Consider the following 144179-nt stretch of genomic DNA (forward strand, 5'->3'; position numbering starts at 1 on the left):
TATTTTGTTTCCATAAAGTGTTGGATGGTGTGTAACTGTGAATTATGGGATGTAATTATCTTCTTTCATAAAGGATGGCCCAGTGTATCCTGGTCTAAAGGAGGTAGTAAAGGAAGCACTGCAGCAATTTTCTTTAGTATTTAGCAAATTCAAAAAGCCTATTATGGCTGCCATGATCATTCTGGGTCTCATCACTCAGGAAATTTCATAAACAAAATGAACTCTTCACCCACTGTCTTGCTTTTCCCTTTGTCAGATTGTGTCTTCACCCTCCTGTGCCTTTTGCTTTGTTTCATGCTCAGGTCTTCTGTGCCATTCACTGCCTGTGCTAGTCTTATGGAGATTTGTTGTTCCCTGGTAGCATCTAGTTGTTGTATCCTACACCTTACCTGCAGCACCTTTTTCCTCTTTTATTTATGCTCTGCCAGTCTGCCTCCAGGGTCTACATGAGCTTTTGCTAAATCCATCCATTTTCTTCCACTTACCATTTCAGGGTTAAATCATTCATTCTTTATTTTGTTTTTTCAGACTAATAGCTCCCCCTTTATGAGATTCTCATATTAACAGTATAGAAAGTTTGTATCTTTACATCCCCCCCAAATGTGGCATTTATTTTGTTGGGGTTCTTTCTTTCTCTTCTTTTATTTTCTTTTAGCTGAGAACTGGCCTCAGCTGCAGAGTCCTGCAGACCTGCTGCAGACTGATCAGTTTTTTTCCGTGCTGTTTAATAACCAATACATCTTCATGAGTCCGAGCACTTCCTGCAGCTACTGGCCCATCATAAAAAGTTTTCCTGTGGTAGGGTTTGACCTGCGGCAATTTTAAACAGGAGATCGAGACTGAACCCTCATTACTGCGATTTTGGAGAGGCTCAACACAGAAGTCAGAGCTTTGATGTACTTTGAACATCATGGGTGTTCAGAAATGTTAAAAAAAAACAACACTGCTTTAGCTCCTAATGGCAAATATCAACCAAGAAAAACAGATTTAAAGGTCATTAGACATGGATTTACAGCTGTTTTATTTACTCGAGGCTCTAGGGCTTTAATATCCATGTTTAAATTGTAAACACTTTTTAATGACTCAGCCTTAAAGGGAATCTCCCGACTGCACACTGTAAATGATGTTATACTGCAGAATGCTATTTACTAATTGCAAAACTTAGTAAGTCAAGGAAACAGAAAAAAAAACAGCAGCTACAATGAGTCACAGAATATTCGCTGTGCATCTTTAAACTGATTTACCTGTGAGTCATCCCCTCTTACTCAAACAGGCCTTCATTTAGAGGAGATCCTCTTTGAAATGTGTCCTCTGTGATGTGCAAAGACACTCCGATAATCTCAGAGCCCTCAGCGGAAAGTCAAGTAGGAGAAACAATGGTTGCAGGCAGCTCACCAGGTAACCATGTTTGACTCCATCTGAGCAGGAAGAAGTGCTATGACCTTCTACAAAAGTTGGCAGACCTCATCTTGACTTTGCCAAGCATTTCCCTCCTGGTTTGTGACCTCATGAAATCTTTTAGATGAGCGAGCACTGCATTGCAACTAAACAATCAATGTCATTCACTGCATCTTTGGGGAGTTTTAATGTTGTGGCTGAGTATGTGCACTGGCTAGGTAAGAAATCAGTTGAAAAGCCAAGACATTATCTCAAGGATGCAGTGGCAATTCTGTCAGGGCAAACAAGGCAAGGAGTGCTTGTCTAGTGAAATCTAAAATTAGACAATTAAAACATAGCAAAGTGAAAGCAATCTCTCTCCTTTCATCCAAGACAGTGTTCTGGCTCAAATGCATTCCATTTACCTCTGAAGTCGGATGTTGGAGCTGGGAGTGACGGCACTCCTGAGTTGATTGCATTCCCATAATAAAGTTGGAAAAGCAAGGAAAAACAGGATTTGTTTTGCTCCATGGCAAGGTAGAGCCATTCATGCATCACTAGCAGTATAGCACAATGCTTGTTTTTGTTGCACTTCAAAAAGTATCACTGGAGCTGCTCTGTGTGTAGTTTATTTAGCCAGCCATTGAAAATTCCAACTGGGAACTCAAAAAATTCCAACTTTTGACTTAAAATGGTATCTATTCTTTAAATTACTGCCATCTTGTGGCTGCAGTTGGCTACTGTCTCTGGAAACAGGATTAACTCTGCTTCTCTACAATTGGAATCCATATTCATCCTCCTGTAGATATTGACATTTAACCATATCACATAGTGCTCAGATCCTTTTAAGTCATTGTGATTTATTTTATAATAGTTTAGACACTGCTTCTGTATATTTACTTTTTCTTTTTTTAAATCAAGGTAGGCTATTTTTTTTCTGAGGTCCTTAACATCTGTTCATTTAGAAATACAAGATATGATTTTATAGAACATGATGCTGTAAATTTAAAAGAATATAAAGTATTTAAAATGAGCACAACCATCTGAAGCGATAATATTGATCTATAAAACACTGATAGGGAACATTTTTCTGCAGAATAATTACTTTTATTTTGATGTATGTAAAATTTCCCAGTAATACAGTTTTACATATAGTGAAGTGTTTTCATAGTGTTCTGTTGATACTTTTACTAAAGCGAATACCTGAAGTAAAGAGTAATGAAACTAATAGAAAAGCTTTGCTATTTTTATTCAGTTAAACAAAGAAGTGGGTATGTGCACTTTGCTTTACTTTGGATTCTAGTACATTTGATATTCTATGATTATTTCACCCATTAACTGTCAGGTTGTATTTGTTATCTGTGCTTCCAGTGGCCTGAGTTAATTGATGTCATATTTTGATGAACAGTTAACTCCAGTTGTGTTGTCAAGTGTATATCTACACACAGAAATATGCACAAGTCCTACACACACACGCACACAACTCGTGGCAGGCCTAGGGGTGTGTAAGACTGACTAAACTTTACTGGAGAATCCATTACATAATGCCATGATATGAGGACATCATTAGGGCAATGCGAGGGAAACAGCAGCCATCTCACCCCTAGTGTTCACCCCCCCACCTTCTTCCCACCCTTAAAGCAACTTGGGAGGGGTGCCCTTCAGCTGCCTCCATCTCATTACGTGAGGTTTAATATGGCCTTCAGCTTCCCAATGACGTTCAATTAGTGTCTTTCACTCGCCCATCATTGGCTCTGCCTCTGTGACTCTTTCACTGTCCCTGCTGTTATTTGCTAATTATTCCAAATATCCCTCCAATGTGATTGTTTTTTAACTGGGATTTCTGAACTGCCATGGGAACTCTTACTTTAACATCATGATTTCTGATATTTCAATCAAATTCACACTCAAAAAATGTATTCAAGTTTGCAAATTTGACCTTTTCCAGTTATTTCTGATTGATTCTGAAAATGTACTTCATACTAAAATTTTGAACTCAAAATGTTTATATATAGTTTTATTATAACAAAATGATCCTTTACTCTGCATTTTACCTTGTCTCTCCACCTACATTACTGAGGCAAATAGTCTCCCAGACTCAGTTAGCTATTCCAGATACAGTACTACAAAAATGAATGAAACAATCCAACGAGAGGTTACCAAATGACAGAAGAAAATAGAAAAACAGGATATGTAATGTTAATAAAAGTTAATAAAAACCAATTCAGGATGAAAACATTGTAGTCAATTTTAAAGTTGTTGAGACAAGATTCAGCAAGTTGACATGCAAGCTAATCTGCTGCTAATTTGTAGCAGCAGCTCACAATCGCAGTATATCTATGACCTGAAACTTTGGTTGGATCTAAATAAAGAAGCTAGGCTACCATCAGTAGCAAAAGGCCTACTGCACATCACAAACGAGGAAGCAAACATCCAGGAAATATTTTCTCCCCGCTTTATTTATTTTTTGACAAGGAAAAAAATGTGTTTACTCTTTGGACACTTCGCCAAAAGTGTGCTTTTTACTTTAAAAATCATCCAGGAGTTGGGGTGTGAACAACTGCAACAGATATAAGTGGTATTGGCAAGTGGTGCCGAAAGGAGAAAAAGGAGATAGTCAAGGAGACAGACAGACAGGAAGAAAACTACTGTAGCAGAGTCCAAAATTGTGAATATGAAGTTGGAAATGAGCATAACAGGTTTCCTTTTGTGTGTGTGTGTGTGTGTGTGTGTGTGTGTGTGTGTGTGTGTGTGTGTGTGTGTGTGTGTGTGTGTGTGTGTGTGTATATTATCCTCATAAAAAAAAATGGAAAAACTCCAACTGCTTCATTTTCCTTTTAATAAAAGGCGCTTTAAAGGTTTTACTGAAACTGCCTCTTGCAGTTGTGTCTATTTAGAACTATTCTGTGTATATTTATGTACACATTCCTATATGATATGTATAATTACTGCAGAAACAGAAAGAGCCTGACCATGAAAACAAGTTGGCTAGAGCCCAACAAACATTTGTGCACAAGGGTCTGTAACTTGATGAACTGGGCTGTGTCTTACACTAAAATGTAAACAATTTTTATGTTTTGTTTTTTTTTTTTTTATCAACACATATTGTGAACTCTGCCAAAATAAAGATTGTAATTGATTGCCAATCAGTTCTTATTAATGTAGTATATCATTAATTAACCCTTTGTTCATAAATTAAATCCCCCTATTTTTAAAAATGTATTAAAACGACACAGGAAGTAAAACTGTAAAAGGACACAACAGGAAACCGATCTACAAAGTAAAACGGGAAGTAACAAATAAACAATAAGCAATCAATACACACTTGTGTTTCACTTCACCCCATGAGTGAAGCTTGCAGAGGGGGTCAGCCAGGCTGCATGCAAATAGCTGACAGGAGGCAGGGACGGATCAGCATATTTATAGATCTGTGTATACTAGAACATTCGAAGTGGTTAATTTACATCTGAGCCTTTTTAAGATGAACTCAGATGAGTTTTAAGGGTTTAATCAATAAGAGGAGAAGGATTGGGTTTGATTGCTTGGGAGGGATTTGGTTATAAATGTCAGTAAAAAAAAAAAAACAACCTATAAAATACCTAACGTACCTCACAACCTCCCAGAGGTTGTGAGGTACGTTAATACCTCACAACCTCTGAGATGGTGTTTGTTTGTTTGTTTGTTTGTTTAAAAAAGGCAAAGACAAGCAGAAAACTGGCAGAGCTGAGATACGTTACATGCATCTCATAACATTTAATAACAGAAATCTGATTATGAAAATAGCCAGTGATTAATTTTTTTTTATCAGCATTCTTTCTCCTCTCCTGCTGCAAGAAAACACTTGTGTTAAACACAGTTACAACTGCGCTTACATCACCAGTGACCCGTCATGCTCCTGTCTGCCTCAGCCTTTGTCCTTCATCACAAGTCATCCCTGCTGCCTGCATCATCACCATCCACTCTAATCAACCCTGTCACATGTCTGTTATGTTATTATATAACACTTGTCACTCTACACTGTATGAATATTCCAGCCCTGATTACTCACCCTGACACCACCTTTCCTTCTCACGGATCCCCAGTAAACTTTGAAGGGCTGACCCTCATTACATCAGCCCCAAATGAGAAAAGTCACATATTGACTCTGAGAGATTGATTCAGCTCAAATTGATTGAAGTAATTAAAGACATCCTCCTTGATCAATGACTGTACTTAAAAAGATGAACAGTCTCCAATTTAAATGATTTTTTTTTTACAAACTCACGTTCCATTCTCAATTGATCTGTTTAGTCCAGTGCAGAATTACTTTTTTAGCAGGTGGTGTTAACCCTGCTGCCTCAAATCCTGTCCACAAGAAAACTACATAAATTCAATACTGTAGGATAGATATTTTTTCAGTGCACATGTCACATGATATAATCATTTCATGTAAAACATATGAATAAAATGAATTGATGTTTTAAAATGTAATTTGTCAGACAAATATGTAGGTATATTTAGTTTCTTCAAACTTGCATTACAAGGTGTCACATAATGACCTTCCCAATAGAAGGTCAGCAACTTGAGACCCCAGAAGATTGACCTTTTAACGAGCTGAGGAAGCATATTTGGTCATTTCAGTGGATCTCCCGCCCCTTTATTTATGATGGTAGAACCACATGGATTTCTCCTTGTCGATCAGTGGAGGTCAGGCTACATCATAGACAGTCAAATCATGGCATCTAACCCCCTAACCCTCAAAACCCCAACCCTAACCCTCACCCACCCAGAGAACACACTTCCAACATGTCTTGATGCATCCTCAATAATCCAGGTAAGGCAATCCCAGAATGTTGATTTCCCATGGGAGAAATGTTTCATCACTCACCCAAGTGACTTCTTCAGGTTCATGATCGTTAATTAATAGCATCCATCAGTGTTTGGAAGTTGCATTAAAGAAAGATTGAGTTGATTCTGTTAGGCAATAGAATCCCATAGGAAAAAGACAACGAGCCTGTTGTTAATGCCCCTTCAAGCCAACTTGTCTTGTCTTTGGCTGCCACAGGAGTCATGTGCCTGAGATGACCATATTGGGATATTTTTCTCTTATGTCACACTAATCCAATAGCAGAAAAAAATGACTTAAACAGGGTGTTTAGAGCAGTCTGAAACCTGAATTTTTGGCTCACAGGGATTACTTGCATATACCTAATTGACTCAGTTTAATATGAGCATTCACCATCGTAATCATATTTATGACAAAAACAATAATAAGGAAAATCTGAATAGGGCGTCTTTTATCACAGTTCACTTTCCAGCTGAATGTGATAAAACTGTTTTGCTTGCATTCATTAAAATAAAGCAGTCCTTTCAATTAAGGCCACTGCAAAGCAGATTTTACACCAAGCTACACCAGGTTACATGTTACCTTTGAGTAGAGTTGGCAGGCTGCATGATAGAATTTCATCCTGGGCTAAAAAGGTTTGCAGCTACAAACCCTGAACCATAATGCCTCCACAGATACATTTATATTTGGAGAGACATATGCACACCACTGTCTGCTAATAAATGTCCCAAACTGTCACTTTGTACAGAGTACATTTCTTTTCCTGCTGTTCTCTCTGTGCAGGGGTTCATTTCCCAAAATATATTCAGCCTGTGACAGAAAGCTCATCTGACATTAACCTCATGAGATTTTTCCGCACTGGAAGATGTCTTTTTCTGGTTTTATTCTGTCACAAAGAATCAGTAACATACCTGCAAAAATACACAAATACTGAAACACAAAACTGCATAAAACTAACCCAGGACATCTTGTACCAGTACTGGTCTTCCATAGAGAAAGTATGCTTGCTTAACCTGAGGAAATGTGCAAATTATGTGCGTTGCTGTATTTATGCTTAAGTAAGTAAACTTTAATTAAAGTGAAACATTATTAATGCACAGCAAGAAGTTTGAATCCTGTGGCCTGCTAGGAGTATTTTTTTGTGTGGCCTGCAAGGGTTCTCTCCAGGTACTGGATGGATGGATGGATGGATGGATGGATGGATGGATGGAATATTAATGCATAAAACTGAAGTATGAAAGAATAACTAGATCAAGACCCATGTTATCAGCTCTGCATCACTGTGTTAACTCATTCCTAACAGTAAAATGCACACAGTGGCAACTCTGACATGCTCATAATTTACCATTTTAATTTAGTATGTCAGGCTAAAATTTAAAATGGCCAGTTAACTCAAAATACAGCTCTAGCTGAGTGGACGGCCATTATTTATGCACATGGACAAGCTAAACTTGGTTGTTCGGTAAACATTAACTTAGTAGGAAGCTGTGGTTGGATGATAGGCTTTCTTTATCTGACTGCATACTGGTTTGCTGCTGTTAGTACATAAAAATATATAAATGAACATATGAAAAATTAATGAATCACCAAAGAGAATTTTTTCCTGCCACATTACTAATTTGTAGCATTAAAATGTTCTCAGCTGATTCTCCCAACATTGTCCATAATTTATGCTTTAAAATGGTTCTAGTCGATCACAGCAGCTCTAATCTTTGTATTTTCTCTGTACAGGGGTAAAGAATCAGGAAAAAAAAAAATCCAGTGATGAAATAGAAATTTGGTGTAGAAAACAGTAGGCACAATTATTAGATTCATGTGCAGCCCCAAGACAAACACTTTAATGTTGTAGCTGGAACTAATACAGCTGTGAAGCCTTATGTACAATAGCACAAGGCCATTTGAGACTTTCCTCTCCCTGAAAACGGTCATTTGTTCAAACATGTATTAGAAACAAACAAGAAAAAAAAGTAACAAACCTGCATGATTTTTTTTTTTTTCAAATAATGTTTTAGCTTTAATCTTGAAAAATTTGACTTTTCTGAATCTGATCAAACAACGACTATACAGTTAAAACCAAATCAGACACAAGGAAACCTCATGATGGTCAAATGTCTTTTTGCCTTTCTTGCCCCTAACACTGGGACTACGTCCTAATATGGGCTTTTTAAACTGGTAGCACTCTGATATGTCATTTCAATAAGCTCTACAATGGTCATTTCAGAGGGGAAGAACAAATGGCCAACCTACCATCAGTGCTAAATTAACTAAAAATATCTGCCTTTTTTTTTTTTTAAGCAACATAGAAAAAACTTAGGGAAAACTTTTCATCACAAGAGCAGAGGTGACAAAAACTCCACTGTTTTTTTTTAAATGTCACATGCAAGCTCAGCATATTTGCAGCATCGTTCGCAAAAGTGAAACACTGAGAAGTTTCACTATGCAAATGAAAACTGTGTGCACTAGCTTTCACACCTCCATAATGTTCATAATGCAGGCTGATGTGCTGGAGGTGTGAATAACCTTGTTCTGGACCTTTTTTTTTTTTATCCCAGTAACTCTATAAAGCATACTTATATAACTCAGATTTGTTCTTCTCTCAAAACAGGGTAAAGCTAAAGCAAACCATCATGAACCTCACGTCTTTTGTTTTACTGTCACATGCTGTCAGTCCTCAAATCAAAACTCAGTTAAAATTAAATATATCAACGTGTTCCAGGTGGGCAGCATGCTCAAAATCTTTGAAAGGTGCTCATTATTTCAGGGCAACAACAAAAGCAAACAGCAGCCTGAAAGCATCGGATCTCTGCTGTAAATGCTGACGGGTACTTAGTGACACGTGTATAAAGACAGAAGACTTCAACATCAAACTCTGGCAGGTGGGGAGCAAATGTGAGCGTGTGGGGAGGGGGGGGGGTGCACTTCTAACTGTCAGCTGATGAATTCTTTAACCTACTGCACCAACTGCTGCCTCTGCAGTGTATTATTTATAAATCAAGACTTTATCTGGGTTCAAGCATCTCCACTCTCAGTGCTGCCGATGGCTTTAAATCATCTCAACAGTCTCAGAGGTAATTGTAAAATTTGTTGGTGCTGCAATCTGGTGCACATGAATGAAAGGTTTAGTTTTTCGAGGGTTTTTAACTGTTTTATTCTTTTGTTGATATTATTTATGAATTGACTTTTTCTTCATTTTTGTTGTTTTAACTTCACCGTGACTTCACCTTTACTTAATCGTATCTCATTTTGTTTGGCTTTAGAATTTCATGTTCTATAGTAATTTAACTTCTGAGTATCTGCCTTGTGCACAATATAATTTAAGTTATTGTTTTAAAAAATGAGGAACACAGTATCGGATTGTAAGTGTGTGTTTAGATCATTATTAACCCTCTTTCCAAAGTTTTTCCAGCCGTTTAAGCATCTAGACTCATCATTTTGTCTCTGGTTTCAACCAACTGCTTTCACAATGTTCTTAATTCTTCATGGCATAGATTCAACAAAGCTCTGGAAACATTCCATATTGATATGATAACATCACACAGTTGTTGCAGATTTGTCAGCTATACATCCATGATGAGTGTCCTGTTCCACTGCATCCCAAAGGTGCTGCATTGGATTGAGATCTGGTGAGTGGAGGCCATTTGAGTGCAGTGAACTCTCTGTCGTGTTCTAGAAACCAATCTGAGATTATTTGAATGTTCGGACATGACTCATTTTCTTGCTGGAAGCAGCCATCAGAAGATGATACTCTGTGGTCAGAAAGGGAAGGGCATGGTCAGCAGCAATACTCAGGTAGGCTGTGGCAGTTAAATGATGCTCAGTTGGTACTGTACTAAGGGGCCCAAAGCGTGCCAAGAAAATATCCCCCACACCATAACACCAACACCAGCAGCCTGAACTGTTGATACAAGGCAGAGTGGATCCATGCTTTCATGTTGGTTACACCAAATTCTGACCCTACCATCTGAAAAGCAACATTTTTCCAGTCTTCTATTGTCCAATGTTGGTGAGACGGTGTGAATTATAGCTTCACTTTCCTGTTCTTAGCTGACAGGAGTAGCACCCAGTTTGTTTGTTTTTTTCTATTGCTGTAGCCCATCTGCTTCAAAGTTTGATGTGAGATGGTCTTCTCCATACCTTGGTTGTAATGAGTGCTTATTTGAGTCCCTGTTGCCTTCCTAGCAGCTCAAATCAGTATGGCCATTCTCCTCTGACCTCTGGCATCAACAAGGCATTTTGGCCCAGTGAACCGTCACTCACTGGATATTTTCTCTTTTTTGGACCATTCTCTGTAAACCCTAGAGATGGTAGTGTGGGAAAATCCCAGCAGATCAGCAGCTTCTGAAATACTCAGACCAGCCCATCTGGCACCAACAACCGCACCACATACAAAGTCAAAGAAATTTGACAAAGTCACCTTTCTTCCCTATTTTGATGCTCAGTTTGGACTTCAGCAGATCATCTTAATAATGTCTACGTGTCTAAATGCATTGAGTTGCTATCATGTGACTGGCTGGTTTAATGCATGCATTAACGAGCATGAGTGAGTGTAGACTATTAATTATTTTTCCGTTTATTCCATAGCTTCTTTGAAGCAATACAATCTTCAAACTGATTTGACCTGAACATTTTTTAATAAAAAAAAAGAAGCTTGAAACCATTTGACTTGCATGAACAGTTCTCTGCAGCTCAAAGTGCCAAAAAAAAAGGTTTATTTGGATTATTTTGTCAGGTTACATTCATGTGGACATTAAGTGCCAAATGTGTAGGTCAGTATTAAAGGTCATGTTGTAACATCCAGCTGAGTCAGGGACAGCTGTAGGGAGACACAGCTGAGAGATACACAGTTCACCGAGCAGAACACACACACACACGCACGCGCGCGCACACACACATACACACACACAGTCACTGTAACAACAACATGAAACACATACTCATGCATGCATAGCCCTATATAGCTTACAACAAAAACACAAAATCAGGCTTATGCAGTACACACACACACACACACACACACACACACACACTGTGAGACAAAACTAAACAGACAGTGAGAACATTTAACCCTGGGCTGTTTATGAGTATGAGACAACACAAAGGTCAGAGGTCAGGGGTACCAACCACATGTGAAAAAAATGGTCATACCACTGGACACAGCTGGATGTGAAAAAAAAAAAAAAAAAAGCTGGACCTCACAGAACTGTTAAAGCTGTCAGTGATCACGAGCAGTTTCATATTATAACACCGCTTATAGTGACATGAAAACAGCTCAACTGCAGGAAGGAAACTGTAATAGAACTGTGAAAGTACTGCGACAGCGCCATCTTGTGGATGCTTTCATGCAAAAGTGCAGTACGTTTAGAGACACTAAAAAATATTCAGTCATCACATCCAGATCATTGGATTCAGGTGTTCCAATCACTTCCATGGTCACAGGTGTATAAAATCAAACACCTAGACATGCAGACTGCTTCTACAAACATTTGTGAAAGAATGGGTCGCTCTCAGGAGCTCAGTGAATTCCAGCGTGATACCATGAGAAGATGCCACCTGTGCAACAAGTCCAGATGTGAAATTTCCACACTGCTAAATACGCCACAGTCAACTGTTAGCGGTATTATAACAATGTGGATTGTAAAATGGCAGGCAGATGCACAGACGTTGCCAATTTTCTGCAGAGTCAATCACTACAGACCTCCAGACTTCATGTGGCCTTCAGATTAGCTCAGGAACAGTGCATAGAGAGCTTCATGGAATGGGTTTCCATGGCCGAGCAGCTGCATCCAAGCCTTACATCACCAAGCATAATGCAAAGCATTGGGTGCGGAGGTGTAAAGCATGCCACCACTGGACTCTAGAGCAGTGGAGACATGTTCTCTGGAGTGACACTTCTCCATCTGGCAATCCAATGGATAAGTCTGGGTTTGGTAGTTGGCAGGAGAACAGTACATGAGTCTGTACTGTGCCAAGTTAAGGTTTGGTGGTGGGGGCATGGTGTGGGTTGTTTTTCAGGAGTTAGGTTTGGCTCTTTAGTTCTAGTTAAAGGAACTCTTAATGTTTCAGCATACCAATACATTTTGGACAATTTCATGCTCCAAGCTTTGTGGGAACAGTTTGGGGATGGCCCCTTCCTGTTCCAGTATGACTTCACACCAGTGCACAAAGCAAGGTCCATAAAGACATTGAGCAAGTTTGGTGTGGAAGAACTTGACTGGCCTACAAGGAGTTGTGACCTCAACCCGACAGAACACCTTTGGGATGAATTAGAGCAGAGACTGAGAGCCAGGACTTCTTGTCCAACATCAGTGACTGACCTCACAAATGCACTTCTAGAAGAATGGTCAAAAACTCCCATAAACACTCCAAAACCTTGTGGAAAGTCACAATTCAAGCGCTTCTGCAAACAGAAGATACCTGCGTGAACCTTTTTTTTCCCCTGTGTGTGTGTGTGTGTGTGTGTGTGTGTGTGTGTGTGTGTGTGTGTGTGTGTGTGTGTGTGTGTGTGTGTGTGTGTGTGTGTGTGTGTTACTGTTAAATCATTTAAAATGGGTTTAGTTACAGTAGAAGTAAGGCTGCAGTGAAACTTTTACAAAATATAATGGTGTATGCTTTATTCTCAACACCTACTGCTAACTGCTGGGATGAAATGCCTTGATGATTTTCAGGGTTTACAAACCCAGAGGATGTGTAAAACCTCTAGCAGAATTACCTTATTTAATAAACACTGTTAAGCACCATCAGAAGTTGGCCCATAAGTCCAAGCTACAAAACAACTCTGACTAAAAAATATGACCTTTAATGCACCCATACTGTAAGAGGGTGTGCATTATAATGACTCGCTTTAATGATTACTGATAAGATAGGAAGTAAACGGCTGAACTATTTATGAATGTTAAGTGTCATTCAGTGTGTAATATCAATATCTGCTCTAGATAACATGACAACTCTTCTTTAAAAAGGTTATTGTAGAAATAGGATACGAAGACAAGATCACACAGGGGTCATGCATGAATGGTTCAACAGAAAAGTTTGGAAAAACTGGAGTGGTCACTGTTTTTAACCTTTGAGCGTGTATGTGTCACTTTGAAATTTTTAATTATTTTTAATCATCCTCTGTCGATCCTTGCAGATCTGCAGAAGAGTCTGAACATGGCTTGGAGTGAAAGTTTGCCTTGCATCTTTCTGATTTGTTTTCAATAAACTCAATAAACTCTGAGTCTTTTGGTAAGCTCATAAGTGTGGAAACACTCTTTTTTTTAACATTATATGCTTTAATCTTATTTTAATGTTTTCCAGTAAACCACAGCTAATAGACATAGAATAAGATTCAAAAATGTACTTAAGTACATGCTGCTTGACAATTGAACAGCCAGAGCAGAGAGGCAGCTAGGCTCAGGACAAACCTGCTGCTTTCAGAGATCTTTGGGCAATATTACTAGCCCAGTTATCCAAATGCAGTATACTCCCTGGCACTGTTCTGTGTGGATGAACACTTTGTAGTTTGCAGAGGCAGGTGCAGTTTTGGACAATACATCCCTTCTAAACCAGCCAAGCACAGCTTACAGGACCTATGAAGCTAAAACTCGTTCTTGCAAAAAAAAAAATGCTTTATAACATTTTACATCACCATTATAAATTTTCATGACCCTGCTCTGTCAAAGTAGCTTGGTTGCTTGAGGGATAAATAACCTGCCATTACTCTAAAAGGGTATTAAAAGTTGAAAACTTTCTAAAACTGAGTCATCTTCTTTTAGCTGCCTCCACTCACTCTATACCAAGCATCCTCCTCTGTCACACTAACCCTCTGCACGTCCTCTTTCAATACATCCATAAATCTTCTCTGTGAGCTTCCTCTTTTCCTCCTGCCTCGCAAATCCAGTCAGTCAGTCAGCCTGAGCTGTCCTTCTCATTTCTAATCCTGTCCCTCCTGATCAGTTCCAATGAAAATCTTACATCTTCATCTCTGTCACCTCCAGTTCTAGCTCCCGTCTTTATTCAAAATAAATAAATAACTTCAAAAGCATACACAAATTAGAAATAATGAAAAATTCCAGTAGCCCGTTGTTATGATATGTAGTAATTATTTTTTCTAGAAAAACTCCAGCTCGTTAAAATCCAAACTTTAACACTTTCTTATGAGACCGAGTATTTTTTTGTGCAGGAATAAAATCAATTTGAGTAGAAGAAATTATGAAGAGTTGGCGCAGCACCCCCTAGTGGTCACATCCTTAGCAGCCTTAATGGAAAGGCCTAATGAAGATACCCGCGCACCTGTTTGGGTCACATTTGGCTCACGTGGAATGTGTAAAAAGAGATTAAAACGTAAAAATAATGGGACAGAGTAAGATTATGGATTATCGATATTAAAGATTATTTACTTTTTTTATAGACCTGTGATTATAGTTCAACTAACTGTCCCTCCTCGTGACCGACTTAGCAATTCACTCATCAAGAAACCCAAGATCAAATTTGTCAACGGTAAGTAAACTTTAATAATACTATAGCCAAGCGAAACGCCATAGATTCCTATTTCAGGCAATGAAATTATGTTATATTTCTATTTTTCTTTTTTCTTTCTTTTTAATGGGACTCTACTCGAAATGCGATCCAATGCACCACTTAAGTTTGGCCAGAAGATGGCGCCAGCACCACCCACCTTAAAGTAGATTTTCATAGAAAGTCTTCAACAACTGTCCCTCCATTAGTTTTTTATTGTCCTAAATCTGAGAGATTAGAAATGATGAAAACGTTTGAGGCGTGAATAAACCTACATATTCTGAATGTGCCTGTCTGTTTTAAAAAATGTGCCTCTGACTCGTTTTAAAGTGGGTGAAGTATCATTTCCGCTCCACGTTGATACGATTTAAATGGAGGAAAAAATGAGCCAATATAACAGAGAGTTGTGCTCTGTTCTGCTTTTATGAGCCTCCTAGTCTCTCAGATCTAACACATGTAGCCACCAAAAAAACTTGAAGACGTCAGAAAGGCGGGCATATCCTCTCTATATATTCCTCAGCGCAGCCCATTACTCAGATCCTCCTGGAAAGCACTGGCAGGAGCTCTCCTTTTTTTTTTTCCTTCCCTCTTTTTTTGCGCTCAGCAGCATGGAAGCAGCCAAAGGAGAGGACGGGTCGGCTGAACAGGCGGCGTCTTTATTTGGGACACGAGAGGTGGAGAGTCAGAGGAGCAAGAATGACAGTAAAAGGAGTAAACACCGTAAAATCCTTATTGGGGTACGTTCAGTAGCACCTTCGCAGTATGGAGGGCACCTCTTTAATCTTCAAACTCGCACAACTTTGAAGGCAACAAAGTTGCCTTCTACACTTTGAAACATTACAGTTAATGCATGTGTCAGACCTCCTGCCACTAATATTACTGCATGACTTTAAACGTGTCTCTGAACTTGGTGAGCCCTTAAACTGTCAGGGATACTAAGATACTGTTATTGATTAATAAGTAGCCACTCTCTTGATAATGAATAGTGCCCCCCCCCCCCCCCCCCCCCCCTCCCAAAAAAAAGCATCTTTCCCTGGAATTTCTTGAGAGTGTCGTGTTGATCAGAAAAGTTATTAGCAGATTAAATTATGTAATGGAAAGCAACCCAAGTGAGAGCACGTGATGTTTTACTAAGGAAAAACTCATCATCAGGAGTCATAAACCACAGCCTCGGGTCAGCATTTCTGCACGGTTTACTCTCACTGTCATTAATCTGCCAGTGCTGCCGGTGTGAACGTGGAAACTAAATGTTTTCACTCCAGTGCAAACAGACACGGGCCAGCAGGCTCTCTGCTGGTGGACATGACCTGCAGTTGTTAGTGTGAAGCAGGACCGGGTGGAGTTTTGAACCCACAATGTTGACTGGGATCTGTATTCAGACAGAATTTCTGCTGCCAGTGCTTCATCTTAGTTGTTCTAGGTGTTTGAGAGCTTAGAGCTTAGTAGATAAAGTTGTTTCACTGGTTGTTAATGTTTACTTATTAATAACTATATTTATATCATTGATTAATTGGGCAATTCATTTTTCATTTAATTAATAATTTGGGTAAAAATATAAAAACCAACCTACAATCAAATTAGGGGTGTCGTCATGTACTGATGATATTAATCATGATGATAACTGATATTTAATGATTAAATATCAATATTGTTGTAATACACATGTGGCCATAACTATGTACAGTAATTGTTTTTGTATGCATTTGTGAGTGCACACTCTCCACAAAAGACAGCACACAATGTACAAAGATGTTCATGAATTTGACTGATATTATTATGATATCCGCATGTCGAATTTTTATTGCCACAGTAATCAATGAGTGAAATGAAAATCTGAAAATACTCCTCTAATACAAGAATATCGAACAAGTCACCAGACCGTTTTGATTAAAAAGTTTGTCTGTGGTGGTCTGTGGTCCTGGTTTGAATCCACTGGCCAGTTGGAGTCTTTCTGTTTGGGGGTTTCGTGTCCTCCCCATGGGTTCTCTCCAGGTGTGCTGGCTTCTACATCCCAAAGATGTGTGTTGGGTTAACTAGCAGTTCCTGATGATAGACTGATGACCTGACCAGGGTGTACCCAGTTTCTCACCTTGTGAACTTGACCTGGATAAGCAGAAGAGGATGGTTGGATGGATGGAAGTTTGTCGTGGCAGGGCCCTTCTGTGAGAAGTTTTCATGTTCTCCCAGTGCTCCAAAATTTGGTGGTGCTTTGAGGTCCATCCATCCTCTTCCGCTTATCCTGTTCAGGGTATATTCAGGGTAAATTATAAATAGAAATGTATTTTATATTATTAGTATTAATAATAATGCAAAATAATAACTTACTTTAAAATAAAAATACACCCATTAAGACACACCCTCTGGATGTGTGTCTGCAGGTAGCGCATTGACAGGAAAAGGTGTTGGCCTCTGTCTGCCTGCCAAAAACACCCTGACAGATTTAAAGACCATGGGAAATTAAGATAGCTGTTTGTCTACATACAGAGATGCAGTTTTTACTGAGCTTGTTCTCTGTGTTATAGCGTTTTCAGTGTGTAAAACAAGCTGCAGTGGATTTCTTCATGTTTGAGCTTGTTAAACAGATGATTTTTTTAAAGGAGTCATATTGACTTTTTTGCTGCTGAGTACAGTATGTGTGTGTCAGAGAGGAGAGGCTCCAGCTCCATCATGACCCATGGCAGCATTATCTTCACAGTAATCAACCTTCCTGATGAGAAAACCAGAGGCCGCTCGGCCTGAATACAGTAATACTTCTTAAGTATATTCACCTTAAGACATGTTACAGTCCAGATGCATCTATTTTTGGCTGGAAATGGTGCTCCGCCTTTTCTTAGTAGTGTGGAGATCACTACTAAGAAAAGTCTTTTTACATCTGTAATCTGAAATGCTTCCTTTATGTGAAAATAGGCTACTGACAGCAAGAAAAAACTATTTACTATTGAGGGTTACTTCAGCCAGTTTTCATAATTGTAGGAGTGGTTGACCTACAAACTTGCCCAACAGATAAGCGTGCCCACGTTACTGTATGTGTTCTGAAAAAAAGGCAAATGCTGCTTGCAGACCAAAAGACAGGCCAAGCTGACTTTGACGCAATACTTGGAGATCTCCATCCCTAGCAGGAATGGACATTTGAATCCGTTGAATCTGTTCTTTGTATTCCCCAGAACAGTATTTTTATCACAGAAGGAAAGTCTCAGAAAACAACAGCAGCTTTTATTGTTCACAGCTCCTCGGGGCATTGAGACTAACCACACATAGTCTTTGTGGAGGCTAAATCTGGAGTGTGTTTCAGGCTATGCATAAAAAACATAATTGCAAGAATTGTAAAGAAAAGTGCCATTGTGTTTCATGGACTGGTTTTATGTTGCTATGGTTAGAATCATTTCAGAAAAATGTGTTTCTTTCAGTAAAATAGTGAAACAAATGAATGCTTTCTAAACACGTGGAAAGTTAGGAATTAAAAATGTATGGAATGTGCGTGATTTCCTTCTATAAACTGCATGCCAAAGAGGCTATCTAAGTGTGTGCACATCCTTCCAACCATTCACTTGAGAGACATGTAGACACCACAATAACCAGCTGCTGTCCACTCGACACGGATTAGACACACATGAAGTCTAGACAATGCTACACCCTTTCCTGTCACATATCTGTCATTTGTCAGGTCCATTGGTATTTGGACAGTGACACAATTTCTGTGGTTTTGCCTCTGTACACCACCACAGTGGGTTTTTAAATCAAAATAATCCAGATGTGTGTGTGAAGTACAAACTTTTAGCTTTAATTCAAGGGGTTTGACGTCTCAGCAGTGATACGCTCCGTGTTGACCAGCTGTTCACGGCAAGTAAGGGCAGGTAACGGGTGCTTCCGCGGCGATCGCCTGGTGTTAGAGGGTTAAGAAAAACTCTTCACAACATGTGAACACTCTCAAGGAAGTAGGCGTATCATTGTGAGGGTCTACAATCAAGAGATGTCTTAATGAATGGAAATGCAGAGGTGCTTACAAGAGGCTGCAAAGCATTGGTTATGCTCAAGAACAGGAAGATCAGATTAGACTGCCAGATGACATCTAAAGAGCCTGCACAGTTCTGGTTAAAGAAATCTTTGTACAGATGGAATTAAGATGAACTTGTACCCAAATGACGGGAAGAGAAGAGTATGCAGAAGGAGAGAAATGGCTTGTTGGATGTTTTCATCATCCATTTGCACTGCAGTGCAAATGGATGATGACCCAAAGCATACTGCAAAAGAAACGCAAGAGTTTCTCAAGGCAAAGAAATGAGATATTCTTCAATGGCCAGGTCAGCCAGCTGATCTCAGCCCAACAGAGCATGTTTTTTAGTTATTAAATATAAAACTGAAAGCAGAAAGACAAACGAGCAACAACTGAAGGTTTCTGCAGTAAAAGCCTGGCAGAGCATCTCAAAGGAGGAAACCGTATTTGGTGATGTTCATGGGTTCGAGACTTCAGGCAGTCAATGGATTTTCTTACTTTTGTGCTTATGAAAATGGGGGGGCTGTGTATAAAAAAATCTGTAATTCTTTAACAGTTAACATACTGCTTTTGTTAAAAGTTTGCACCTCACTTCTTGATTGATTTAAAATCCACTGTGGTAGTGCACAGAGGCAAAGTTACATAGAAAAAAAAAGTAATTGTCCAAATATTTATGGGCCTGACTGCATTTATAATGGCACTATTACTTACTATTGAAATTGCATTGGTATTTCGGATCTTGTACAGTTAATTATCCCAACACTCAGAGACTAAAGACAAAGTGTATGACAAGCTTTGGTTCTCAGGCTGAGTTATTTAATGTTTGCAGAGGAATTATTAGCCATTCCAGTCCCTGCTGTCCTAATAATAAAACCAGAAAATAAGTAAAAGCTATAGTTTGAGCAGGAGTACCCACTTACACTTTGTGGCAATGAATAATGCAAATATCTGCAAATATCTCTTCATCCCAGAGATCAGTTCAAACTCCACCCACTTGGACTGTTTTTGGCAGTGGTAGTTCTTGCTTTGACCTGCAGCCTGATGAGCTAAATTGCAAAATGTACCTGGGTGGACACCAGATTGGCCCAAAAAAGGAAACATTTCTTGATTTTTGGATCAAGGAGACAGACACAACAGCCTGTCATGTCTGTCAAATGTCTTTGATTTTAACATATTCCAGCTCTGTGTGTGTCATAGGGCCACCCATCATGGCTGTTTGATATGTGGCCCTTTTGCTTCTCGCATCTAAGTCAGTCTTTTGTCCACCCCTGCCCTAGAGTGACTTTTCCCTACAAAGAGTTTTTGTGTCTTAATGTAGCCTTTTTTTCTCATGTCCACATCAAAGGTGGCTTTCAACTGTAGGTTAATCAGATAATTTTTATATAGACAATAGAGACTGGGTGGGGGTAGGGGTGGGGGGATCTGAAGTAAGTAGTAAAGTGTATTTCAGTCAGCCCAGTAGGTTTCCACCAGACAGTCTGTATACTTTCACAACCCACAAAGACCACATCTTTAAGCTTTCCTGTGAAGCCCATCGTGGTTTTCTGTCTCTTCACCTATAGCTGGGGAAAACAAGGGCAAGTCCCAGACACCATGCACACACAGCAACATGTTTTCATACCTGTCTGGGAATTTCAGCTCTTGTGAATCACAGTAAGCAGGTTACTCCTGGTTGATAATTCCAACACTCCAGCGCCTGAGACCTAAATGCACACTGCTATAGCTTTCTAGCTTGAAAGTATCAGAACTCTAGTTTTGAATCAAGGATCATATCAGTTTGTTTAAACTGTAAATCTGCTGAAAAATCCTCCCACTAGGGGGTTAAAAACAGTAGGCTAAAGAAACAACAAAAAAGTGAAACTCATTAAGATACCGTGTGCTAAGAGTTACAATTTATCACTAAATAAGGTTCCTTGTGGCAGGAAAAACTATACCAGAGAACCAGAGCCTTGCTTTAAACTATAATTTGGGATGTGAAGATGAAACATTTGCAGCAGCATGGCCAGCAGACAGTCAAAGGAATAAAAAGAAATATGCAAGTCATGGATAATATTGTACTCTTTAAAAATTGTGATTATAAGTCACAATTTTACCAGAAAATCAAATATTGATTTGATGAAGATTTGTCACTCTCAGGCGCTTTTTCCACCGACGGGGTGCTGGTGCCAGAATTTGAACCGTTCAGCTGTTTTTCCACCGCGAACGCATTCGGTGCTCGGCCGAAAAAGCGGTCAAACTGGGACCCCGCAAGCTAGCTGGTCTAGAACCAAGAATGCGTGACGTAAGCGGCAGAAGGGCGTGACTCTGCCATCCCAACATAGTTTTCTATCGCTATTTCACTGCATGGTGTGTATTACATGAGAAAAGCGATGCGATTTTCACGGCTGTGAAGTTGGGCCCTAAGGCTGAACTTGCTGCTTTGTATCAGTTCATATCATAGATAAAAGGACGCAAAGTGCGTACTTGTCGTCTTGCTTGTAATCGCTGTCTGTGTTTACCTCTGTGCTGCACATAGGTACTGCAGTAGTTTTGTTTGGACTGTAAAATGTGTTTGCAGCACAAGAAAGGGGAGCGCGTTCTCCCACGTTTGTGCCCTTCGGCTTCCATGTACAGACGAGGACCCGCCCACACTCATACATAAAGGATCAGTTCACAAACGCAGGCCTGTTCTTAAGCGTTTCGCCGGTTCACTGAAACCGATATCGGCACTGGCACGAGCACCGGCACCTCGGCAGTGGAAACGACACCAAGTAAATCTCTGTGATAAGCAATGGAGGCCTGATTTGAGGCATTGCAGATGCTTCAAAATCAGCAACAGTGATAATACAGCTGGACGCTGTCATCTTTGATCTGTCAGTAAACTGATCCAGATTTTTCTTTGAAACACCCATCTAATTACTAACCACTCACCCCCAGTGGGCTGCTGACCCCGGGCAGAAAGGTGGTGTGGTAAAGTGAAAAAAATGAAGATGAGTCTAGACCACTTTATTTCAGAGGCTTTTTAACTGCAGAGAACTGAGACTAACATCTGAACAGTTGGAGGTAGTGTGGAAAATGTTAAAATCACTGGACAAGCCTATGAGAATAGAGATGGAAGTCTCTCAATGGACAATAGGCCGAATAAAGACTTGTATAGTTAAACCTCTGCAGCTGCAGTAGAGGCTGTACTTGGATGGAGTTGGGCTTTGAACCAAATGCTAAGTTCTGCATATTTAGAAGTATAAAGGGTAATACTAACATGCTGATGGAGTAGTGTTTGTAGCCCTTCTAGTTTAATTCAGCACCTTTCAAATATTTTCTGGTATGCCCCAGAAGCGTGGAAAAAGTTCACCCCATGGTGTCTGGGACTTGCCCTTGCACCTTTTTCTAAAATGAATTCTTAACAATAAAAAAGGAACCAAGTTGAATAAGTCATTAAAATGTTTACTTTTAATTTAGAGATGTTTGTTTGTTTTTGTTTGTTTTACATTATTGTGGTTTAGTAACAATGCACACATGTCTTGGGTGTGACCTTAGCAGGAGTTTTCCTCTCGTAGCCGAGTGGTTTGCTGGACGAGGATTTGGGGCCAAATAGTGCACTGTTTATTTGCAGTTTATTCATCAGAAACTGTTCAATAAAATACTTTTTTTTTTTTCTTCAAATATAGTTCTGAGAGATATTTGCACACTGAAGACAACAAACACCAAAAATATTAGAAAGTTGTCGTTCTTGACTGCGTCATTGTTTGGCTGTTTTTGTGATTCTCAGTTTGTATCTTTGGCCGGCTTTTCTCACGCTGCATCACGTTTTTTTTTTTTTTAAATGAAAACTTCTCAAGGATCTTCTTTTGGTGCTTGAGAAAACATAAGAAGATCGTGAAAGTCAGCTGAATTCCTCTTCTGTGTACCGCAGATATGCATCAATCTTCATGATGATCAGTCCATTAATTATTTCTTTAAAAACCTGTAATATCAATCTCAGGTGGTGGTGCCAAGTGCTCTAATGCTTCAGTGTTCCTGCCATTTTATCTTCTGGATTATAGGTGCTGCTGTTGTGCTTACTGGTGGTTATCCTGGCTGTGGTGCTGTCTCTGAGAAAGAAAGGAACAGGTAAGATTGACTTCTTTAACAGGAGCAGGACTTGTTCTCACTAGAGTTTGGCTGGCATTTAAATTTTAAAGAAATTAGATACCTTTTTTGCATTGGGTATTATGATGGTCTGGCCACCTGGGACTGTGTCCAATTAGCCTGAACTGGCTATAGGCCATAGTACTAATATAAGAAGTTTTATAAAAAAAAAAAAGTAAAACATACATTCATTCTCTGCCACGTTTGATTCCTTAGAAGGCCTTCCTGCTTTGGTTGGTGCATATCCACACATATTGTTGCTGCAGCTGTCAGTAAGTGGAACAAGATGAAACTATCAGCAGGACCTCGTGTTGCTACGCCACACATGTGCATCCTTCTGCACAGGAAACAAAACAACCCAGGCTTTAAAAATAACATTAAGCACTCCATATGTGTCAATCGAGGCATAAAAATATACATGAGTCTGTTACTGCAGACATTTCTTTGAATGTCAATTTAGTAGACATATAATCTGTGAAGTGCTCGTATTGGAAATGTGAAAAATATCCAAACAGACCCCAGCGCTCTATAGTCACACAGATTTCAATGCCTTTTCTTAAGTAATTCTCACAGTTAACCTTCAATATGCAGCTGTCAAAGTATTAACCTGCTTTTTCTTTGACTTGCATGTAAATCTAAGTAGTACCACATTAATGCATTTTTTTGTCTGAGCTTTGTTTAAGTCATGTTTTTTTTTCACTCATCATGAGCACTGAGTAGAGCATTTTGGCTACAAGAGTGGGACAGATTATCTCAGGTTACATTTTGGGCATTTATTCAGTGAGAGCTCATTTAGTGGGGATTTCAGTGGGGAAAATAACAATCAAGGCTTCATCCACCCATGTATACATGGCATCCTACTGCAGATCCTCCAGAAACTTGACACTTGGAGTATTTAGAGGAGCAGTAAAGGAGGATAAAGTTACCAACCAGGCAGTGAAAGAGATACAGAGAGGTGAAAGTTAACCCCCGAGACTCCACATGGGTTGAGTGGATGTTTTTGTCAGGGTGGTGTAGGCTAGCTTTTTTCTGCCCATGGCTGCAAAACAAGTTGTAAATACACTCTTGAGTGACACAGGAATTTTTGCTGCAGCTACAGCTTCCCCCTGGTTAGTCATGGGCAGCAGTGTCAGTATGCTCTTTGTTGAAAACCACCATGCCAAAACACTCTTCCAATTTAGGGGGCAGCGGCAGTGACTGTGGGCAGCACTCCCCAGCCTGGGTGGGGTCCTCTCTCTGCTGTGGCATTTCCCTTGAACTTACAGTATATTTTCTCCTCAGTTAACATAAAACCTTCCCATATGGGAAGAATACATTCTGACATTTCACTCAGCAGTCCTTCAATCTGTGCAGCTTTGTTGGGACTTCTTCTTTCATACCGCTGGTTTCTTGGTGAGACCTTTGGCAACAGAGTAAAAGAAGTAAAAATAACCCAGAACTCTACTTTTTGCTATAGTCTGACACTGTGTAGTACAAAATGCCGAGAGGGGGTTTTCCTCTCCATTACAGGCCACAGAAGCTTGTCTCCAGAGACAGAGCATCTCAATGTTTGGCCCAAACCGCACTGCTGGCCTTGAAGCAGTGAGGAGGGGATTTCTCACCAGCGTGCTAAGGCTCCCCCTGTCGTACGTCCAGTCAGCACGTCAGCAAACTTGACAGATTCCTTGGGAAGCCAGTTGTTTGAAAGGTTAAAGAGGTGACCCAAAATTTCCTGGTTGGTGTCACCTTGTCTGTGGGAAAGTTGTTGAGCAAGTCCATTTGTATATCTAAGATTTCATATCAACCTGTGTACATTGTTACAGCGTTTGAGGGAGTATTCTCAACTCACACTTGATTGCAACAGCAAGATTAGGCCTTCTGGTTATTTTGTGACACTTCTGTCCCACAGTAAGTGCTTCCTTTGTTTTCTAAAAGCTGCATTAAGCAACTTTTCACTGTGCTACATCTCTATATAATGTGGAAGTAGCACTTAGTGACTAACCCACTGAATTATCATGAGTTTGCAGTTACTCATGCAGGTTTCAAAACTGTCAATTTCAGCTTCACCCAGTGAATGGGGAAAATGCCCAGATAATCAACTAGACATATACCAGTTAAGCATAACATAACCACCTGCCTAATATTGTGTTGGTCTCTCTTTTGCTGCCAAAATAGCCCTGGAGGCATGGACTCCACTAGATCCCTGAAGGTGTGCTGTGGTATCTGGCACTAAGATGTTAGCAACCGTTCCTTTAAGTCCTATAAGTTGTGAGGTGGGGCCTCCATGGATTTGACTTGTTTTTCCCGCATATCCTACATGATACTTGATTGAATTGAGATCTGAGGAATTTGAAGACCAGGGTCAACATCTCAAACTCGTTGTTTTCCTCAAACCTTTCCTGAACCATTTTTGCTTCATGGTAGGGTGCATTATCCTGCTGGAAGAGGCCACAGGCATCATGGAATACTGTTTCCATTAAAGGGTGTATATAGTCTGCAGCAATGCTTAGGTAGGTGTAGGGTTGCAGCGGTAACCGGTTTCACGGTATACCACGGTATTAAAATGCACGGTTATCATACCGTGGGTGTTTGCTTATTACCGGTAATAAGGGAAAAAGGCAAGCTAGCTGAGAATCTCGCACACGCAGCTCCCCCCCGTCGCGGCTGCCCCTTGGTCAGTGGCGCCGCTCTCAGGCACACAGTGGTAAAAATGGCGACAGATTTAACCAGTTTCCATCCTCCTAAAAAAAAAAAAAAAAAAGATAAACTAAAATCAGCAGTGTGGGACCCACCAAACGTATGTGAGGATGGGTATCCTGTTTGCAAACAGTGTGGAAGTAAAGTGGCCGCTAAAGGAGGGAACACTTCAAACTTGTTCTCACATCTACTACAACACCATCCCTCCGTGCAGATTAAAGTAGCCATCTCGTTAATACCTGTCTCTCTAACAAAAATGTGTGAAATGTTGACCACAAACCCTGTCTTATGTTTCCTCGTGCTTGTTCCACACGCTAACCACCAGCAAAAGTGCTGAGTCACACGGCGGTCCCCCTGGCCGTCAATCGCGTGCTGTGCTGGATGCGCATGTCTGTGTTAAGGGCCTTTTGAAAGACGGCATATTTATGTGTGTTTATTTTTAAACTTTGGCGTGTCTATTTTTCATCCCCTAAAATCAGGCTCGGCATGAAAGCCTTAAGAGTGAAATCTGTGTTATGAGGATCATGTCAGAAATAATCCCCTCTGTCTGCAGTATCTGGTTATTTTCCACTAACTTAGCAGTACGCGTGTTATAAAGCAGTCAACAGTAGTTGATCAGACACTGACCCAGGCTCAGTTTCTCAGGTATTAAATATGTTTTTAAGGTGATACATAATTTTACTGAACATTTTAAATGCAAGATGTTTAATTCTAAGAGTACATATAAAGTGTGTGTGTGTGTGTGTGTGTGTGTGTGTATATATTAAAAAAATATATATAAAAATTAGTATAAAAATCTGATCTCAGTAAAACTCCTGCACTTTTTCTCACATTTGTTTACAAAGACAGAATTTTTTCTTTCTAAAGAGACAGATTCATTTTTATTTAAGGATTTGGCTTTTTCCTCATTCTAATACTGCAATTTTTGCAAATAAAACAGGAGGTGTATAGCTTTTTTTTTTTTTTTTTTAAATGGAGACATTTTAAACAAAACTGTCATGAACAATTGTTCCAAGTACAAAACTTTTGTAGTCATTTCTTTAAGGGTCAGTGTAACTTATAATAATATATGTGAAATACAGTGATACCACAATAACCGTGATACCGCGATATTTTCTGAGACGATTATCATACCGTGAAAATCTCATACCGTTGCAACCCTAGGCAGTTGGTACGTGTCAAAGTAACATCCACATGGATGGCAGGACTCAGTTTCCTAGCGGAACATTGTCCAAAGCATTACGCTGCCCGCATCGCATTTTTTCTTCCCATAGTGCATTTTGGTGCCAGGTATTCCCCAGGTTAGTACACACGAGCACCCAGCCATCCACATGATGTAGAAGAAAACATGATTCATCAGACCAGGCCATCTTCTTCCATTGCTCCATGGTCCACTTCTAATGCTTACTAATTGCGTCCCCATTTTTAGCGCGTGACAGGGATCAGCATGGGCACCCTGACAGGTCTGCAGCTATGTAGCCCCATACACAACAAACTGTGATGCACTGTGTATTCTGGCATCGTTCTATCAGAACCAGTATGAACTGAGCTACAGTAGTTCCATCTGTTGGATCGGACTACAGGGGCCAGCTTTCACTACACACTTGCATCAATGAGCCGTGGCCACTTTTCACTTGTTCACCACTGTTCCTTCCTTGGACCATTTTTGATAGATACTGACCACTGCAGACCAGGAGCACCCCACAAGAGCTGCAGTTTTGAAGATGTTCTGACCCAGTTGTCCAGCCATCACAATTTGGCCCTTGTTAAACTCGCTCATTTCCTTATTTTGCCCATTTTTCAACTCAACTTTGAGGACAAAATATGCTCTTGCTCCCTAATATATCCCACCCACCAACAGGTGCCATGATGAAGAGATAATCAATGTTATTCACTTCACCTGTCAGTGAACATAGGATGGTGGCTAAAAAGACAATGGCTGGGATGTGATGTCAGCTTATTTGAAATGTAAAATGTATCAAGTAGGCAGAAAAACAGCTCTAATGAAAATGATTCAAACCAGGAACCCTCTTGCTGAGTGGCATCATTGCCCACTACAACAATAATGAAATGAAACTTTGATATCATGACAGCTGTAGTATATAAGCAAACAGCTGATGGCTCAAATTTTTGTGCTCATAAACAGTGTCTGAGTATTGTGTTCACAGATTGTTGCACTTCCCTGATGTGACAAAACAATCACTTGATGCATGCTTAAAACATCACCACAAGTTGGGACGTCACAGTTATTTCACTTCTTTGTTTCCCAGATGGTTTCTATGGTGAGCACATCATGTCCAGCACAAATCTGGAAAAAATTACAAATGAAAGCACAGGAAATATTCTGCCTTACTGTGCCTCCAGCCTTCTTGTAAATGTGGATGACGAAGAAGCTTCACTGTGCACTTACACATCCTGTTGTCTGGTAGTCATATTAATAAACAGTCACATTTAAAGGGACAAACTGATGGAATGATTTGGTTGCTGTTCACCAAATGTGATCAGATTACATCCTCAAAGGCTTGTAAGGTGATTCTTTTTTTGAGGGTTAACGCTTTAACATAGATCTCATTATCTATATGAAAGGTTATAAAGTGTAAGAGTTTAAACTGAGGATTTAAGCAGTTGTCAAAGCAGTTCTTACCTTGCAAGATCATATGTGTCATGTTTTTATGTATCATTTGTTATAGTTTGCATTGCTTCAAAAGTATGCTGAATGCAAATAGAAATCCTGTGTTTTCAATAACAACTCTCTTTTCTCACAGAAGGCGGGGTGTGGCTGGAAGAGGCCTTGCAGGAAGTTCAACAGCCACAGTGTCCTCCTGGGTAAGGAGATACTTTGGTTTTGCAGCACCAATGTGAAAACACATTTGTTTTTAATAGAATTTAATACAATTCAAATGACATCTGGACTAATTTGGATTGCATCAGCTCTGGTCCTCCGCACGCTGAATAAGTTGTGTAGGGTCTGAAAATTAAATTATTTTGCCGTATCGCCCACAGTTTCCCTGAGGAGAAACCACTGTTCACTATAGCCAGCTGTTAGCAGACCCTAACCACCTCTATATCACTCTGTTTGCTCACCCAGTTCATGTTCATATTTTTATTGTGTAAATAACTCAGACACATGACTTGTTTTCTGCTGATTGTGTTGTTTCATTGCTAAAATAAAAAAGTGTGCTGTGGAACTGAGCGGCTGAGTAGTCAGGCATGTGTTGATGAGTTGCGTCTGTGTGTTTGCACGACAGAGTGGTCACATGTTTGTGTTTCTGCCTTGGTGAGGGAGTGACCCCAGACAGACTCATCAGACAGACTATGGAAAAATACTCCTGTGGCTCCAGATGAAGCTATTTTAGTTTTTAAAATATCATAAAATGCACGACTAATGCCTGTATTATTTATAACAATGTTGTGCATTCTGTTGGGTTTGTTTTTATTGGATCTGTGGGTGCACTACACTTTCATTTTTTAAGTGTGTTTTATTCTTTACACTTTTTTACAAAAATGCTGATTGCAAACTGTGTAATTTCTTTAAATCACCCTTTATTTAAAGTAAAATATGTGCCGTCTGAAACATGATCACTGCAGTGCTGACGCACAGCTTTAACTCTGAAGGCGAACCTTCTTCATTTCCAGATTGCATCACACTTTTTTCAAGTTTTACTACCACTCGGCTAGCAGTCAGGTAGTATTTGCAGACAAACATGGAAAAACTACAGGTAACCGTGGCAGTTTGCTAGCAACCAATGCGGTCACTAGGAGGTTTTTGGTACAGTGTCGTTTTTTGCAACCGATTTCACCCAGCAACATCCAGGAACTGCCAACCAGTCGGGAAATACACATTTTTCCCTAGCAACTGTATCACATCCAGTATGGCAGACAATGCTTGAGCAATGTGTGCATGATGCCACATGAGAAAGAACCTCAATAAACCCCTTTAGTTCCATATGATTGGTCATTCTATTGATAATTGTATTCCACGTTCGCCGTCACAAAAATGAAAGAGAAACTGATAACCATCTCTTCCTCCTACAGCTTTGTTTCAGCTCTATCAGCTCGTTTTGGTTTTAGCCACAGACATTTCGGTTTTGGTTGAATTGCAGCACCGTTACATGTGCTGATATGCTGGCATAGTATAGAGCATTCAGTCACAAAGTGCTAACTATTGTTCTCAGCATTTTGAGACCAAAGCAGAGTGAAAATGGGGACATTCTAAGAAAGGGACACATTCGTAGGAGCAAAGAAGATGGTTGACGTGTCAAATGGTGCAGTTTTTAATGTTGTAGTGAGCACTGATATGAAAGTTAATTTAGATAATACTTCATAATGACTCTAGAAGGACTTGCATTAAAATGAGTGGAAACATGACTCCACGTTATTGATGATGTTCATTTGCGCCTGTGTGTAAATGGGGTGTTGTTGCTGCAATCTCATTGTACATCCTGTATAATGACAATAAAGGCATTCTATTCTATTCAGTGCCACTTTCCAGTGTTACATTAGATTTAGTCAAAGGGTTGCTTTGTGTTTTCTCTAAATGAACCTAGTATATTTCCTGCTGTAAAAAGTTTTTGACAAACACAGGTCATTGTCCCCTTAAAGAACTGACATTTATAAGGTATTTCTGTTTTTATTTTACCCCCTGACCAGTTTTTCAAGGCCTCCTCTCATCCTGGTATCTTTGGACGGCTTCCGGGCAGAGTATCTGAAAGCTCATGGGCGTCACATCCCTGTTATCAACAAGTTACGTAAGTCAAAAAACAATGCCTATCTCACAGCTCTTTAAGATTTATAGCTCAAGGCAGTTATGTGACTGAATTTCATTATGTTGCAGGAAATAATGGGACAACAACACCATATATGAGGCCTGTTTACCCCACAAAGACCTTCCCCAACCACTACACCATTGTGACCGTGAGTCTCTTCAGTTCAGTGAGAAGTTGATTTATTGGCTACAGACAGATGGTTTGTCTGACCTGTTTATTCAGTGATGAATGAACAATTCATGTTGTGTAAGGATGTAATTGCAACTGTGCCAGTGAAATTTGGAGCAATTTGGTGTGCAGTTTGAATGTGATCTGACCGACCCAGCTACCTTTACTACAAAGCAAGTTCAACATACCCTTTACCCTTTTCTTTGTTTTATCTGGCTTTACTATAGCTCACTTAGGCAAAGGCATCCCATGAAGCTGGGTATTAATTTGACAGGATTCCCCAAGGTTTCTTAATCTAGCTATGATTAGGAAACCATGGGAATGTGTATACGTAAGATACGGTGTTTGCAGCTTATTACAAGTCTACTGGGAGCAGAAAGCATGTTTTACAAAGCAAAAACTACACATACTGTACAAATATGCGCACTAAGCAGCAGCACAGTTGCTGCATCCAAAATAGCAAAATGTCAGTGTGTGTGAGATTAGACAAATACTTAGTAGTTACAGTTTGTATAAATGCGTGGATGTGGCTTGTAGTATGAAGTTTTTTAAGCGGTCAGTAAACTGAAAGACATTATGTTGTACAAATGCCGTCGTTTTAGAGTTAGAGTAGGAAGGGAGGGTGTCAAAAAAGGCAACTGGTTATTTTAATAGACTTATTCCAGGATTACACTTGTTTGTGAATGTGGATGCTAAACAGTCTCTGCCCTTATACTTGTCCGTAAACACTTGTAAACTATTCACCAAGTTGCACCTTTTTAAATGTGTTGGTTGCCCCGGTAAGGCACAACTTTTACTTTTTGTTTGCAGTTTGCGTCACATATTTTGAATTTCACCTCTGCTCAAGAAGTGTTTACATGCTACATTTACTTAGACTCTGCTGGTCTCTAGGTCTGCATGACCGAGACCTAAAGTAGCGTAACATGTAAACTTCTTGATTTCTCTTCTGAAATTTCACTTTAGGTTCATGTAATGGCAGAGTGCTGTTGAGGCCTACATGTGCGTAGAGATCAACTCCAGCAGAGCTAAGAGCCTTATAACATTGATTCCTCCTCTGTTGGTCGAAATCAGATCAGGCAATTAAGATAAAACACTGTGGTTACTGGTAATATTTGGGTTAGAAAGCTGGTGAGAGAGGAGATAATCACCTTTAAATCCCTGCAGACACAGAATGAAAGCAGCTCATTGTGACTGTGTTGACTTTATCTTTGATCCCTGCAGGGTCTTTATCCCGAATCTCACGGGATTGTGGACAACAAGATGTATGATGTGACCCGAAATGCTTTCTTCAGCTTGAAAACAGACGAGAAATATAATCCACAATGGTACCAAGGAGAACCAGTAAGTGAATCTGAGCAAACCACAGTATTTTTTACGAAGGTGCAAATTTGGTTTAGCAAAGATCAGGCTTATGGAGGCCAAAAGTAAGACCTGCTAATTAAAACAAAACCTTTTCAGGAAAATTTAGCCGAACACGACCACAAAAATGTAGCTCTGCTGTCAGAACGTTTACTGCACACATCTGAGAATCAGAGTCAGACAGTATTGTTCATTGTCTTGATAAAACGAACACACTTGTTCTGTGGAAGAAATGGAAACAACATGCTCATCACACTGTAATTTGCTTTCTATGAACGACACAAGTCAGTGAGTAAGTTTGATTGCTGAGAATTGGCTCTCCCTGTAATAAACTTCTTGATATAATTACGGATTCAGCTCGTGCTAAATGACAACTTGTGAGGGTTGCGTGTTGTGCTTGTTTAGATGCTTTGTGGTTTTCATTTAAATGGGAGGCCTCTTAAATCTCAATTCTCAACTGTGTGACAAGCTGCTCCTCTTGAAAATACACAATGCAGCACCCATATGGCTTTTCAAGAGGGAAGGAGAGATGGATGACCCCTGTCAAGTGATTTATTCTGCAGGAATGAATTCTTTCATAATAGCTTTTGAGCCAATACAGCAAAGTGCATCTGCCAAAATATTTAGAAGACAGCTGCATAACTAAGACATCTACCAGGACATCAGTCTAATAAGTATTGAATTAGAATATAAACATACTGTTAGATTTCCCTCAGACTTGACTGTGAGGGGATTATACTTCACCCCAATGTACTAAACACTGCTGTTGCTCTTCTCTTTCTTTCCTTTCTTTTTAATTTCTTTATTTCTTTTTTGTTGCCTCATCTCATCTAACTTCTCTCTTTAGGTCTGGCTCACTGCTGTGCGTCAGGAACTGAAGGCAGGAACTTTCTTCTGGCCAGGCTCTGATGTAGCCATTGATGGTACCTACCCAAGTTTCTACAAGAGATTTGATCAGTAAGAGCGATGCCATACATACTTCTGAGTTAATGCCTATGAAGTGTAGAATGTATCATAATCCACTGATGTGTTGATGCCTTCATAAATTAAATTGAGCCTTTTTTTTTCCACAGGTCTATTAAATTTGAGAGCAGAGTATCAACACTGCTTCAGTGGCTCAGTTTACCTCAAGGAGAAAGGTTCATATTCTTCTTTATCATTGCAAAGATGATGTTGTAAGTTCCTATTAGGAAACTCTCTGCATGACTCATAACTGTTGTCTTTCTAACTTTAGACCTGACTTTTACACTTTATACCTGGATGAACCTGATTCAGCAGGACATCAGTATGGGCCAGAAAGTGAGGAGGTGAGTTATTCACCTGAATAAATTAGCTGGTTATTGATTAGCTAAAAGAATTACTGACTAAAAGCAGGCAACATCTTTAGAGGAAAGCTTTGTGTGTGACGTTTGTGTGCTGACAGTATTCACAGGCTGTTGCAGCATGCTTTGTTATCATGGCCACAGCTCAGCTGTATATTTGCCTGGGTCTTCAGATAATCTGCTGCTGGTAGTGCATATTGTTCCTGGGTGAGGGACAAACTAAGCACAACTTGCATGACACCCACAGTATGTTAAAGAAGAAAAAGGTCATTTAGTTACTTTAGCTGAGATGAACACATTGAGGCCTCATCGTGGGCAAGCTCTAACCCACAGAACCCAGCAGGCTCAGCCAAGATGAGCCACATGTTCACGAGATAGAGATAGAAGTGCTGGTTGATGAAAACGTGTTCTGGGTGCCTCTGCTTACTACACCACAACCTGGGACAAGCAGTACAACAAGCAGTATAAAGCAGTTTTTTTGATTTTCAGTTTTTCTTGTAGTAACTTTCCCCTGTTGAAAGTATTAAGCCAAACCCCCTCAAATAGTCAGGATTATGGTTCATGCTGACAGATCTATTTATAGTTAATTGTTTGGCAAATATTTATCTAAAGCAAGTTGTTGATGAGGCGTTTGCATGGCAGAAGCACAGTGTTCCTCAATATTGTTTTCCAGTTATAGTAACATTTTAACTCTGTTAGAGCTTGAACTTCTGTTATTCATTTAGGTCATTCAGGCCTTGGAAAAAGTGGACAGGATTCTGGGCGTGCTGATGGATGGCCTAAAAGAAAAAAACCTGGACAAATGTGCCAACATAATAATCGTATCTGACCACGGTGAGATAAATACACACTCTTCACAGCGGGGATACAGTTTACATGGGATGGCAGGGACAGAACATGAATTTACTGATTTACTGAAATTAGGATGCACTTTAAAAGAAAAGAAACATAATCTTATCAAAGGTAGCAGATAGTTTAGTTTTTGATGGATGGAAAATTAAAACACCTGATTCATTAGTTAAGTGAAAAAAAGCCCAGAGGGGTAAACTACAAAAGAAGTTCAGCATAGCCAGATTTTCTTTGCATTAGCTCAGATAAAAAGGGACATTTCACTTGTCGTTTAATTCCTATGAGTGCCTACTACTCCAATCAGAGACATTATCAGATCGTGATGATAAAATGGTGACAAAAATCTATAGAGAACATAAAAAAATTTAACTGTAAAATGCAGCACAGCTGCAAATAAGACAAGAGATCAATGCTGCAGAAAATCATTGATTTTGGGTTTTGGCACACAGAGCGGTAAAATCAACATTTAAATTCCAGTCAGTTTTATTGCTGAATGCACTCTGAGCGCTGCTGTTTATTTCTGAGGTGAAAGCTGAGCATCAGAGCTCTGAAACATTTAAACATTAAAGTTTACAGTTCCATATCTAATAAAGGAGACATGGAAATTGCATTACTGTAGTTTGCTGGCAGTTCAAAGTGAAATTTATTTTATTGATTGAATAGGTATTCTTGGTGTGTGTTCTGTGTTCTAGTAGCTGCAATTAGAGTAAGAGAGATGTGGCAGCAGATTAGAATCGAGTATAAAAAACTTGTACATTTTCTGCATCACCAAATTAATGCATGCACATTCTAGTGACAATGCGATACATGGTTTGCACTGCTGTAACTTTAGAGCTGGGCTTCATCTTAGTGAGGTACAGCTTAACATGCTATGCATATTTTTATTGCACTTAAAACATGCTTTAAATAAAGGAATCAGTGGAAATGTGGCACTTTCAACCAATTATAAACTAAGACTCTGAACATAGCCTGCTTCTGACCAGGTTATGTATTAAGCATACCACAGTTACCACAAGTAAAAAGAGGGCCACTGTCATGACACAGAAAACTCTGACTTTAAGCTTGAAATAACTCGCTAACCCATTAATCCTACTTCGTAGTACACCCCTCTGGTGTCTATGGATGGCAGTGGCTGTTTTTATGTTGTCATATCAGTACTACCTTGGCTTTACATACTTTATCAAAAAATAAAAATATCATCTCAAAATGTCACAGCAAAGTTGGTAGAACCTACTTAAATCTCTGTGGTTTCACAGAAACAAATCAGAGCTTTGTTTTAGAGCCTGTGTCCCAGTTGGGGGGGGGGGGGGGGGGGGGGGGGGGGCTTTGAGTCTTGGTGTCAGTTTCAGATGTTTGACTTGGTTGAGTCAGTTCACCTGCTGCAGGTAAGACTGGAGAACACTCCCACAGAGGAAGTGAATAAAAGTTATGTGCATTTTAACTGAGGAAAATGTTCTCAGTAGTAGGCGAGGTTTCTTTGCATGTCTGGAGACCAGATGTTTAGCCCTCTAATTACACATATCGAGACCAGTGTGTTAGAGTCGATGTGGCGCAGGGCAATGCCCAGCTTTACCCATCTAAGACATTACTTCCAAGAGAGGAACTATGCTTCTTAAAATTCATAAACAGATTTTGTTCTTCATGGAAGCTTTAGGTTTTTATTACTTATAAGAGATGATGTTAGTTTTAACATACTCTAGTAGTTAGTAGTGTAGCTTGTGATAGAGGCAAGAAACAAGAAAGACTAACTGGAGCTCTCATGTCACACCCAAAAACATTGCCAACACATGTCACTGTAAATTTAAATGAACAAATCCCATCCTGTATGTGATTTGTACATTTAAACAGACAACTTTAAGTCTTGAATCCATTGAAAATGAAAATGTGACTGCTCATATCTTTACAAACTACACAAACCTTCACCATTTATAAAACATCTGAGAACAAATGTAGTTATTCAGGAAAGCTTAAAATTTTGTATTGCAGAAACTCATTATACAATACTGTGCAAAAATCTTGAGTTATGACTAATTTCTTATCTTTTACAGGAAATATTTGCAGCCATTTTTTTTTTTTTTTTTTTGAAACGTGCAAACATACATGGAAATGCAGTTTATAAGGTTAAAACAGAGCTTGAATGTCAATATTTGGTATGACCACCTTTATTCGTCAACAGACCCTAAATTCTCTTAGGCAAGCTGTCTTATATCTTTAAGTAGATTTCAGGAATAGTTAGACATTTAAAGTGCTGCAGTGCAAAATAAATGCTCAAGCTGACTGTAAAGTTTCACCCATGTATTTTACATTTTTAAAACTCATTTCATCAGGTGAAAATATTTAAGTATGAAAGCTATCAAAACAATTTCAAACTATACAAGTCAAAGTTTTTGTGAATAAAGCGCCATCTCTTGGTGACACTCTGCAATTGAATCAAAGGGGCGTGTTTACAGTGGGAAAAAGAGGGGGAAATCCCAGCGGCTGTGAACTGGCTGACAGCCGGCTGTCAGCTGGCTGGGAGCAGGAATTTTAAGTCGCTATATCTGTAGTAAACAACTTGTACAAATATGCCCTCTCTAATCTGTTTACCATGACAATTTCTGTGTCTGTTCTAGGATGTGGTTACCAGAAAGTATCTGTAGAAATTATAAAGATAACTACAGAATATCAATCTCTTACAGCATGCTTAAAATTATATATTTATTTTATATTTTTATTAATCATGGGGGCTATCACCATCAGCGATGGGTCTTGTTCTTAAACTTTATAGGTTTCTGTTTAAGAACTTCTTCAAGTGTCTTCCTCTGTGCCCTTTGCTGCCCCGCTGAAGACAGCCTAATAAAATTATTTCTTTTCAACAGGTATGGAGACGGCTTCATGTGAAAGGGCATCATTTGTGTCACAATACCAGAAGGACGTGTCTGATTTTACTGTAATCCAAGGCCCAGCTGCTCGCATCAGACCACATCGTCTCCCAGAGAATTACTTTTCCTGTGAGTTCCCGTTCAAAACATCTGACTTCCCTTGCTCCGAGATTTATATCATCAATCTGTACCACTTTGTGTGTGATCAGTGTGGCTGACTTGGTACTGTTTTTCTTTTTTCAGTTGACTATGAGGGCCTGGTGCAGAACCTTTCGGTATGTGAAAAATTCCAGATCTGAGTCTTGTATTCATAAGAAGAATGAAAGATTATCTGCTTGCTTGGCAAGTAAAACAGTCCCATTCGCTCTCTCTGCTGTGTGTTGATTCTCCTTGTCTGTGTCAATTTTGAAGTGCAGGACCATTGACCAACCAATGAGGCCATACCTCAAAGAAAACCTTCCCAAAAGGATGCACTTTGCTAACAACAAATGCATAGAGAGGGGTCATCTGTATATGAAGTCAGGCTGGCAAGCAGCACTGTAAGTAAACAATCAGTTGCACACTAAATTGTATTATTTTAGTTCATTAGGTTGTGCAGGATAAGCAGAAGAGGATGGATGGATGGATGGATGGATGGATGGAGGTTGTGCAGACAAGAATGAGCAAAATGTGCATTAAAAGTTTTGTGCTGTTAAAGGGAGCTCAGTGCTAAATTCCAACTTGATTAAATCACATTTTTATTTACAACCTCAACCTTATTATTCAAACTCATTTGCACATATGGTGGTTTAAGCAACTACAGTTTCAAACTTAAGGAACTGCATGTATAATAAAATAACTTAACATAAATCTCATGACCGTGTAACACCTACTTGAAGCGAAGTAACACATCATGCAGACCTGTAGCTAGATACTTCTGCTGTGAAAGAGTCTTAAACACAGAGAGAAAAGCATATATTTTAAGTGGTAAGTACAACTTTCAGCTATCAACCAAACATCTCTGAACCACCTTTGTGCATATTTCCCTACTTGGAGACTCAATATGCAAGTATTTTTTTTTAAAACATACAATTTGCCTCTTGTACTTTATAATTTCAGTCATAAAAATTACTTATGAAAATGAGCAAATACACTGAAACCTTAGGTCACTAAGCTTTCTTTCATTGTAAATGATTTGATAAACATTTTTGATAGTTACTCCACTACTAAAACTGAATTTTTTATTTATTGTTTAACTTGTTAGCCAGTAGAGCTGTTCTGATAGCATGCAAGCACAAGATTTTTGTCTAAATAAGCTGACATATTTTATACATGATGTATTTGTTGCTGACACTATTATAATGTTCAAAAAGAAAAACATCTGAGCCTGCTCATCGGGCACTTAAGTAAAACACTTGCGTTATGCTACACTAGCCTGTTGAGCAGAAGTTGGAAACTTAGTTGCAGACTCCGATAACAGCCTACAAGAGTAGCATTTTTAGTGACGTTCAGTGTTTAATTCGTTCTGTATTTTCCCTCTGATTGTTTTGTTGTTTGTTGTTTTTCCTACTCAGCACCCGCAGTGACATTAAGTATTGCAGCGGTGGATTCCATGGCTCTGATAATCTCTTTACCAACATGCAGGTCAGAGGAAGGAAGGGGAAGGGTGTGTGTGTGTGTGTGTGTGTGTGTGTGTGTGTGTGTGTGTGTGTGTGTGTGTGTGTGCGTGTGTGCGTGTGTGTGTGTGTGTGTGTACACACTTCTCTAGGTTTATTTGTACAAGAGGGAGGGAGAGAGTGAGTACTCTTCGTTTCATTTCCCCTCACTGGTTCAGGCTTTTAAACTAGAAACCAGTCATGCTGGTCTGGAATCGTACTTTAGAGCCAATTCTCAGGTTTATCAGTGTTCTCAGATTTTGAAGCAGCATCAGCTAAACTGTCTGCATGTTGTCACATTGAACAGTACACCCTGACTGATGAATTTTGAGGCACCAAAAACCTCAGAACTTGTCCTTTTGGTGCAATTTAGTGTTCCACTTGATTTATATAGTGTTATCAACACAGTATACTGCTAATTGCTAGTTATCAGAGGTAGCAAAAGTACACACATTTTCACTCACGTAGACTTGTGTTTAAAAATAAAGGGAATTCCGATAGAAGTTGAAATACTGATTCAGCGTCTTTACTCAAGTAAAAGTGGAAAAGTACAGGCTCTGAAATGTACTCAAAGCATAAAAGTAAAAAGTAGCTCTTTCTACCAGCTGTCTTGATTTTCTTTCATAATATCCCGAACTGCCACTGTCTTTAGTTTGCACTCATGTTCCCTTCATGTTTTTTGCATCATTCATCTCTATGTCTTTCATGCCAGTCCTGCACGAGAAGCACAAAATGATGCGTATACCAACAGGATTGTTTTATGTGTTATTGTTCCCTCTATTTTGGTTCTAAGTAGTTTAATGTCGGGAAGGTGTGCAATGATGTGAAATAATGAACATTATATTAAAAATATAAAACTATATTGGGCACCCGGGTGGCTTGGTGATGAAGCCGGTGACCACATACATAAAGTGACCATGTGACTTGTCATCAGTGCTCAATTTGAAATCCTGCATCTCTGATGGTATGGGGGTGTATAAGCGTCTGTAGAATTGACAGCTTGCACATCTGGAAAGGCACCATCAGTGCTGAAAGGTATATACAGCATTAAAGCTAAATTAATAAGGCAGTTTTTTACGGAGTAGAAAGTAGAGATATTTGTGTTAAACTGTAGGAAGTAAAAGTAAAAAAGTAAAAAGTCAGAACAACAGATACCTGAAAACTCCTCTTATGTACAGTAATGAAGAATTTGTACTTCCTTACTTTCCATTTCTGCTCGTTATTCAATGAGACAGAAAAAAAGAAAAGCATGAAAAGAAAGTGACATACAGTGGGTACAGAAAGTATTCAGACCCCTTTAAATTTTTCACTCTTTGTTTCATTGCAGCCATTTGCTAAAATCAAAAAGTTTATTTTATTTCTCAGTAATGTACACTCAGCACCCCATCTTGACAGAAAAAACAGAAATGTGGAAATTTTTGCAAATTTATTAAAGAAAAACTGAAATATCCCATGGTCATAAGTATTCAGACCCTTTGCTGTGACACTCATATTTAACTCACATGCTGTCCATTTTTTTCTGATCCTCCTTGAGATGGTTCTACTCCTTCATTGGAGTCTAGCTGTGTTTAATTAAACTGACTGGACTTGATTAGGAAAGGCACACACCTGTCTATATGAGACCTCACAGCTCACAGTGCATGTCAGAGCAAATGAGAATCATGAGGTCGAAGGAACTGCCCGAGGAGCTCAGAGACAGAATTGTGGCAAGGCACAGATCTGGCCAAGGTTACAAAAGAATTTCTGCAGCACTCAAGGTTCCTAAGAGCACAGTGGCCTCCATAATCCTTAAATGGAAGAAGTTTGGATGACCAGAACTCTTTAGACCTGGCCGTCCAGCCAAACCGAGCAATCGTGGGAGAAGAGCCTTAGTGAGAGAGGTAAAGAAGTACCCAAAGATCACTGTGGCTGAGTTGCAAAGATGCAGTAGGGAGATGGGAGAAAGTTCCACAAAGTCAACTATCACTGCAGCCCTCCACCAGTCGGGGCTTTATGGCAGAGTGGCCCGACGGAAGCCTCTCCTCGGTACAAGATATATGAAAGCCCGCATAGAGTTTGCCCAAAAACACATGAAGGACTCCCAGACTATGAGAAATAAGATTGTCTGGTCTGATGAGATGAAGATCGAACTTTTTGGCGTTAATTCTAAGCAGTATGTGTGAAGAAAACCAGGCACTGGTCATCACCTGCCCAATACAATCCCAACAGTGAAACATGGTGGTGGCAGCATCATGCTATTGGGGGGGGGGGTTCAGCTGCAGGGACAGAACGACTGGTTGCAATTGAAGGAAAGATGAATGCGGCCAAGTACAGAGATATCCTGGAAGAAACGTCTTCCAGAGTGCTCAGGACCTCAGACTGGGACGAAGGTTCACCTTCCAACAAGACAATGACCCTAAGCACACAGCTAAAGTAACAAAGGAGTGGCTTTGGAACAACTCTGTGACCATTCTTGACTGGCCCAGCCAGAGCCCTGACCTAAACCCAATTGAGCATCTCTGGAGAGACCTGATCCATGTCCCCAGATCCAGGTGTGAAAAATTTGTTGCATCAGTCCCAAGAAGACTCATGGCTGTACTAGCTCAAAAGAGTGCTTCTGGGCGCCCGGGTGGCTTAGTAGTGAAGCCGGCGACCACATGCATATGCCGCATTGCAGTACGGGCGGCGCAGGTTCGAGTCCCGGCCTGTCGCCAATTTGCCCATGTGTCTTCCCCTGTATCCTTCCCCCATTTCCTGTTTCCCTCCATTGACGATAAAAGCCACTTTGGCCAAAAATGCAAAAAAAAAAAAAAAAAAAAAAAAAGGGGTGCTTCTACTCACTACTGAGCTAAGGGTCTGAATACTTATGACCATGTGATATTTCAGTATTTCTTTTTTAATAAATTTGCAAAAATTTCTACATTTCTGTTTTTTTCTGTCAAGATGGGGTGCTGAGTGAACATTAATGAGAAATAAAATGAACTTTTTTGATTTTAGCAAATGGTTGCAATGAAACAAAGAGTGAAAATTTTTAAGGGGTCTGAATACTTTCCATACCCACTGTATATAACGAACAGTCATCCTCCTTCATGCACAACAGTAAATGATTTACCAACCTTAGTGAGTGGACCTAAGTGGACTGATATCAGCTAAGCTAATAAAACAGTACTAAGTGACATATACTTAGTCTGGTCCTTTCTTCCCTTTTTAAACTCATTCATGGTTTGTTGCCTGAGGCCAAACGTACATCAGCTATAATACACTGATGCAAATCCTGGCTTGTTGTGTTTTACAAATATGAGGTATGTTGGGGGTATACTGGAAAATGGAAAATGTTAGTCATTGTTTATTTGTCAACTTTTATCAATATGTGTAATCTATTTTACCCAGTAGCATAGCTGCTGAGTTGTGAGACTCATTCAGATTTTATATTGGACAACATATATACTGATAATGATTTATCTGCGATAGGCCGGTATTAATAGCATCAGTCGGGTCACTTTGGAGGACCACTTGGCCACAGTTCACAGAAAGATGAAGAGTCTTTTATCTTTCTAACAGCATATTCATCTGATGCTGACTGTGCAACTTTCAAACAACTTTCATGCAGTGCTGGGATTTTTTTTGCCATTGATCATCTTAGAACCTCTCAGATATATCTGAGATGTTTTGACACCCATGTTTGGATCGAGTTTTCTGATGTTTCACACAAAAAGTAATTGTAGGAAAAACAACAGGTCTTGTTAGCCCTGGAAGGTTGCCAGGTGAGCTGAGGAGACTACAAGTACTGATCACAGCTGAGAACTAGTCAACTGTACAAACCCTCTAATTTGGTACAGTGATTGTATATTGTAGTTTGTTTCTGGAATGAAGAAAAAAAAAAAAAACAGGATATAATGTTTTAATCAGTGAGCTTTAGAGGTGCTTGTAGGCTGATTTTAAACAGAGCCAGTCCAGCCATTTCTCATCTCAGTCTTTATGCTAAGCTAAGATGGCTACAGCCACATATTTTGCAGATGGCTGTGAAAGTGGTAGCAATGGCTTCATCTCAGGGCATTTGCCAAATGTGTAACTATTCCTGTAGTGAGGTTATTGGATTGGTTTCCATTGCGCCATCTTATGAATCCTGTTCACAAGACACTGTTAAGTCAGCAAGTCTACAAGAAGTTATACAATTGTTATTGTCATGGCATTTATGAATTAATATTTGGGTCTACAAACCCAGTTTCAAAAAAGTTGGGACATTGTGTAAAATGTAAATAAAAACAGAATGCAATGATTTGCAAATCTTATAAACCCAGAAAAACAGCAAATGCTTAAACTGAGACATTTTATTATTTCATGAAAAATATTAGCTCATTTTGAATTTCACGGCAGCAACACATATTAAAAAAAAAATGGAAAAGTAAGTAGTACTATAAAGAAACAGCTGGAGAAACATTTTGCAACTAATTTGGTTAATTGGCAACAGGCCAGCAACGTGACTGGATATAAAAAGGGCATCTTAGAGAGGCAGAGTTTCTCAGAAATAAAGCTGGGCAGAGGTTCAGGTTAGAGTATCTCATTAACTGCAGTACATAATATCTTCAAGAGATTCACGGAATCTGGAGAAATTTCTGTGTGCAAGGGACAAGGCTGAAACTTGGAATATTGGAATATTGCATGTTTGTGATCTTCAGGCCCTCAGGCGGCACTGCATTAAAACAGGATCATGAGCATGATCCAGAAATGCTGCTGTCTTCTCTGAGCTTATTTAAAATGGACTAAGACAAAGTGGAAAACTGTTCTGTGGTCAGATGAATTGAAATTTGAAAATCTTTTTGGGAAACATGGCTGCTTTGTCCTTCAGACTAAAGAAGAGAGAGAGACCATCTGGCTTGTTGTCAGCCCTGAAAAGGCACCATCAATGCTGAAAGTTATGTACAGATTTTAGAGCAACATCAACCTCCCATCCAGATGATGTCTTTTCCAAGGAAGGCCTTGCATATTTCAGAAGGACAATGCTAAACCACATACTGCATCTATTAAAACAACATAGCTTTGGGTGCCGGGGTGGCTCAGTGGGTGAGCAGGCGACCATGTACACCACATGGCTCTGGTGCAGGTGGCCCAGGTTCCCATCTGACCCGTGGCCCTTTGTTGCGTGTCTTCCCCCATCTATCCCCACTTTCCTGTCAATCATCACTGTTCACTATCCAAAAAAGGCCAAAAAAACCTATCTTAAAAAAAAAACAAAAAAAACATAGCTTCATAATAACAGAGACCGGGTGCTGAACTGGCGGGCCTCCAGTCCAATCCTTTAACCAGTTGAAAACATTTGGCTCATCATGAAACAAAAACTACGACAAAGAACACCCAGGACTGTTGAGCATCTAGAATCTATCTATATCGGACAAGAATGGGACAACATTCTTCTCCCAAAAGTCCAGGAACTGCTCTCCTTCTTAGGCACAGACTGTTGTTAAAAGAGGAGGGGATGCTACACAGTGGTAAACATGGCCCTGTCCCAGCTTTGAGACATGTTGCTACCATCAAATTCAAAATGACCTTTTTGTTTGACCTGTGAGTCTAGTGACCCCTTGTGCTCTGACAGCCTGCAGTGCAATTGTGGATCCCAAACCACAGACATGGTATGTGGTAGCCAGATTTATTTTTGGGCTTTTGATGCAAATGTCAGTCCTATTAGTCAGTCCAGAATGAAATATCTTTACAATTATAGAGTGGAATGGTCTGAATTTTTGTAAAGCCATTTATGAGACACAGAGAATGTTTTCTAATAGATTTAAAGACCGTAAGATTTTTTTTTACTTATCAACCTACTAGAGTGATAAACAGAAAATCTTGTTTCTTAGACTTGTCAACAGGGTGATTTACTGTATCTAGGACCACTGCCCGGTCAAAAATTACATTTGTCTAAAATTTTATTAGTAATTGTTCTAAAACAGATGGCCACTTAAACCTTTTTGTTTAAGTGGTAAATTTTCTCAGTTTAAACATATATTTTCTGTGCAAATCATTGTATCCTGTTTTTATTTACATTTTTCACAGCGTCCCAACTTTTTTGGATTTGGGGTTGTACTTGCAGTGCTTGATTTGCAGAAATGAAACAAATTTGGAAATATAGGCATCAGTACTAAAGTGCATGGAAAAACAAAGAATACTTCTCTCCACCTACACACTCAGCTTTTCACTGAGTTTGTTTCATTTGAAGAAGGTGTTTCTGTCTGCCACGTTAATGTCAGTCTTCACAGTATTTCTGTGTACAGTACAGTTTCCGGACATGGTTTACACTGGAATTTGATGCAGTATAATTAGCTTGCAAGGCTGCTGACTGGTCTAAAAAAAAAAGGTCTGTGAGTCAAGAAAAGTCAACTTTTCTGTAAATGGCTGCCAGCCTCCCTCCACACAGTTGAGGAAAGTTGTAAACTGTGCTTGAAATAGATCACAAGCAAATATTTCTGAATCCACCCATGGCTTTCCTAGAACCAAAACCTTCACCTTCTGATGTTATATATATATATATATATATATATATATATATATATATATATATATATATATATACTGTATATATGATCATTTTACTGTTTTAGCTTCTTTCAAATATTTATGCATCACCTAATTATGGCATTCAGTGCTTGATTTCAAAACCAGTTTAAATGTAAGTTTCCGGTTCACAAACAGTCAAAGTGTAGTTCAATGAACACACTTGTTTGTATTTTAAAACTTGCAGAGAAATGAATGAAAGTCAGTGTCTTATCTGTTTTGTTTTGTCTTTGTTTCCTTCAGGCAATCTTCATTGGCTACGGTCCAGCATTTAAACATAGCACAGTTGTGCCAACTTTTGAAAACATTGAGCTATATAATCTCATGTGTGGTAAGTCGTTTTGTTAACGCACGCTGCTCACTGTTCGTCATTCTGAAGCTTAATATGTTTTCTTTATTCGGTTAGACGTTTTGTGATATTCGCTTATTGAATTTCATGCTGAGAGCAAGATGAGAGCATCCATTTTTGCTCTCATGCCCTGAAGCCTTGTTAGGCCTGTGAGGTTGCCAGGCAAGATGAGGAGACTAAAAGAAGTACTGATCACAGCTGAGAACTAGTCCACCACCAGTTACAGTATAACTCTGAATCTGTTATACTGTGTTTTTTTTTTTTTTTATGGAATTTAAAAAAAATGGAACATCATTTTTAAGTAATGAGCTTGTAGATATTCTTTTAGGCTGATTTTAAATAGAGCCTGTCCAGCTATTTCCCATCTAAACTAAGCTGGCTGCAGCTTCATATTTAGCAGATAACAGTGAAAGTAGAGTATGAATTGCTTCATCTCGGGGCATTTGCTGAATGTGTGACTATTTCTGCAACTGTCCAATTGGATCGGTTTCCGTTACTTCATCATATGAATCATGTCTACAAGATTTAGTTAAGGCAGCAAGTCTACAAGAAGTCATAAGATTAGATTTTTATTGCCTGTGCCTAAAATAGTTTACTCTCCCATAATTCATCAGAGTTATGAAAACAGCTTCTTGATTTTTCAAAGATACGTTAACATACCTAAGAAGAGGGAACAGGTGTGCGCCGCCTGCACTGAATTTCAGTTCCGTGTTTTGCCTCCAAAATAAAGAAGTGCTGGCAAAAAAGGAAACCACATCAACCAGACTGAAGGAAGGAAAGTGTAACCCAGTTATTTCAGTGCACTAAGTGAAAGTCAGAATCAAAAAGAACACACAACCATATGGTGTATCACAGCTACAATACTGGTGCTGTAGGTCCAAGTAGAATAAAGCACAGTGATGCTGTTCATTCATCTTCCATTAATTCAGGTAGTATCACTCCATCTTTTGTTTAGGGGAAAATCAGTTTAGTGGAGTTTTACTTTTTGCTGGTAACATCCTATAGGTTTTTAAGATACATAATAAACTAACAAACTTGGTGTTATTGAAACCTTGACTTTTCTTTTAATTTCTGCTATACTGACAGTGTTCTGTTATGTACTGTATCCTGTTTATTTAATGTCATCTTCCATAATTTTTCCAACAGATCTTCTTGGCATTCGTCCTGCTCCAAACAACGGGACCCACGGTAGTCTGAACCACCTCCTGAAGCATCCCATCCATCAGCCAGTTCTCCCAGCACAGCTCTCCCATGACATCCCCTGTGAGTCTAGTGACCCCTTGCGCTCTGACAGCCTGCAGTGCAATTGTGGATCCCAAACCACAGACATGGTATGTGGTAGCCAGATTTATTTTTGGGCTTTGGATGCAAATGTCAGTCCTATTATTCAGTCCAGAATGAAATATCTTTACAATTATAGAGTGGAATGGTGTGAATTTTTGTAAAGCCATTTATGAGACACAGAGGATGTTTTCTAATAGATTTAAAGACCCTAAGATTTATTTTATTTTATTTTTTTTTTAATTATCAACCTACTAGAGTGATAAACAGAAAATCTTGTTTCTTAGACTTGTCAACAGGGTGATTTACTGTATCTAGGACCACTGCCCGGTCAAAAATCACATTTGTCTAAAATTTTATTAGTAATTCTTCTAAAACAGATGGCAGTCCTGTCAGGCTTAGCAAAGTGGCACTAAACTATATGAAGATATTTCTGCTAACATTCATATTTGTAAGTTTTTATTGGGAGCATGCTTGGATGCTAACATTAGCATTTAGCTCAAAGCAACAGATTTACCCATAGATTTGCACATTTTGAGACTCTTCTAGTTTTTCAGCTCCTCGCAGGATGCATGAATGCGTGCTTTGTGGTGGCGGATAACTGGGACATGTGGGCCTTTTTATAGAGTCATAATTTTAAGATTTTCTGTAAATAAACAGAACAGCTCAACACTCCTACCACACAAGCTCATGTAACACACCTTCATGTTTATTTTTGGACTAATTGCTCTCCTGTAGACTTTCAGGTCATTATATCTGGTGCTTTGCTTAATGTTTCCTTAATGTGCATGAGAAAGTTCATATTAAGTGCATGAAGAAAAATGAAAATGCCTCAGGAGAGAACACAACAGAGCAAATGGATCTGACTATAATTACAGTTGCATATTCCATGAAATTAACATGTGATGTTCTTTTAGCCTTATTCTTTTATCTACAGCCCCTACGGTGCGAAACAAAGCCCTGTGTTAGGATCGTATCACAGCATTACAGCTTGTAGAACAGGGATCCTCACGTCCAGGCCTCAAGAGCCGGTGTCCTCCAGGTTTTAGATGTGTCCCTGCGCCAACACACCTGAATCAAATGGCTGAATTACCTCCTCAGTATGCAGTCAAGTTTTCCAGAGTCCTGCTAATGACTTCTATATTTGACTCAGGTATGTTGAAGCAGAGACATATCTAAAACCTGCAGGACACCGACTCTCAAGGCCTGGATGTGAGGATCCCTGTTGTAGAACAACAGAATTGTTCTAAACCTGCTTGCAGCAAGCTGGAAAAGGTCAGGTTAAAGCTGCATCTAAAAATCTGTTTCAGAGAAATACAAAACCTATCCAGAACTTCCTAATGCTAAGCTTTTCCAGCAATGGACACTATTTTCCAGAGAACTGATTGGTCTGTAGATGGTGGTTCTGTGCGTATTGTTCACTTACCTCAAACATAATCTGCTGCTAGGCAGGTTAGGTGTGCCATGGTGATGTACCCCAGTAAGGAGTGAACCACCTTTTGTAAGAGATAGCCCTGAATTTGTCTCGCTAAGACCTAAATCCTCCTTCATAACACAGGTCTCTGCTGTGCATCAGATTCTGACTTTTTGTTTTTAGTCGTAGTTAGTGACAGTGGTCGGCACTTGGTCGCGTTCTGATGGAGGTGATTAAAATGTAGTGAAGTACTACTACCCTACTCTCAAACTAGAAAAGTGGGAATATGTAAAGTTCAAAAGTAAACTTCAAACAGGGACCTCAAAGCTGCATGCATCGTTAAATTGTGTTAGCATAATCATGTTAACAAGATGTGTGAATTTCTCCTCAGGTGAAACAAATGAACCAAAAACTCTTGGCATCCCATTCAGGTAAGAATCATTTCACTTGTTTGCACATATGGTGGTTTTAGAGATATTACTGTCTAATATACTTTATACATTTGCCATTCAGGTGTTAAAGCCAACTTGCGTCGCCTCCACGAACCTTTTGGCACCCCTCGAGTCATCCAACCAGACGCCACCTTTTGTCTGCTGTACCACTCTGACTACCTCAGCGGATACAGCAAAGACCGGCTCATGCCCCTCTGGGTGTCCTATACCATTCAGCCTCTGGTGAGTCCGCTGGCTGGAGCTTTTATCTCTAAACATAGCCTGTAGAGTTGAGTCGTCCTGGCTATATTTCTTCTGTGGTTAAGGTTTGGCAGCAGATTGCGTGGGGTTGTTTAGTACCCTTTTCTGAGCAGCTGTTACTCATCTTCTCTGCTCATGTTGGCTCAAGCTTTTCTTGTCTTTCTCACTATGCGGTTGAGCTGTAGTGTAAATTATGACCTCAGGGAGTGTGGTGCATTCCCGGGAGACTTTACACTGTTACTGTACTGTCTGAGTGATGGTGCAAGCAAGGACGAATCCATTGAAGCTCTAACTAAACACCAAGAGCAAAAGCAGAAAATCTTCCTGTATAATCTGTATTTTTTTCCCCTTGTGACTGAGCAGCATTATCTTCATCCCACTTGTAAACCTACACAAAATTTCAGTTTGCAGCCTGTCAAAGCCAAACATTTTGATGAAAAGCTAGCTTCAAGCAAGCTGCCTACTAGAAAATCAATGAACCAATGAAAAGCATGCTGCTAAAGATCAGCATTACAGGCTTTTCTTGTGCATTCACAATGTCTGATTGATATTGAGAATTAGTTTTTCTCACATATGTAGTTTTTAAATATTTCTGAGATATTGTCCAAGATGTTTACAGGAAAGAGCTTTATTATTTAGTAATTTTATGAAGGGAAAAAAGCAGTTTTACATGCAATTAAATATTAATTTGCTGTTCCTTTGTTACAGATAGACACATTCATGATTTCACATCTGTGGCCCTAGCCTCTGTAACAATATCTCATTTAAAATTCCTTTCATCTGCCTTTGTAACACACATAAGCTGATACTACAGGCACTGACACCATATGTCCCTTTAATCTCCTTAAAGACTAAAACTACAGCTCTACTTGAATATTTACCAGTGAAGAATTGCAGACTTGCGTTGCTTTTTTTCCTAAATGATTTACTGACACCATCTTCAGAGTTTAGTCTTCTGTCTCTTTAATTTGATTGACTTTCAGTCTAAACGCTGGCGTTTAACCAAAGAATTTTTAGAGCCTATCTGAAAACACTTCTAAAAAGCAGATTAAACAAATAGAAAATATTTTCACTGCAATCCTGCTGATTTGTCTTTGGGGGTGGGCCAAAACCCACTTTAGGGGCTGTCAAAATTTTTTTTGTTTTTTTGTGCGCTGTTTAAAAAAAAAAGTCCATCCTTATGTAGACGTATGTCATAAACTGTATAACATATTATTTAGGAAGAATATGTTTCAAAGCTGCTGTTTTTCTGGAAAATGTCTGGGGTTTTTGTTTTTGTTTTGTTTTTTTAGAAACATAAACACCCATGACTTTTTTTTTCTTTCATTGTTTCTATTTGACACTCTTTTCTCTGAAATTATATAAATGTTCTGCATAATTGGTTCCAAAATGATATAGCCCATGGTGCTACCACGAATTCAAGAGGTTAAAAACTTGATTTTTTTTTTCTTTTTTCTGGGATGTGAAGTGATTATTGTTTTTCGGAAGCTCTCCACACAGAATAAATGCAATGCCCTTGTTGACCCATATACACACGGGGAACAAAAACCAAGCCAAGTTATCTTACACAACACTCAGAGTTTGGGCCTGGCCTCCCACTGATACTGTCAACACTGACTGATCCTCTCTTTCTCTCCCTCTCAGACCAAAGTGCAACCCCTGAACCCAGAGCTGGAGGCGTGTGTTCGTGCTGACATGCGCATCCCAGCGGCCGCCAGCCAGCTGTGTTCGCGCTACACAGAAAACTCTGATCTGTCCTATGGCCTGCTGCATCCACCCAGTGAGTGTTTGTGACCCTGTACTGTATGTGTGTGGTATATAGAGGGTGACAGTTCGTCTTCCCCAGCCTGGTGTTGACTTCAAGTTGACGTGTTTCAGAACACATTGTCACATACAGAGTAAACCCACACTTCACAGCTGCGTGAGAGAAAAGCATCCAGCCCCCCTCGATTGATGCACTGTGGATTGAGTGTATTTATTTATGTATATCTGTCTTTTCGATGTCCAGAAATGAGAATACAGAAAGCCTGCGGTAAATGTTTTACAGCAGCTGTAAGAGGGGGAACAGAAAGTCTGTTGTTCCAAAATGAAACCTTTGATCTTTCTCTGGCTTCAGTAGAAATCAAACACAGGTGGTGATTTGTGGAGTTGAAATTGACTTTAGAGCTGCAGTGAATAGCAGATTAAATAATTAGTTGGTCATGAGTAAATGAATGTATCAACTTTTTGACTTCAGATTAGTTATTGTGAGACATAAGTGATTCTTTTGGTTTTATATCTTTTTAATAAAATGAACGTCTTTGGGTTTCTCTGGAGGTCTGGTGCAGTCGCCTCACAGCAAGAAAGTTCCTTGTTCAAACCACCTGATCACTGTTGTCCATGTGTCTCCTGGTGCTCCAGTTTTCCACCAGTCTCAAGACATGCTCGTTAGGCTAATTGGTGATTCTAAATTGACTGTAGGTGCGGTTGTCTGTCTCTCTGTGTTAGCGCCGTGATGGACTGTTGACCTGTACAGGGTGCACACGCTTCTCCAGTCCCCACATGACCTTTCCCAAGATATTCCTCATAATTTGTTGTATTAAAGTGATTTTCAGTTGGAATGTGGAAACAGCATGGATATTAGAGGATATGTTATATTTTATTGCTCAGTATTTAAACAGCACAAGCTGTTTAATGTGGGTGGCAGCTAACTTGCAAACTAATATGTAACAAGTTAAATATATGCAAAAATTTGATTTTAAATACATTTACTCCAAATTTTAACCAAAAAAAAATACTGCAATTAACCAAATACTGATTTTCATTTCTATGTTTCTGAGTCAACACTCTCAGAAACTTGCACCAATTTTTTTTTTTTAGCTTTCCAATTATCAGAAATTGTTTTTTAGCTTAAAAATGAACCCAGGAGATTAATGTTAGTCGTAGCCATAAACCACTTCTTCTCTGCCTACATTTAGCGCCACCAATCTGTAAATGTTACTCTCAGCCAGTAAATCTGTATGCTTTAGTTTCACAGCAGACACATCAGTCTTCCATAGCATGTAATCTAAGTTTTAATCCATAGCTAAATCCCATACCCAGCATATTCAGTTTGTCCTAACCTCTTATTTTCTCTATAGATCTGAGCGCCAATGGTTCAGAGCCAGACTCTCTAATCACGAGCAACATGGCACCGATGTTCCCTGCATTTAAAGGTGAGTCAGTTTTGCAAATGTTTGTTTCTGGCTTTCCAGCTGCACCCAAAACTTTAAGAAGAAACTGCAGTGATTCACAAGTTAAACACGTCTCTAAAGATCTGTCACAGCTCTAAATCTGTGAGACATGATGGGAGGCTCAGTTTTGTCAAATAGGTAAACACTCAGATTTTAAGACGGCAGGTATTGTGGTTTGCCCATTTTCATTGCTCAGAATTATCTTTTGAAAGTTGAATTGCTTGAAAGCCTAAAACAAGCTACTTTATCCCATCCCAAGTCCAAAGATCTAACTGCTGTGATTATATGGGACTTCTCTGCTCTTTAGTTAAGCACCACACTGTGCTCCACAAAGCAGTTGATTGATCATATATGGCCTAATTCCACTGAATGTCTTGATTAAGTCTGAACTTGCTTTCATTGTGCTTCACAGCATTACAATATCATGTGTGAAAGGAAGAAGTACAGCTGTGTTTGGTCTGGTGATTTTACTTTGTGGGTAGGTGGCCAACACAGAGCTGTTGAAACTTGTAGATTGTGATGGGTGATTAAAATATTGCTAAAAGGAGTTTTATCCTGACAACAGACTGCAGCAAGGTTTCCATTGTGGTGACTTAATGTACTGTAACTGGAAACTCTTGTTAGTTTGAAATCCTGTTGGACGACAGTATGTGTGCTGGAAGTGTAAATGTTTATTAGCTGGGAGATGCAGCCCCCTGGTGGCTAAGCACTTTTTGTGCATGAGTAAGTAAAGGGGGGGGGCATGAAGGAAGAGCACTAAAACCTTTTTGTGTGTTTTCTCAGCTGTGTGGACCCATTTCCATGATGTCCTCCTTCCAAAATATTCACAACAGCTGAACGGAGTTAACATCATGAGTGGGCCAATATTCGATGAAGACTATGATGGACATGTTGATCAATTCAAAAAAATTTCAGGGTAAGGCAGAAGTAGCATAACAATTACTTTTAGCTGTTGAGAACTGTGATCAGCCACACAACAAATTGTTTTGTTGAATAATGTTCCAAAAGTGCTCCACTGTGCAGTAAAGTTGCTTGGTTGCTTTATTTTCTGTCTGCCAGTCACACAGACAGTTGAAGAACAAGCAAGCAAATAAAGCAGAGAAATGTAATTTGATTACAGTAATGCTTCACTTTGGAATGAGTTACACCCAGCACCACTAATTAGACATTAAACCATCCTCCAGCCTCCTACTAACAGATGGTCATCCTGAGTCCTTCCTGGCCTACTGAGGCAGCTCCCTCGCCTAAACCAAGCTGAGTTTCTCTGTGTGCTAAATGTGAGAATATGTATCAACACAGCAAAAGTACCAACAAAGCCATCATAAGACAAACCGATACTCTGATAAAATCTAAGACAGAAATGTTGCACAGAGTTCATGTGTAAAAATGGTTAATGTGGGAGGTGCCCAGGCAGCTAAGCTCATTCACTCAGATGGGGATTTCTAATGTGATGCAATGACTGCTGCTTTACACATTAATTTCCAGGGTTTGCAAACTGCGTTCAAGTTCCTTTCAGACTAAAGTTTTCATGCTAAAATGCAATGGATTACATAAACCATATCCTCTAGCTCTGGTACAGTGTGTGCACATGTATTAAAGCCGAATCCATGTCTTAACTCATCTCTTTTTGCCTTTCCTGCCTCTCTCAAATCTTCTGTTTCAAAAGAAGGCTAAAAAAATATATCCTGGCATCTTTTTTTTTTTTTTTTTATAATTCAAGATGGCGGCGCGCACAGACGCAGCGGCTCACGGCTCTTCCTTTCGGTCTCCAATCTCATTGTACATCCTATATAATGACAATAAAGGCATTCTATTCTATTCTATTCTATTCTATTCTCTCCAGACAGGCACTTGTCCCAAAATAATATCATTCCATATAGGAACACATCTGAATATGTAGATGGCATGACTGTTTGTGTACTCTGGGCATTCTTCCTGCAAGTGTAACTGCATATTAGCTGCTAGCATGGAACACAAGGTCAGTAAGACCTCCGAGCTGTTGCTTGATGTTGAATTAACCAGATTTCGCTTTTCTTCCGGAAAAAGGTTTGTGATAAGAGCGTGATGATTTGGGGGAGAACGTGTAGTGACTGATAAGAAAATGTGGGTTTCAAATGTCTCTAATTCTAATTGCACATTAGCTTTGTGCATTGGTTCAGTACACCCCAACTCCACATACCCCCCACAGGTGTCAGTTTAAATGAATTAACTGCAGTATTTTTGCTTGAATTAAAGTATTTATGGAGCCTTCATTTACCTTCATTACCTTCAGGGCCTATTTTACAATTCTGTAAAAACTCAAAGGCCCTAAAAGTGTTTTCTCACTCAGTTTCTTAATCTGAGGCATGAGTTCCCGCAGGAACAAAGAAATCTGGTTTCCCTTCAGAGCTCTCTGTATTTTTTTATTTTTTTTTAATTTGCGTAAGTGCTTCATTCTGGTTGGAAAATGTGACGTCATGTACTCCTAAGCTCAGATCAAGATATGGAAACAGTGAGAATTGAACAACATTTGGTGATTTGCTTTCAGTGTTTGTCAAACAACATCCAGACAGCCCTTAAGAAGTCCCGAGCTGAAGCAGTTCAACTTCTTTTTAGGTTCTGGAAGACATTTAGACACTCACAGGCCTCTTCATTAGGTACACATCGCAGGTACCATTTTTAGAACAACCTCAGTTCTCAATGCTTGAAACTTTCCTCAGAGATTTCAGGTCACGATGGCATCATGGGATGTAAATTATACCTGATGGCGATATTTAAAGTCCTATCAGCTTAGGCTTTATAATTGAGGTCTTCCATTTCAAATGTAGCAGTTTGCTTACATGTCAACACTCATCTCTCCAGGAACAAGGCTCCCATCCCGACACATTTCTTTGTGATCCTGACCAGCTGCAGGAACCTGACCTTCAGCCCTCTGAACTGTGAAGGTCCACTACAGGCCAAGTCCTTCATCATGCCCCACAGGCCTGACCACACAGAGAGCTGCGCTGTGAGTAATACCCCAGGCTACTCCTACACATCTCAACATGTCGGTCTAGCTCTGTGGAAATCTGCTGTCAGACCCTTTATGAAACCTGAGAATTTTAATATAAGCCTCCCCCCTTTTTCTGTTTCTTCAGAACGGGACAGATATGACATGGGTGGAGGACTGGCTGAAGTTCCATACCGCTCGGGTTCGAGACATCGAGCTCCTGGGTGGCCTCAGCTTCTACCATGACAGGTTATTGGTGGAAGAGACGCTACAGCTCAAGACATTTTTGCAGACCTATTAAAATCACAGACCTTATCCAGTGAAGCTTTAACTCCCGGAGGAAGCCATATTGGTGTGCAGGTGTCTGCCCACATGGACAAACAGTTGGCCTAAAAATTGTGGGTGCTTCACTTATAGATGCTTCACTTATAGACTTCTCTGATTTCAGACAGAATCAATCCTTAAGCGCCATCCATTATTTGAAGTGTGTCTGATTCCAGTGCAGATTTTTAAAAGAAAGTTTGATTGATCTCATTTGTGCACGGAAAAACCTTTTTTTTTTTTTTTTTTTTTTTTTTTTTTAATGAATGGGGCTTAAAGACGCCCATCACATCTGCTAAAATGACTCCAAAGTATTTCCAGGTTCCCATTTTCAGATTGGAAAATGGGAATAAAACTAAAGGGAAGAGAGAATTTTTATTGATGGAAGAACTCTTCATGTTGAGTGAATCTTGCCACACATCAGGGGAGCTGTCTGCAGCAGCTGGAAAAACATCTGATGTGAATATGTGTTATCCTTTTTTGTGTGTGTGTGTGTGACGGTGTTTTGGGGGTTTTTTTTGTATTTTCGTTTTACACCTATTGGTAATTTTTTCCTTTTGTAAAATGTGTTAATTATTCAGCTTTTAAATCTGTGCTGTGTGTATGCATTTGTGCTGTATGCTTGGAAGGATTACTGTATGAGATACATTAGAGCCAAGACTCAAACACACAGAGGCCTTTTTTTTTCCTCCAACATAGGAGCAAGACAAAGAGACATAAAACAACTGCAAGCAATACTGAAAGCAAAGTCTAGATTTAGCAAGTGTCCTTCATCTTGTGTACTAAAATAGCTGTTAATATCACATAGGTCATGTGAACTGTGTAGTGTGTGGTATAGTGGTTAGCACATTCACCTTGCATGCAAAGAACCCCAGACTGAAAAGAGATGTTAAACCGGGGGGGGGGGGGGGTTATATTGCACGTTTCTACCCTACATGAGTACTCATTCAGCCATTCACACACGGATGTAGAAAGTGCTTTCTATCTAACATTCACACACACACACAAAAATACTTTGGCATGTAGACTGGAGCACCCGGGGATCAAACCACCAACCATCCGATTAATAGATGACCTGCTCTACCTCTTGAGCCATAGCCACACCTAAATAAATGGGAGGAAAGGCCATCTGGCATAAAGTCTTTGCCACATCAAAACATGGGGCTCCAGCCGCTGTGGCGATGCCTTTGGAAGAGAGTACCCAAAAGTACCTTCTGTGTGCGCTATGTAGTTAAATGTTAAGTAACCCTGCGCTCAGGCTGCTTATACCAGCTAGAAATGTGAAGCTGTAATAACCATGTGAGGCAGCTGTAAGCCTGTGCAATCAGACATCAGAAAATTGTTTAAAATGGTTATGATGACTTTGACTTCACTGGGTTAAAGCAAGTCTGATGAAAGCTGTAATCTTTTAAGATTGTTCAGGTAAAGAGTGCCCGTAAGATGTCGGCTTTCTTTTCCTTTTTTTTCCCAGATCTTTTGTGGTTGTTTTGTGTCTCTCGTGCCATTTTGTAACCTTATTGAAGTAGTTTTGCACCTCTTTAAGGTTGTTCTACGTCCCTGCAGTCATTTTGTTCCTTCAGTCATGTCGTGTCTCTTGCAGTGGTTTGTCTGCTGGGAAGCTGAAAATTCAGGTATGGCTGTTGGTTGAAAAGCAGCAGCTAAACTTCAGTATTTAGTTGTAAATGAAGTGAAGCTGTGTGAGCTCAGGAGGCCCGTTCATTAATCCGTCCATGACTGTGTTTCAATGTGCGGATCGGCAAAAACATTGATCAATCTTTGATTTTTTTTTTTTTTTCTTCATGTACTGCATATGTGCCTTATCTTCTTTTTTTTTTTTTTCTGTTGCAGCAGCTTTTCATTGTCAGGTATAAACAAATTCACAATTTCATATAAAAAAACCTTCTACACTGAGCTTGTGTTTTGTTTTCTTTCCTTTTAACTTTCTATCAGCCCAGATTCGGGGTGAAAAAATTGCTTTCGATTCACACAATTGCACATAAAGCAACAGGAATCCGCCACGTAGAGCGAGCAAAGCAGCAGCCGCTCTCTAAGACTCGTTCAGACTGAAGCAGTACATGTAAATGTGAAAAGGAAGGAAGCTGCGCTCTCTCTGTTACCCTCTATGTTTAAAGTCTGCCACTTCCTCAGGCTGACCACTCCAGCAGTGCAATAAGCCAGAAGGTAAGATCTTGCAGCTTTCAGCTCTGCACTTCTTAAACTCTGCAGTGACCCAGTTCTCATATCAGAAAACCTGAGCTTGGTTTCCATTTGAGGTTGTTGCAAGACTGGCGCGATTGTCACAGTACTTTTCTAAAGTGTCAGGTGATGTTTAGCAAGAAAGCAGGAGCTGCGTGCAAGTTTGGTAATTGAATCTTTGGTAATTGTGAAAGAAACTTTTGCAAAGTGGGTTTTTTGTGTGTGAAATCTTTGTGAAGTCTACTATTCACTTTAATTTTTGAGCTGGCTGAATGAGGTCTACTAACAGTGAATGCTGAGGATGATGATGATGGTGAATCTGTATGACTTAAAATGTTTGATAACTTCAGTGTGACTTTATATTGTGTAACTCAAGTCATTTATTTATTTTTAAATCTTATATGAAAGTTTGCAAAACCTGCTCTTACTGAAGCAGTGGGCACGTCTCTTGCAAAGGAAATGCAGAAAGATGCCAGTTTTTCTGAGCTTTGCAGCAACTGAAAATGAAGATGGTCTGCCGAATGTTTAAAGGTTTAAATATACACACAAATGCATCATTTCCTTAAAAGTATTTTGGGAGTCGGTCATCTCATTGGCAGGGTTTGGTGACGTGAGCAGGTTGTTTTGTAAGCTGGGTTAAAAATGTGCTGCTAACACAGTTTCTACGTCCGAGTCTGTGGTATGAAAGCGTGCCTAGGCAGCTGTGAGGTTTTAATTTGGAATTCGCTCTCTGCAATCGGCCTGGCTGTAATTGAAGGTCAGAGGCGAATTGAGATATGCATGATGTCAGCCTTCCAGGAAGCCCCTATCTGGGTGGGAAATGTGTCAGCGACCTCGTGATTTCTTTGGGCTTTCTCACAGCATTCTGCGTGTAGGTCTCAATGAGATCAGTCAGGTGTCCTTTTTACTGTCACTGCTGTGGTGGGCTGATATGGTCCGCCTCCCTCTCTTCTCGGATGTTCAGTCACCACTAAACCACGCACCGCCTGAATCATTATGGTCCTCTGCATCGTAGAGGCAAGTCTGAAATGAATGTGCTTTCATTAATGGGGAAAATGAAGATATAAGCTGAGCTCCTCTTCAAATGAAGAATCTGATAGTAGCTATTAAATATGCAACTTCTGGCCTCGCCTGCTATTTACAGCTCAAGAGAGGCACAGAGCACGTCAGCAAAGGACAGATAGTAGCCGTGTCCCTCTCTGAGCCGTCAGGCCTAATAATTACTGGCACTGATTGTTTTCTCCACCTTACTGGCAGCTCTGTTTAGTGACAAGGAAGGGCTCTTATCTGCTAAAACAGGCTGACGTCCAGCCATTCAACAGGCCATTACCTCTCGGCTCTCTGTGCCTGTGTGCTGCCCAGGGAGGAAAATGTTCTTGTTTCAGATTGAGATGTGAAGTGTTTGGAAACGACATCTTCTGATGAGCTGAATGAGAGATTAAAGAAACAGTTTCTCCTCAACAGTTCCTCCTCACACTTCTAAGCAAACAGAACCCCTAGCTGTGTGGTCAGGTGTGCAAACAAGGACTTACAGTAATAATCTGCATCGCTAAGATGTGGAGAAAACTGGGAGGCATCATGGAACTTGATGAGGTCTGAGCACAGTCACACCTATGGTCAATGTGCCAGTTTCAAGTCAGCTCACAGTCACACCTGATGATAAGTTATATGCTCACTGTTTGTGGTACAATAACACAGTCACAACTGTACAAATTATGCAAGGTGAACATTTTCAGTAGCAAGTCAAATCCTGGAGTCTTATGACTAGCCCAGAAGTAGCGTGACTGTCTCATACAACTTCACCTAGTCGTTTTAAAAGCTTACTGTAAATAGAAGAAATGTAATGTGTTTAAGATGTTCTGGATGTTTCAGACATGTGAAATTGGTGTTGATCTTCTGCTTTAAATCTCAGAACAGTGGATAAGTTTATTTCCAGGCACTGCCAAATAATTCCTTTTAAAATAAACCAGATCTATTGACCTGCTAAACAAGAAAAAAGAAACTGTGACACAGGCGCACGTCAGACATCAATAATGCAGGGCCTGGCATTTGGTTTGTTTTCCTGTTGCCTTGCCATCAGTGAAGCATCGCTGCTCTTCCTGCAGCTGAGGACGCAGCAGTGGTTTGATGTAGAGGAGGTGTGTGAGGACATGAGCAGGGGGAGACACTGATTATTTGGAGCTGCAGAAATATTGCCCAAATGTAATATTTCATGATACCCTGTGCTGCTGTGACGCTGAGTAACTGTTTGCATCATCAGACGTCTGACTTTGCACTATTTTTTGCAATCAGAAAACCAGAAGAGGTTATTTTAAATCATCCAAGTAGAAATACTCCAACTACCTTAGTACAGAGGGTCATATCCACCTCTGATGTGGACGGGGAATCTCCGCTGCGCCCAAAATAACCTTTATTATCTCTCCTTTTTAATTTTTCAGTTCCAGAAAACTAAAGAGGCAATCTGAGGGAGGGCCCAGTGAGGGGGGAGGGCTAAAGAGAGGAGGAGGAGGAGACAGGAGCAAAAAGAAAACTGTGAAGCAGAAGGGAGGACAGACAGAGAGAGGAGGACCTGTGACTGCGACAGGAGACTGTATTTTTCTTTTTTTAAAATAGAAGAAAAAACAAACACGAAAAGATGGATTTAAGTTTGCTACAAGTTCTGGAGAAAGAGCACATCCTGGAGGTTCTTCGGAGAGACAAACAGATGCGTGCAATTGAAGAAGACAGGATCAGGTGAGTCATTTCACATGTTAATAGGAGCTGTGATTAAATTAGATTTTTTTGGGGTGGGGGGGTGCTGAATGGAGGCAAGACTGGCAGCTCTTACAGTGATTATGTGAAAGCAAAAATATGATTTTTCTGAAAAAACTATTTCAAAGATGATGCAGTGATTAAAAAATGTGCTTATACAGGCAGGCAGCCTACAAATCTAAGCTGTCAGTAGTTTCACATTTAACATACAGACATAAGGGCGATATCAGAAAGTCATATTGTGCCCTAAAGTAAGGGATTTAACCTCCTGAGTCCCTGCATCCTCATACAGGGACTTTAGATTTTGGCTTTTGTGTACCTTATGCTTAATTCTGCTCAATATACTGTTTTATACATTGTTAAACAATGGTGACTTTATTGTGTTACACTGTAAAAGAAACCCAGTGTCCCCATACGAGGACATACTTAAAAAAAATACTGTTTAAAGATGATGATGCTTACTGTAGTTTTTATACTTCATCCCAAATGAGCTCAGGTCCCAGGACGTTACATTTATTTTGTCTAATAATTCTGTGTTGCGTTTTGTCTAAAAGAGTGGTGTATTTTGGAAATCTGGAGGATGTTTAAAAGATAACATTTTGCTGAAAACAGGCTCCTCACTTCAGTGTTGTCAGAAGAGAAATTGTGTTTGCAGAAATGTCCATAATGCTGGTGGTCAAAGCTCTCCGTGCTTCTCCATATCCTCAGGAGGATGAAATACGAGCTGCAGGAGCTCAGAAGGAAGGGTGCAAAGAGCTACACCCGGCAGTACGGCGAGCGGACCTGCGCCCGCTGCCAGAGGCCGCTGGGAAAGTTCTGGAACTCGGGTGCAGTCTGCCGCGGCTGCAGCCACCGCATCTGCAGCAAGTGCCGCGTGGGAGCGGCGAACTGGAAGTGCACGGTCTGCCACGCGTACAGGTAGAGAGGCAACCAGCTGTCTGTTGCAAAGAGAGGTGAAATGTGTGACTCAGTGACTCAAATCACAACACTGGCTGACTCTATTTGTGTGTGTAAAGCCCAGCAGTTAATGACTGAAAGTTACTGTAACTCACGCTCTCACTTATTCTGTTTAAGGACAATAAAGAGAGCCTGTGGTTTAATAACTGTCCAATAAAACAGTTAAACAGTCCACGGAAGATCAGAAAATTACATAAGAAATGAACACCAAAAATGTAATGAATTATAGCACTTACTTAATTGTGGATGGTCGTCCTGCCTCCATAAAACATGTAGGCATGGCTGCCCCGTAACAATATTATATTAAGATAAAGGAGTCAGAAAATGGTAGAAAGTGGACCAAACCACTAGGAGCCCTGCACCCCTCATATTTAGCTACAGCCCTGTTAAACATAACGTAAAGTCTGAAACAGATGAAGAAAAGTCACTAATTGCTGCAAAAAAAGGAAATCACGTCAAAGAAACTGACGCAACATGAGTGAAACATTGAAGAGCTGACTAATCCAAACAAGAGCACAGGAAAACAACTCCATAAAAATGTAGGTAGTTATTCTGTTCATCAGATTTATAAAGGAAATCTGATGATGTCAAAGTCTTCACTTGTAGCGTGCGATGCCTAAGTCTGCAGCTTTACTGCTTTGATTCATTCTCACCGTGAACTGTGACACTTGATCTGTCAGTTAATTCATCACAAACCATTCTGATAACTGCTGAGGTATTCTGAGTGCTTTTCAAAATAACTATGATACTAATTTATTTTGCTTTTTTTAAAGCACTGAATATCTTTGGTTCCGATGAAAAGAGATATTTAAAGACATCATCCTGTCACATCAGTGGTGTCTTTACTGCTTCCCCTTCCCCTAAAAGAACTCAGTCATAAATATATGAAATATACAGATAGCATCTCTCAAAAGTCAAACTTAATCTAGGTATATTTACTAAGCGTACTAGCTGTATTTGTGCCCTTTCCTTTTTAGTATGGGTAAATTTTGTAATAATTTATACGTGTGTCCAAGGTTAGATGGCTCTGAATATTAAGGGGGCACATTTTACTATCTTAAATACCTTAATTATCTGTTAAAAAATAAAGCTAAATGAGTAAAAGTGAAACTAAATTAAAAGGAGAAATGTTATTAGTGTTATTATTGCTACCTGCTCACCACAGTGCTTTTCTTCTTCACAGGGATATGAAAATCAAGTCAGGAGAGTGGTTTATAGAGGAAAAGGCAAAGAAATTTCCAGTCACCACAGGTTTGTATACAACACTCAAAACAATACTTCCGCTCCGGATCCAGTTCTGCTCCATTTTTTTCATTATGCTGCCAAAAACAATTGTTTCAGACTGGAGCTACCACCAACTAAATCAAAGAAAAAGAAAAAGGATTCAGAGGAGCCACAAAAAAAAAAATCCTAATAATATTACTAATAAGATTATCCTACAAAGGTGGGAGCTGTAGATTCTTATTTCAGCTCGCTGACTTGCAGCTATGAACTGTGGCTGCTGTCTCAGATCCGCAGCTGGAAAGCTTTGGAGTCTTAAAATGTTATGTGCACAACTGATGGAGCAGCTGCTGTGATGAGCAAATAGAAATGAGCAAAATTCAACTTAACTTAACCGTCTTTCACAGCATCCTTCAAAAGGGAATATTTATTAATTATCCTTTTAAATTCTGGATCAGCTGTGTCTGCAAAAGTAAAGCATGAGACTGAGAATACTGTGCATATTAATTTCACTTTAAAACAAAAAAGAGAGAGATTAAAATATTCTTGTGGTCATATGTGATGAACATGTTCATAATTGTTCTGCAAACTTAAACTGACAGCAGTAATAAATGATAAATACCCCTCTGGGGTCTTCACAGCCTGCACCCTGCATGCACAACTGGCTTCCTTTTTTAAAAATGAATGATTATTTAAAATTAACGCACCCTTGTTCAACTACACGGACTCATAAAATATGAATGATTGTAGTTGTTTTAAGCTGCTGGCTTTATGTGAAGTTTCGGTTTATAGTGTGGTAAGGCATCATAGCAAGACTCAATGGAAATATTTGACTAGCAAGGATATTTAAATGGTTTTGTGTTCCTTCCTAATATCATTACAGACAAATATGAGACAGTCGGGGAGAAACTATTAAAGACCTACAACGTGCTGAGGTATGATTTACCTTTTAAATGTTCATTTTGCATTAATCTGCATCAGGTTAAGTCTCTGTAAAGTCCATTTTAAAACACATGTAGCTGTAAATTTGTTGTCCTCGGACAATGAACTTAAAGTTTGTGAATCTTGTATCTTACGTACATTTTCATTAACTCTTCACAGTCATATATGCGTTGTGCCTCCCACTCCTCCGCCCCACTTGGATTATAACTGTCTGAGCAGATCTGGGGTAAAGTATTATTTAGTTTTCCCCTTTTATTTTTATTTTAAGCGTTAAAAATCTAATCTATATTTACATTTATTGTTGTTTTGATTGCAGAATTGGAAAAACTCGAAGCCTTTCACCAAATCTGTGGAAAATCTAATGATTTCCTTCACGAGTCACATTAAAAGTAAGTCGTTACTAAACATGTTGAATGGCGATCATCAGTAATACTTTACTTAATAAGAGCAAAAGTAACACAACAGGCACTCTCAGCGTGTGATGTGTTGATTCGAAATTTGTAGCGTCACTTCCTGTGGATGTTATCAAACATACTCTGATCGTGAGCTCAATTTACGCACAGTAATAACCACAAAGGAAATTCACCAGAGATAATATGGGGCGGGCAAAAAAAAAAACAACCCTGTGATCTCATTATACCTACTGCATCAGCAAAAGAGGCTTAAGATGATGTGAGAGATTGCACAGCCATGCATGCACAGCTCTTTGAGAAGCCTGTTTGTCCGAGCATGTGACGGACCTTTTTAAACAGTAAAAAGTTATTTAGTTGTTCTTTTCTGACCTTTACCTTTGCAGAGATTTCCAATTCTCAAAATGACGTCCGTGAAGATCTGCTGCAAGTTGACAACAGGTGGAGAGGCTCGAGCTTCACCTACACCACCCAAAAGAGCCTGTCCGACACCGACATCAACAAATCGAGCACGGTAAGTCGATCTCAGGTGTAGCACGTTAGTCACTGAACTCACCGAGTTTTAGTTATGCTGCTGCTGCAAGTGAAAAAGTTTTGCAAAACACATATTTGGGCATGAGAATCTAAACAGGAAATCACTGAAAAGATGAACTGATTTCAAGGCCTTTAGCATCGCCTGGTGGTGATGAGAAGGAATGACATCAGGAGCATGACTTCTTGATTTTTCTGCCAGAACTTGAGAAAGTGACAGTGTAGATGGTAGTATTTATCAAACAGATCAGATATCTTTTAGTTAAGTAAGTTTTATATCATGTGAAAATGTACAAAAGCAGAGTAAAGAAAATGATCCTCCTTTTTTTGTGCAGCTCTTTAAAGTCCCGAGTCTTCCAAACCTGTTCAAGAAGAGCAAAGACAGCGACCAGGAGGGCTCCTCCACCGGGGCAGAAGATGAGACTTCTTTCAGTTCTGAGTACTCTGGAGGACCAAGAGTAAGTCAAAGCTGATGGTTAAATTAAAAAGAAAAAAAAAAAATCCAGAGCAACATCCGGTGGTTGAAATAACTGCAAATATCAGGTCATGATCACAAAATCCCCTGTTATAATTAACCCTTCTCACATTGTGGCTTTATTTCCTTTGAAGTGTAAAACCTGTATTTTGCTCCTTCAGGGCAGCTGCAGCAGCACCAGCACAGAGTTTGGTTTCTTTGAGAGTGTTTCTGTGGCCGGAGAACTGGAGCTGGCTCTGGCCTTCAACACCAACGCCTCCCGTCTGGAGATCACAGTCGGCGCCTGCAGAAATCTCTCTTACGGAGACAGCAAGAGGAGGAAGTGTCACCCGTAAGGACATGTTTGATGCCACGCTGTGCACCATAAAGAGTCTGACTCCACTTCCTGTGATTGTCCATCGAAGCTTGAATGTCCTTTTATTTATTTTGATGCGCAGATACGTGAAACTCTACGTGCTGCCGGACAAGAGCTCCAAACTGAAGACGTCAGTGAAGAGGAACACGACTGATCCAGTTTACAATGAAGTTTTAAAGGTAAAAAACCAAGAACCTCATCAGCTATTTTTGTATCTCCCTCTCTCTCTCTCTCTCTCTCTCTCTCGTGCGCTCTCTCATCAGTTTTGAACTTGTGCATGCTTATGAGGTATTGCAACAAGATTTCAGATTTCAAAGGCAGTAGATTCTTCTTCTAAATACTTTTTTTTTTACATCTGGAGCATTAAAAACTTTTTTTGAAAGCTTCCCTGGTTTTTCTGATATACTCTTAGTTTCTGTCATAGTCTGTATATAAAAGATGGACAGAGCCTATGTGGCATCATCCACTTTATATAGATATGTGTGTGTGTGTGTGTGTGTGTGTGTGTGTGTGTGTGTGTGTGTGTGTGTGTGTGTGTGTGTGTGTGTGTGTATGTGTTTGTGTGTGTGTGTGTTTGTGTGTGTGTGTGAGACTACCAGAAGGCCAGACAGCATTCACTAACATGTAAACTTATCTGACAGTATAACATAGAGCGCCACATGCTGACTGGAAAGAGACTCCAGGTGACAGTGTGGCATTCAGGTACCCTGAAAAGGAAGGTTTTCCTTGGCGAAGTCCTCATCCCACTGGATGGCTGGAGATTTGAGGACAAGGCATTTGAGCGCTTCAACTGGTATCCACTGTGTCCAAAGGTAATATAGCAGCACAGCAGAAGTGATTTGTTTATTAGTGATGAAGACTTTTTGTCTGTACCACTGATATAGAAGTAGCTTTCTATAAAATCTCCTTCTTGTGTCCTTTAGCCTGAGAGACAAAATGGAGGTGCTGCAGAACAGGAGTGAGGAGAACTGCTGGTCAGAGTCAAGGTGAGCTCCGAGAGTTTGTAGCCTGCTTAGGTGTCCGTAGGAAAGGTCCGTCTGTCCACCAAATAATTTAAAGACAATTAAAGAAAAGTTTGCAAAAAGTAAGCCCATTAGGTTATTACGACTGTTACAAGTGGGACAATGATTCTGAAGAGCTGTACTTCATCTAGTGTGTTTATGTGAGTTGTACAGATAAATTGCAATCATAGCTGTGATTCAGACAGGCCACATAGTCGAGCGCAGACTTAAATCTGGCAAATCAGATGATCTTTGCCTGCTGATACCATTTGATGTCTTTAAATTGACAAATCAAACATCAAATAGGGCAACATTTAAGCTGCTTTCGACTGCAAACCACTTTGCAACCCAGCTCCACCCACACTGTTCTGTACTAGAGTCTCCCCACAACAAATAAATAAATGTCAATGGTGAGGTTATCAAGTGGTCTGAGGTGCTGCATGTGAAAACCACTATTTTAAGAGAAAGTCTTCAACAATTCTGAGAAAAGGCTGGTTGAGGTCTAGAAATAAAATTAAAATTAATTAAATTTTCATTTTTTAAAAGTGACCTAAGTTGAAATTTTATTTAAAATAAATTTTAAAGATGCATTACTGGAGTTTTCAGCTCTTAGGTGTGTTCATTTCAGCACTAGGGGTCAGCAGAGCTTCTGTTTTGGACACCTCATGTTGTCCTATACTACTGAGATGAACACTGGGCCACTTGGCAATGATCCACTAACTGTCCTTCACACCTTCCCTTTAATGCAAACATGAGTCACAGCACCGGAGTCACAGTGTAAATACATCTCATTCTCACTCTCCCTGTGTGTGCAGGCCTTAAGGCGTGTTGTGTGTGTGTTCTACGGCAGGTTTAATTGTTTAACAGGCATGAGGGTGTGTTTATATAGCTCTTTGTGTGTGTGTGTGTGTTACGTTTAGGTGTCTGACTGGGACCCAGCAGAAAGCTCGTCCACACAACGCCCATTTCTGAAAGCGAGACTGGCATGATCGACTGCTTTGTCCAGGACATCTCTCTGAACTCGGACCCGTGGGTCCAAAGCACCTCCTGTGTCACTAAGTCACCCCAACTGGGGCCTGAATGGACCAATAACAGCAGAGATTCACTTCTGAATGTCCTCTGCAGTAACACTTTAACACCACCTATGAAGCATCTATAATCGGTATATGAACAATAAATCATTCATAGCATAATGTATACACCTCCTCAAGCAAAGCATTTGTGATCAATTAAAATATTTTTGGTAGTATAAAACAGAATATAGAAAATGTATTACTTTATAGAAATATTCATACTTGTTATATTTAACTTTTTTTTTAATCTGCTAAGCTCCATGAAGCTTTAAGGAAACTCCAGTAACTGACCCTAATTCTTAAATATTGCAAGTTTAAGAAAACACATTATACGTCTGAAGTATAGTCTGAGTATGCTTTTAAATTAAAAGCTGCCAGCTTTAAGCTATCATGACTATTTACATATTACAGAACCTTCCGGGTCCAATTCTGTTTAATAAATACATGACATGCTGTATTTTTTGTGCAGCTAGAGGCTAAAAAAAGATTGGATAAGCCAACTTTCTGAAGGAGTGTGGATGTAGCTAACATATTGAGCTTTATTAACTCTTATGGATGCTTCATAGTAGCAGCTGGTTAGCAAAGATTTCTTCCAACATGTACAATGTTATTAATTTATAAAACCGTTAAAGTGTTGCCATTTCCGTTCAAGGCCTCTCTGCTGCCTTCAGGCCACCTTTGAGATCTGGCTTCCTCTTTAATGCTCTGTTCTTCTGTCAGAGGAGACCAGCAGCTAAACGTCCACGCAAATAAAATTAGTGAAAGAGACGCTAAGCTAATACTGACAAATGAAATCTGGAGCCACACCCGGCGGTGCATAGGAAGCGGTTTGAGTTGCCTCACACAGCGGCTCTCTCAGCACAAAGAGGCCTTTCTCGTCTCCGTGGAAGCGACGTGTGAAAGAAGAAGAAGAAGAAGAAGAGGAGGGCTTCTGTGCTGGAAGGAGCGGTGATTTCACTGAACTGGCATTCTGTTGACTTCCCGTTCTCCTGGCTCTCCATGGCAACTGGAAGTCAAGTTGCCATGGTAAGCACCAAGTTTAGTGTGACGTCAGCTCGCTGGCGTCAACAGGTGGAGAAAATGACAACCTCAGCCACGTCACAGCCCGCCGACAGATTCATTCTATTTATTTATTTATTTTTATTTACACCTAGCACTTTAAAAATCTCTGTTAGCATTTTACTATTTATATTGTATGTATAGTCTGATATAAATTCAATCAACATGTTTGGTTTTTTGCATTTTTTTAAAAACTATTTATTCATGCTACACTGAATTGTTTAACAATAAAAGTATTCGAGTATGAATCAAAACCACGATGCCTCCTCTAAAATTCAATATATCACACCATCATAGCAACAAAGTGTTAGAGTCCTGACATGCTGATATCATAAATATCAACTCGCTTTTTCTTTTAAGCGTGCAAACATACTCTATTTGAAAAGCATTTCACAGTAAATCGGTCAGACTTAGTTTTTGAGTTAGTCTTTGTGTCAACCTTCATTTTTAATTCACTGAACATTTGGTGAGTTCTTTCACTCAAAAACATAAATGTCAACCTCACAGTGACGCTAGAAGAATAAAAGACAACATTGCAGTCTTGGATCTTCAGGTGAATGACTGCGTTTGTACTACTTTTGAACTCAGGTTCAACTCTTTTTCTATGAGGAAATGCAACACATTTACTCTGTAAATATTTAAAAATAATAAAAGCATTTAAGTGTCCTAGGACACCAGACCCGTTCTCTGTTTCAGTCAGGCTGTCCTTCAGGATTGATTCTAACAAAGTTCTCAAACAAGGACCCATTCTTATGTCCATCAAAATTCATGGAGTTTATCATATTTCAGTGCTTTTGAGATCAGTTCTTCAAAGTGTGACTCTTCATACAGTACGGCTTTATAATGCCCTGAAAAAGCTGGGAGCATCAACGTCAGTAAAGAGAATTCAACTTATAGTTTTTTAAATATTTTACCTCTGCACTCTCTTTAAAGCCACCTAGGCTAGTGAGGCTAATAACCAATCCTTTAATTAAAATTTAGAGGCATAAGGCAAACCCAATAAAACATCCCAGACAAAAATGTGAACATCTCTGTCCTCATATTTTATATATTTTACAAAGTACACACAGACATGTGATCAGTTTTTTTTTTTTTTTTTAATTGCCAATATTTTAAACACCTCATTATAAAAACCTGTTCATATACAAAGTCCAGCAGAGCTGCGAGTTTCCATTTGCAGTAAATACTAATAAATGTCCAGAGTGGAGAGTGAGAGGTTGGCTTTACACTGCCTGGGTTTTTTTTTTGTGACTATGCACCCTGGCTGAGAAGTGTGGAGCAGCTGTCTGGGACTGACCCTTGCAGAGGGGCAGCCAAAGGCCACTTTAGAGGGTAAAAGCAAACATCACATGTTCATCTCTCACTCTGCAGCGACATGATGCAGAACAGACAGAAATAAAAATCTCAAACTTGCTCTGAAGATGAAGATGCATCGCAGGATTCTGTGAACTGCATGGCAAATAAAAAGAGTACCTAGATAGTTAGAGGTCTTCTGAACTAATTTTAATAGCATGCAGCTGAATATAATTCCTACAGTAAAAAATAATTTACAATTAAATTTCTTTAATTTATTGATCTAAAGGAAAACATATGGAACGTAAGACTTATTGTTTGGTCAATATATAAAATCTTTAAAACATATTCAATGTTTCTGTTATCAGAAGATAGCAAAAATATACAAACCAAAATGAAATACCCTTTTTAATGTCCCATATACAGTATAAATATCAAACTAGGCATGATTTTTACCTACAGAATAGCAATATTAAACATAAATGGAAGTGTTCAAATATAAAGGAAAACAAAAAACATTTTCCTGCTCATTCCCCCTTTCTGAGTGGTCGCTATAAACAACAAACTGTCCTTTTCTTCCGACAGACATCAAAAAGAAGTCAGGATCTGATTATATTTTCTCTGTTTACATCATAAAATACTTTAAAAAAATGTGACCAGCCCCCCTACTTTGTCACACCTCTGGTTAAAAACAGATGATTTTGGTCTGAATTGATCAAATTACACACAATTAAATACACAAACAGGATGTGAAACACTAAGAAGAGACAAAAAAGATGGTTTTGGCACTAATATTTCTGCAGAGGGTTTTCGGAGCCCTGCATCTAGCAGGACACGATCATAACGGCAGGAGTTTATCTGTAAGTGATGCTTCTGCTCTGCTTATACTGCTCCAGTTTAGTCTGTAGCCGTGTGTTAAACATGTCCGAGTTTGATTGTGTGTTGTTCTGGCATCTGAAGAGCGAGATGTAGTGACCATTCAGAAAGGGTACGTTTCCAGAGGGCTCCTTATAAGGCTTCGAACTCGTCGATCCTCTGCTTGGTGTTGCCCTGCCTGATCTGTCGCAGGGTCTTGTATTTGTCTCGGCCGGCTCGCACGTTCTCGGTGTGAAGGAGGTCGTTGGCGGTATTCTTGGATTCATCACGCGCATGAGCCAGTTCTGAGGTCAGGGCCTGAGGGTGGAGGAAAGGAAGACACATGAGATCAGAGGACAAAAAACAACAATGCCACCACTCATGCAATTTCCATTTATGAGTCATCATGTGTATTTTTGCACATACACTGCAGACTTGAACTTTCTAGACGTTACCCGCCGGAGATGCATGTGAGAACACGCATGTGAATCGATGAGATCTGACGTTTAACCTGCCATCTAGCAAATGGACGCCATATTTCCTACCTCCTGCACACTCCACAGCTACTTTGGAAAAACTTTTTATGACCCTTTCGGCCTTTCGTCCACACGTAAATTCCTTCCAGGGTAGAAAGTCCATTTCTGCATTTATGTGACCGACTGTGTTCCCTATCATTGTTTGCCTAGGCTTTTGATTGGTCAGCCTTTCTATATGATTAGAGTTTTATCACCACCTGTTGCTTTGGCGTGCTCTTGACAGTACTTCACATTGTTTTTCTGTGTTTTTGTGTGGACACAGGGATATTTTTTAAATGAAAAAATCCCAGTTTTTAAAAATAATTTCCATGTATGTGAACCCTGCTAATCTAAACCTCATCCAGCATTTCCAGCAGTGGCAACTTGTCTGAGCTGTCTCCTGCTGTGTGAGTGTGTGTGAGGAAGGACAACTGGCCTGACCCGATTCTCCTGACATGCACATGTGACACCATTTATGTGACACCGTAACAGCTTTCCTGGAAATCGCCACTTTGTTTGCTTGTTTGCTTTTGGATTGTTCCATGAAGAAAAAAAAAAAAAAAAGAGCTTAAATGTATTTTTCAGCCCCAATTTAATGTGGATATCTCCTGTAACTACTGAGTTAGAATTGACTCAAAAATTCAATAAATATCAACCCAGCTCTACGTACTTCAAGGATGTGACTTGGAAAACTTTCTCAGCACACATTCACCAGTTTACTCCAAACTGAGCAGCTCTTAGAATTTTCCCATTAATAAACTATCACCATTAGCCACAGAGACTACATTTTTAATCTACTGTAGCAGCTTCTGAAGGAACCTGAGAGCAGAATTCATATAAAGTAGTGGGCAGTAAAGTTTCTGCTCTCCAAACAGGTGGTGACTATCGACGGGGGTAACCACAGTCCACGGAAAGTTAACAATAGTCAGAGACTTCAGGCAGCATCGGGTAAAATAACCACTGGCGACATGAAGTTAAACTTTTCTCACCTTCGAGGCGAGCAATTCAAGCGGCTACTGATGAGAGTGAAGAAAGAGATGCTTTTAACTGACAAATGACAGCGTGGTAAACTAGAGCCGACCCACTCTCAAAGTGATGCGTGACGAGGAAATCATTTCCTGTGTGGACGCCCCTCATTTCTGAACAGAGCTTTGACAGATGGTACGGGCTGATCGGGTGGCTGAGCTGGTCTCCACCATCATGCTCACACGTTCACAGGTGCTGCTGGTTTCAGCTTCCTGTTGCTCTTTTATTTAAACTTTGTTACTTGCACATCCTCCAAGTTAAAAGTACACAACTGCTACACGCAGTTACAAAACATTCAAATATTTTCTCTCTTTGTACAATCCTGTTACGGAGAGCTCAATGGCTTGTAATTTTTATTTTCTAACTTTGTAAGTTTAACTGTAACTAGAGCTGTGGACGGCCATTTACAGCATGTAGTGCTTGTCTAGTCTTACTGACTACTCACATTGCTTTGTTGTAAGTAGTGTTTAAGTTGGATCGAGGCTGCGGCAAAGACTCTGATGTCTCAAGTATACCAGGTTCTTTTTCTGTGCTTATAGCAGGCGTGCAGGATGAAACTGTGCTTTTACAGCCAAACTGTTCTGGTTAAACTTTTGTTCGTCCGTGCAAAATCTGAAAAGCTGATTCAGACTGAGATACTTGAAGAGGAAGTTCTCAGTGGACCCTTTATTTTTATTTATTTTAAATCTGTCTGCTAATTGTGAAATGATCCCCTAATCTGTACATCTTGTATCTTCAATATTGCTTATCCAGTAAACAGATAAGCATGAAAAGCTTGCAAATTACTACTGATTATGAACTGACTGAAATGCAGCAAGCACACAGATACTGTCCTCCAATAGAAAAGTATGTTAACATTAATACAGCTAATAAACTCAGATAAAATGGTGTGAGTGTGCCGTCACGCTTTGATGCATATTTGCATTTTGCAGGTGACAACGTGAGGTGTGCATTCTCTCAGTCCTCACCTTCAGCTGTTTCTGGACGCGTTCGTTCTTCTCTGCCTCAGTAAGGCGGTCCTCCTCATTGCGGTGGTCGTGGATGCCCTCTACGTGCAGGTCGGCGCTGTGCGTGCTGGCGTTCTCCTCGCTGTCCGCTGTTGTCATCCATGAGGTGGTCGTACATGGGGGGAGGCGGAGGAGGCAGGGGCGTCGTCATCGCCATGTGCAGCTCCTCCCTGGTCTTAATCAGATCGTCCTGGGCCTCGCGGGCCTGGTGACGATAAAAAGTGTCAGCCAGCTCGAAATCAAGCAATGCACCGCCTTTGACGGCTCTAGCAGGTTAGAGAATTTCTAACAAGCAAATAAATTGTCTGCACTAAACTAATCCAGGTCCTGCAAGTTACTCTCATTTCCCAGCGGACAGAAAATAGCTGAGTGAGCCTCAGTAAACTGTACATTACTCACCCTGAGCTGCCAGGAGTTGGCCTCCTCCTCCTTATGTTTCTTGGCCTCCTCGAGCTGCCTGATCTTTGCTGTGTGCTCCTCCAGCTCAGCAGTCTGACACACACAAAAAACAAAAACAAGGGACTAAATAAATAAAGATGATATCGCTCTTATAAGATAGAGAAAAAATACTACATATTTTCTTCTGGTGTCTGGTGTCTTATACTAATTCTGTCTTCTATGAAACTGATCCAGTAAAGCACAATTTTTTCAAAAGTAACAGTTTAATTCAACCTGTTTTGCTTGTGACTCTTTAAAAAAAATAGAGTAAAAAGAGTGGCAAACCCTATTTTCATTGCTAATTCAGAAAATAATGTGTAAACTTGTGTAAAACATTTTTAACTGTAATAATCCACTTTAGGATCATCACGAACTGTCAGCATCATCTAAAAAAAAATGGAAATATCCACAGCAGAGGAGAAGCAGCTGGCACTGTGAGGAGATGTCTTAATTAAGCCTAACTGAACTGTTCAGCCTCTGTGGGCGTTGTGGTACATTCCTTTTGACGCCCACAACAATGTTGACGGCTTTTTTTCCCACCACACTGTAATACTCTGGGGCTCAGCATTAAAAGCTGTGCCTGCTTTAGCTACACCGCGCTGTGAAATATGTATGTGAAAGGTGCTAATAAGTGCTAATTATCACTAATAAGATATGTGGTTTCAAACAAGTTCTTATCAACACTCTCAACATGACTTCTGTGAGCAGAAGCTGCACAGGGACTTAATCCATTACAAATGTCTTAATAGGGTTTACGTAAACAGGGCATCGCAGCAGGTGTCTCACTGATAAAACTGTTTTCAGTGGCTGAATGTGGAGTAGGAACCACAGCTTTTCATGGCAGGACCGTTACACTAAGGCACAGCTCTGTGGGTGGTCCTGAGGGGCTCTTGGTCTGAGGTGAAGGGGTGTGGACCAGCTGGGCATTAAAAAGTGGTTTTGTCTGGAGCAACAGCAGCCAGGCACTGCAAAACACACCACCCAGCAGGAAAACAGATGAGATCTCATCCAGAAAGTTTTTCATTGATCTTATCTAGCAGACATGGTGCCCACTTCTAAGACTATGTTTTCACTTTCATAGTTATCTCACAATTAATAAGTAATGTCATGGATGCCAGTATATAAGGTTCTGTATTTTTATTCTTTGAATCTACTGCAATAGCTTTTCATGATTCACAGTTGAAAAACATCCTTATTTATCTTATCCTGGCACTAGTGCAGCCCTCAGTTCACCTTAGAGAAATAAGCGGTTTTAGCCCCCTTCCTTCTCCCTGTAAGCCAGCGTTTTTCTGATTAGCTGCACCTCCTTGTGCCAGACATGTGTCTATGTAAGGAATATCCCCTTTTCTTTGATGTCACACACAGCTAAGAGTAGAAAAAATGTGAGAAGCTGAGCCACGTTTATTATGAGCATTCACCTACGTAACTGTATCAAAATGACAATAAAGAACCGAGATCATAAAAGGTCCTCTTTAAAACACTGACCAGCTGCTCCTGACTCTTCTTCTGTTGCTCAGCGTGCTGGGCCAGCTCCTCTTTAGCCAGCAGGGCAGCCTGACGCTCTGCCTCCAGACGAGCTGCCTCCTCCTCTGCTCTCCTCCGCTCCTGCTCCAGCATCATGGCTCTCTGCAGCTGCTCCTGCAAATCTAACACGCAGAAAGAGAAAATATAACATGAGACAAATGCTTTATTTTAAAGATTTACATATTTATACTCACAAGTTAACTAATTTTGTCACCTATCTTATGGCGTAGCCGAGCAGCAGTATTTGAATTTTTTTGCCACTATCAGGTGCAACTACCACCTCACAGCAATGTCTCAATAATGTTCTACTTTTCTACCCTCTGTGTGTGTTTTGAAGCCTTACGCACGGGTTCCTAGACAGATTCATTTTTTTAAAGAAGTTTGCCAATTTCCCAAAACAGCTGGAAAATTTGGGGTTTCAGTGAAGGCTGCGCATTCAGGATCCAACTGTGCATTTTTTGGGACTATTTATTTACTGTGTAGCGAGTATTTGCAGCAGCAGGACAGTGTTTGGAATATGAGACAAAGTTAAAATAAACTTCAGCCTTTATGTTAATGAAGCAAGATTTCACCTAAGGCAAAGGTGTGTGTGTTTTAGGACCTCTCAGCCAGTGGTTGTATAAGCTACAAAAGGCTTTTGGCTGCAGAGGCAATACTCATCAGCAGATACCTTCTTTGCAAGTTTTAGATATTTAATTTTTCTGTTTCATCACAATCTTTGTGCCAAATGGAAGATAATTTTATTGCAACATAAATAAATGCACACTAGGGCGCCTGGGTGGCCTTAGTGGTGAAGCCGGCGTGGCGTTGCGGCGCGGGTTTCCCATCCCAGCCTGTCGCCAATTTGCCCGCGTGTCTTCCCCTGTATCTTCCCCACTCTGTGGCCGCTGTGGCCAAAAACGCAAAAAAAAAAAAAAATGAATGAATGCACACTACTGGCAGCCGTGACTATCAGTATCACAATACTGCTACAGACACATAAAAAGAAGTAATAAAAAGTGCAATAAAACAACGAGGAGAGGGCCTACAGAGCTCCGCTGTCAAGTATCAAATGCACAACATGTGATATATTGGAACGGAAACTAATTTGACTGTAGGTCAACCATCACTGAGCTCATACTCACTCATCTGTCTGTCTGTAGCCCTTTGCCCGATGAATGTTCATACTAAGTTTCAGAAGAATTTGCCAATAAATAAGGAAGGAGTAGCGACTGATATTAAACATCAATGTACAGTATTTCTTGAGAAATTTGTTTGAAAAAAACAAAAAAAGTCAAACGTTGAAATCTGTCTGGAACAGTCTGTAAATTTTGCCGCTGACTGCCGTCAACAGCAGAGCTAAAAAAAAAAAAAAAGAAACTTGTTGAATGTCAAACATTTTTCCAGTTTTCCCATGAAGCTCTGTGCCATGACTGCGTGAACTTGTTATATGAGCTGGAATTAAAATCATTTAGATTCCTTTAATGAGTTTTATTATGCTGTTGTCACTTAAAAAAAATAAAACTAAAATCTGTCTGCTTCCTTAAGTCAATCAGGTTGTTTGTCGTCTGCTTTTATGACTGGAAGCAGTATTAGGAACAGGTAAACTACAAAGAGCCCAACCCAAGATGTAGTTTTACTCTATTTTGAATACCGAGCCAAATCTAATCAAAAAGACAGTCACTAGTAATAACAGCGCTTCATGCTGTGAAGCTTTTACTCTTCCTTATTTTTCTTTCGCCTCCATCCTTTAATTTACAAGACAAGTAACCTGCATAACCACATGTACACACATAATCAAAGTATTTTCTCTCTCACACACACACACACACACACACACAGGCGCACACACACACACACACACACACAACTTTGCATTCCCTCCCCTTACCTTTCTCTGCCTTCTTGGTCTTCTCCTCAAACTGGTAGAGCCTCATCACCAGGTCCTGCTTCTCTCGCTCCATCTGCTCCTTCTCCCTCTCAATGGCCTCTCTCTTCTTCTTCTCATTCTCCAGATGGGCCCTGCAGAAAACACACAGCATGAGGACACAAATCGAGCTGACATAGTTGATGCATGGTTACGGCAAAAGGCGCACACAAACACATTTCGGCACACAGACGAAAGTGAAACTGTTCTATAACAACTGGTCAAACAATAAAAGACATCTACCTTCAATGTAAACACCATTTATTTCACATGGTAGCCATATACAGGTCTCATAATATCCATATACGTCTTGTGATTTTAAGTTGCCCCACATTCTCAAGGACTTGGCAAACTGCATGATTTCAGGGTTTATGAGACCAATAAAACAGTTGGCACAAAGATAGCCGATAGGAAGCTTTAAGACGTGAGTCAAGTCATCAGTAACAAGAATAATCATAACAGGGCTGCAACTAACATAAGCTGCCATTTAATAATATATCACCCAACTGTTTGTCCAGAAAATGACCCAAAAAATAGGATAGAATACTGATCTAATTTCCCAAAGGCAAAATTTCATTTGACAAAAATGAATTTAAATAAGCTTTTTAATTCACAATTTTATTCCATTAAAAAAAAAAAAAAGCAAATATTCACAAAAAGAAAAAGAAATGAAAGCAAATGATTATCACTTCTGAGCGTTAACCAGCAAATATTTTGTTCTTCTGCTTGGGAAACGAACCTAATCCCACGACTTAAACAATTATTAAGAATTGTTCACAATTAATTTTTGTATATGACTTACTATTTAACTGATTAATCCTTAAAACTAACATCTTAGAAACTCCAGTTTTAAAATACTCCATAGCACGAGTCAGTTTTCCTCTCAGAAAATTTGATTTCTGTTTGCCTCATGCTTAATCTGAAAAGCTAGGCTTAAAACCATCTCGTTATTGTGTTTGAACGCCAGCCCAGCTGATTGCTGGACAGACTGCGAGCTACTGTGTCCGTGTCTGAACCGTGCCTGCTGACGTCTGGTGATCTGATGGCTCTCCCTCTGGTATTCAGGTTACATCACCATGTTTGAACAGCTGTGCAGGACAGACAGTGATCCAACAGCTGCTGTTGAGATCAGTGTCAACAACCATTCATTTTCAGTTCAGCCGATACAGGAAAGACACTTCCGATACTTCAAAGGGAACACCGTATTGTGATCCAATGAATGCTTCACGTCCCCAGGCTGAAATGCATCAGTGGAGTGTGTGAGTCGTATAGTGCCTAATAAATAACTATTTATTGGTTCTCTGCTCAGAGTATGACTTCATAATGTTAGTGCAGTAATAAAGCTGTATATTTAAAGACCCTTACTTCTAATACATTCTTTCATCTTACAGTATGTGTTTGTCTTACTGTTCTAGTACCTTTTACAATCTTTAAATGTATATACCTTTTTATTTTAGAAAGTATGTCTTTTTTCCTTCATTTATTACTAAACCTCTATTATTTCTGTACACCTCCTTTTTTCTTTTCCTCCCTCACCGCTGAATAAAAAAAATGAGAAATAAAAAAAGTGTACAGATACAGATTCTTTCACTTTTTGCACAAACTTTACTGTGTTCTAAATTAGATTTTTAATGATAATACCATCAATTAACACTCAAACCATAATGGAAAAAAAGGCAAAATAATTTGAGTAATTTTTTGTAAATGCATTAAAAATGAAAATAATATATATTTATATATTATATCTATATATATATATAGATCTATATATATATATATATATATCTATATATATATATATATATATATATATATATATATATATATATTCAATAAAACTCAAAGTATATATGTATACTATTTAAAGAGAAGATGTGGATTCAGGATGCACAACATTTAAAATCTTGGAGAACTGCAAAAGTCAGACAGTGAATTAATAAATTAATTAGTAGACCAAACATAAATGATGGATTTGTCTGTTTGGCACAAAAAAAAAAAAAATGAAAATTGCTACTTATTGAGTTTCTAGTGAGAGACGTTTCCACCATGTGTTTTAACAGCTGGTCAGACAAAAACCAGACATCTGAAGATGGCGGTGTATAATAATTTCCATTACTGAGTAACCCAGTATCTGCAATGGAAATAATCATGTTCTGTTTTTGTCTTAAAAAAAAAAAATACAGCACGCAAAGGGACACACAACCACGGAGGAGAAGAAAAAAAAAGTTGGGCGGGGGAAAGCAGGGGGAGAGAGAGGAGAGAGGAGAGAGAGAGAGAGAGAAGAGAGAGAGAGAGAGAGAGAGAGAGAGAGAGAGAGAGAGAGATAGATAGAGAGATATATTATACATACATATATAACAGATACATATAGATATATATATATATATATATATATTATATGGAAATAATAACTTATAACCAGTGTTATCTGCAGCCGCAGCAATGGTGTGTTCTACTGTAAATGATCCTGCTCATTTTTACTAACAGTTGACTGAATGAATACCTTTAACAGCTCTTATTAAATCTCAAGGAATGACAAAAGGCTAACTCATAAATAATAAAGATGGTTTATGTCCTCACTGAGGATAACTGTCAGAGAATAATTTTTAAGTGTGAAACTATTTTTTAATGACCTTATCTAAGGCTTGCGTACCTCTCCATCTGTTTTCTGCTGCTTGTCCTCTTTGGCCTGGGCCTTCATCTGCTGCACCTCAATCGTGTCCGGTTTGCGGCGACGCATGTACAGCTCGTGGTTGCCCATGCACAGCTGCAGGATGCGCTTGTTTATGCGCAGTCTCGGGGCGTAAAAACACAAAGTCCTGAATTTTGAAAGGAAATGAACAAAAGGGAACAATAGAAGGAGAAGGCAGAACAGACACCGGGCTGAATACATTAAAGCTGCTGATCCAGGGGAACCTTTACTGATGATTAGTGCTAAAAAAAATAATAAATAACACTTCTACAAGGATTGTTCCACTCATGGTAAAAGCCCAGAGCTGCCTGAGTGCACAGATAAGGTTTATACCATTTGCTTTTGTGTGTGTGTCTGCAGTCAATCCCTAACAGCGCTGCCTCGAAAGCAGCTCTGTCTATTCTTTATACGAGATTGCAACTGAAGATATGCCTAATGGTTTTCCTCTCCCTTGCAGTGAAACATGATGCCACAGGTAAAATGGAAGCAGCGAGCTTAAGTACAGAAACACTGAAACCCAAAACACTCTGTAAAGCCTAATTTTAAAGAAGACCAAGACCTCTTTATGTAGGGAAAACTGCAAAGAAAAATAAGGACTTTCAAAGAAGATGGTGCATTTTCAAGGCTTAGAAATACCCACACGTTTGAAAGCTTAGATGAGATTTACTCACCGGAGATTTCTTGTCAATAGGCTTGATGATGAATTTCTTATCATTGAAGGAAATGTTTCTGATCTCACTCCAGGGGAAGCCAATCTTTGGGGTCAGTCTGAAGGAGACAGCATAAAAAAAAAAAAAAAAAGTAAAATAAGTGGCATAATGTGGGCATAACGTTAGTGTCAACTGGGACCGCTTTAATTATCAATTTACTTATATTTATCATGAGAATGCAGACAGTTTACATATCATAAAGCTGTAAAGATCCAACAAACAATCTCATTCCGATCACGTCATTAATCCTCTTAACATGGCTTTGAGTATCAAAGTATTGGGGATGAATCTGGGATGTGGCGGGCTGCTTTGTGCCAGAAAAAATTAAGCAGACGCCAATCTCTTTCAACACAATAGAGAATAGCACTGTATTCAAGGAGAAGCCGACAGTGCTGTAATCCGAAAAAAAAAACTCCAGACGAAACTCTGCACTACTCCCTTAACTGGAATTTCACTCCAGCTGACCCTGACACATGCTTGTGGAATTGAGAAAACAATGTGGAAGTTATCTGATGAATTTTTCTATCAGACTCCTGCGGTCTACGGAGGTGTGCTTTATCAATTAATTCTGGTTACACAAACCTCTTTGCACAAACTTGGTTACATTTTTTTTGAAAAAGGGAAAATGTGATTAAATGGATTTCCCTACCAAGTCTCTAATTTATTTATTTTTTTATAAAGTTTATTAATATATAAGAATTAATGTGTATGAAATATTAGCATTTGATTGCAATGGCTAGAAGAACCACTATGTGTAAATACATGAGTAATAAAAGGAGTGCTACAAGTTCAGGTCTTGCTGCAGTCTGTAACTGTACCAAAGTAACAGTAAAAAGTCAGTCAACAACAGCTGAGCAAAGCTTGGGGGTTAACACAGAGTTATCAACCCACAATGCGGTGTACTCAGGATACGCTGAGGCAGAGCTGCAGATGTGCAGCCCTCTCTGCTTCAAGCTTTACAGTGGTCCTACAAAGAGCTATGCTAAGCATCATGTTCTATCTGTTTACTGGCACGAGGGGGCAGTTTCAAAAACTATGTTGAACAACTGGTCTGTGGGCTACTCTTGTTTGAGTTATGCTGTTGTTCCTCCTTTAGCTTAGCTCCCATCAAAAAGAACACATTAGTGATGATATACCAAATAAAACCTTGTCCCTGTGAAGTGTTAAAAACAACAAGCGATGACCTCAAGTTTGCACTGGGGAGGTTTGCAGCTGAGCATGAGGTGGTTGGGATGAGAATTAGCACCTCCGAGTCTGAGACTGTGGTTCTCAGCTGATTGGTGCATGGTCTGCAGTGATGGGGGTGCTATATTGGTCTGGTGTGTTGAACAGAGAGCTGAGCTTGAAGGCAAAGCTGTGATTCACTGGTTGATCTACGTTCCTGTCCTCACCTATAGCCACAAGCTGTGGGCAGTGACCGAAAGAATGATCCTGGAGATACAACCGGCCAAAATGAGCTTTCTTCAAAGGATGCCCGGGCTCAGCCTCAGAGATAGGGTGAGGAGTTCAGTCAATAATTAAGGACTCTGAGTAGAACCACTACAGGAGGTGGTTCATGCATCTGACAAAGACACGTTCTGGGTGCTTCCTAAGTGAGATGTTTCAGGCATGTCCTACTGGAAGGAGGCCCCGGGGCAGACCAGGACATGCCAGAGGGCTTATAGCTCTCGGCTAGCTTGAGAACCCAATTTTTCCTCGTCATGGCAAACTCTGCTTTCACTCCCCGTCCTCTGGAATTCCAACCTACTTAGAATTATTTTGTCTTTTTTGGAGGACTGCGCACAGTGCATCTGCATAAGTTGCATACCCCAAATCCCTCACTCTACATAGTAAAATACATGCACGGACAGACAACTCTGTTCCAGACTTCAGACTCCTCCTACTGCTAAGGCCTGTCACATTAATTATTTGCTGATTTTAGCAGCTAACAGTAGTAACTTATGTCTAAAAGTGTCACAGAATATTTAAGAACCATCTCATTAAAAATGCTTAGGCCCAATTGGGAGTCAGTTTAGGCCTGGTGATTGCAAAACACTGGTGGCAACCCTGAAAGGCTGTTAGACAGGTGTCACACATTCAGCAACTCAAACAAAAGTTCACATCAAGCTTAAACTAGTGAATAATTAAACAACCATGTGGTAATGATAGCTTCTCAACTAACAAAAATACAAAGATTATCAGTCAATATTTTTACTCTTATAAAATGTGCATCAATATTGTATTGGTCTCATTATTTATATCAATAAAAGTTATTTTCATCATTTTTATTGATATAAATAGAACAACTAATGAATTGTTTCAGCTCCAATGTGTCATTTTAAGGGTTCAAACACTACTGAAGCCTTGTTAGACTAACACTGAGTCAGTGATAAACAGTTAAAGGGCATTAAGAATCTATTTACTACATTCATTTAACTGCTAAGATTTGTGGTATTTTGTATGAACCTATTGAATTGAATATAGCATCCGTGGCTGCACACTAGTGTGTGTTTGACTGCGCCTGCTAAACACAAAGCTTTAGTTTGAGAAAAAAAAACTGCCCTATTAAAATGGGCTGTAGCAGCAGGAGCATAAGGAGTTAATCTAGCTCCAGCCTGGGCGAAGCAGCCTTGGCTGCACTGTTGCATTGTGGGCCAGCTGGCCTCATTGGAGAGACTGTGTAGTAGGTTTGCCTCGCATTCTTAAGTGCCACACAGCTTGAAAAACCAGTCGACGTAGCCATGGTTACAGCAGAGGGCACCATGGAAGAGAGGCATTTCTTTGCTGATCCCAAGGAGCGCACAAAGAGACAGTCACACGGGACCTGGTCTGTTTCCTAACAATGTATTTGTCACTCTTGTTGGAGGTTTCGTACCTCAAGTCGTTAAATTAGAGTTAAAGTGAAATGAAAACAAGAATAACTGGAACACAATGGCAGAGTAATTAAATCATTTAGATTTGAGAAAACAATAAATCAGCCTGTAAAACCTTCAACTAGAGACCTGATGAGGGAGCAGGCGTGCCAAGCTTCCTCATTAAAACGTCACCAGCGTGCTGGATTCATTTGCTCCACAGACAGAGCTGACCGCACTGCATGGCAAGAAAGTGGATAAACCTAATATGAGAAGAGCAGCAACCAAAGCCAAAGCACAGCTGGCAGCACGGGGTCAGTGACTGAAAGGCAAGTCACCTGGGATGTAATGCTCCTTTAACACAGTGTACTTCACCCCAGTAACCACACACAGGAGGCCACAGGGGATCTCAGAAGTCATTTCACACCAAACAGAGGATGATTATCTCCCAAAGTGTCTTGGCCTACAAACAAAGTGGAAAATCACAAGCAAAGCCAGCCAAGAGAGTGGAAACACCCAATCACCAGTCTGTCAGAGCTTTCAAAAAGTAGGTCTGCCTTTAAGCACAATACCAAAAACTGATCAAAGGATGATAAAAAAAAAATTTTTTTTAATTGTTTGTTTTCCACTGGAAAAATGGTTAGTGATTAACTGTAAATTTTACCCTGGTTCCAAAGGTGAGAATAAGAAGAGTCAGATGGAAAGGCGAGACAAATGTCTGCAGCTTTTGTATACCAGCTGCAGTTTAAATGGCCCACAAATGTTTGCTGTGAATCAGGAGATTATTTTTCATTCAGAACTATGTAGAGCATGAAGCATACCTCTACAAACAGAGGTGACAACTGATAACCTTTATATCTAAAAAAGATTAGGTCACAGTCACGTGGAGCACTCAAAATATATGTAGTAAGCCCATAAAACCACATTATGTGGCAACTTGGGAGTCCAAAACCCCCAAAAAACTCTAAATAAAAACTTATTATTTGACCTGCAACTGAGCAGATTGCACACTAAACTGCTGATTAGGAATTTCTAAATCTCGGTGTACCTCCTTGGCCTTCATTGTCATTCTTGTCATACTGCCTGCTGTAGAACAGGAACAGTGATTATGTACAGACATGAACCTGGCTCAGCCAGTTTGGCTGTGTCCCAGTGATACAGCTAGCCCAACAGCCAGAAGAGACAGCAAGAGCTAGGCTGTGTAATTAGAGGAGCTACGCTTACTTGTCATCCTTCTCATAAATGTTGAGTCCCAGAGCGTCCACTCCCAGACGCAGCTCTGTTCCCTTCTTATTCTTGATGTCAAAGTAGTTGACTCCGTACATTTCAAGGTCCTGGGCAATTTTCAGATACTCCAGCATAGCATCCTCCCTGCAAGAATAGGCAAAAATCAGGAAGTGAAAGCCATGAACAATCTAATTCCTATCATTACAGAAGGATTAAAAAAAAAAAAAAAAAAATGACTCCAGTAACTCACTTCAGCATCCCGTGGTGCTCCTCATGCCACACTTGGATCCTCTCCTCCCACTGTTCTTTGGATAACTTGTGTTGCTCTTGGACTCTGTCGACCGAGAGAAACAAACAAAAAAAAAAAGCACGACAATAAATGTACACATACAGTTTTTGTGATATAAAGTGCCACTTTTTGAAGGTGGTGATTTTCACTGAGGGATAGTGTGGTCCTCCTCTGTGTGACCCGAGACTTTTGGTACAGAAAAAGCTGTTGAGTCACTGCTGACTTGATTCCACACTACTTTTTGATGTGTAAATGCTCTTATCTGTGTGGTGGGAGCACTTCTGGTCTTTGTTGGGGGTTTTTTTTGTTTTTTAGATTTCTGCATACAACATCAAAATTGTTGCTTAAGCTCTTTACAAAAAAAAAAAAACTGCTTTATAGTTCAGTTTGGTACCAACTTTATGCCCTAGTTGGGACAGTCGTAACCCTAACCCTAGGGTTAGTGTACCAGTCCCTGAGTCGCCCACCAGCATTCAAATTCCTCCAAACTGTTCCTGGTTATTAAGTGTGGTACAGCTGGACCACCTGCTTTTAACCATAATCTGTTAATCAAGTTAGAAAAAAGTAAAATAAAACATTTATTTCGCTCATTATGTGCAAATGCCATGAAGGACAATGTGGTAACCACAAATAGTGGTGAGGGTGGAACAAGAGCCAATCTGGATGGACTGCACGCATAATTTGCTTTTGACTCATGGTTAATTACAAACTGTGTTTGTTATATAAACTTCATCTCCTCTTTTGTTTCTTTGGGTGGAGACTGTGAATTTCTTTGGAGCTGGTTCAACCAGTGCTGCTGATTTAAGTATTTTAGTTCTTTTTTTTTCTCCCAAGAAATGTTCCCTATTTAAACCAAAAAAAAAAAAAGTATGAAGTGATTCAGATGAATAAGACATGCATCTTAATGAATTCCACTGTCAGCAATGCTCAATTAGTGGTTCTGAGTTCACACCTCACCTGTGTGGCAGCAGGCGCTCAGACAGCAGGTACCCAGGCCGGTGGACTTCTTTATCGTAGTCTCCAAACTTGGCCTGAACAGAGTAGGAGGCCAGCAGCACGGCTGTCTCGGGCGGGCAGTAGACCTCGTCGCTCAGGATGCTCTCCTTCACCTGCATAAAAAAGAGCTTCTGGGTGATGTCCTGGATCAGCTCATCTGCAACGTCCTCGGGGAAGAACTTGGCACGAAACTTGAACTGCAGCGGGTTCTCCTTCTTCACATCCTGAGAGGACACCTGGAGAGAAATCATACTATAAACATGCTTGCTCGCTCACTGCCTTGAAAAGTTGGTTAGATAAGAGGCTGATATCTTATCTAACCAACTGCTATCTCCAACTATTCCCAATAATCTTATGGATGTGTTTTCATTTTCATGCAACTCTTGGAAAGATAGCAAATAAGTGAATTTTTCCAAAGGTTATTGTCAAGCTATTTCTTTAATTTCAAACTGTAAAGCTGGATGGTATAAATGCTAGAACTGTCGGTATAAATCAGGACTTTCTCTGGCATATTGCTGTAAAAAAAAAAAAAAAAAAAAAAAAAAAAAAAAAAAAGCATTTTAAAAACTGTTTCTCTGACAAATGTGTTTCTGCTCTTACTGTCTATAAAACAATCACCATCAGTTGTATACAGTACCAGTACCCATTCACAATGAGCTATAATGACCTTATCAAAAGGGGATCTGCCCTCTCATTTAGTGGAAATAAACTTTATTAAGCTATGGTGTGTGTGTGTGTGTTTACACAATACGCCTCTTCCTCTAATTTCAAAACAGGAACCAAGCGGTCTTGATGGAGAGAATGGAGCCAGGAATATTCCAGTTTGAGCTTTGCATTGTGCTGATGAGCTGCACTGTCAGCGCACAGCGTACAGTTCCCTGCTGCTGACTGAGGCAAGCATAACCCTTTCTCTCTCTCGCTTTTAAAAAAAGTTAACAGGACAGATTAGCATAGTTTCTGGCATTTGTTTCATTCAGGAAGGTATTACTCATAACCATTCTTTTCAAATCCATTCGAGAGAAACTGTATCAGTGTATTCACCACTGTAAGTCTGAGCTTAACTTTGCTGATGGGAGCCACAGCCAATAGAGACTGGTGTATATTTCAAAGATTACTCTAGTGACTTAGCATTACACTACAATAATAATGATTCAGTGGAGCAACCCTTAATTGCCTTTACCTAATTAAGGCACGACTTTTCCTGATTAATTCCACACATTTTTCTTTCATGTAAAAACTTGGTGCCTAAAACACCCACAATGCAGCCTCGTTGCTTCAGTTTGAGATTCAGCGGTGTCAGGAGCAACGAGTGGTTCAATTTGGGAACCCGATGGTTATCGTCTAGGGCCACTGTTTCAGGGTTTCCAGTGTAGCCAATGGATATCTGGGCCAAGACTTTCTGTTCTGCGCAACAGTCATTGTTTATAAATTTAGATCAATTTTAAAAACCAAATAAAAAGTTACATGATTAACAGACGATAGCCAGGGGTCTGAAGATTATATTTCATCAAATGTGCTCCTTCTTTTGCTCTCCACACAGATTACTTACATGCATAACAATTGCTGTCTGATTTCGATTGACCAAACAGTAACCAGATAAAAAAAAAAAAAGACCAAAAATCACCTCCTCCACCAGACTGTGTAGAGTAATATTAACATACAGTTTAAAGAGATTTTCTGAGTCCCGTCTCAAATCTCAAATGAGCCTTTGAGGCTCAAGTGGAGATGAGAAGCTTCTTTTAAACCAACACTGACTACTGAAGCACTTTCTGCAGCCACATGAGGTTTTAATATACAGCTGCTTCCACCTAACTAGTCCACAACAGCTATACACAGGCTGTGGGGTTAAAAAAATCAGATTATTAACACAGGAGCAGGTGCAGAGTTGGTGGGTCATACAGAAACAATGAAACAAAATGTGGACCTCTGCTTATTCATAGGCATGACTTTATCACCTGGCTGAATTACTTTAACTTTTACTTTTGGCTGCTCACTTATTACCAAGATCCACGTTTCACTTGACTGATTTTTTTTTTTTTTTTTTTTTTTACATGCAACCCTAAAGGGATCTGTGTCTCCTACCAGGGATCGAACCGGGGATATTTTGCTTCTTAGATGCAAGTGTACTTTTTACATAACCATTTTTGTCATTTTGATAATGCAGGATTAACAGTAAATGGTGTCCAGGTAACGTGTGTTTACTCAGGGAAAGAGAGGAATAACAGAGGCAGCTGTGGTTCACATAGAGTTCATACTCTTTGTCAAATAATCCACCTCCAGCTGATAACATGCAGCTCTGACCCCTCCGCCCCTTTGCCGCCACAGCACAGACAGAAACCAGGCAGGGCTTCAAAAATCAGCTGCCATGTCATATTACACACTCAGTAATATGGCAGGTACTGACTGAATGAAAGGCAAACACTAGAGCTCCCACCCCCCCCTCAAAACAATACATTCTTTCTCTGTTACTCCATATTAATCCACAGGGAAGGGTGTGACAGAAGCTGAGGAGACATGACATACATGCACAGCATGGAGAAATCAGGTATCGTGCGTGTAATACAAAGGTAAGCGATGACAATAATTTGACAAATGTGAAGCATCAAAGTATTAATAAGACAACATTTTAACATTATCTATAATCATAATCATTCATGATTAAAATATATACATATTTTTTATACATTTTAAAGATGGGTTTTACCTTTTTGTCCAGTTTTAGCCAAGTGTGGTAACCTTTGCCGTCCACATACTGAAGCCCGAAGTACCAGACCTCACGCAAGCCGATGGTTTTTACCACCTGCACAGAGAAAATGGAAAGCATTCAAATGAATATCAGCGCAGTTTTAATTTGTCCAGATTTAAGTCTGCGTAAGTAACAAACACACCGCCCGCAATTCCAGGAAAACCGAAAGATCATGGCCTTCACACCAAGTAATTTTCCCCATAAACAAACTAACTTGTGTTTTTTTCTCCCCTCACAATGAGTTGTGAAAAGGCCTTTGAAGGATTTTCAGCCTTTGGCAAGGTCTAAACAATCTAACCTTAAGGTGACATACTCAGGTACCGCACTAATCTGGTGGACAACCCTCATAGTATTACACATTCCCAGGCTTTAGCTGATGCAGTTAGGTGCTGCCTGGACAAACAAAGGTAAATACAACATTTTTTATGTCTTTGGCTACATAAGATCCTAGACAGAAACCACTGTAAAACCATTCATTGGATCCAGACTGTTTTCTGAGAATTTCTCCTGTCCTAAAAGGAAATGTGGCATTTAAAAAAAAAAAAAAAATCTCAAAAAAGATAGTAAGATCATCAGTAAATCACAAAAACAGCTGGAAAAGATAATAAACTACCTTAAAAAAAAAAAAAGTTGTGGGTTTATTTTCTAAGGGTTAATCAATATTAATAATTAATCACACAGCAAAGCGACTGTTTTGATTAAAGGCAACACTTTGCTAAATCCACAAAAATTTGTCTTCTTGATAGACTTCAAAAGGTCTCTAAATCAAAGATGAATGGCTTTGATTTAGAAACCTTTTGATGGATCGTATTTAGTGCAGCAGCAACAGGTCGAGAGCGAGCAGGGCTGCATCTCACCTGTAATGAAACTCATGAGGCCTCAGAAAACAATCAGTCCTTTCATGGTGCTTTTAGATTTGGGATCCACAGAGTGAGAGGCAGAGACACCAGAAAGAACAGTGACACGTATACCCAAATGAACGTCTGTCTTAGATTCAGTTGTATAAACGCCTGAGACCACTTTGTCGTTGAAGTAATCCGTATAATCTTACCAACAACACTGTGCTTCACCTAAAAAAAAACAGCTTCAAAAATATGCTGTACAAGTTATGAATACCTGCTGACAAAGGATTCTGAAAATAATACGGTTCGTTAGAGGTGGATTAAATCTGAATCCGGGGACACGGTTTAGTGGACTGACTTCTCAGCAGGGTGATTTGGCAGGCTGCCTCGACTTTAATGGGTTGCTGCTTAGTTTACTTCAACGTATTTCAGGAGCTCCAAAAACCGAGTGCAGCACTTATTCCCTCCAAGTAAAGCATTCCAATATGAAACCTGGCTTCAGGTTTTCTGGAAGTTCAATTTAAGCCTTTTAATTATATTTTTAAATATCATAATCATAATATCATCATCAGAATCATACTTGATCTTAATTTCAATGCCTTACAATTAAAGCGATAAAGGAAAACCAGTAAGACAGCTGTACTGTGTGCTTCACTAGTTTTCAGCAGTGTAGAGCATTAATTCCTAACAACATACGCACTCAAGTTCATCAGATCTTTTGACTGGTACAGTTAGGCAGCTGTACAGGTGTTAGTCATAGAAAATTGATTAATAGATTAGCTAACTGAAAAGGATAGATTATGTTTCTTATAGGGAAATAGTCTTATGAGACAATGAGCTTCCTCATTACTGTGACATTAATAACTGATGACATCAGTCCTGTCTTGAAGTCTTTTTCACTATCACTATCTTGGTGTTTTTTGGTTTGTTTGTTTGTTTTGTTTTGGGAAGGGGTGGGGGTGGGGGTGGGGGGGATCTGACAGACAAACCACAGACACTACATTCTTATCTAAATACTGCCCCACCCTAAAGCATACCCTACTTTACTGTCCTTTTCCACTCTAATGGGACCATCATTCAGAAAAATCAACACCAAATAACATCACTGAGACTTGAAACTAATGACTGAGACCACAAACTCACAAGGAAAGTGTTTTCTGAGGTCAGAGATCAAGCAAGCTAAAGGTTAGCTTTTCCATAGACTTCAATGCAACTGGACTACTTTTTGCAACCAGTGGAGTCACACCCTGTGGGCCATTAGAAAGAATGCAGGTTTAAGGCAGGCACACATGAACTTTGGACAGTTTTGGGAGAGCCAGGTCCAGAACCAATCCTTCCTCATGTATAGCACACTGCAGAAAACAGGATGCTCTGCCTAGCACTAAACAACAAACTGTATTAGTCACACATCTGCACAATACAACAACACAGAGACTAGCCATAAGAGAGCTATTAAGTTGAAGACTAGTTAATGTCAAATCCGAGGGTGCAGGACATTCCCATTCTCCCGTCCACTTTTTTTGGGTGAGTCCTAGGGCTGCAATGCATGTGTGAAATCTGCTTATATATTTACTACAGGTTGGGCAGTCCTAACTGAAAACTCCTCAGCTTGGTAATGAAGCAGCCTCCAGAATGAGAATTTCCATTTTCCTTCAGTGAATGTGTTACACCTGGGCTAAATACAAGACACGATATGCACACAACTACATCATGTAGCCTGAATAAGTTCACCTGCACATGTAAAATAAAAGCAAAGGAGCTGTTATAGGTAACCAGGATAGCTCTGTTTTGATCTGGTAATGATTAAAAAAAAAAAAAAAAGTAAAATATTTTGCAGTTGGGTTAAAGTTAAATCCAAGTCTGCTGCCTAGTTTTTCCCGCCATCTGAGAGTGAAAGTTTCTCCTCCTGGTTTATAGGAGATCAGGACTTATAGTGAAAGAGAGGAATGCCTCTGGGCTAAAACAGCATTACTCATTGGATCCTCCAGGCTGAATAACCCAGAGTCCTCCAGTGACGTGAGGGAAGGGAAGGGAGTGGTTCACCCCAAACAAGGACTGACCAGGACAAAGATGAAGGAGTGTACTCTGAAGTGGGGAGTGGTGGCAGAGACAAGGAAAAATGACCATTACTGTGTTGGAGCAGCTCATTTTAATAATTCAGTTCAATTCAATTTTATTTATATAGTCGCCTCAAGGTGTTTTATATTGTAAGGTAAAGACCCTACAATAATTACAGCGAAAACCCAACAGTCAAAATGACCCCCTATTATGAGCAAGCACTTGGTGACAGTGGGAAGAAAAAAAAACTCCCTTTTAACAGGAAGAAACCTCCAGCAGAACCAGGCTCTGCCGCATCCAGTTGTGGCTGAGGAGAGAGATACAGCGGAGTGGTGTATAAACAGAGCAAAAAGAGGTGAATGAAAAGAAATAGTGCATTATAGAAAACCCCCAGCAGCCTAGGTCTATAGCAGCATAACTAAGGGATGGTTCAGGATCACCTGATCCAACCCTAACTATAAACTTGATGAAAAAAGTAAGTTTTAAGCTTAAGCTTAAAAATAGAGTGTCTGTCTCCCAAATCTAAATTGGGAATTGGTTCCACAGAAGAGGAGCCTGAAAGCTGAAGGCTCTATCTGCCATTCAACTCTTAAGTATCCTAGAAACCACAAGCAAGCCAGCTGAGAACGAAGTGCTTTATTGTGGTGAAACGGTACTACGAGGACTATATCTCACTTAACACAGCCACAAACATCTCACATTGGCGCATTGCCCCAATTGACAAGGACATTTTTGAATGTATCTTTAACATGTGGGGTTGGGTGTCACATTATAATGCTGGCAGCTGTCAGACTATAATTTTTTGGACTTAGATTCAGTTCAACGCATTGCTGAACTGTTTAAAAATGTTGGCATGTTTTCAGCTGCTACACAGCAGTCCTCCTCCTACCTGCTTTTAACCAATCCAAACTAGTTCTACAGAGCTGACAGTGAAACTTAAAACCTGTCAAAAGCCACACTGATGCAGGAGAAAGTATCTGGAGACTGTGGCCAGATATAACTAACCACTGCTACTACTGTAAAATGCAGTGGCAGGGATTTTCCTAACTGTGGCTTAAGGCAAAACAAAAAGAAACAGGAGTCATATGGAAGTGAAACCGTATGAGGGTGTGTAGGGGAGTGGCAGGCGTTTCTCCTTAACAGCAACATGACAAGGACGAAGGCTATGATCAGCATCGACCACAAGGCCACGCCAGGCTTCACACTCGCCCTGGGAATGAGCTCACTGTTGTTACTCAGCGTTTCCACAGAAGCTGACGATCTCTGTGAGGGAACTTCTCTTTTTGCTGTCGACTGCTTTCAAGGCTTTCAAAAATAAATCAGGTTGCAAACAGACTTCAGGGCCACGGAAACTCCAAAGTAACTGTCAGACGTTTGGCTCTGGAGGCACAATGAACGGCTGCTTGAATTGTATTGTAGATAATTTCCCATGCTCAGAGTAGCAGATTGTATTGACGTATAAAAATAGAGCACAGAACTGTCTCTTACACACACAGGGAGGGAATGATTGTCTGTGCCACACCCCACTTTAGAGCCATTCTAACATGTAGGAGCCTATAAATAGAGGTTAATATTGGGGTCATTAGCTAATCTTTGCTGTAACAAAACGAATTTAGAGTGCTGATGGTGCTGCTATTTGAAAATCTGATGAACTGCTCAGTTAAATGTGTATAATTCATACACCGATTAGCAAGACAAGACACCAAATGTCACCATTTTTGAATATGGCTGTTTTTGTTGTGGTTATTTAGGTAAATACTATGCTAAACATGATTGCATTCAAATGTCTTTGACTAGAAAGTCCCTTTTACAGATGAAGGGTGAATCCATCGTTGGCAACACTTGCTATTGAAAAACGAGTTATACAGGAAGTGGCTAAAACAATGCATTCCCTCCCCCGGTGCTGTCATAAAAGCCACCGGGGAGCTCATACTAATGACTTGTCATCTACATTTGGATCTTAGCTAAAGAGTTTCACAATGGCCTCAGACAGCAACAGGAAAGTTCAAATTAAAATAGTTTTCTTTAGTAGTAAGGTGACCAGTAATAGCAACAACAAACAAAGCCGCATACTACAATTACATAATGTCACAGTGGGTAAAAATATCAAACTGACTTACATCAACATTTACAGTAACTCGCCCCTGATGGAAGACTACAGAAATCTAAATCTGAGGTCACATGCTAGCAGGATTAAAGACCACAATAAAGTAAAGACCACAGTAAACCAGTGTCCTACACTAGACAGCTACAGCCACAAGAGGTAAATGTTTAATTCACCAGGGCCACACCTTTCACGCTGCACTGACACTGTATAACCAGCCACACAGACTTCATTCACCACTTTAAATCAGAAACCCATTAAACTCATCAAGTTCTATTTGTTCACTTCAGTCATGTTATGCTGTCGTTTTTCATCACAGGTAACTTGTAATAACAGTCCCTGAGCGTCACCAGGAAGATGGACGCTGATAAGGACTCTTTAAGCCAAAAGCTCCTGTAATCTGGCCTGTATTGGATAGCTTTTCAGACCTGGATGTAATGAACGGAAAGAGCTTTGGAGGGATGATAATGAGGGCAGACGCCTTCTCCGAAGTGACAACAGCCCAGTTTAATGACGCACTAACACAGGCCACGGCAGTTTGAAGACAAATCTAAATGCAATTCTCTTTGGAAACAAACTTTAATAACTGCTTGATCTGATGAATACTTTGATTTATAATGTGTAAGTAGGTGAAATCAGTCATTAAGAGGATGCTACACCAAAAACTTCCTCATGATTGCTTTGGTCACTAGCAGATTTCCACGGTCACTCACAAAATGCACACTGAGCGTTAGTGAAACTTGAAAAAGTGAGAACCTCTGTGTTCAAAGTAAAAGTGATGTTTTACTGCTACCACCAGCACATTTCATAAGGGATGACTGTTAGACTTAGAAGAATTCTTCATTTGGTTCATTTAGATGCTCCTATTAGGGGGGGGGGTCGCCACAGCAGATCATTTGCCTCCATCTCACCCTATCCCTTATGTCCTCTTCTGTTACATCTCTCTGCATGTCCTCCTTCACTACATACATACTGTAAACCTCCTCTGTAGTCCCCCCCCCCCGTTCTTCTGTATGGTTCCTGAGTTTGTGCTAAACTCACCGCCTTCATTAAAAGTGACCTTATTTCAAATTGAATCCTGAACTGTTCAGCATTTTCACATAATATTGCTTAGTATTCAAAATAAAACTTTACGAGGCCAACACTGATGCTACGAGTCAGTACAGAAATGATATTCATTCTACCTGGTCAAACAGCTGCTTGCCGGTGGTGCTGGGCTGGATGGCAAATTCCAGCTCAGCGTCCATGGTGGTGACACGAACATTGACCTGCAGAAAAACATGAGAAAACAAGAGTTCAAATGCTGAACCAGAGAAACAGAGAGGTGCTCATAGGTAAGGGAAAAAAAAAAAAAAAAAATCAAGGTAAATCATGCCAAACTACTGCACAGCAGAGCTGTGGAGTGAGTGAGTGAGTGTGAGTGTGTGTGTGTGTGTGTGTGTGTGTGTGTGTGTGTGTGTGTGTGTGTGTGTGTGTGTGTGTGTGTGTGTGTGTGTGTGTGTGTGTGTGTGCGTGTTTGGTAAGGGGGTGTATTTGCAGAGTAAACAGATGGGGCTCTGCTTTCTCAGAGACAGACTGGCTGATTGAAGGGAACTCTGCTGCAGAATTGGAGGTGTTACTGGTTAAAATATTCAGTGATGACTTTAACTCATGAAAGTAAGATTAAGTATAACTAACACAGTTAATAAAAGGCACAGTGGATGTTATTCTAGATGTTTAACTGAAGCAACTCCATTCACTCAATCCTATTCAATTCTTTAGAGCCTTTCAGATCTCCGGTTAATGACTGATCACAGTGACCTGTGCTTGCAAAAAGAGGAGGTCCATCTTAACTGAAACCTGTTCTATGGGCAGAGAAGTTAATGTCCACTCACAGCATTCCACCCCAGTGATTAATGTGCAAAGCTCATTTCAAACAGTATGACTGGTGTGCTCCACTGAATAATGAAAACTGACGTCAAGTGCATCTCATAATGGAGAGAAACATTATTCTGTATTGTAGGTTTGGTTAGTAATCAGTAACAGGGATCTGAAATTCACACAAAGACCATGCAACAATGCACAAATATTTACAATAGCTGCTTTGAGGTAACTCACATACTGAGTCTCTTTTCAGTGGCTATAATGTCAAATGTCTCTGGTATTTGTGGGGGTTATGAAAAGACACAGATCTTCAGGGTATTGACTGAACTTATTAATGCCAAGTGAAAACGATACAAAGAGGTTAGTGGACACAGAGTGAGGAGAGAGAAAGGCCTACAGTGGCATCTTTCATCTCCAGCCTATTGTGAGCTGCACTGAGCCTCAGCGGTGAACAAACTCAATGACGCCCACTGAAAAAGGGATATCTAGGCCGGAGCGGCGACGAGTCTGGTGACTCAGAGTGCGACTGCTTCCAATGGAGCTTCGCAGGCTGATCAACTAACAGTCACACGCAAATCCTCCAGAGAAGGCAAATCCAATCACAGCAGTGGATGGAAAGCACCTCACCGCCGCGCTGTTCAGGCTACTGTAAGAGCACAGCAGTCCAGACGATGGATATTCAAGATGCCCCATTTATTCAAACTTGTGTGTCCTGTTGTCAAGTCAGGTTAGCCAGTTGACTCACATGACATTCAAACCCAGAAGCAATGAGGCAAACTCAGCCTTACCAACAAAATAAAAACAAAAAAGCACTGAGCTCAACCCTGTAATGGCACATGTGCAGTTTTTGTGCAAGTTTTTGAAGCCATTTGCCCAAGTAAGCAACCCATACCCACTTCAAGTCACAGCTTGGAGGCTTGGAAGGGAGGGGAAGCACTGCATTTACTTCACACAGCCAAACAAAGCTCTCCTTTCAGCTGCAGAGCCCCAGCAGCCCTCCACTATCATCAGCTACATCCCAGCGAAGCCTGATGACCTACTACAAAAACTGCAAAAGCCTGATGACAAAAACTGCACCAGAATCGGCTCTGTTGAGCGTTATTTTTCAGGCTTCTCCTATTTAAATAACTGTTCTCTGTATGTTCTCACTGTATCTTTTTTTTTTCTAGCCTGTCATGTCTGGCATATTTTCTCACTGTATCTCTGACAGTTTGGGGTGCTCCTCTCATAGTCTATATGTACATCAGTTACAGATGGAGCACCTAGGAAAAAAAGAAAGAAAGAAAAAAAAAAAACACACACCCTAACTGGGAGAGAATGGAATATGTGAATGTGAGGAGGAGACAAGCCAATGGAAACCACTGAGTGAGTGATACCTGATCTCAAACTAAGTTCTCCAGCCGTAACTCACAATAAACTGAGGCCATTCACAGCGGTAAAGAAAACATGACACATATGCTAAAAATACACCAGGCAAGGGCCCAGAGTTCCACAAAGAGCAACTTTAGTCAGAGGAAAGTCCAGCAGCTCATATTAACTGTTTATACCCCAGCCTCACATTAATGCCCATCTTCAACATTTTAGCAACAGAAGCTGTAGCAGCACAGGCTATGCAAATTTTCACACTCCTAGAGGAAGATGCACAGCAATGGTATCCAAGAAACATTAACGAGCAACACAAGCACTATGGTAACACAGATAAATGTAGCGAGGGCCAAAACAGTATGCAGATTTTCCTTCATGGTCAGCGTTAGATAAGAAGATCAGGCCCAATCTCACTTCAATGTAGTGCAGAAAGTATCTGAACTGTCAATTCATTCAACTCCCTTTGGATTTTTAGTCTCACATTGCCTTCCTGCTAGCTGGTGTCCCAACCAATCACTGGAGACCAATATATCTGCTCAAGTCTAAAGATACTGGAGTACAGCCATGCCAAAATACTAGTTTAACAGGGGTTAAGAATGAAGTAAAACACACTATGATGTCAGTGAATACCTGAGTCACAGCTTCACTACTGTGTTAATCCACCCATGGTTCTCGGTGGACCAAGAAACCAGTGTTTCAGCTGATGGAGTGAAAAGGCCTACAGGCAAGTGCAGAAGGCATTAAATCTGGAAGCAAAAGTAAATCACTAGTCTGAATTAAGGCTAACAAAAAAATCTTTGCACAGAGCCAAGCTACCTGTTCTTTCCTGTTTCCAGTTTTTATGTTTAAGCCCCCTCATGGATCTTATTTACCCTAGCTGGACAAGAAGCTGTATGGTTGGACTGTGTGTGTGTGTGTGTGTGTGTGTGTGTGTGTCTGAAGAAACAGGCTGGAGGTATTCTTTAGAAAAAAAAAAAGATTAAATTATCTTTTTTCTAATCAGGTCAGAAACACTGCAAGAAAGCTTAACAACAATTCCCTTTCACTATCGTTTTTCTTCCTCCAGTGCCCCTTTCAGACCTAACATAAAACTGACACCAATATCTAACCCTTTAACATCTGATGCCTGACTTGGTCAAAGTCTCAAAGACAAAAAATAAATAAATAAACTGCAAATGAAAAAAAGAAAATGGGACAAAACATGAGGAAAAAACCAACAACCAACCAAAGCAAAGATTTAATATCACTGACCTTCTATCACTGCTCTGTAATATATCCCTAAAAATGTAACAGAGATCATTTAAAGAATGACTAAAATCAAGTACTGTTCTCTCAATTAATCAATTCCTTAAGAATGCCAACTATTTCCTTATTCCAGTCTCTAAAGTCTACGGATACACCACCCTTCCCGGCTTTGTGCAATCATGAACGAAATAACGTTCCTTCAGACTTTTCAGTGGCCACATCAAGAAGCTTCTTGGGGTTAAGTTAAAAAAATAAAGTGGTCATCAACTCAGTAAGCTATAAATAGGCTGCACTGCATTCTCTAATGGCGACCATTCAATTTTTAACCCTGTTCATAATTTGCATGGCTTTAAAATCAGTCTGGTACAATGGGACTCACCATGGTGATATATACCAATAAATGACAGCACAGGAAAGGACGGAGAGTGAGAACAGGCCGGCTCGTTCTGCTAACATCAAACACAAGTAGCTGAAGAATGAGAAGGACTTGTAACCACTTTGGGATTGGTGAATCACGCCTGGAAGGTGTTCCTGGTATGACTGAGTTATCAATTATTTAAAAAGGAACAAACTGCAACAACAGGACTCATGAGAAGAAAAACACCCATCCACGCTGATGCCAGCCACACCTTGTGTGGATTGTGTCAACGGCCGTGATCGCAAGGAAACAGGATTCTGGGAGTGCTGAGGAGCGCTGCGGTTTACTCGGATAATGCGTCATTCAGAGGGGTGAACAGGAGACCTCACTGATCTCTGAAATGTGCTCCGAGCCCCTCAGTAATAAAAGCCCAGTGTGATACCAGTCATGTAGGAATGACTGGTATCACACCAAGTTTCTGAACTCTAATAATTACAGAGTGCCTGCAGGTTTCTGTCGCAGTTTGAGTCACATTTAATGCAAGCTAGCATTTTTGATCCTTTGATCTTTGCTACTTGGCTGAGACTTCACATTTACACGTCCTGACTGCATCACAGCAAATAAATGGTTAGACCACCTTTAACAGTGTTATGAGACTTACCTTGGTTTTGATGAGTTTGGGGGGGGGGGGGGGGGGGGGGGGGGGGGGGCTTTCGTGAATTATTACAGATAAGAGGTGTCATTCAAAAAGAGCGAGAAACGGTCAGGATGAAGGTGTTACGTCAAGAAGCACAGATCAATGGCACAGATTTTTACACCATTTATCTGGGGATGGGACATTACTAGGAGCACATGTTTTTTTTTTTTTGTTTTTTTTTGGAGGGGGGTTCTGAAACTGAACAGACTGATGATAAAGTGAGAAAATCCTCAACTGACTAATGGATGATGAAATTAAACAGATTGAATGTAACATAAGGCTCATCTGACTGTCACTGTGGGTTTTGTTTCCCAGCTTTCCCCACCCACATAATGTGTCTATTAGGCTGGATGCACTCACAAGTGAGGCTCTAATTTCTAAGGTTTTAAGGTGCAAACAGCATCAAAGGAACAGATTTACTGAAAACTATGTTGTGCTGATATTATTCATGCAATGTTTGAAAGACTGGGCCAGTCATGAGGCCACACACTGAATTAGTCAGTGTAGATAAACTTAAAAAAAAAAAAAAAGACCTTGTGACTTCTTCTTGGCATCATGGAAAAGAATACTCTGACATGATTTTTTTAAAGAGGCTGTTTTGGGGCAACTGGACTCTATGTGTCGCCGCTATCACACAGCAATGATGTAATTTCCACAGCGACGCTCATGACAACCCTCAGGCTTTTCTAAACAAACTGACAACACGCTTGATGCTGCTCATGAGGGCTGTGGTCATTGTATGACTCTGTTTAGCAGCAACCTGTCTCCATAATGATACAAACAGCATCACTGCAGCCATTTCTGATACTGTTTGCCTTTTTCTCCCTGACATATCTTAAAACTCTGGTTTGCACATGTTACTCGTTAAACTTTGCTTATTTTAAGTTTTTGGAATTTCTAATCCACTTTTTAAATATAGGGGGGAAAAAATATTGAAATAAGCTTCAATCTAACACATTTCCATCACAGAGAGGGAGGGATACAGGACGTGCCATGTGCCACTGTGCAGTATGTAAGAGCTGGGGTGGGGCGAAGTGAGTCAGGAGTAATTGAAGGCTAAAAACCTGTTCACATATACATGGTAACTACATAAAATATAGTTTATAAATGCAGCAAGTCACTTTTTTTCCACTCAGCGTCTGTATTCAAAGACTTTCCGCCCTGATGGTGTACAAGTGGAGAGGAGCTAAGTTGCAACATGTGATTTCAGTGGCATTCACCTTTAACACAGATCCTATTTTTACTCTTTTTTTTTTTTTTTTGATAAATACATATTGAGTCTAGCATGTTTGGTTTGTCTCTATTACAATATTTATTAAAGTGAACATGTCACGCCATGTAAAGCCAAACGTGAATTATTGACCCTCAAACCTCAACACAACCATTTTGAATCAGTGTCTGTCAACACTTTGATTCAGTATTGACTCTAACCATGGGCTAAGAATCTCTGTCATCACTAGTAGTGTAGTTCTAACCACATTTCTATGAGATTAATGTAATTTTAAAAGATTAGAAATATGATTAACCGGATTTTAGGAGGTTTTAATCGTTACCTGCCATCATTCAGTTACTAAAGTCTACCTGTAACAGAAGAGTGAAATCATCAATAAAAACCAAAGGGTTGCTTACCGCTTTGGGCATTTTTCTGTCCGTTTTCCCGGCTCTGAGCAAGGAAGTGTTAAATTTTTTTTTTTTTAAAGTGTTTCCAAAGGAGAGACGTGTACTCCGGGCGGTCGCGGATTTCACTGCGCCTTCCTGAAAAGAGAGAAAGAAGAGAAACGAGTTTCAACCACTTCTGCGCTACTTAAACCCGACTGAGAGCGGCTCGCCACTCCTGCGAGCTACTGTCACCGGGATGAATCACCGTGGAAACCAACAAGCCAACGGCAGCCCGCCACAACAACACCGGAAGTGGGCTTTTCAAGCCTTCAAAATAAGAGCAATCAGTCCCACAGAAGACCTTTAACTTGACCCCACGTTTACACTAAACATCAACACTTATGTCAGCATTGGTATAAATCACCATCTATTTCTACTACAATTAACATTATTATTATCATTATTCCTAGCAGTACTACTACTAGCAGTAGTAGTATAATAATGAGTTATATGAATCTTTAACACACAGATATCAAGATTTAGAGTCTTCTAAATATATTAATTTCTAATAATTAATATTAATATAAATATATTAATTTCTAATAAAATAATTTATATTAATTTATATTAATTAATTTAATAATTATTTTATAAAAAAAATTATATATAATTATTTTATAAAATTTATTTTATAATTAATATTAATTAATTAATTAATTTCTAATAAAATAAAACCTGTGTAACAATTTCAGAGCCTACCTTGGCCTCTTTAAATTGATTTTTTATAATTTGTTTATAGTGATCTACTGTATATATTGTGTACATTTTGAGTACACAGTTCATATTGAACAAGTTCTTTAAGCACTGTGGGTTATGGGAAACGGAATTTCAGTTCTCCGCCTGTCTGTACATTTGGCACCAACTGACAATAAAAGTTGAGTTGAATTGATGGGCAGCACAGCGGTGCAGCGTCATCTCACAGCAAGAAGGGCCTGGGTTTGAATCCAATCTAGGGCCTTTCTGTGTGGAGTTTGCATATGCTCTCCCTGTGCTTGCATGGGTTCTCTCTGGGTACTCCAGCTTCTTCTTGCAGTCCCAGAACATGCATGGGACTAGGACAATTGGTGATTCTAAATTGGTCGTAGGTGTGAATGTGAGCGCGAATGGTTGTCTCTCTGTGTTAGCCTCCTTTGGCTTTTGCCCTATGATAGCTGTGACAGGGTCCAGGTAAAATGGTGATAATGTTGGTTGTTTTTTCTAATCAATATTGAAATTACTTTTTGCAGTTTGTTCAGATTGATAATTTAGAGTAACTCACTACGTACTATATCTCTTTCAACACAACTAATCCAAGAATAATTTTCTAAGAGCAAGTTCTTTACTTTTGACAATGAACACCAGAATGTCGCACTTTGAAGAGTTTATTCTGAAATGTAACACCGGAAGTTCTGAAGTCTCACTTTACCTTAACACTGAGTCACACAGGCACCATGCAGCTTAGATTTAGTACGCCTCACCCATTATCTTCAATAAACGTAATGGTTCCCACCCGTCTCTGTTTTGATCTTTTATTTTGAAGCCTGAAATTCATTTAAAAAAATGAAAAAACACCACACCCCACATTCATGCGTACCCTCAAAAAGTCGATTTAAAAAGAAACAACGTTGCTTTACATTGCATTTAGTATAGAGGGTTCAACTACAGTGTAATCTATGGAAGTGGGTACCGTGTAAGAAAATGTGACAAAGTGACGGCACACAGGGAATATTTCACCGGGAAGGTAACGTCTGCGTTGGGTGCACACCCACACTGACAGGAAAACGATTCAAGCCCAGCATACGAGACGTTTCACTTTTTCAATTAAACGATTTCCTAATAAAAGCACATGTAAAACTGTCGGTAGACTAAACCGCAGACTTTTCAGTTCATGCTGTAATAATGCTCCCCTTTGTTCAGAAGCTTCATGTGTGCCGCCCTCGGCCACATCCCCTTTATAATCCCAAAGACACCTGTTGTGAGATTTCCCTGCTTATCGTAGTGCGGCACAAAATAAAAGTGCAAAAAGTATCATTTTGCACCTCTTTCACCTGGCTTTGCTGTAGGTCAGCAGCACGGAGAGGTGCTGAAATGAGGTTAGAGTCTTACCGGAGACGATGTGGTTTGGAGATGAGGCGCTGGTTTGTACGGCGGTCCGCAGACTCCCTCCTCCTCTCCCTCTGCTCCAGCCAGGCGCAATATGGCGCTGCTCCGTGTGTGTGTCTGTGTGTCTGTGTCCACCTGGAGCGGGTCCCTGCTGTCACCTGCAGGCTGCAGGGTCACCGCGCGGGACCCCGGGGACTCAGAATTTCCCCCAAAACCATTAATAGTTTAATTTTCATGTTTACGGGGCATTTTCGCAGAATGTGGTGTTTTCCCCGGACAGAGTGGGGGAACTTCGTGTTTTGTCACAGGTAGGGCCCACAGCTGCAACGTAAAGTGCGATAATAATAAATAAAAACATCATTAAAGTCAGTGTTAATAAATGATGCTCTTTAATATTTCTATATTCATATATTCACCATGCTCCAAAACAGCATTTGTAGGTTTGTTATTAAACTGTATTTTTCTCAATATGACAACATTTAATTGAGCCTATTGGGGTATTACTATTTCAGTGTGTTTCATCTACGTTTTAAATACTCTGTCGTTTTATATGTAGCCTAAATTTTTAAGTTTTTCACAGTAGATTAAAAGGAAATCGTGTAATAACATTTAGTAACAACAAACGACATAAACATTTATTTTTAAGTCGAGGAAAGCATTATGTTAATGAGAGCGCTGTTATTTTGGCAACGGTATTTTAATACCGTTGCCAAAATAACAGCGCTAATAAAATCACTCTTCAATCAGCTGCGCAGAGCCTCAGGTGTCACCTGTCCGGAGCGAAGTTACATCATCGCTGAAACTTTCAGTCACAGGAAGGAGCACGCGTCATCCGCCCTGCGCGTGCTGAACCGCGAGCAGGCGTCAGAGGTGAGCTGGCCAATGAGACGACGGGATTAAAATAGAGCCGTATATATCGGAGGTTAGACCTACTTCTCACCATTATACGAAACCAACGAGTGAGGTGACGGTCCCGCCTGTCCCTGCTTCTACTATTTCCTCGCTTTCTACAACTACAGCTTCACCACCATCATCAGCCGTTTACTACGCAAAGCCTACTGAAAATTAAAGTGTGTCTCTAACACCTGGATAGTATTGGTAGCCTACAATCCATAAAACAAAGCCGACTCTCACTTGAACCTCAAGCAAAAAAATAAATAAATAAATAAAAAAAGATCATCAGCTGCTTTAAATAACTTTTCTGGGATAATCAAGTGGAACAGTCGCAGCAATGCAAAACATTCGTGAATTTGCCTGCTAGTGCACCTGAGTAAACTGTTTGCAGGCTGATGCCAGATGCAAATACAAAAGGCCACAGGGACGCAATTTAAATGGTCCTCTGAATATCTGGAGTTCCTTAAAACCTGTTGCCTGCTTTCTCTGCCACTTGCGATGGGGCTCCTTCTTTTAAAGACAGCATCTTTTGGCTGATTTTCTTTCACTGGTATGTTGAAAACCCAGTAGTAGACAGGAACCTTCTTCAGCAATAAATGAACAAGGATAAAGCAGAACTGAATGGAAAAGCTTGCTCTCAAATGGAGAAAAATAAGAAAATGCATATAATTTTACACTGAAATGTAACACATTTCAGTTTTTTAATAATTTAATTATCTTAAGGTTTTCAATGAAGATAATGTTAAGGTCCACTTAATTGAAAAGGTCTGCTACTGTATGGAAGTAATAAGTGGAAAAAGTACAACATAAAACTACTAATCATTAGAGCTCGACTGATACATTGACTGAGCTAACATCCTCTTCTTTTGGCTGCGTCCTTCAGGGGTCGCCACAGCAGATCATCTACCTCCATCTCACCCTATCATTGGTATTCTCCTGTCACACCAACCTTCTGCATGTTCTCCTTCACTACATCCATGAATCTTCTCTGTGGTGTTCCTCTTTTCCCCCTGGCTGGCAGCTCCATCTTCAACATCCTTTGTCCAATATATCCACTATCCCTCCTCTGCACACATCCAAACCATCTCAGCCTTGCCTCTCTAACTCTGTCTCCAAACTGCTCAATCTGAGCTGTCCCTCTGATGTACTCTTTTCTAATCCTGTCCATTCTGGTCATGAAAATCTTAGCATCTTCAACTCTGCCACCTCCAGCTCTGTCTTCTGTCTTTCTGTTAGTGCCCTGTGGATTCTCAACAGGGCCGACATATCAGTCAATATTAGCTATTTACTGATATATCGATATCAGCATTTATTAACGGCATTTAATGAATATTTAAAAAGTAAAGAAGATATGGGATAAACACCTTTCAACCATGTCATGAGTGGTGACGTTGCATAGTTTGTCCACCAGAGGGAATTCTGCAACTTCCCTGTTTGCAACCCATGTTTGGAGCCACAAACACAAGAACCAGAGAAGAGTTCCAAGCAGAGTCTGGTGGGGTAAATAAGCAAGCCACGACTTCTTGTGAGAATAAAACAAGATTAAAAAAAATAAAATAAAAAAACTGTACTGTAATCTTAGTAAAGACTCATCAGTAATTACACACAAATATTAGGGAATTCTGTTTGTCACCAAATATTGGTATCCGTATCAGTCTTAAAATTCCTATATAGTGATGTAAACCGCTCAATTAAAAAGCAAACACTCACCATAAATATGTAACCAAAGTAAAGTCAATGGACCCAAAAAAAAAAAAAACCTTTATTTCTAGGAAATATATTCATACAGTCGTGTAAATCCCTCTATGAGTCAGATTTGGCTGGCTGTCTCTCCTGCTCGTTGAACCGCTCGAGTCTCTTCTGGGCGATATCATAGATTATAGCTGAAACAGACAAAAAACACAGAGTTGTTTGAGGCACACACCTGCAGCTCTGTGTGCAGTCCTGTTTGACTTTAATGACAGCTGTAATGCACCACTAGGTGGTACTCAAACAACGCTCATGTGAGACAGGTTTACTTGAAGTGAGTGCAGACCTCTGACCCTCCTGAATTTGAGGTGATTCATTTCAAAGATTTCAAAGAGGTCAGTTACTGACCTGGGATCAAAATAAGTTTTTTAAAAATTTTTTTTCCCTCTGCAAGGTGTACTTTGTCCACCCTCTTTGCTGTTACAGAATTATCAAACAGATTTAAATTTGAGTGGAATGTCTTTGTCTTATTATTTCTCTGGCTTTGACTTGGTTTGTGCTAGTAGAGATGATACTGAATAATAGAGGGATTATGGCGAGCCTAAAGCAGTAACGGGTGGACTACAGAAACCTGTAAACCTGAAAAAAACAGAACACATGCTAAAATGTGGATTTTTAGCAAATTAATAAAAATATTCTCTTCAAAATAAGTATAATAACTCTCATCGCTTACTGTCTAGAATCTCTCTTGCAGCGTATCTCCTCTCCAGCCTGTTGTTCACCTCGTCCATGAGCCATGGGAAGAAATTAGTCTCGATATCTGGAAATCAGAACCACAATTATGATTCATGCCCAAGATTTGAGTCTAATAATAGGTACAGATATGCAGTAATGACGCTGCAGCAGCCGAGGGCAGCAACACCCTCGTGTGTCAGATAGGTAAAAGGTGAAAAGGTTGACCTTTCTCCACAGGGTCGTAAATGTAGCCGTGGCGTCTCAGCGAGGTAAAGACAGCAGATAGAAGATCGGCCAAGTACTGCTGGGTGTATGCCCGGGCGGCGATCTTCTCTGCAACCTCCTTTTCATTCTTCAGCACCTCCCGCTGCTGTGCAATTCTACGCTCCTGTGGGAGGAAGGAACTCAGCTTAATCTGTTTAATCTGGCACAAAAAACTCCAAATCATGATGTCGGAAATCCTGAAATCCTCCACCATATAGAGCAGATGTAAGCGGTGCAAAAACACAATAAATTTTATTATTTCTAAAAAACCTCAGTGGTATCATACTGATGTAGCTTCATTTAATTGTGTAGGAAGGACTGGGACTTAAATTTGCAACAATATAATTTGAAATGAGAACATATGCATACATATTAATATATAAATATGGCTTTTAGTGCTCAAACACAGTTAATCTCCATTGGGGTTGTGAAATTATGTCCTTATCAGACTTGATTTGATGACACCGTCTCCTTGGCAACATAAGCAAACAGCTATTGTTCATGCTTCTTGTAACGTTTTTATAAAGGATGACTAAACACCACATATATCTACAAGCACTAATCTTGTCAGGAAACTGCTATGTACACTGTTGCTCCATTTTCTTCAAGATTTGCACTCACTGAGCACTTTATTAGGTACACCTTGCTAGTACTGAGTTGGACCCCCTTTGTCTTTGGAGCTGCTTTAATTCTTCATGTCATAAATTCAACATGATGCTGGAAACAGTCCTCAGAACTTTACCCTGCACTGTGGTCATAAAGGGATGGACGTGGTCAGCAACAATACTCAGGTAGGCTGTGGTATATAAACGATGCTCAGTTGATGCTAAGGAGCCCAAAGTGTGCCAAGAAAATATCCCCCACACCATTATACTACCACCACCAGCCTGAGCTGTTGATACAAGGCAGGACAGATCCATGCTTTCAGGTTTTCATCAAATTCTGAATCTGCCATCCAAATATAGTCGATACCAAAATGGCATTTGTAGGGGTTCAAAACCTAAAACCTGTTTAGAATAATTCCAGCTGCATGTTTAGGACTCTCAGGTTGTAGACAGACAGCTTCAGATAAAGAGGGAGTTTCTAGAGCTTGCATACTTTCTCCTCATTGTGGCGTCTCTCCTTCTCCTGGAGCCGCTGCACCTCTGCCAGCTCATTATTTCGGAGCTCCTCGAAGGCCCTCTGCTGGGCCCTCAGACAGGCTAGCTCCTCCTCCTCCATCACCTCCAGCAGAGACTGTTCGATTGTCTTACCCACCAAGACTTCCAACACTGGCTGCACTTCAACGTCAAAGTCAAACAGCTGCAGAGGACAATTATAAATTAATGGCGTCATGTTGTGAATTTTTAATATTTTAGTACATTTATTTTTTATTTGATTTTAATTGGGGTCATACTGGTTGACAATGTCGCTTTAGCTTGGAAATATTTTTATGAGGGTTTGATCTACTTTGTGGACAAACGCTCCTTTTCATCAGGTCAGGGTGAAAGGTCGGGACAGTCCCTGATTCCAATCTGAATTGGTTCAAACACTTCCTGCATGTCTTTTCCCTGCTGCCTAAATCTAAAAAAAGGTTTTGTTACTACAACAAAGTCAAGAGTTCGAGAGAATACTCTGCTGACCTGCTAAATAGGATCACCTCTGATCTAATAAACTGAAGATCACCTCATTAATACCATGTCTACAACCTAATATAGTGGGTGATTGCATCAATAATGGGAGCGATAGTCAGGATGCAACAATATAGAGTAATCCTGAGTAAAAAGCTTTTCCTAAACAAAACAACTGGAAGTATACTGACAAAAAAACAAAACAAAACTGGAGTGACCCAGCCAGTCTCCAGATGTGAACCCAAGAGATTTCTGAAGAAACCTGAACCTGAAACTGGCTGTGCACCAACCTTGATGATGACAAGACTTAATCTGGGTTAGTAGCTCCTCCAGAATAACAGAAGGCAGCATACATAAAATAAACTGCCTTTTATATAACATCTAAAATTGGTCTAACTTTTTTTAATTATAAGGCTATTAAACAGACCTCCCACTAGGACAATTTACCTCTCCCTCCTCTATCTGTGTTTCCACATCTTTGCCAGATTTAGCAGGTATGAAGAGTGGAGTTGTTGGTCTGTCCAGGAAGGCGTCAGTCTGACACTCGATGTCTGTAGCTACGATAACATTGCTCAGTTCTTCAAGGTAAAGCTCTGAAAATTATGCAAGAACATTAAAAACACTTAAAGTTTCTAAAGTTAAGAGAATTTGTTTACCTGTGTTGAAGTTGTCTAGGGAATCATCTTACCTGTTTGTACATCAATGTGTTTTCTGCCCTGCAGGGCTTCAGGAGTGCTGGGTCTAAGCTGCTCCCTGGCCTGTTTTCGAGCGATGGCTCGTTTCCTGTTGGCCTGTTGTCTTCGTATCTCTGCAGGGTCTGGCTCAGCTGCCTGTCAGTGTCAGTGGATGATAAAGCAGTCAAAATAAGGGAACAGCTACAACCTACGGTGCATACAGCACAGTAAAATGGGCGTTTCATACTTACAGTTGGTACGATACGCTTGGAATAGGTATTTCCTCTGACAACACGACGATCATACATAATGTTTCCATAATGGTGCTTTGTCCTGCAGGAGGAAGACAATTTATTTTATGCATGCAAATCGGTTCCAACTACTTCTAAGACCATTCTGCTTTATTCATTACAAAACCAGTTTTTATGTGTGTTTGGGATCATTGTGCTATTGGAGCACCCATTTGTGTCCAAGGTTCAATAATCTAGCTATTGATCTGAGATGAAGTTGAAGAATTTGGAGGTAGTCCTCCTTCATTATTCCATCCACTCTGTGCAATGTACCAGTACCACTGACAGCAAAACTGTGTCTCTGTCATTGTTATGAGTATTGGTCAATCCAGTGAGTGCTGTCAATCATGATCACTAATGAGTCAATAGGCCTTGGCCTTGTCAAATTAAAGACACTGCAGGACCTTCAGCACCTTCACTAAGTGTACGTATCAGGGTTATAATAGTTTTGGATTTTACATTATAGTTTAGTTTTAGTTAGTTTTTACTTTTTTTTCTCTAATTCAGTTAGTTTTAATTAGTTTTCAGAGTGGTTTTTGTCGTTTTTATTTGGTTTTATTTTTGGTTTCATGCTTAGTTTTAGTTAGTTTCAGTTAGTTTCAGTATTAGTTTTAGTATTTTCATACCTGATCAGGTGCAAGATTCAAGGCGCAAAAGTGACTATTGTGTAATGAAAACTTGACAAAAGATACAGTTTAAAGAAATATATTCAACAACCAGCTGTTCACAAGACATGCTAAATGTGTGTAATATTAAGGACACACATGAACATCAGCAGGGAGAAACAAAGAAAAACATGAACTCCCAAACTCAATAAATTCTACAATAAACTCCACAATAAAGTTCAGCATCAGTGCAGCAGATTAATAACGCCTACATGTGGTGTTAAACAAAAACAAACTCTTTGAAGGAGTCAAAGCTCAAATCCAGCTGCATCCTGATGTTCTCACCACCTGAAGCTGCTTCTGTTTTGGAGCTAGCTTGGTTAGATGCTGCTAATTAAACCTGCAGGGTCTTTGCGGCCTCTGTACACAACCTACAGAAGTGTCCGACCTCATGTCCGCATTTATGCTTGTGTAGCTGGATTGTGTGTGTTATTACCTTGTGGTCGTGTGCAGGTGTTTGTACTCAAAGAACCTCCATACGGGACTCTGCCGCTTTCTCGGCAGACCGCAGCAATTACTTTGCGGACCAGCGCGGTGAGCGCACGCACATGCGCACTCACACAGTTGTCCTGTGGCGCTCCCAGCTTAAACTCGGAGAGCGGAAACAATGATTTCATATCAATCCACAAGGCTTAAAATGAAAGTCAGTTTATCGATAATTTCAGTTAGTTTTAGTTAGTTTTGTAAACTCACAATTCAGTTTTAATTAGTTATCGTTTTTTCCTTTTAATTATAGTTTTTATTTATTTCAGTTAACGACAATGTTTTTTCAATTTCAGTTTTCGTTATTTCGTTCGTTTTCGTTAACTATAATAACCCTGGTACGTATATATTTGAATCATACTTTTTGATCCTGTGTGGTGCACAACTCTGTGAAATTCAGACTTGTGCCCCCAATTCTTGTTTGTTAAAGTCCTTAAAGATGTTTACTGTACAGTCATTCCACCCTGGAAAAAGAACTATTCAAAGATATCATTAAAAGCCCAACAGTACTTGACATTCATGCTTGCGATGAGTCTATGTAAACTTCTGACCACAGCTGTATCTGATTACATGATCTGCATGTAAAATAATTAATTCTCAATAAAGCAACAGGTTGCTTTGGCTATCATATGACTGTAAACTTGTAAATGCAATATTCCCAATGCTAATGGATCATAAGTATAAAGTATAAAACAGTAAATGTGCCTAAGCTCAGCTACTTTTTCCTACTGTGATAACACTGTCAGAAACAGTAAAGCCACTGATTTTATTTCCGCTACCTATATGCTACGTTACACTGGTTTTCAGGTACAGTTAGCCACTCCTAAGGTTGCACTTAAAAATAAGACACCATCATAGCACCGTACTCTTCAGTCGAAGGCTCTCTGTACTTTGAGCGGTTCTCAACAGCTCTGGGGCGGCTTGAGAAGGTGTATATTCCGCTTGGATCTCTGTGACTGTTTGAAGCAAAAGCCATCGTTCAGAAAACCCCAAACACTCTGGCTAACAGCTAGCTAGTTAATGTTAGTGGTTAGCTGTGGCCTGACAACAAACCAAACGGTAACCAAGAGGCTGTCAACTGTTGTAGCAACCGTCTCCATGACGTGTACCACAACGGCCGTTGACTCACCTCTTTTTTCGGTTCTCGCTTTCTAATAATACAGACGTAAATGTTATAAAATCAAAGAACGGTCCTCTGACATAATAGACAGATGCTCTGTTTGCAAGGACATGACAAACTCATTCAGTGTGCACATGTAACATTGTTTTGGAATATTTCCTATTAGACATAAAAACATTTTCAGGTATGAAATTATTAATTATTATTATTATTATTATTATTATTATTATTATTATTATTATTATTATTATTATTATGTTTAATTCGCGGAGGAGAACGGGAGAACATTTTTATTGCTTTGCTTAAACTGTATGTGATGTGAGATTCATACTTTTATCAAATGAATAGGCCAGTCCCCAATCATGGCTTAAAAATCCCAAAATATGATGAAATGTATTGTTTTATCTTCAGTAGGGTGACTACCTCACTGAAGAAGAGGAGGAAAAGAGGAAGAGAAGGAGGGCGCAAGAAGAAGAAGCTGTTTCAGTCGGGTGACTGGCCAAAAACTGTGGAGTTGGGCCCTTAATGAATTTGCTGATTCAATGTCCTCAGTACCAAAGACAGTTTTCTACAATCATTGCTCAGTACTGAAAGAATTATCATCAATTTGTTTCCTTTTTTTAAATAAAATTTTACATACATAAAATCTTCTGGCACACTCAACCCTCTTGCAGTGCATCCATGAACGTTCTCTGTGGTCTTCCTCTTTTCATCCTCAGCTCCAACAGACTGGTGACCTGTCCAGGGGGGTCCTGCCAACTAATAGAAAAGCTTCTGATCATGGTAGCACACATACATCCTCTAATCACCAGATCCATAAAGACAGGAGTCTACCACAGCCAACAGGACCCATGTTGAAGGCTGTGCACAGATGCCTGAGACACTTCAGTAAATTGTAGCAGGGTGTAAGATTCAAGCTGGGACACCTAGAGGCTAACCAAAAGGCTGGTGGGACACAACCTGGAAAGTAGCTGAAAACTCCAAGGCACTGGGGACATCAAGTTACAGTCAGAGAAGCAGCTGCTGGCCAACCATCCAGACACAGTGATGGCTGACAGACAGCAGAAGACAGTGGTTATGGCGATCCCTGCAGGCCAGACTTCTGGCAGAAGACCTGAATTTGAAGAAGATGTGATAGAATGTGTTTTTTTCCTGCAGTGTTTGAACTTTAACCTTTTGAGCTAGCTTTAAGATCATTTTCATATCACAGGGTCATGCGGTCTAAAAGTGAAAAGCTAGAAGCGTATGTCTGTTTATGTTGTCTGTCACTTTATGTTGCAAGGGTATGTCTTGTGAAAGTCACAAGTAAAACATAGAGACAGCTGTTTGTTAGTGTCAAGTGTATGAGTAGCTGTACTTCTTCTGGTCTTTGTCAAACTGCTTTTATTCTTGTGATGATTGCACTTTGTCCCAGATCTGTACTGACTCAAACCATACCTGAACTGAAATCCCAAGACTAAGGAGATGTGGATTCATCCAATTCATGCAAATGTTTGCCTGGATGTTGCTATATTATCTTTTTTTTTTTTTTGCCATTAAAAATGATACTACAGAGCTTTCCACTATATCATACAATAGGACCATTTTACTTTAAACTTCAATTCAGTGGTAACAGCAGAAACTTTATTGAAATTCTGTGATCAAAACCTTCTTCTCAAAGGAAGCTGTTGCCAAAGTTAAGCCTGAACTGTTTCATGCAATGTTACAGAAAAAGCTCTTTTAGCCCGTAACCAGTCTATGTAGGTCAAAAGACAAACCTAGTATTGTAAGCACCTGCCACACTGTTACAACATGTCAGAAATTCTGAGTATAACCTTTTGATGCAAGGATGATTTCCTGCACAACAAAAGCCAAAAGTTGACTGCGTCATCCTGCTTTTTTTTTTTTTTTTTTTTTTTTTTTTTTTGCATTTGAACTTGTCACTAAAGGGTAAAATTTTTCTTCTAAAAGCTGGCATTAACAATAAGCATACACAGAGTTTCGATGTCTGGCTCCTTATGTGAGCAGTGGTGCAAACATGACACCTGTATGGTGCTTGTTCCACTGTACCAGCTTAAAAAGAAACTTAAAAAAAAAAAAAAAAGATTAAAAAAGAAAGCAGTGTGCTTGAAAAAAGATTTGTTTTGCCCACAGCTAACTCTCAGCTGTGGCCCACATGAGTCTCTCAGTAAAAAGCAGAACCTCGACTCAAGATGATACTAAACCACAGAGAGCTTTGAGATCTACAAAAAGACTGAAAGTGTCAGTGAAAAATAGGGCGCCGGAACTGACACCAGACTGTATATGGGAGGACAAAGGTGAGAGCTGTGTGGTGAGAAGTGGAACTTTTTTTTTGGTTCTGTATCAATGATTTAATTATCCCTTTGTTTACTGGTTTGTTACATAACAGGCAAAATGTTTAAATATCCAAACAAAGGTTCATTATGCACCGTGTCCACAAAAACTGCACACAAAGCGAAGCTAAATGTAGTCACCACACATAGCGAATCCCCTGCTGGAACTGTTTTGGATCTAAAAAAGGGAATAATAAACCTCTGTTCAAGATGTCTATTCAAGCGAGCGGTTTCTGTGCTGTTGACGTCCTCCTAGCAGATTGTATTGTTCATGCCTCGGCTGCCACAAATCATTACACATTATTGAAGGGCAAACTTTGCAGCTTGCCACTGTGTTAGTTTCTTCTCATTAGTCTTGACTGACAACTGTTATATTATGTAATCAGCAGGGCATGATTCCACACATTCATCCATTTTTCAGTACAGCAATGTACGCACAACATAATCTTTTGGACATTTGAATCAAGGCTTCAGCCCCATGTTGACCCTGGATTGGATAAGTGGGAGAAAATGGACGGATGGATGGACATTTTTTTCACTTTTACATGACTGACAAGCCTAAGTATTTTGTTTCTAACATTACTGATGACATGCAGTGACGAGGGGCTTCTCACTCTGTCATCTTGCTGTTGTGCCCTCGGCCTACACAGTAAGTGGTAAACCACTGCTAAGGAAATAGTAAGAGGTGTGTGGCAGGTAGTTACTGTAAATGAAAAACAACTTACAGCATGTCAAGGATGCTTATTCGGGGAAACGTTTACAAGTAAAAGCAGTCCAGTACAATTAGTAGATGACCTGCACAACCTCCTGAGCCACAGCCACCCCAGCATAATTACAAAGTGCTTTACAGACCACAATTATAAAGGTCACAGTCCATCCATCCAGTTTCTGTCACTGATCCGGTTCAGGGTCGGGGGCTGGGGCTGGAGCCTATCCCAGCTGTTAGTGGAGAGAGGCGGGGTCCACTGTGGACAGGTCACCAGTCTATAACAGGGCTTACACAGATAACCATTCACACTCACACCTACACCTTAGAATCACCATCTAACCTAACACGCTTATCTGTGCATTGTGAGAGGAAGCAGGCCAATGATTTGAACCCAGGACCTTCTTCGTAGATGAATTGAGGCAACTTGGGGATCAGCATCCTTCTCAAGGATACTTCAACATGCAGACTGGAGGAGCTGGGGATTGATCCACCGACCTTACTTCCTGAGCCACAACCACACCTTAGGTCACACTTCTTCTTTCGGTTACACTCTTTAGGGTTAGCCACAGAGGATCATCTACCTCATTTCACCCTATCTCTAATATTCTCTTCTGTCACACAACCCTCTGCATGTCCTCCTTCACCTTCTCCCTCACTGCCTCCAACACCTTCTTCCTCTCCTCTTCCATCTACAGCCTACAGTAGCACCAGCACCCTGTTGGCCAATAGCACCAGCGGCAGTCATTGTTTACCCGGGCTATCCAGAATGGAAATCACATTCTTGATCTTACACCGGATGCCCTTCCAGACACAGTCCTCCCCATTTATCCAGGCTTGGGACCGGCACTAGGAGTACACTGGCTTGTGTCCCTCAGTTTCCTTAGGTCACACTCAAAAATCAAAAAGAAAAGTAAACACAGTTATAACTACAAAAAATAAAATCACAACATAAAGCAGTGTGAAAATAATATGACAGGTAAGATATAAAATTAACACAAAATAAATAAATTAGTCAGGAGTTAAAATAATTAAATAGGACAATAAAGAAGTAGAGCGGGAATAAGAACTGTGTCTTTCTGTAAAAATGAGTTTTCGATGAGTGATTTAACCCTATAATGGGTAAGGAACAATACCGAGAAATTTGTTTTATAACACAAAATGAAAAAAAAAAAGGTTAAAATACTAAAAAAAGTCTTGCAACAACTGAAATAACAGTAAACAACAGTAACACTTCAATCACTGGAGGGCATTTCAGTGAGGGGCCTATAAAGGGTTAAATGTAGATACTGAGTTTGCTAACCTCAGTCTTCTTGTAAAGAGCGCCACAGCTGCACGTCTCATGTCTCTAACGTCTTTACAGTGGCTTCTGAAAGGAGGTGGGCTGTGGGGGGGGAGAACGTCAGTTCATAGAGTCTTACTACATATATAATTTAGGCTGGAGCGAGGCCGTGTCATTTACAAGCGATTAAGAAAAGCTTCAAATAGACAGACAGACTTTATTGTCATAATGTGGTTGATACACAACGAAATTTGCTTGTGCAACCACTTAAAGATCAATGCTCACATCCACACACTGCAGCCACACTAAAGCACTCACACAGTCACACATAAATATATATTAAAAGCATAAATCATCAGAAACATCAAGGCATCACATTTTGCATACTGCATATTTCTATTAAGTGCAGTTGTGTCAGGTAGTGGGTAGGAGGGTTATTTGGTTATTTAGTTCTGTTATGGCCCTGGGGATGAAACTGTTCCATAGTCTGGATGTGCAGGCTGAGATGGCCCAGAAGCTCCTGCCAGAAGGAAGCAGGGTGAAGAGATGGTTAGCAGGATGAGTCTTATCCTGCAGAATGCCACGTACACGGCGGAGACAGCGAGTCTTAAACATTTCTTACCTGGAGAAAAAAATGACAGTTGGTAATTTGTTAATCAAAAACAAAGCTGAGAGTCAAGGATTATCTCCAGGGTATAAACAGAGTCCCCGGCAGATATGACCTGTTCATTAGTATGAGATCTATTTTTCCAGAGTAGGAGTATCCCAGATTTCCCAGAATTGAGCATCCGCTGAGAAGATTCATAAGATGTGGACTAATTCCTATTCTTTTTTTCAATTCACTGTTTATTAAATCCTTCAGCAAGTTTAAAATACAGACAGTAAAACAGATAGTGACAATGTAAACAATATAATGTACTTATCTATAAAGTGTGTAAAGAATTGGACTTTTTATCATTTTTTCCCCCTCCCATAATCCCCCCTCCCTCAGCTGGCAGGTAGAACAAGAAAAAAGAAAGGGACACACACACACACACACACACACTGTATCTTTTATTTATTATGGACAACTAGCAATTGAGTTTCTCTCATCTGAATTTAAGAAGGGTTCCCACACACTCTCATACACTTCTAGATCTCCGTTTATCCTGTGGATAAGAGGCGGACTCTGAGAGGGCCGCATACCATTCTGTATACGTGGGGTTATTCTGTCCCTTCCAGTGTCTTAGTATGACCCACCTTGCAGTGGTGAGTGCTATTTTTAACCACTGCGCTTTTTTCGTTTCTATTTTAACCTTCTGATCCAAGCAGTTAAGAAGTCCTAATGTAGACTAATTCCTATTTACCTTGTAGAAAGGATATTTGTTACCTTTTACTTTCCAACACAGGTATATCCAATGGATGCAATAAGCTAAAACAATATTTTATGGTTTTCCATGAATTTTGACTGCCCAAAATTAGAACTTTTTTTTTTTACTTTTTGTGAAATGTAATATGGCTGAAAATCTTATATGGGGAAAACTGATGTCATAGAAGGCTGGCTTGCTTTAATCCAATGATACACACACATCTGCAGAGCTGCCATGCAGGGAGCTGAACTTGAATTCAGAGTCTTGCCCATAGATACTTCAGTATCTGCAGGTAACTGAACCACCAACTTTACAGTTAGTGGACAGCATGCTCTACCACCAATGCTACGTGCCGACGCTTCCCATCAGCCTCTGTATTTGTGTGAAGTGCTGAGTAGAAATGTTGCATGCAACACTGTGAACTGTGGTGATTGCGTTCTGATGTTAGCATTTTCCTCAAAGCAAAGCTGCACTGAAGTACAGCCTCACCATGCTCACTATTTTTTCACCTTTTAAAGATGAAGCAGCCAAGTGACCAACATCTTGGCACATTAATCCACAATGAACCGTTCGTCACTTTCAGCTACTGTTATAGTGGAGTTTAAAAACTGACTTTTTAAATGAAATTAATGAAATGAAAAAGATCTCTTTTGTATATGTGTTCTTTATCAAACCTTTTGAAGTTACAATCAGTGTCTTAGTTTGGAGGTTTGGAAATAACCTGCAACAGAGTCGCCGTGTCTGGGTGTAGATCTTCTGACAGATACCTGACAAATGAACCGAAGTCTACCAAACGGTTTGAAAGACTCTTCAAACAGATGAACATGCGAAGCGTGTGCAGAGTTGGACTGTCAGAGAGGTACTAATGGAGCCCTGGTTGTTTTTGAGGCTTGTGGTAGTGTTGTATTACGTAAGATCTTCCTGTTTTTGTTCCCCCCTTTGCTAAAACATAATAGATTAAACAATTCTATCTGAGACATGATACAGGAGTCACTGTGAATGCCTACAGCATTTGATCACTGTTGTTTGATTACTGTTCATTTTTTCTGTTTCTTTCCTGCAGGAATGATCAATAATAAGTACTTGCAGGAAATTAATGTTGTGGTCTTCCCCTCGTCAGGTGCTGACCTGCCTTCTGACTGTCTCTCTCCGTCTTGTGTGTGTGGGTCGGAGTGTTAGTGAATTACCTCTGCTTACCTGGAGTGGCCACTCCAGATTCCACTGGCACACCTGTTTTTCATCTACATGGTCCTCCTTTCCACTCCTTGCTTCATTAAGTTACACAGAGTGGTGGTGTTATTTGGGCCTTTGAATGATCTGATGCTGTTACTTGCCTGCTAAACTCTGCTACCTACTTACCTTTCCTGTCTTCCTTTGTCGCAGATACCGTCCTGAAGCATCCACCTTCCTAGTTTCTGGAGAACCCGGCTTGCCCCACTCTCACCCTAACCCCGAGAGAAGAATAATTAACCAAGTACAAACCTGCAGATACCAGAGAGCTCTTACCTAAACTCAAGCCTAAGTGGAGAAACTGAGAATCCACACCTGGATCCAAGCCCTATTATCTATACATGTGCATGGTTTACATTTTGCACATCCTCACATTTTACTGAGCAGTTCCATTGTTTTATATATATATATATATATATATATATATATATATATATATATATATATATATATATATATATATATGTCAGATATTGTCTTCAGGTTGCAGATGTCACTGTTTCTACTCATTTATTTGCACTAGTTGGTTGCTTAATCTGGTTGAGTATTTCCTGTATTTGTCACTGAGCACCGAAATACTGAGACTATTCCCTTGCATGTGTGCAGTTGCTTGTTCATAGAGCAGATTCAAATTTTAGTGCAAGCAGTGTGATGTACTGTCAGGTTTTGCATGCATGTCTTAGTGTTCACTATAGAGCTGCACAAATCAGGCGTGCTTTCAATCAGTTTAAATTTAGTGATGAATAAAATCAACTTGCCAAGGAAGGAAAGAACATGTTATAGAAAGGAAGGAAGAAGAGGTGGCATCAGCTCATTTGCAGTCAGAGACAAGAGGAACAGCAATTCAGAGAAAAACCAAATCCGCCCATGTGACCCATGTCTGGTTTCCTTCAGTTTTAGCATATGTGCCAGAACACGCTGTTCTTTCAATGAGGTCTGCTAGCTCATGTTACGCAACATGTCTAGCAAAGAGAATTTGAGCCTAAGTAGTCACTCTCCACTATGAATTTAGACACTAATGAGTACACTGCAGAGTGATTTAGCACCAAATGTGCTCGTCTACAGGCATCACAGATACACAGAGAGAAGCTTCTTTAGTTTGTACTCATTTTATTGAATTGCTTTTCTTACATGTTTTTTCCATTCTGTTCAGTGACACCACAACACTCGTTGATGAAGATTATATACACTTTATGTACAATTCAGCATACAAATTAAAAAAAAGTGCTTTAATGTAGTGGAAGAAGAAGCCGGTGAAAAGTGAACGAGATTGACAAAAAGCAAACGAACAAACAAAAACAAAAACCTTTGTCTTCAACATGCTATACTGTATATATCACCATAACAAACAAAACTTCAGACAAAACAGAAATTCATAGCATATTAACTGTGTTCATAGCTTCATTGTGATAGACTAAATATCTATCATCATAACAACACATAAGTTAATTTGTACTCTTAACAGCACTACTGAGAATGTGCAACCGTGTCACACAAATAACATTCATTCAAAGTGAAAGTGAAACATTAAAACACCGGACTTCAGGCACAAGCTTGGGTTGCTAACTGGTCCTTTTAGCTTTGCTTATAATAATTCACACCTGTGAATTGTTCTTGTCTTTCTATGTAACACAAGCCAGTCTGCAAAAGAGACATAAAGTCAGTCAAACATAAGACTCCTTTGCATAAGAAAGTTCCTCAAACACAGGCTGGCTGCATCTCCGTGACAGGGCATCATGTTGACGCGTAGACACAGACTCAGACATGGCTCTCTGGCGAAAAGGCTGTCGTAGCTCGACAACGTTGGCTTCCTGACCAAAGGAGTCCTGACTGCACACAAATTGCTTGAAAGAGCAGGTAGCTGGAAAGTCATAATTTACAGAAGATGGACGAGACCTCATCTCCACCTCTATGGCATCTTTTACAGTCATTGAGCGATACCGTGGAGGGGGGCCCACGTTCTGCACTGCCTGTTCATATGATGGAGGGCTGCAGGGCTGCCTGCTGTCCACATGCTTAAACACTTCAATCGCCGACAGAGGGCGTGGTTTGTTCAGAAGCTCGGCTGGTGGATCTGCTTCACTCTGTAAGTCCTCCTGGAGAGTTTCACAGGGAAAGGAGTTTTCCTTCTGAGAGTCTTTTTTCTGGCTGCTCCTGCTGAAAGCTCCTAAGCTCCTGGTCCTCAATAAGACTTTAGGGGTAATTCTCATGGACTGTGAGCGCCTCTTTTCTTCTGGTTTGTTAATGTCGTGCTGTCCCTTAGCAACCACTGAAGGCTGGCTGCTGGTGTTTGCCTTCCTGGAGCATCCTGGTGACACCATTGGGGAACTGGTGAAAACGGAGCACTCTGAATGGTTAGAGGTAGTACTGTCTAGGGAAGAGCAAGAACAGTCTTTGCCCATGAAAGGCTGTAGATCCCCATTGGAGTTGTTGTTCAGTTTTGAAAAAGACAGAACTGGCCTGGCACCTCCACGACCTCTGAGCAAGAAGGAGTCGTCAGAGATCTGTTTTTTGAGAGGCTGCTCACCAAAGCCCCCCTTCTCTGTGGAGCAGTCTTCATGGCTCCTAGCGTGGCTGCACAGGCCCTTGAGTTCATCTGAGAGGAGGATGATGGGCTCGGAGGAGCGGCGGTCGAATCCTGATTTTGTGCTGAAGGTGGCATCGGACCAAGTAGGGGTGGTTGTGCTGGGACTGGGCGATGAGGATGAAGAAGTTGAGCCAGCAGGAGTGGACATGTTACTCTCTCCTGCCTCTCCATCACCATCTTGGTCAGTGCTATCATACGCAGAGTCCTGATGCTGGGAGGACACAGAGTCTGTAGAATGAGAGAAGAATGACATGATTAGAATACACTCATTTAAGTCTGCAAATACAGTTAAATTTAACACAGATGGCTCACAAAGGCCCCTATTTTAGCTCTCTACCACAGCTTTAGTAGTGTAAAAAATAATGCAAAGGGCAACAGGAAGGTCCAAACCAAGTGATATAAATCATTCAACATGAGTTTCCCTTTGAGTTTTTAGCCACTGCCTTCGGTTAAAGCAGTTACATAATGGGCGACTCTTTTAGCTTTCACACCAACAGGGTGCATGTATGTGTCATGTTTAGGGAACGTCTGTAAATTGGAGCTCCGGGTTGGCCTGCCTCCTCGACCTTACAGGGGGCTTTAATTGCTAAAAGAAATACATTTAAAATCATTTATCAATTTACCTTCATCAATGTCCAGCAAGACTTTGATATTCTCTCCAAGAATCTCACAGTTCTCAATCAGGAACTGAGTTAGATCTGTCACCTGCAGAGAATCACAAAAAAAGATAAGAAAAAAATTGTAAAATTAATAACAATATCAAAGAAACGAAAATCAAGGAATTTTGAAGATATATTCAGTGCTTCACTTGGTCCAAACAGTTTGTTATTAGCACCTGAGTATGTGTTAATGTACTGCCACTTATGAAACTTCTTGAGGTTTTCTGCACTCTGAACCGCGAGGCTTCAAAGAACAGAAAGTGAGAAAGTATATTCATATCATAACTTTTTACCTTCTGCATCTTCTCCTTCTGCTGCTCCAGCGGGGTGTCATCCAGCTGCAGCAGTGTGGGCCCGATGCACACTGCCAGATTGTGGGCATCCATCTTGTTGATGTCTGCGCTCTCCAGGATGTGATGGAAGATGCAGATCAGATGCTGCAGGAGGAGTCTGTTCAGCCCAGGGAGATCATCTACCACCCTGGTTCGCGGGTAGCAAAAAAAAGGGAAGCAAGAAGAAGAAAAAAAAAAAACAAGAACAAGATTAGCTTGCCGCTCTTTTTTTATAATGGTTCTTCCTTTTTTAAAACAGCAGACAGGCTTAAAAAAAAAAGAGAAGTGGGTTGTGTTCAGGTTGGATTGTACTCAAGGCGGCGGAATTATTACAAAAAATCCCCTCAAAAACCGCATAACCATTCATGAAAAAAATAAACATTACCAATTTTTTTTTTTTTGGACATATAAATGTCAATTGTTTCTTAAAATGACACTGTTGAGGCTCATTAGCAGGTATCGACTGCTTACTTTGTGATTTCCACAGCTCTCTGCTGGGTGTCTTCATTGTCCAGCGCTGCCATCCATTTGTCATAAAGGTCAGACACCAGCAGGCTGCCAGGAAGCTCCTTCAGAAAACTCTATAGATAAGAGAAGGGCAGTGATTAGACACATGTATTAGAGGTTGTGCATTAGCAGATTAAATATTATTAAGACCATTGATAGCTTTAATTCATATTAGTTTTCCTCATTGAGTGGTTTAACATATTCAAGGAAGTACTGCTACTCTCTTAGAGAGCTTAACTGCAGGTAGAGCAGTAGTAGTGTAGCACTGTGGTAGCAGTGGTTAAAATAACCTATTATGAGTGACAGTTGTAGCGGCTGTTCAGTAGTGGTGCTGAAAGTTTGGCAGCCCTAGTGGTCATACAGCTTAATATTAATATTAACAGTGGTGATATAAAAATAAGCATGGCACACAATACGCGATGCGTGAGCACTTCACGGTCTGAAAACGTACTTTGAGCAGTCCAACAAGCAGAACGACAGGCAGAGTCCCCATGTCCACGTTCACACCGCTGTTCAGCTGCTCTCTGATGTCCTTCATGCTCTTGCTGTTGCACGGCTTCCGAAACACTCCCTCTGTGGACGGGCCTTTCTTCCTCAGCAGCACCAGCAGCTCCTGGTGAAGCAGCAAGGCAGAGAATTGAGGTGAGATTATTGTATAAAAACCACAGCAGCTGTGTGCATGTGGGGATTTTTTTTTTTTTTGCTTGTTTGTTTTTGTGCATTTTAAATCAAGACTTATTGACGTGCACTGCTTGTGCATGCATGCCTTCCTGTCTTCACCAACAAATTCTGAGAGTGAATGCCAAAGGTGAGCTGAGACTAGATTTTATAATTTTTTATGATATCATATTCGGCCTGCAAAGCAATCAAAGATCATTTTAAAAAGCAGGCTGCTAAAATCTTGAAGGCATAAAATAAATGCTCAAAACTATTTGAAAGAGATCTAAGCTACTGATATGACATCAACTTTGACATTTGTCAAAGGGCAACTTACTGTGACTGGTTTGGGAAGTGAGCAATCGTCTGGGCATATCTTGCGGAGGGGCTGTCCAAACAGCTGAGTCTTGTTTTCTGTTTCTGGTCGCTTTTTGCGGCCCTTTGAGAGCCTCCTCCTCACCACGTTCCACTTGGTTTCTGTTAGAAGCAGAAATTTTTTATCCATTTAACATTTTATATTCATAATAATAATTCTGACTTAGTGCAACACGGCAGCAAAGGCAGACGTGCAAAAGTCAGAGCCCCGAGTGCCAAAAACAAGTTTTCTTTATTCGTTCTCGCTTATCAGCAGCTAAATTTCCTTTTTCTCTGTGGTTGTTCTTATTGGTCTCATCTCTACACATGGCAAGGTTAATGAGGCCCTCCCTCCTGCAAAACCATCATAGCGAGACTTTCAAACTCACCAATGGGCTGTGTCTGCCTGTCCTCTTGATTATTCAACTGCTTTGGCACACCACAGATCTTTGTGTCACCCTGGTAACAAAATATAGAAAAAGTGATGTGGTGAAGAACGTGGAAGAGGAACACAAGTATGCAACAGCAGAAAAGGGAGGGGTTGCGGCTTTTTGTGTGTCAAACTGCATGCCATCTAACACGTGAATGAACTGATGTTACATAAAAAAGACTTGCAAAAGAAATCATTTACTTTTTTACTCTCTTCTAATATTATTATTTCTTCAATTGTGCAATTTAATAGTATTCTGTTATTTTTTTTTACCAGCAGCTGTTTATCTTCAACATTTTCTACCACAAGACACCAGAAAAACTTACATCAAGTGGAAACTCGATCAATTCCTCCATGCCACCTCCTGTTAGAGTTTTGGTCTGTAGGAGATAAAAAGAATATAGCGGTTTTGTTCAGTAATGGTTCTTTAAATGTCTGTAAGTTTAAAATAAAAAGGTGGTAGAGCAGACAGCGAGAGACTTACTGCGATGCTGCCACTCAACACCTTCATCAGGACGTCTGGAGGAGAAGAAGAAGAACCGGCCTTTGCTTTTGCTTCTTTAACTTTTCTGTGATTGCAACATAAAAACACGTACTTAGAAAAGCAGCATTCAACAGTATGCACTCACTGACTATTTAGTAATATTTAAGTCTGAAATTTGAGTTTACATAACAGCAAAAAATATCTGAAGTTATTGTGAATAAAGCGTGAAGTGAAACTTGAAATCGTTAACAAATGCTGTCTCGATGTTGATGATTTAATCTAATTTGGTAAAATGTATTTGATGCATAAATCGAGGTACTGATGCAAATATGTGCGGCACAATTACATCAACGGGCAGAAGAGATTGAAAAGCTTTACAATGTCAAGAACGTTACTGCTTTTTATGAATGATGATAACTGGTAAAGTATCTGTGAGAGTTTGCTGACATAAGAATGATCTTTTTACCTGTGAAGAGTATCTAGCCAGCGTTCTTTCACCTCAGGCGAGCTGCGGGCAAAATAACAGCATGGTATGAGTTACTAATCCACACAGAACGAGTGAAACAGACCGGCAGATTACAGTGGGAGGAATGAAATGAAGTGTGCACCCTCAGTCTCTTTTAACATCTCTGTCGGAAAGTGTAAATCAGTCATGGGAACAGGAAGCAGCGTCACGGCGGGCCCCGACCAGACATCTTCCACTTCCTCAAATGCTTGCTGCGGCTTTGTGTCCATCAGTGGAAACATGCCGACGAAATAGATGAGCCTACGTATACACCTGTACCGCTTCACCTCTAATGACCTGATTTAATCCCAGACACTTTAACGCTGTGTGTCTGCGCGTAGGTGACAAAAAAAGTCTCAACAAGTGAGCCCGTGGCCTCTCACAGGATCCAGGATCGACTCTGTGTGAGTGAGCAGGAGTGAAAGTTTCACACACTGAATCATCACCAGAGTCCGAGCATCCAATCAGAAAAAGAAATCGTCTCATTTTCAAACAAAACAACTCAGAACCCACGAGTGTATTAATCGCCTTCTTGGAATACAACACCAGCTGAGAAACGGCTCATGGTTTGATTCTAATTAGCTTGCGAGAAATGTGGGAGTGATTGCCCCAAATGAAACATATCTCGACTTTTAGTGCCATTTGGTGCTTTTTCATCATACAGCAGAGGAAAGTCTACTTTGATTCCTTTTAGATGATTGCACTGTCAAGACATAAAGTATGAGCTGTGTTTCATCCTTATTGTAAAGGCCAGCATTTCTAGACAGATCAACTGATGGTAATTCCCTCACCGCTCCACACTTCCTATTTTACAACCTTTTTGTCTTGTGATGCTACTCTGCGGACTTTCTATTTGCTACTTCCCCATTTCATGAAGGCCACAGATCATCTGACCTTTTACTACATATGCACACATGCTAGAAAGATTTCATAAAAATCAAATGACTGGAAAAAGAGGAATCTTCCAAATAAGAAATAGAAAGTTTATAGTTACAAGAATCTTTTCTTCACTGCAAGATGTTTAAAGGAATAGCTGTTGTTTTCATGTTTGACCACTCGATATGATGCCACAGCCAAAGACAAAGCTTAGCACTGGGAGCAGGAGGAAACGGCCAACTCGGCTGAGTCCAAAACTGCTGTCAGCATCTCTAGAGATCTTGAATTAAAATGAAGGGTGTGACAGTAATTGTCTCCTCTGTCTGTGCTAAAACACATTGTTTAACTTGATCGCTCTCTTCAATTTGTAGCTGCATCTCCAAGAGGCAATGTGTGAAACTCAAGGCCAAATATGGCCTTTTTGGAAATGTTATTCCGGCCCGTGTATTACTTTCAGTTCTCACCAAATTTTGCTCCATCTAATCGTAGGTGTGTTTTGTGACACATGACAAGAAAGGCAAAGTGCCACTGCACATGAAAGCTAACACAGCACGGCACAGAAACAACCTCAAGATAGATGGGAGAGGTCTACGTATCCATTTGCCAAGAGGCAATCTCTTTAAAGAAAGAGCTCTGATTTTTGTTTAATGTTTTATTAAATTCTCCATATTGCCGGCAGCCGTTATCTTCAGGCTCGTGAAACAGGTCGTTGTGAGTTGGTTACATAGTAACCAGGAGTCTATATGGTCGATTAAATTAAAGTCTGGTCCCTAATCTGATTCTCAGCTTCGTCAGCTGAGTTTGACACCTCTTATGTAGTTCAGTATTAAAGGCTTGCCATATATTAGGAAGAGCAACAATCAAATGAAGATCAACATGTGAGCAATGACGCTTAAGCCTAGAGCACTAATGTGAGTTTTGTAACACTATAGCTATCACTTTCACGTGGGTGAAAATCAGCCCACAGTAGTGTTCTAGCCTTAGATATGTGTATCCAGGTGTAAGGTTACATTAGTCAGTGACTCAACACCTGATATGTTTGGCCATTTGCATGTGTGTGTGTGTGCGCCTTCTCACCGAAAACACACCAGACAAAACGTGAGAGCCCAGGCCAGGATGAGGGTCAGCCTGAGGTCAATATCACCCATCACTCCATCCTCTTCTTCCGGCTCGTCCTCAAAGCTGTAAAGCCAGACATCCTCGAGGCTGACTCTGTGCTTCAGGCGGTAGCTTGCAGGCGACCTGTTAAAACGGAAATAAAAATAAAAGCAATGCCCCTCTAAATAGTTTTCATTAATTTCTTTCATAATGTGTTTTTTTTTTTTTTTCAAGATTACAAAGCAGGTTTCATTTCTGCAAATTTCTGGATGAGTGATTGATTTTTATTCCTTCCTTCTGTGTAACTGTTTTAAAAAAAGATTTTTATTTAAAGTAGTACATCTCCCTTCTGTAAAGACCTTGGTGCTAAACGCAGAAGTAAAAACACAGAGATGAAGGGTGTAATTTGTCCCGTGAGAGATTGTTTTGAAAGCTGTCCATTCATGATTTCTGTGAAACAATCTTGCACATGAATTGTTGACTGATCGCTGTACTTGAACACACGGTGAGCAATAATAGCCATGTGTCAAAAAAAAAAAAAAATAAGGGACAAGATTTTGATCATCACTCATTCAGTTTCTTTCAGGATTATTACAATATATCCAAGTTTATGACAAGTTTATAAACAAAAAATATATCAAAATATTTGCTCAAGGTAGCATATAAATAAAGTTTTGCAGCCTGAAGTCTGAGTACTGCTTAAAAAAAACAGCTTTTAAAAGTGGTTCAAATGATTAAATGATTAGAGGGAAATCATTATTTTCCAAACACACCTCGAGAGCCACACACGAGTTTTAAAAAGTATTCATATGTGTGACCTCACGGACCTTCGTGTGTTTGCAGCAGAGGGGCGCCGACTGGATCCCGGAGCGCTGATAGATTGAAGGCGTCAGGAGGTGTTTTGGTACCAAAATAGAAAAGGAGAAGCGATGCACTGACCAGAGGGAATTATAGAAAGGCTGTTAGAAATAAACGTGGTCGCATATGATAATATTAAAATAAGAGATTGTTTAGAATACAGACCGCTTTACACAGAGTAGTCTGTTTAAGAGTTCACTTCAACATTTTGTGATATTTTATTTGATTTTATCCTTCCCTTATTTTTAGCCAGTCTATTTTATTTTATTTTATATTTTATTATGTCCTCGGCACTGTTGTGCTGTGCTGCCCATGACCGATGCTGCAAATTCTGTTGCGGTGACTTTGGTTTTATAATGTCAATAAAATGAACTGAATTTAATTGAATTGGGAAGGAAAATGATTCACTTTCTAGCAGTTTTAAGCTGGAACAGTACATCAGTGCACTGAGACAAAGGCTTTACAATTCTGTGAACTGGGTACCGATTAAACAAGAAACAACATGTTAATAGGTTATCTCTGTGGGGGGGTGATGTGTGTTTAATTTAGATCCTGGAGCCTGAACTTTAAAAATTTGTCATTTTTTGATTAAACACAGCCACCCCCACCCCCACCCATTTTTTAAACAGTGTTATTAAATGATTTGTTGCTACAAGACTGTCCTCCTCCATCATAACAGCTTGCTTTTGTGCAAGCTGTTATGATGACCTTTAGTTCCCCGACAGCAATAAACATTTTGCCCAAATGTGGTCTGCAGCTCTCTTTACAGCCCATGTTTGGCCTTCACTGACTCGAGGTGAACCTGGATCCCCCAACTCAGCCACAGATACACCTTATACAGGTCAGATTTTGGACAGGTTTCATGTTAACACCACATCTAGGTTGCTCGAGTTGTGATCACCGTGTAGCTGAGCCAGAAGTCCCCAAACGTGCCAGCTATCTGGGTTCACATCTTAAAGATAAATAAGCCGTGTGAACTGAAAAGAATTACCACCACTTTACATGTTAAACGGCACAGCTGTCTAACATGTATTTAATGTTGTAAAAAGCTGTATTTGACATCAAAATATGATCTCCTCCTGACTCTTAGTGAATAGGTCTTGTGCTGAACCTGAGCCAAAGTGGTTTTGTTTATAACCCTAACCAGACTGTAAGTGAAAAAAGTGAAAGTAAACAGCAATGCGGAGCTAAGCTTTGCCCCAGACTCAAAATGCTGATCAAAAGTCAGGTGTGTTCCTCCACCTCCATCTCACCATCCTCCCACATGCTGCTGGAACACTTATATGGGCTGTTTCACATTGTAGGAGAAATGAGAAAAGTGCCCTCTTACACCAGCTGTGTGCCTGTTCCTTTGCAGCAAATTAAACACACACACACACACACACACATAATGAATAACAGTAGCACACAATCATCTGTAGATGTAATGAGCTCATAGATTTATAGGTCCAAAAAGGCTCTGAACTCGTGTGCCAGCTGTGCATCTACAGGAACAGTAGGCAGGTTGTGGTACAGAGATGAGTGTGATCATCCTCCCACTCAAAGCTATAAAACTTCCACCATATTTGACAAACAGATGTGATCTGACTAAGCCATGAAACCAGTTCTTGTCTAAGAGTGTGTTTAAATGCCGTTTTCATAAAAACAGAGACGAGAAAGAGAGGTTTACTTGTATATAATAACAACAAATAGGATGTTTAATAGTGAAGAGAAGGTGTAGGCAACTGTTTTAAACATCTCAGAGGTTTCAAATGTACAGTTTTAAGAGTGACTTCATATATATAAGCACCTGTGAGACTAATGAACCAACAGCTCTGTTGTTTGTTTCAAAGCTGAAGCAAGGACTAAAATAACCGTTGAGTTTCCCCTAATGTGACTCCACTCCAAGGGAACCACCCGACTATCTTTTACTAGATTAAAGTCAGAGTGACTAAACGTAAACAGAATCTGTTGTTGGGAGATTCCCCAACATTCTGAGTGTAGAGTCCAAAAATACACATTTTGTTTTCACTTCCTCTTTCACTCTCCCATTCCTACTGTACAAACACATGATTTTCAACAGAAAGTTGCTTAAACACCAAATCTGCATTACGACTAAGATTTCCTTAGTTTGTTTATATTTAAATCTTTAGTTTTCTATGTAGAAACTAACTGGCTTTTATACACATATTCCTGAAAATATCTGATCATCGCAAGCTATATGCTGGGGTGTACATTAATAATATCTTACTTGAGTTTGGCGAAGACAATCACGTCGCTGAAGAGGAACAGGTGTCTCTCCCTGGTCTTTGAGCCCTCGGTGACCTGAACGCACTCGTCCAGCAGCAGCTCTCCGTTCTCGCTGGTGAGGCCGAGGACAAATGGACTCTGCTCCACAGACACCCAGCAGGAAGCCTCCTCCCTGAGCCAGAGGATAGACGCCAAAGAAAAAGGAGTGGGTGATGGGGATAACCCACAGCCAGACGAGTCTAAATATGGTGATTTCCACATGAAAATAATACACAGCCGATTTGGCATTTGAGAGAGAGAGAGAGAGAGCAGCTTCGTGGCATAGTTTAACAGCTGGAGCCTGATGTATAAAAACAATATGACTTTTTCATACACAAAATTGGTGTTAGTAAAGGAAAAAATGTCTGTTTACATGATTATAAGAGCCAATCTCAATAGGGTGAAGTACAGCTGAAAACAAAAATGGCTGAGATGTAGCTCAGGATAAGTATCAAGGTACAAGATATACACTTATTGGCCACTTCATTAGGTACACTGTTCAACTGCTCAATAATGCAGCCATAATGTATGTAGACACAGTGAGGATGACCTGCTGAAGGTCAAACAGAGGATCAGAATGGGGAAGAAAGGGGATTTAAATTACTTTAAATGTGGTTGTTAGTGCCAGATGGGCCGGTCTGAGTATTTCAGAAACCGCTGATCTACTGGGATTTTCCCACACAATCATCTCTAGGGTCTACAGAGAATGGTGTGAAAAAGCAAAAATATCCAGTGAGCAGCAGTTCTCTGGGTGAAAATGCCCTGTTGATGTCAGAGGAGAATGGTCACACTGCTTTGATCTAATGGGAAGCCAACAGTAAGTCAAATAACCGCTCCTCACAATGCACAACACTTTGAACCTTGAAGCAGACTGGCTACAGCAGGAAACAGAGCCTACACCTTACACGGAGTCACCAAAATTGGACAATAGAAGATTGGATAAACATTCCCCGGTCTGAATTTTTGCTGCAACATTCATATGGTAGAGTCAGAATTTAGTGTAAACAACATGAATGCATGGAGCCTTGTATCAACAGTTCAGGCTTCTCGTGGTGGTGTAATGGTGCAGGAGATATCGGACAGCATCATGGACATGCAGCTGACAAATATGCAGCAACTGTGTGATGCTATCAAGTCAATATGGACCAAATTCTCGGGAATGTTTCCAGCACCTTGTTGAATCTATGCCCTGAAGAACTAAGGCAGCTCTGAAGGCCAAAGAGGGCCCAACCCAGTACTGGCAAGTTGTGTCTAGTAAGTTTGTGTTCTTTTTAATTCTTACAGGATCCTTGCATATGCACATTATTATATATGTATCTAAAATAATAATTATGTGAAGTACTAGTCATAAATCTAGAAAATGAAATTTTATGCATGTGTCTCTGAATCTGAAATCTCAAGAATACACATTTTCTAGGAAATTTCAAATTCATATGTAACACACCGCATACGTTTTTCACCAGAACGTTATGAAAGCAGATGGTTGAGACATGAATTGGTATTCATGAAACTGCCTTGTCATAAGAGGACATACCAGAGAAATAAAGAATGAGTTAGTAAATCTATAACTACCGCTGAGGCTTTATTTTAGTTTTCATTTTCCTTTTAGGCTATTTAAGATAATAAGTCATTTGAATTTAAAGCAAACACATCATAACCGCAGAAAAAAATAATGTATGATTAGAGCCAACCACTCCTCATTTTTCAAACTTTTCTGTAGGCAAATTCTCTTCTAAATAAAACACAGTTCAAATCAAATGACCCCATAGGGCCACATCACTAACACTCAGTGAACTGTCAACACACGCTGACATGGCTGCTTTTTCAGGAAGTATTATTCCAAGGGCTGAAAACTGCTGGTTTAAATAACCCAACATGACACACAGTTTTTCTGGTACTATTCCAATATGGGTGACACAATAAACCACTATTTGTCTGATCAATTACCTCCGAAGCGTTGGTCCTCCTCCAAATATCACAGAGAGCAGAAATAATGCTCTAATTTCAAGAATAAATGTCAGATGTGGGCATGACGGAACTGCCAACCCTACTAGATCAATAAGGTCATATTATTCTTTACAGATGAATGGTCTGACATTAACTTACTAACTAGTTTAGCTATTTGTTTGGCTATTTGTTCAGAGATGACATTTCACAGTCTTACAACCTGACTCAGATATCTCATATAAAGCATAGATGCTTTTCCATCTGTTTTTTTTTTTTTTTCCTTACTCTTTATAAATGCCAACAACCTGGATAGATGGAGTTGTCCCATTTACTTCACTGGATTGAGTACTCGTGTTAATTAATGCACAAGGTCCCCCCCCCCTTTTTTTTTTAAATCAAGTAAAACATAAATATTTGAGGCCAGTTAGTGGAAAAATGAATCTAAAAAGTCAGTGTGCTTGTGTTTTGTTGTCTCCCTGTTGTGGCTCAAGTGGAGCCTGAGAAGGTGAAGCTAGTCAAGCCAGAGTTGTTTGTTCTAAATGCATATGAAACTACATTTGGTGGTTGCTCTTCCCACTTGGTTCGGGGGAAGAAATTCAAATAGCTACAGTACAGGTACTTCCCCTGCACGCTGAAGATGACACATTAAATACTGGCATATAAACTGGGGGAGAAACTTTGTGTTTGTACTTATTTGTAAGATAAACCACAGAAGTGTAATAGTAAACGCACTGAGTGTTAGCATGAACCAGTGCTTTGTTTGTTTTGTTTTTTAATTTCAACAACACATTTTATGTACTGGGTGGCATTTTTTTTTTTTTTTTTGTAAACATTAAAATCACAAGATAAATACACTTTACCTATTACTGCTTTGCTAACCGGTAAGGCTGCGCAGCCAGAAGATGGCTTTGCTGTGTAACTAGTTTTGCTTGGTTCAAACATAACCTAAATCTATGCTTTGTGGAATAAAATTGAAAATGTGAGGATAGATATTTGTTTGCTTGGCACACAGTGGTCCATGAATATATTTTGCTGTTTCTACACATCAAACCTTTGGACAAAACAGGGCTAGCTGGTGAGCTAAAGCTAACCGAAGCTTGGCCTACTAACAAAACAAGGTGGGAGACTCCAGTTTGCCACCATTTTTATACATGTTATTTATGCCCTAATAATTTAATGTGATCTGTTCTGCCTCGTACAAACAGTTCAGGCTTCTCGTGTTGGTGTTATGGAACAGGGGATATTTTCTTGGCACAATTTTGGTCCCTTGGTACCAACTGAGGATCGTTTAAACACCACAGCCTACCTGCGTTTTGCTGCCCCTTCATGACCACAGTGTACCTATCTTCTGATGGCTGCTTCCTGCCAGATAACACACTGTGTCACTGAGTTTAAGAAGGAAAACCGAGTAGTACCAAAGTGTACCTAATAAAGTGTCAGGTGAGTGTATATTGTGTCAGAAAAGGGTGAGGTGTAAAAATGGTCAGAAAAGCTCTCACAACAGGAAGCGAACAGTACAGTGAATTGCAGGTACTTTTGCTTATTCAGTTAAGCAATAAGCTTTAATTATTATTTGTTAAGGGGACGGGAAAGTCTTTAACCTGTTCCAGCTTTAATCATCTTCATGTTTAATAAGTACTTTTCTTAAAATATCAAACTATTGATTCAGTGAGGTTATAACTGCCTTTCTGATGCCCATGATTCACAACTTTATTTACTTTATTTAACACTGTTTTCACTCTAGTGCATCATTAACACATTATAATAGAACAATAAAAATATAGTGTTTAATTTTGTGCAGTAATTTAACTGCATGTGTCTAATTTTACCTCTTTATGCTGAGGTGTACTCTACGTCAGTGGCAGTCCCACCATAGTGAAACTGACACCCACGAAGCCCCAGCCCCCTCATGGAAATGCCTGATGTGTGTGAGTGCGTTTGCGCACTGATTAGCTGAACGTGTAAGAGTGGGATGTGTCTGACATTTCTCTTTTTGCTTTGAAGGAATCGCCCACTGTGTGCTCCGGTGGTCTTAAGACAACAACTTATGATGAGGGATCGTTAAAAGGTTAAATTTTATACTCGAATCAAAGCCCACGTGTCTGAACTGGCCAAAGACGAAACAAACTGAAGGTGTGTTGAGATGAGTTGTGAGCTTTTTGAGCTGAAAGCTCAAAGTAAAAGATTAAGCAGTCAGTTTTCTATGTTTGAGTCTCATCTAGGACTACGTTGCTGTTTTGCAGAACAAACGTGTGAGTTAACTCTGGCCTCTATAATGTAAAGAGGCAGCACTCACACAGTTCATAATAATATCTTGGGCCTTGTGAGGGATATTATTACTCAGGGTTTCACTGATACACATTCAATTCTGATGGAGGAAACATATCAGATTATTTGTTGGCCTAAAATAACTTAAAACCATAAGATAAACTATATCAGAATTCCAAAGAAATGTCCCCAGGCTGCTAAAACCTCACAGGATATGAGCTCAGTGTGTTTTAAATAGCAGCTGCAGCTCTGAATACTGATATTCTGTACACTCAATAAGCTGTTATTACACAGAATTCAGTCATCTAACGTTTGGGTCATTATTTGTGCTGTCTCCCTCCCCTCACCCCAACCTGCCATGGCAGATAGCTGATTGTTGGGGTTTTCTCTGTATTATTGTAGGGTCGTACCTTAGAATATAAACCTCCTTGAGGCAACCATTGTTGTGATTTGGTGCTGCTGTTCATGACACACCATATATTTCATAATTGGGATGTTCTGTATATTACATAGTAGCTTTAATAAAGAACTTTTCCTGTAAGTATTACTGAAAGTCAGAATAAAGGAGTTATTTTTTTAAAGCTGCTTTCTGGGAAACAAAAACAGGAGCTGTTGTGGCTCATAAAATTAAATTCAGGGATGGGAGTTAAGATGATAGTAATATCTGGATGCATATTGAACCGACTGCTTGTGCTGTCAAAGCATGGAGGTGCTGGTGATGACCTCGTGTTGATTTATTCAACAGGTCAACTTGCGTCACTGGTGAAAATAACTGGTTAATTAGGTCTCCTTGAGCTAAGATTGTAGACAGATCGATGTTATCCATGCTGCTCGCCCCCCACAGCCCAGTTAGGGCTGAGGTGATGAGCCTGGGCGCATGTAAAGGTTGTTGTTCAAACACACGCCACTGTGTAATTCCCCACAGGGACATCTGTGTTTGTGGCCTGAACAGAGTGGGCTGTGTGGCCTACAGGGTGACAAAGGGTGACACCATGAGGCTGTGCACCACGTGGAGGGATCGAGGGGGAGGGGAAGTTAAGTATTTGCTTGTCTATATAATGTATGTATGTATGTATACATGAGCATGAATTCTCTATGATGAGTGTGCTGCCATCTATAGGCCGGAGGCTGCAGTGAGGCAAGGAACCCAAAACCCCAAAATGCAAAAATATGTAAAATAAAATAAAATAAAACAGCAGCAACCAACTTGCTCTCTGTACTTCTTATAATAAAAAAATGCCCCCTCCCTTATGTTTGATTTTTGAATTCTGGACTTTCTTAACTGACCATCTGAGATTGACTCTTGCGGCTGTAATTAGACCAAACTCAATCACACATTCATCTCAAAAAGAAGATTTTACAGGACTCTCTGCAGACCTGTGAAAAAGTATGACTCAACAGTTTTAGCAGCAATAACATGAAGTATTTGTTTTCTGCGTGACTTTTTCAGTCTCACATCACTGAGGAGGGACTTTGGCCTGATTTCTTTTTGCTTCAGTTCATTGAAATTTCAGCCATTTGTTTATACACAGCTTTCTTAAGGTCCCGCCACAGTATTTCAGTTGATTTGAGGTCTGGACTTTGACTGGGCCGTTGCAGCACCTTGATCCTTTTCTTTTTCAGTCATTCTATTATAGCTTTGCTGCTGTGCTTGTGATCATTGTCCTGCTGCATGACCCAATTTCATCTGGCTTTAGCTGCCAGACAGACGGCCTCACGTTTAACTTTAGAATACTTTGGTTTACAGAGGAGTTCACGGTTGACTCAGTGACTGCAAGGTGCCCGGGTCCTGTGGCTGCAAAACAAGCCCAAATCATCACCCTCTCCACCACAGTGTTTGACAGCTGGAATGAGGTATTTGTGCTGATATGCTGTGTTTGGCTTTCACCACATATGGCGCTGTGCATTATGGACAGACATCTCCACTTTGGTCTCGTGTGTCCAAAGGACATTGTTCCAGAGCTCTTGTGGTTTGTTCAAATGGCACTTTGCAAACCTAAGCTGTGCTGCCATGTGCTTTTTAAGAAACGAAAGGCAGAAAACTGTAAAGGATGACTGTTCATGCAGCTCTCTGTTCAAGTGTGTGCTAAACACACGCCAGGCTTTACAAGAAAATAATGACTGTACAGGTGTAAATACATTTAATAAGAGAGTCCTGTGCACACCTGATAGAGGACCATGGCATCCCCAAAGCCTTCCCAAACACCAGTGATGGAGCAGAGCGGCGTCTCTGAGCCAAGTGTCTGAGGTGCTGTAAGAAAACAGAAAAGATAGATAACACAAGTCTTTGTATGCACCTAGAAGATAAAAACCATTTGAGTTGCATCTGTCAATCATGGTCTGACTAACACGAGAAACAAAGAAGTGCTTCAGTCAGGGAGGAAACAGCAACAGAGATTTTGCTGAGTTGGGAAATGCAAAAACAGATATGTTTTATGTTGGCCAGCAGTCAGCGTTAGCAGAGCTGTAACCACAGTGAAGCGTATCTTTAGAATGAGGAAATAACTTATTCTCCAGTGACCTTCCACCTGTAGTTAAACAAGTACAGGAACAGCTTCAAGAAAGTCGGTGCAATCAGTTGAAATAGCCAATCACCGACAGTTTCCATTCACGTAAACACATTTACCAAGGAAAACTGAAAGACAGGAACATAAAGGTTGCAACATCCAATTTATCTCCCTCATATAAGGAGGAATTTTACATTTTTCACTGCTTACATTGCTTCCAGACGTATTTTTATGAAATTTATAAATAGCAATTATACTAAGCAAATGAATAAAAGACTGAAACACATCAGGGTGGGCCTTGAGCATTAAAGATAACCTTGCAGTTAAAGCTCTGGATTCCAGTCAGAAGGCCACAGACTGAAAGCCTTGTTATTCTCTGCTCTAAAAAGGTGTGAACCAAAAAAAAAAGGGTTTGCACAGTGACAGATAAAGGCTTCTTCTGGGGACTGAATGATTCCACTGTGACAGAATATACAATGTTCAAATATAAAATATTAAAAAGAACACCAAAATAAACCCTAATACTATTTTACTTCAGGTAAAAATGCTGAACTCAGTCTGTTTTGGTTTCATCATATTCAATGTAAGAATTTGCAAATAACATCCATTTTAAATATAACTGTAAATGAACCTGATCTGATCTGATCTTTGGGATCTAGCAGTTTTTCATTAAATTCACCATCTTTGTGTCTTATGGCTGATATCTGTCACTGTCTGTGTAGATTCTCAGTTATCCAGGTCATAGTAGTCTCTGGAGCTTGAAAAAACTGAGAACTGAAGAAGCCTTTCGGATGAGAGGTGAAACGTCTTCAAGAAACAAAAAGAAGTCCAGTCGCCTTTTTCAAGCTCCAGAGACGATATCTGTCACTGTGTCACTGTCCTTGTCCTTCACATCAAAGGCCAAATATCTGCGTGCAATAACAGTCTGATTCTTTTTCTCACCACAAAGAACAACTGAGAGAGGATTCAAAATTCACACAATTGTGTGTGCGTGCGTGCGTGTGTGTGTGTGTGTGTGTGTGTGTGTGTGTGTGTGTGTGTGTGTGTGTGTGTGTGTGTGTGTGTGTGTGTGTGTGTGAGAGAGAGAGAGTCCATTTCTATGAAATCAATCAGCACTGTGTGCGCTGAATATGCCTGACGTGGTTATACAAAGGGGGCACAATGAGAATCCTTGCGGAACGAGAAGTTGTCCTGGAGTCATAACGACACATAATGAGGATTTTAGAGGTCTGAGAGCTTCAAGCATGAGCTCTGAAATCAGGTTCAGACATTTCCTCTAGCGTATGTCAGCTTAAATCTAAGCAGCTTTTGATGCTGATTGCCTGAATGCATTTTCTCTTTGCAGTCAGTGTTGAAAACAAACCTTATAGGAATTTTGAAAAGTAATCCTGAAAGCTTCAGGAAATAAAATTACCAAACTGAAAGAATAAAATTAAAAAAACAAAACAAAAAACTTTCAACTATAATCTCAAAAGAAAACCAAACTTTCTGATAGATCTTGGTCTGATTTTAGGCACTGAATGAATATTACACCACCTACTATGGTGGGTTTACAACCAGACATGTTTGTTATATGCAAATATAATTTCCTGTGGAAGCATTGCCAAACTCTTATGGATTCTGAATTTTATAACTCACTACTTTTTTCTGTGTTGGTGGATTTCTTTTTTATTCGTTTAATCATTCATATATGTGTATTGTTTTTAGTTTTTCTTTCGCCTTAGACAGTAGTAATTTCAACATAGCTGTTGTCTGGTAGTGGGTGGAAGTGAAAAGAAATTGCTTTTCTTATTTTGCTCTTGTGTTTTTATTGTGTTCTTCTTACTTACTTTTTCACTTAGTGCCATTAATGCCTGAATATTCTATTACTACTATTTTCTTGGCCACTCACTGGGTGGGGTGGGGGTTAAATGCATTTGAAAACTTTTAAAGGGAATTCTAAAGTTGCCTAATAATTGTTGGGTGATGCTCCCACAAAGACAGACATTTGCTCCTTTGTGTGAAGGAAAACAAACAGTCTGTCTCTGTAATTGTCGTGGCTGCTGCTGTTGCGTTCTAATTGTCAGACAAACTGAGAAACTGGGTTGAAGCAGAACTGAAGATGAGCGAGGAGAACAACAAAACAAACAAGAGCTGGAACACTTTAGAGCATCTCTTTCTGGCCTCTAACCCTGCAGCTCAGAGCCAGGCTGGCACAGAAAAATTCATCGACTTGTGACGGACCAGACAAAAGACGCAAAGGCTCGTTGTCCCCTCAGTCCAGGAACCACAAATGCACTGTGATCCCCTGAAGGAGCATGGTTAAAAATATCAACAGGCTGCAGGTCCCATCTACTGGAAATTACATGGCTGTTGGATACTCTTTAGTAGTCTAACAAATGCTTTCTTTCATCTTTTTGAAGAAGGCTGATAATATTCATCTCGCACAGTCAACAAATGGACCAACAGCACCCATCTCAAAAACCAGGTAGTTTTGAGTACATAAACCTGTCCAGGAAAGGCAATAGGTTTAGTTTCCGGAAATATTACTATCACGGTTCAAAGAAACCAGCATGCTCTACTAAGTAGAGACAGGAAACAAATAGCAGTTGCCACAGAAAATGCTATTTCCTCTGCAAACAGCATTTTGTATGGTGATGCCCTCCGTGGCAAGAGTTGAAGTGCAGGTTGGGTTATGGTTAGCTATTTCACAGTGAAGCACATTCAGCTGCTTGGGTTCAGGATAAAGTGAAGGCAAACAGACTTAACAGTGAACAGAAAGCCAGATTTCCAGATTACTTTAGCTTAGAGAGAGGACTGTCATCAGCTTCATGTATACAAAAATGGCTGTATCTGGGCACTGGTCTATCTCAGGTTGAGCAGGTGAAAATACAGTAGCCGGGGCTTTGACTCTGACCTGAGGCCCTTTGCTGCCTGCACAAAAAAGCTCAAGAAAAGGATTGTCACTTGCAAACTAGTAATTTTTCCACAAAAGTCTCCCAACAGCAGCGTATCTCTTGGCATTACATTCCCAGTTTAACAACAACATGAAGATCATGCCAAAATTTATGAGTCATCAGTTCACAAAGCCTGGAAAATCCAGAGGGTTCACAAACATTTTCTTGCATCTTTTTGTGCTTCTGTTGAGCTCCGTGAAGCTCTGAGGACCTAAATAGGTACCATCACCGACAGTGTAATGTTTATAGTTCTTGCTTACCACTAGCATTTGAAGGACAACCTCATCTGGAGCAGCTGATTTTATCTGAACCCACCCCACCCCACCCCTCCATTGTCTTTCATGTGATCACAGTTCAGCAGTCAGTCAGTGTTGTATTTCCTCTCTGTATCTTTGATCATAAACCTCTCGCAGACACACAGAAACTGATTAACATAACTCTTATTTTTGATGTCACATGTAGAAGCCTGGACTAACCAAAGGGAACTACTGCCACCTTTGCCAGTAAATAATGGATCCATACTCACCGGATGCAGTGAAGCTGCACTATCATCATAGCTTCCTCTCCTCATTGCTGCAATTCCATAACCTGAACTGTCCATCCCGGGTGTCTCAGGTCCCAGAGCAAGCTTTCAATCCTCTGCTGTCCTGTGCTGTAGTCTGTGTTTGTTGTCAGTTTTTACTTGGCAAAGCAGAGGAGAAGCCGTTTGCGCCCCAGTTTGAGGGATCTGCTGTGAATGTGGCAGGGGATCGCCTCCACAACAGCTTCTTCTCTAACTGGTGCTAATGAGGGTTTGAACAATGGAGGCCTGGCTGGCACACAGGAGAGGAGGGGGTGGGGTGGTGGTAGTTGTTGCTGACCTGGACCTGCAGTGCCACTCTGATCCAAGCCACCATCCAACTCCCCTCAGTCTCTGAAAACCCTTTCCAGCTACCACTCCCTCCATCTGATCATCCCAGCCTGTCCTGTTACGCTTCAGTGGGGCAGCTTCCTCACATAATGAGATCGCCCCGCATCCTGTCATGTCCTGCTCATCCTCATTTCCAGGCTAACGAGGGTCAGATTTCGTGACAATAGGTTCCTCAGAAAAACAAGGTCTCACAGATCAGCTCCATGCCCCTGTTGCACATATAAAGATGGACGCCTGGAATGTTATTATAAAAATTATTTTTATTTATCTAACTTGTGTTTTGAGTCGAGTGAGTGAGTCTTTATCTTAAATACTAATCAGAGGTGGCAAAAGTACAGACATTCTGTACTTAAGTACAAATACTTGTGTTAAAAACTACTCTGGTAAAAGTTGAAGTACTGGTGCAACTTCTTTACTAAAGTAAAAAAAAAAAAGTACAGGCTCAGAAATATACTCAAAGTAAGAAAGTAAAAGTAACTCTTTGGAGGACATTTCTACCAGCTAATTTTGTGTAAAGCCCACTCAATCTCATTATATATTATTGCAATAATATAAAATAATACATGAGAATACAAACATTAGCCCATTCTAAATTTTAATCCTAATGAATGTACTCAGCTTGAATCTGTTATGTAGGACACAAGCTGTGAAAGGTCATTTAAAAACAGCTCTATTTTCGGTGTCCTACATTTTGGAGGGTGACTGTGCCTCCACACATAAACACAAAAATGAGATCACTCAGTGGTTAAAGTGGGATTCAAAACCCTAAGATCAGTTGTAGTGGTGCGGCATGGGGAGAAGAATCACAACTTTCTATTGAGAGCTTCAGTAAATGATGTTGGTGTGCAGGCTGTGATCAGCTGACCTGCTGCAGCTGCTGCTTTGAGGTTTACTGCTCTGTGCGGATGAACTGAATCCAAAAAAGATGTAACCCAGCATTTCATGAGCTATCTTAGCTGATTTCCATCCCTTCCACTGACAGCATACATGCTGTGTAAATGTTTAATTTAGTGAATGAATCTAAGCATCTAAGCAATCCAGTATTTAATTTAAAATGCTTCTATTCACAAACAGGATCTTGAATAATCAATTCAATTCAATTCAATTCAATTTTATTTATATAGCGCCAAATCACAACAAACTGTCGCCTCAAGGCGCTTTGTATTGTGGGTAAAGACCCTACAATAATACAGAGAAAACCCAACAGTCAAAACGACCCCCTATGAGCAGCACTTGGTGACAGTGGAAAGGAAAAACTCCCTTTTAACAGGAAGAAACCTCCAGCAGAACCAGGCTCAGGGAGGGGCAGTCATCTGCCGCGACCGGTTGGGCTGAGGGGAGAGAAAAGACATGCTGTGGAAGAGAGCCAGAGATTAATATCAATTAATGATTAAATGCAGAGTGGAATATAAACAAAGTAAATAAGGTGAATGAGAAGAAACAGTGCATTATGTGAACCCCCCAGCAGCCTAGGCCTATAGCAGCATAACTAAGGGGTGATTCAGGGTCACCTGATCCAGCCCTAACTATAAGCTTGATCATAAAGGAAAGTTTTAAGCCTAATCTTAAAAATAGAGAGGGTGTCTGTCTCCCGATTCCAAGCTGGAAGCTGGTTCCACAGAAGAGGCGCCTGAAAGCTGAAGGCTCTGCCTCCCATTCTACTCTTAAGTATCCTAGGAACCACAAGTAAGCCAGCAGTCTGAGAGCGAAGTGCTCTGTTGGGGTGATATGGTACTATCAGGTCTTTGAGATAAGATGGTGCCTGATTATTCAAGACCTTGTATGTGAGGAGAAGGATTTTAAATTCTATTCTAGATTTAACAGGGAGCCAATGAAGAGAAGCCAATATGGGAGAAATCTGCTGTCTCTTCTAGTCCCTGTCAGTACTCTAGCTGCAGCATTTTGGATCAGCTGAAGGCTTTTCAGGGAGCTTTTAGGACAGCCTGATAATAATGAATTACAATAGTCCAGCCTAGAAGTAATAAATGCATGAATTAGCTTTTCAGCATCACTCTGAGAAAGGATGTTTCTAATTTTAGAAATATTGCACAAATGCAAAAAAGCGGTCCTACATATTTGTTTAATATGTGCATTGAAGGACATATCCTGGTCAAAAATGACTCCAAGATTTCTCACAGTGTTACTGGAGGCCAAAGTAATGCCATCCAGAGTAAGTATCTGGTTTGACACCATGTTTCTAAGATTTGTGGGGCCGAGTACAAGAATTTCAGGTGCCGTTTACACGAAGCCGTTTTCACTGGAAACGGTGTCGTTTTGATGCGTTTCAGCCTTTCGTTTACACGATGGCGTTTCAGAAACGATCCGCGTTTACACGAGGACATGTGAAACGATGAAAACGATGTAGTTCCCATGCCAGGCCACAAGTTGGCGTTGGTTTTCTCTTTGCAAAGTTTGTTTACGCAAGACGCGCATGCGTGGAGTGACACAGTAGGTAGTGCGGCAAATTGTTCATTACTTACAAAACGGCCAATGTGAGAGGTTTTGTGTGGACCGATGATGAGGTTGGATCGCTGCTGCACACAACGCTGAATTACAAACCGGTAAAAACACAGGAAAAGCATAAGAAGCACTCGTGAATCCGCGAGTACTGTTTATCAGTTTGCGCGTGCGCGAAAAACTGGCCGTCGCAACCATAGTGCGCATGTGCGAGTCGAGCGTTTTCAAATCACCCCGGTTTCAAGTGTTTACACGAAAACGCAAGCCGGTGCGTTTCTGAAACGCTCCACTCTGGACCCCGTTTCTGAAACACATCGTTTTCACTCTGTTGTCGTGTAAACAGAAGGGCGAAACGCATCAAAACGACACCGTTGTCGTGTAAACGCAAGGCCGAAACGCATCAAAACGACACCGTTTCAAAATGAAAACGGTCTCGTGTAAACGGCACCTCAGTTTTATCTGAATTTAGAAGCAGGAAATTAGAGGTCATCCAGGCCTTAATGTCTTTAAGACATTCCTGCAGTTTAACTAATTGATGTGTGTCATCTGGCTTCATTGATAGGTAAAGCTGAGTATCATCTGCATAACAATGAAAATTGATGCAGTGCTTTCTAATAATACTGCCTAAGGGAAGCATGTATAATGTAAATAAAAGGCCCCATCTTATCTAAAAGATCTCATACTATCACCCCAGCAGAGTACTTCACTCTCAGACTGCTGGCTTATTTGTGGTTCCTAGGATACTTATAAGCTTTCAGAGACAGCTTCCTTACATGTCCCTCTTCTGTGGATCCAGCTCCCAGTTTGGATGGACACCCTCTCTATTTTTAAGATTAGGCTTAAAACTTTTTGTTTGATAAAGCTTATAGTTAGGGCTGGATCAGGTGACCCTGAACCATCCCTTAGTTATGCTGCTATAGGCCTAGGCTGTTGGGGGAGTTCCCATGATGCACTGAGTGTTTCTTTTTCACTCACCTCTTTTCACATTATGTTTATACACCACCCTGCATTTAATTATTAGTTATTAATCTGTGGCTCTCTTCCACAGCATGTCGTTTGTCCTGTCTCAGCCTGTCCCTCCCTGAGCCTGGTTCTGCTGGAGGTTTCTTCCTGTTAAAAGGGAGTTTTTCCTTCCCACTGTTGCCAAGTGCTTGCTCATAGGGGGTCGTTTTGATTGTTGGGGTTTTCCCTAGTATTGTATGGTCTTTACCTTACAATATAAAGCGCCTTGAGGCAACTGTTTGTTGTGATTTGGTGGTATATAAATGAAACTGAACTGAATTGGCTAGGAACTCCGTGTTGTAGCCTCCATTCTATAGTTATGGCTGCCTGGATCTTGATTTTATTGAAGCAAAGTGAGCATATTTGGATGTGAGGTTGGAGTGTGAAGTTATGAGCCAAAGCTAGCAAGCATGGACTGAATGGATGCAACACACAGACACTTGCTAGTTCATGCTAAGTAACAAACAAATAAGATATGAGAATTTCACTCACCAAAACAGCAGCACAGACTGCTCGAACAGGAATTTAATCCAGTTAAGTTCACATCAAGCCATATTATTGATCAGATAATTATTTATCAGCTTGAATAACCTGAGGTGAAGCCTAGTTGCCACCCTGTTGTGACTGAAAACACACATTCAAAGCATGGATTAGAGAAAACACAGAATTCTTGCTTTTTCTAAAGTCAAGATGTATGCTGTACAATCAAAGAACAAAA

At 40.1% G+C, this 144179-nt stretch overlaps 5 protein-coding genes and 1 long non-coding RNA gene across 6 annotated transcripts; 2 read left to right on the forward strand and 4 right to left on the reverse strand.

Moving 5' to 3' along the window:
• The first annotated feature begins 15257 nt into the window (after positions 1–15257).
• enpp1 (ectonucleotide pyrophosphatase/phosphodiesterase 1) lies at positions 15258–55413 on the forward strand. The gene is made up of 23 exons (XM_030721531.1): positions 15258–15435; positions 22715–22781; positions 28241–28301; positions 30126–30223; positions 30310–30389; positions 31631–31750; positions 32616–32725; positions 32842–32907; positions 33003–33075; positions 33816–33924; positions 36798–36929; positions 37044–37075; positions 37212–37339; positions 38354–38423; positions 45203–45290; positions 46455–46639; positions 48395–48434; positions 48517–48677; positions 50340–50475; positions 51815–51889; positions 52691–52823; positions 54749–54893; positions 55024–55413. The coding sequence occupies exons 1-23, from the start codon at positions 15307–15309 to the stop codon at positions 55174–55176; spliced, it is 2391 nt and encodes a 796-aa protein (XP_030577391.1). The 5' UTR covers positions 15258–15306; the 3' UTR covers positions 55177–55413.
• On the reverse strand, positions 22498–25882 carry LOC115774321 (uncharacterized). Its single transcript, XR_004019186.1, has 3 exons — positions 25756–25882; positions 22986–23136; positions 22498–22762 (listed from the first exon to the last, which is right to left on the reverse strand). It is a non-coding gene; the product is annotated as an uncharacterized LOC115774321 (long non-coding RNA).
• A 4530-nt stretch (positions 55414–59943) lies between the features above and the next one.
• On the forward strand, positions 59944–68364 carry sytl3 (synaptotagmin-like 3). Its single transcript, XM_030721710.1, has 13 exons — positions 59944–60125; positions 60852–61061; positions 62284–62351; positions 63205–63256; positions 63423–63489; positions 63580–63652; positions 64060–64187; positions 64540–64662; positions 64841–65010; positions 65117–65213; positions 65676–65846; positions 65958–66020; positions 66956–68364. Exons 1-12 carry the CDS (start codon positions 60028–60030, stop codon positions 65994–65996), a joined length of 1296 nt encoding a protein of 431 aa, XP_030577570.1. The 5' UTR covers positions 59944–60027; the 3' UTR covers positions 65997–66020; positions 66956–68364.
• A 904-nt stretch (positions 68365–69268) lies between these two features.
• Positions 69269–100630, reverse strand: ezrb (ezrin b). Its single transcript, XM_030721440.1, is given in 16 exon segments — positions 69269–70633; positions 72825–72950; positions 72952–73068; positions 73263–73355; positions 74787–74947; positions 76696–76826; positions 79385–79398; positions 79400–79540; positions 79542–79550; positions 80095–80191; positions 84189–84335; positions 84442–84525; positions 85438–85712; positions 88181–88276; positions 94411–94494; positions 100384–100630. Coding segments are annotated over 16 exon segments (1752 nt in total). The 5' UTR covers positions 100396–100630; the 3' UTR covers positions 69269–70468.
• A 4499-nt stretch (positions 100631–105129) lies between these two features.
• Positions 105130–110922, reverse strand: rsph3 (radial spoke head 3). The gene is made up of 8 exons (XM_030722148.1): positions 110666–110922; positions 108613–108694; positions 108376–108517; positions 108135–108280; positions 107176–107379; positions 106039–106201; positions 105812–105898; positions 105130–105272 (listed from the first exon to the last, which is right to left on the reverse strand). The coding sequence occupies exons 1-8, from the start codon at positions 110773–110775 to the stop codon at positions 105193–105195; spliced, it is 1014 nt and encodes a 337-aa protein (XP_030578008.1). The 5' UTR covers positions 110776–110922; the 3' UTR covers positions 105130–105192.
• Positions 110923–118926: 8004 nt separating this feature from the next.
• tagapb (T cell activation RhoGTPase activating protein b) lies at positions 118927–139863 on the reverse strand. Its single transcript, XM_030722213.1, has 14 exons — positions 139619–139863; positions 135815–135900; positions 129397–129567; positions 126288–126452; positions 124296–124337; positions 123830–123914; positions 123672–123725; positions 123305–123374; positions 122899–123038; positions 122356–122517; positions 121869–121978; positions 121359–121545; positions 121030–121111; positions 118927–120634 (listed from the first exon to the last, which is right to left on the reverse strand). The coding sequence occupies exons 1-14, from the start codon at positions 139691–139693 to the stop codon at positions 119484–119486; spliced, it is 2580 nt and encodes an 859-aa protein (XP_030578073.1). The 5' UTR covers positions 139694–139863; the 3' UTR covers positions 118927–119483.
• Between the last annotated feature and the right edge of the window lie 4316 nt (positions 139864–144179).

This window comes from Archocentrus centrarchus, chromosome 24 (assembly GCF_007364275.1).
Source record: "Archocentrus centrarchus isolate MPI-CPG fArcCen1 chromosome 24, fArcCen1, whole genome shotgun sequence".
Lineage (NCBI taxonomy): Eukaryota > Metazoa > Chordata > Actinopteri > Cichliformes > Cichlidae > Archocentrus > Archocentrus centrarchus.

What these genes read in the sequence shown, in the direction of transcription:
- sytl3 (XM_030721710.1), top strand. Translation starts at nt 60,028, where the DNA reads ATGGATTTAAGTTTGCTACAAGTTCTGGAGAAAGAGCACATCCTGGAG. An exon ending in ATTGAAGAAGACAGGATCAG is followed by an intron (nt 60,126 to 60,851) that starts GTGAGTCATTTC and finishes CCATATCCTCAG; the next exon opens with GAGGATGAAATACGAGCTGC. An exon ending in AAGACCTACAACGTGCTGAG is followed by an intron (nt 63,257 to 63,422) that starts GTATGATTTACC and finishes AACTCTTCACAG; the next exon opens with TCATATATGCGTTGTGCCTC.
- enpp1 (XM_030721531.1), top strand. Translation starts at nt 15,307, where the DNA reads ATGGAAGCAGCCAAAGGAGAGGACGGGTCGGCTGAACAGGCGGCGTCT. An exon ending in ACCGTAAAATCCTTATTGGG is followed by an intron (nt 15,436 to 22,714) that starts GTACGTTCAGTA and finishes TCTGGATTATAG; the next exon opens with GTGCTGCTGTTGTGCTTACT. An exon ending in ATGGGCCAGAAAGTGAGGAG is followed by an intron (nt 33,076 to 33,815) that starts GTGAGTTATTCA and finishes TTATTCATTTAG; the next exon opens with GTCATTCAGGCCTTGGAAAA.
- tagapb (XM_030722213.1), bottom strand. Translation starts at nt 139,693, where the DNA reads ATGGACAGTTCAGGTTATGGAATTGCAGCAATGAGGAGAGGAAGCTAT. An exon ending in ATTGTCTTCGCCAAACTCAA is followed by an intron (nt 126,453 to 129,396) that starts GTAAGATATTAT and finishes CCGTTTTAACAG; the next exon opens with GTCGCCTGCAAGCTACCGCC. An exon ending in TTTTGTCTGGTGTGTTTTCG is followed by an intron (nt 124,338 to 126,287) that starts GTGAGAAGGCGC and finishes TTTTGCCCGCAG; the next exon opens with CTCGCCTGAGGTGAAAGAAC.
- rsph3 (XM_030722148.1), bottom strand. Translation starts at nt 110,775, where the DNA reads ATGGCTTTTGCTTCAAACAGTCACAGAGATCCAAGCGGAATATACACC. An exon ending in ACACATTGATGTACAAACAG is followed by an intron (nt 108,281 to 108,375) that starts GTAAGATGATTC and finishes CATAATTTTCAG; the next exon opens with AGCTTTACCTTGAAGAACTG. An exon ending in GACGCCACAATGAGGAGAAA is followed by an intron (nt 106,202 to 107,175) that starts GTATGCAAGCTC and finishes TTCCTCCCACAG; the next exon opens with GAGCGTAGAATTGCACAGCA.